The sequence below is a fragment of the Poeciliopsis prolifica genome, unplaced genomic scaffold, assembly GCF_027474105.1.
Source record: "Poeciliopsis prolifica strain line A6 unplaced genomic scaffold, Auburn_PproV2 SCAFFOLD012, whole genome shotgun sequence".
NCBI lineage: Eukaryota > Metazoa > Chordata > Actinopteri > Cyprinodontiformes > Poeciliidae > Poeciliopsis > Poeciliopsis prolifica.
The window spans coordinates 1,510,450-1,638,889 of NW_026562387.1; the positions used below are offsets into that span (position 1 = coordinate 1,510,450).

Here is a 128,440-nt window from a genome sequence, read left to right on the forward strand (position 1 = left end):
TCGTCTCCGACCCTTCCTCTGCTGCCTCGTCTTCCTCCCTGCACACCTGTCTCTGGAGCTCAGCTGTAATCGTTAGAGGAGACTGTTCTTGTCCTCACATCTGTTCTCAGCTGAGAACGTGTCCTGTTTTCTGTGAATGCTAAGCTAAGAAGAAACCATGCTGACCCATCCAGAGACCTACCTAAAAAAAAAAAGAAGTAATAAATATATATTTTTTAATTATCTCCATCATCACAATAATGCCACAAAATATTAGGTTAAAATTTGAGCTCCATATCACCCAGTCTTAATGGTAATCAATACAACAGTTTAAACTCTTCTCAACAGTCTCTTTATTGTTGCATGGCTGCCTCACATGCAGCTCCGACCTTTAATATGAAGTCAGTTTAAATTTCCTGCATACCTACACACACATATCAAAAAGACGCATAATTAGCTCCAGCTCCACTGGGGTAGGATAATAGATATCTGCTGTTGTGCAACGGCTGAAAGCAGCAGGCGTGTAACTGAAGAACGCGGCTGACAGAGGAGCGACGTCAGGCCTCTTGTTTTCTGCAGCTCTCTTCTCTCCGCCTGTCAGGCTGTGATGCAGCGCGCTGCACCGATTACTCCCGAAAGAAAATGACTGCGTGCTTCACCTATCTCATTTGCTCTCCTCCTCCTCTTCCTCACCCCACTGCTCGCTGTGGTTCCTCCAGTCCCTCACCTGTCTCTCCGGGCTCGGCTCACTTCAGTGGCTCAGCGGACCGGGACGGTATGTACCCGCAGAAGGGAAGGACACCAAGCTGGCCTGGTTCTGATAGCACAGCCCTCATTTATCCTGAGCCCTGTGCTATCCGCCGCAGCTCCTGTTCCCTCCACCTTCTCACGACCCGGTCCGATCTAATCGGGCTGAGCCGCCCCGTCTCTGTGGTATTTCACCTTGTTGGAGACCTCCAACACCAGCAGCTGTCATGTGAACCATGGCTTTGTGTCAGTTACACAACCAGAACCTTTCTCACATCAGTTCCCAGTCACTGACCACAGTGGGCTCTCACTACTGGAGCAGATAGATGGGCCATGAGGTTCTACTGAGCTGATCTGAGAACAGCCAGCAGGTTTTTATTCCCTCAGCATCACTAAGTTGTTCTGATCACCTCTCTGCTTTGCAAAGCACTAAACTTACACTAAGTTCAGAGTCTATGGAAAATGTTGACCCATTCTGATCCTGAGCCAGATAACTTGGCTGATATTGATTTCATATTTTTGCCCCCCAAAAAATACAGAATTATAAGCAGAAAATCTGAGGGAGTTCCAACAAATCCATTGTTCTTTAACTTAGTTAATAAAATTTTACGTGTGGTTCTGGAAGTTATGTTTAAAATACATCACTGTAAATTACCTGCACAATTGCAAGAAAAAATTCATTAAAGGAGATAGATTTTATAATTAGAGATAATAAAAAAAAAGCTGACTAAAAGAAAGTTAGAATGAGACAAATGAAACGTATTTCTTTTTATGGTTCAAATCTGTCTGAAGAAACCAAAGAGAGCAAATCAAATTTTACTTTTAAGAAAACAGTGAACTATAATGTCCTATCAACCGATAATGAAGGCCATTGGTTCAGTAGAGTTCTGTACCATTGTGAAGGTTCTATGTTTTATCACGGCTGTTGTTCGATTGAAATAGGATGTAACAGGCAGAACCTCATGCCTTTGACGCTTCTGTATTTATTGTTGCTCATGTCTTTTTTTATTTGGTCATAGCAGCTTAGTGTTGCTTCACTAAATTACACGCAATTAAATAATTGAGTATAATTCTTTTTTCTTTTACAATGTTAAAAGAATGAGACTTAACACCTTAATTTTAACATAATTATATGTATTAATTAATGGTGGCACTTGCTTAATATTTTAATCAAATGAATTGCAGCGTTTGTGAATAATTCATCACAACATTTTCAATTCAAAGATAGTTTTGCTGCTAAGTTACTGAATAGATGTTGATAATAGAGATAATAATGAAGCATTAGATTGGTGTAAAATTATACTCAACAAGTGTTTGAGGAATCCCTGATCCTTCATGGAACGTCGTTGAAAAAAATTCTCCTTTGAGTTGTAAAATGTTGATGCTAACATTAGTGTTGTCAATAATGCTAATGTCAGTAACATGTTTATTTTTGAGGTGCTATTTCAGGCTTATTGAGATCTTTTGTCATTTGTAATCTGTCATAAATATAACGTTAGACATTCTTTCCCTATAGTTGTTCTGCTGCTGCATGCTGCAGGTATTTCCCAGCTTTCCTTGAATCGATCTGATCAGTTGTACCTGGTCACATCTCCTTTTGGTTGTATAGGTTTATCCAACCTATTGCATCCAACCTATGGCTCATCATTTTCAAATGTTGCAGCAGTTGGATGCATCTGCAGGTCAGAGACGTGACTCGTTAGCCGTCCGTGGTTTCTGGGCTCTGGCTGATTGTTTCGTCAGGAGAGATGGAGCTGGATGCCAGCATGTGGGAGGACTGCTGAAAGCATCAGCGCGTAGGAGTCTGGAGCCATCAAGGGGCACGTATTGTCTCTGCCATACGCCTCTGATATCCTTAATTATGCACCGCGGCTGCCACAGAGACAATAGCTGAGCTGAGAATCAATCAGCGGTGAAACGGTTCCTGTAGCAGCTGTCACACCAGAGTTCACAATGAGCCTCATGCAGCGCTGCAGAAAGGTGTGCTGCATTGTGTAATTAACATCATTCATTACGTTGTGGTCTCGTTTTGCTTTTTTTAAGAACAGATGTGTCATTGACTTTCCAGAACCTTTCAGGCCTCAGAACTTTCCAGTGGCTTCTGTTGCTGAGCAGCAATGCTACAGATTTAAACACAAAGGAGAATAAAGAGAGAGACCCAGCCCACTCTGGACGAGTCTCGCTCTTTCTGCTGGCTTTCCACTCGTTCCACACAGGAAGTCCAATTGTGCCGCAGCATCAACAAGGTTCTCCAACGGCGCTCTCTTCGATTGGGGTTATTGTTTCTGTCTCTGTACTCTCCCTCAAAGCAGGACAGAAATAGCCTAGGAGAAAGAACAGACACTAGAAGCTAGGATCAAAGTTGTGTGCGGTGCACAGCCTGCAGCCTTTCGGTGTCCTCATGTCTGGCGGACAGAGAGACTCTCCTGGTGTCCATTAGTGAAATGGATATGCCAGCGGTAACGGATGGTGCAGTGTTCCCTGGAGCTGGTTTGATCACCTCTTTGCAGACATCAGCGGTTTGTTCATTAGCCTGTCAGGGAAGGACGACAGAGTTTCAGTCATCAAAATGGACTCGCAAACATGTTTCAATAAATGATGGCAAAGGGAAACTCCTAACATGAAATATGATTATTATTATTAGAAGTCAGGTTCCATTTAAGCCACTCTCACATCGTTTCTGATTTTATGAATCTGGAACTCTTTATGTTGCTCCAAATGTGAAAAATAGTCAAGAAATAATGAAATTCTTTGAGAGTCATGACATTTATTATTAGAAAAGCATCAGTCAGAATGTATCAGCCAATTTAAAATCTCTGATTTTTTTTGGACCTCTGGCCAATCGATCCAAATTTTGTCTGGTTTCAAACTTCTCTTTAAGAACTAAATTATAAGCAAATGTAAAGATAGCAATACATAAATGTATTCTAGCAAAGCAGTCAATTATTCTCATTAAATGGTAGTGGCACAAAGAACAATTTTTGCACAAACGTTTGACACCAGTTTATTTTGAAGAAGGTGCAAAAGGAGCATGTCATCAATGCATGCTCAGGGTTTTCATAGTGCAGTATGGGATTATGTAAAGTTATTGTGGCTTCAGCTTCTATTGCAGTTATGAATTTTATAGCATTTGAACAAAATAAATAAATAAAATTGATGCTGGAATTTGCTAGCAGGAGACATTAGTCTGTTGAATCAGATCCACACAAGCATGAAACACATCTGTAAAATCTGAAAAAAACTTTCATTTTCACCATTACATAATCTCATCTTGTTTTCCTCTCCTGTCGCCCGCAGTGAACTTTGTTCTGTTTAGTCTTATCTAGTCTAAAACAAACAAGTTTGTTTGAGTCACTGTCTGAAAACTTTGTATTTTTTCCCTCGGCTTGCTATATTAACTAAATCTGATTGAAAACTGAGAGCTAAATGTTGGTCATAGTTTTTCCTGCTAACGGATTAGAAAAATTATTGAAAATTAATGAAATCAAAATAGTCTGATGTTAACGCCAGCAGACATCCTTGTGCGTTTTTTGTCTCTGTTGCCCGATGCGATTATTTTCCCGCTGTGGGAGGCTGACCAAACCAAATCCTTTCTGCTCATTTCCTCAGCTGAGGAACACTTTGGTCCGATCTCATACAATCACAATCATCTGCTCACACAGACACAAATGCTTGTTTATGTCTTTTTATGGCATTTCCTTCATAATACTGCTGGTCTTGTTTCTATAGTATACAGATCTTATAACGTGTTCCTGTTTGGTCATTGAATGCTATTCTGACCAAAGGTGAATGAAGGTTAACTGTGTAGTGGGGAGAAATCTATAAGGGTTTAGCGTTATCAAGGTAGAGCAAGCATCTTTCTTAACCCAAAGAAATAAGACTAGACCTGATGGGATGCTTCAAGCAGATTTTCTTAAAATTCAAACCTATATGCACTTTTCATGTTTCCATGTTAATGGGTAACAAAGTGATTTGACATATTTTTGTCATTATCAACTACTGTTTTAGATTAAATTAACAAAAAAAAAAGTTAAAATCCCTCCACACCTCAGCTTGGGGTGGCTAAGTGACACCACTGGCCAAAAGTGGTCGGAGGGATTGTTTCAACCCTCCATCCAGCTCACATCATAATACGAACATGACAAAACAAATGTTATAGAAATGTTTAACCTCACTCAAATTAATCACTTTTTCTCATATGTATTCAGCTTTGTTTTGTAAGGAAGACAATATGTTGGACTAAATTTCAAGGTTTGACTAAATCTAATTTCAAGACTTGACTAAATATTCAAAGTTCTTGAAAGTGGGATGCAAGTAAGAAAGACATTTTCATCCCAGACCTGCTTCAAATGTAAAGTTTCCAAAACGACTGATCACCAGATATTTTATAGGATAAAAATAATGGGTATTATACCTGCCTTTTACCAGGACCACTACTAATCTACTTGGATTAGTTTGACTAGGACTACTTTCTGTGTTTTGTACATATTGGGCTAACAAAGATCCAGTGGAATACCAGGGAGATTGCGGCTCTCCCAAATATAAGGACTGCTAGTAGAATGTTGTTTTGCATGGATTAAACTACCGGGACAGAGCAGCTTCCACTGCTGTAATCATCTGTAGGCGTGTTCAGACTTCACTTGATAAGCTTCATGCATCAGCAGCTGGGACAGAGAAGTTCACAGGTCAACCCGATGCCTGGACAGAAAGCCCCCCCCCTCACACACATTTTACAGTCTTCTTACAATTCCGGATTAAGAGGTTGTGTACAGTACATTCCTGTGTTAATACCCACCGACCCACCCCCCAAGTCCTGTTCATCAGACACCAGCATGTCTCAACCTTTCTTATCCTGTTGGACAATGTGCTTATCTTGTCTGGCCGAATAAAGCTCCTTCCAACACCTTCATCCCTCCTTTTGTTTCCCATATCTTTCATCACTTACTCTAGGTGGGGGCATTCCCAGACTCATCGTCAGCTACTTCTACAACAGAAATTAGATTGATTGGCATTAATTGTCAATGTTAGAAGTTAAAACAAGCAAAAAATATGTACCTCCAAAAGTGGAAACAGTCTAACATAGTGCCTAATATCTACAGTCTTCCTTATCTCCATTCTTGGCGGGTATAACCAATCAGCAAGAAGAAAAATGCTGCCCCTGGATTGGCTGCTTGGCAAAGTATCCAGTATCATTGTGTTTTGGTATTTCAGATTTTCAAGTGCCATTTTCTTTGGAATATCTCAGCTCGCCTTCATGGAAAAATCTGCATTGTTTTTTCAGTCTATATGCAAATAATTTGAGGTCATATTCCACAGAAAAATGTGTAAATATTTGAATCACTGGTCCAAACACTTTATTATGTTTTTTCCTAATTCTATAATATTGTGATCTAGGACCGTCACCAGGGTTGCAATGACACACAAAAGTTGTGATTCAAAATGTTTGTGGCACATTTCGATAAAAAGAAAAAACACAAATGTTTTTCATGTTGTTGAACAGTGGCAAAAAATTACTTTGTGGGAGTAATTTAATTTGATGACATTGCCAAATATTTGAGAAAGTCTGCATTATAAAAACTGACTGGAGATTTCTTTTGACTTTTTCTTCATTAATAACACTAAACCTTAGATAAGGCATGAGTGACATTTTACCGCTTTCAAAGCACTAACTTTTTAAAACCTGGTTATGCCTTAAGCTGCCACAGTTTTGGGAACTTTAAATGACTTCCTCCACATCTTCCATTGTTAGTTTTTCTAAATGGGGAAAGAGCTGCTGCTCAATTTCAGCTCCTTGTTGAGGCCTCATTCACCACATCACACCTCTTTTGTCTCTCAAACAAAACCCTGAGTAATAATTGAAAGGCGGGTAATCCGGAGTCCTTATACTGGGGATTATGTGGCTGCTTGGGTCAGGACCCTTCTTTCAGCTAACAGACCTGTTTGCTATTGATGTGCCAGCCCATCCACAAGTTCTTCAGACACCGATCTGAAAGGATAGTGTATTTGAAACCATGGTTACACATTCAAATCAGACGGCAGTCACTTTATTGCAAATGGGGGTTGTTTCAACTCATGATGGCAATGCTCTGTCTGTGAAATGTGACTTTTATGACTGTGATAACACACTTTAGAGCCTCTCAAATTACGAAACTTGGATTGCAGCAAAAAGGTCCTGTGTTCAAATGCCAGCCTAATCCCAGTTATCTATAATACTGTGTCTTGGCTTGGTTTTGTACTTGTATATTGCCACAGGACCCCAAAGTGCTTCACTTTCAAACACACACAAACACTGATGGTGGAAAGCTGTGGGATAGCAGTCTTTGGCAGACTGACGAATAGAGGCTGCCATGCACCGGTGCCATGCACCGGTGCCCCCTAGACCCTCTGACCCCTATCAGTGGGCAAGGTGGGTGAAATGTCTTGCCCAAGGACACAACGACAGAGGCGGGTGGAGCGGGGATCATATCAGCAACCCACCATTTGGAGCAAACTCCTACCACGATTGCCACCTTGCAGCTCAAAACCATGACTGTTGGGTTTAATGATAGCGCTACAGTTGCCCTTAAGTATGAATGTGTTCATACATAGATGTTTGCCCAGTTTGTCTCTGTGTTGACTTGTGATAGACTGACAATCTGTCCAGGGTATCGGATTGCAGAAAAATATCAGAGATCTGCATCGTCCAGGAAAAAGCTTGACTGATGCATATCAAATTTCTAGATATGGAAGAAAAAAAATCTTGTGGAGTAGCTTAGTTGGGAACAAAGTGACGTAGTGAGTGGTTGGGATGTGGAGGGTTAATATACTCTTGAACATGCAGTAGGAACATCTCTAAGTCATCTCAATGGTTCATCTGGGTCCGTTTTCAGCATCCCTTTGTTACTCTGAAGCAAATCCTCTGACCTTGTTAGAAACTCCTGTTGCAGCCATGGTTTGGATGCCTATCAGCACCCCTCTGCAGGGGGACCACCTCTTGGCTCTAGGTTACCAACTGCTCCATTTCTTGCCATTGACCGGCACACATTCTATGAATGGCCCCATGGACGGTTTGGCAGGCAGAGCTCAGCTTTACGTGCTCTCGCTGTTTCCACGAAACAAAGGCGGCAGTCTTGTTAATGTGGCAAAACATGCCCAGTGGAAATTGAATTGCTTTCTACAGAAGCAGCTCTGTAACAATCAATTTGCCCACCAGGACCCATTTATGGGTCACCCTGAGGACAACTGAGATGAGGCCCCTCTGCTCAGAGGTATTAGAGCCTGTTGCTGTGTAAGAGTGGGCTCTCCTACTACTGTCAGTACAATCATTTCTTTCCACTGATTTCTAGCAACTCCATCACGGATGAATCAGATCCTCTAGACAGGGTGTGAATGGCAGCAGACGCCTGGATCTGACAATGTTTTGATGAGTGAACCATGAGGCAGTTCAGAAGTCACTGTGTGGTCATGTTTTTCATTATGGAATGCTGGTTATGATAAACCCGTTTCTCTAAATGTGTGACGGGGTTGTAGAGATGACAAGGCAGCCCTCTCTCTGGCAGAGACTGTACGGACAATGCCTTTGACAGTGTCTGGGCTCGTACTGGAACTGTCGTCTGGAAGGATTCACAGAATGATGGGAGCAGTGGGAAGGCTGGTCAGCTTGCCAGTCTCTGGGCTGTGGGCTGAGTGATCCATGACCTGTGACACAATGCATCTTTCTGTCACTGCCTCTCCACCCCCAACTCGCACAGCTGAGCACCCTGAGTCATGGTATGTGGGCCAATGGGTAGAGGGGCCAAAGGTTTAGATATGTCCTTTTAACTCTGTGTGTGTAGATGTGTGCGTAGCCTACTAGCCTACTTTCCTCTTTGTCGCCTAAGGTTGTTGTTATTATTACTAATCTTCAAAGACAAACACTCTTCACAAGTTAAAATGGCCCGAAGAAATGTTTGCTACTCATTTGTTGTGTTAACTCTAGTTAAATCGTTTTACTAAAGGAACCAAAATTATATTTATAGACTGTTTTCACAATTATTTGGCAAGAATTATTTTTGAAGATTATTTTTTAATAAATTACTATGTACTGTTAATCAAAGATGTTAATAAACTTCGAACATAAATGTTTCAGGAAGTGAGGTTTTGGTCTTCTCAGGAGAATATTTGCATGTGTAAAATTATTGAGCAACTATTATTGTGATTATTATGCAGCCATAAGTTCTGAGTAAAGTTCAGGTGAGGAAGCGGGATCATGTTATAAATGGTTCATTTTGAATACCTTTACTGGCTAGCCACGCAGAAGAGTCCTTGGATGAATGTGATGGAGGTCATTGTCTTTTTCAAAGATGCAGTTTTCTTCCGCTATCTGTTTCACAGAACTTTGAACCTTCCTGTTTGGAAATGATGTTACTGTCTCCAGGGCCTCTAAAGTACCAGGACTCCACATCATACATTTATCTTTTATCCTTTTCTGGCTTCCTAGTCTTTCTGTCCTACAGTTTTCTGAGGCTTATCTCTTGGACTTTCACATCCAGCAGATAGTTTTGAAATATTAGCGGAACCTATTTTCCTCTGGCCTATTGTTCAGATCAGTAATAGAAATTCAGCATTTTTTTCGCCCCCCTATAGAGATACCTTTCACCTCTAGGTGAGGGAGCACACACTTCCTGCTGCTCTGTGTGTAGAGCGGTTATGTGTGTGTGTGTGGTGTTAATTACAAGCTGTGGTTTGAGTTTCCGTTTCCAATACTGTAGGTATGTCATGTTGAAGTGGTACACCCCACTTGTGCTGCAGCTTTGCTGTGGATTCACTCAGCACTGCGATAACAATTTGATAAAAGAAAGAAGCTAATGATTAAAACCCATACTCCCATTCTCAACGGGGCATCTGCAAACCCTCACATCTCTTCCAGAGGCACCATGTGCTGCTCCACAGGCCTGACAGATTGAAGTGCAGGAGCAGCAAGGAGGACGACATGTGAGGAATCCTGCCACTCACAGCTCCAGGGTGGCTGGGTGGCTCTTATCTGGGTCACATTCTGGAGAGGGGGAATGTGTAGCTTTAAGTGGTTAAGGCTGAGTTATAGCTATGTTTGTGCAGTCTCCAAAACAAACTTCATCAAGGGATCATAAAGGGTTTCCTCCAGAAAACTTGCTAAGCCCGATGGCAGGGTTGCTCGGGCACAGATGAGTTAAAAAAAAAGGTTTAAAGTTGGCAGGGATATGAAAATATTTATGTATTACCGAAAAACATTTTTAATGATACCAAAACACCAACTATAAAGTCCAAAAATTAAAACTGCTAATAAATTAACAATAGCCTGGTGGCCCACCAGGCTTAAAATGTACTGTTTGAGGACCTGATCATATAAAGGCCAACATACTCATGTTGAGTGAAGGTGAGGCACGCCATCCATACTGAATAAAGTTAGGTTTAAAGTTGACGAACTGAACTAGGCAAGAGGGAGCGCTTGGCATTCCACCACTGCGTATTGAGGTCGAGTTATCCGTGACATACGGCTCTGCGCCACCTTTCAGCCTAACTGGACTATCTGACAAATACTCCCTACAGAGCAGGTTCAACTGAGCCTGCATTCACACATTCCCTTTATGAGGCTTCATTTTCAGAGAATACTGCGCCAAAATACATGTCAAGTATAAAACCCACACCACTTGTTTGGCAAATGTTAAATGTTAAAACTGAAATTGTAAAGCAACTTTTACCAAAATTCTCAGCAGGGTGTAAGAGCAGGGACCATGCGATTTGTCTTAGCCCAGTTCAATAAATCAGTTATAAAACCTGTAGCTTAACATGAATGTAAATACACTGACACAAATCAGTATGCTGTCAATACTGATAGTCGCCATCTGTTGCCCTGTCACACATATTTATCCATAATGTGTGGTGCATTATGGGTAAAAATAAGAATATTTAGCAGAAATGCTGTGAATATAACAGGACGTTGAGCACAGTGCAAATAGCTGCACATTCAAACATTCACTACCTAAAATATTTTGAATTGCTTTAAATGAAATCCTGCTATATTATCATGTCAAGTTGTATTGGTTTTAGACAATTTCAGATTATTTTCCATAAACCTGCTTGAATATTTATGACATTGAATCAAGGTGAAATAATTATTATTATTTTTTTGTAATAAATGTATGACTCCAAAATCAGTTAAAAAGCAAATAATACTATTTTGGTAACCAACAATTAGCTGTGTCAAATATTAGACATAATGATATTCAGCATTATGTGTTTTTATGGTGCTGAAAGGAAAATTAATATAATATATGCAGCCATCATCAATGTTTCTCTTCCATAACAGCAATATTAATATCTTATATGACTATTGTCAGCATTTTCATCCTATTGCAAACCCTGATGCTCGCTGCCATCACACTGCTGCTTCTGCCTGCAGCTGAAGACAAAATGCTCCTGTGAGATAAAAGCATTCCTCTTTGTATGCTATGATTTTTCAATTAACTCCACTACTCTGAGGTTAACAACCAGATGTGCCATAACTTGCATGCTTAGCAGCTTCAAGAAGCTCTCGTCCTGTTCTTCCTTAATGAGTCATCAGGAGTTTGAGTGCAGACAGAAACACGTGTCTTTGTCTCTTCCATTTATCTTTCTGCAGATGTAACACAAGAGACCGAGGCACCGACTCCGAGCTACAGCAAGCTTTCTGCTCACATCACTGGTTGTTGGGCAGCAGCAATTATTTCTGCGAGGTCATTGGGCTAAAACTCCCAATTAACTACACTGATGATGTCCTATTAATGAAGTATTTTAATCAGCAGCACATGGCTGCAGCTTCCCTGTGTAAATCCTGAAGAGTCAGTGAAGTTATTTTTTGTTAGAATGAGCCAACTCTCATTCTGGATTTGGCTTCATTTTTATTTTATAAGTAGTAAAGGTTGAACCTGTTTAACTGTAAAACTAGAGCTACAGAGATAAATGGAACAGCCCATCAATAAGTCCGACTTCCTTCATTTTGGGTGATCGGCCAACACGTATCCACTGATCATTTCACAAAAAATTAGCCACTGTCCTGTTTTACTGTTAAATGAGAGAGGTCTGACTGACTGACCCGCCCACCAGGTCATGTCTGGACATGTGCAGTTTACTGTTCCTACCTTAGCAACTGTGTTGCTATATTTAGCAACTTCTCAAACAAAGAAAATCGGCCAAAATTGAAAGTCGACATCAACCATCGATTTTGGTATGATCAGACTCTGCAGGTCTGCTCATACCTGACCAGACCTGCTTTTTACAGAAAACTTTAATTGGAAAAACTCTTCCTAAAACTGAGAGGAGTGTTACAGTTTTTTTTCCCAAGGAGAATAATGAGAGTTAATGAGAGTAATACTCAACCCAACATCCTTCCCAAAATCTATTCTCAGTAATGACACTTTGATACTAAGGTTGAGCATCCAAGATAAGAACTTTATCGTAAAATCGTTTTTTGTTTGCAGAAATACCGGAGAAGTGGGATGATTGCCGGCTTTGTCAGTATTTAGTGGATGAAATTTGCGTCCTGGATCTTATGTGCAGCTTTGACCCTTCAGTCTGTATTTAACCTGTGACTGAGCAGATGGGCTTTGGACAGCATGCTCAACATTTTCCATTGAATGCATGTTCATAATCCTACGTAGAGCGTGAGGAGCTCTCAGGAGGTTTCATTGTTGCGAAGCTAACAAGGATAAATCACTTGTTCATTTGGCATTTTGAAAATACATAAGATAAATTCCAATATTCACGTTTGCTTGGAATTCCTTGTTATAAGTTTGTCCTGAGCTGCTGGCCAAACAGATCCCATAATCTGTGAGGGATGAAAAAATGTATACCTCACTCTTAGCATCAAAAGACTGCATCAAAGTTCTGTGTTTAAAAGTCTCAGACTGCGTATCTGTGTGCACTCATAGCGATGTATTGGTGTCACTTCCCACACAGAAACAGTGCAACACCAACTTTCTCACAAAGTCGTAATGTCACCCGGCCAGAAATCTCCTCCTTCCTGATCTTAATCTGCCAACGAACGAGGAAGGTAACGGTCATCGTCTTCATCTGCTCTCACTTTGCTCTCACACGCAGCTGGTGACTCACCACACCACTCTTCCCAAAATCAAATCTCGGTAATCTTCTCTCGACACCCATATCATGTAAACGCGCTGTGGGTTTCGGCGGCGTACCGGCCGAGGGCTCTCAGCTGCCATCTGAAGTGAAAAAATGCCTTTCGGCTTCTCTTCCCCAAGCGCCACAAGCTGCAGACACACCCAGCTGCTGCTGGTGTGTTTCTTGGTTGCGGTTGGAACTGATTTAACCGCAGCATCTGTCACTGTAAGTGGATCGTGTGAACCGCAGAAGTTGTGACCCTGGGATCACGACCTCTGACCTGTTCATGGCCCTAAAGCACGGCCACCCTTGGACTCTTTCTGTTCGTTTCTCTTTATCGGGCTTCGTATTTTCTTTGCCTCTCTGTCTCTGAAAGGCTCAGGTCATTCAGCTAATGAGAGCTCCTATTTAAGGCCAGCTCCACAGCTCTAAATAGATCCTTCTAGATCCCTTAATCGTCTACGGAGAGGCCCTCCTTTTCTGTGCGATGAAGTTCTGAATGCAGCGAGACTTTGCCTGCCACCGACTTCCACGTACTTGCACGGGCGCCTCTGTCCCCCCAACCCTGAACCGACTGGTGTCCTGGGAGCCGGGCCATGTTTTCATACCTGAGGAGCCCTCAGTATATTGTGAGTAGCTGTGTTTGTGCTGTCCAGTGGAAAGCTGAATGGAAGTGAATGTGTGGAGGCTTACGCTACTTGGCTGCTAGATAAGTAGGGAAAGTGTTAGCGGATGCTGGTCATTATCACAATAGCTGACACAGTCTGCTACAATTTAACTTCTGTGTCATTTACATATTCAGTCACTTTTCTTTTCTTTCTAGTTCTATGAATTGTTTTACTGTTTAGTTAATAGATTTTTGTATCAAAATACCTTTTAAACAATTAGCTTTCATGTACTCTATTTTAAGAGATGTGTAAGACTTGGTTTTAGTTAATTAAGGGAACTAGATAAGAGCCTGAAGGTAGGGTCACCAGCGGCCCACATGCCATTGACTTTCGGTTGGATTTAGACTTTCCCTGGACTTTCACTGGGCCATTCCAACACAGAAATAAAGCTCTAGTCTAAACCATTCTATGATCATTCCATCTTGTATTTTGAAGGGTGTCAATATTGGGGAAAAGGTTTAAATTCCCATTGGGATAATCTGGCATTGATACATTTAAGAGAACAAAACAAAACCCTACAGACAGCATGATTGTGGATGGTTTAATTCTCTAATTTTCTTTGTGGGAAACCTTTATGCTGGAGGTATTCAAGACCCTTTTATCAGAAGTCACACTTTGATGATGGAAAACATCAGCTAGCAAAGCACAAGCCATAGCAAAACACACCAGAAGCCTTCAGAACTCCGGCTGAAGATTCTGGTTTTGACTGTAATTTCTGGCCAACTTCTGGAACCAATTGACCGGCGCTTGTTTACTGTAGTAGCTGGCCTCAGCTGGCCGTCTGAGCCTGCAGGGAACAGTGGAAGCTGATGGTTGTGTTCAGTACTAAGCATGAAGAGGAGCTGACCTTCATCTCGCTCGGGACCAAAAGCAGTTGAACCCGAACAGTCGGCTGACGAGGACTGTCAGCGAACGCAGCGTGTTCAACCTGAAGGTGCTGTCACATCCCATAATATCAACTCTCTGCTGCCTGTGCGCACAGGTGATTGAAGCGTCTCTGTAAACTAGAACAAGTTGAGGTTCTTCCCCCTCGGCCATGTATGTCACACCAGCCTCCTTAAGAAAGAAAGATGGAGAACACAAAGGTACAGTTTACTAACCCCATGCTCTCTCCTGGTCGTCTCCACGGTAACAACAGTTGGCTCTACCTTATGAGGCGAAGGGAACAATATTCTCTATTGTTCCCTTCCTTCCTGTCTTTATTCCTGTTCCTGGACATTTGGTTCCTTTAGAGGAGGTAAATAAACTCTTGTCACCTCACACCTCTCATTAACCGTCCCTTACAGTACCCCCCTCCCTCTGCTCCACCTCTCCTCTTGTCATCGTCAGACAGACAGCTGTTGTTATTGGCCTGACTGACTATTGTCTTGCTCTGTACCAAGAGTCCCTCTGTCTCAGGCTGTCTCTGCAGTTCATGTGGCGCAGCACCAATGGACCCTCAGACATACGGCAGGGCCGGAGCCCGTCACACCCCGACACACTCCATGAGTCACTAGCTGCGTTTCCATTACAGATGCGCACATCTTTGTCAATAACAGGGATTGGCAACTCCAGGCCTCGAAGGCCGGTCTCCTGCAACTTTTAGATGTGCCTCCACTTCAACACACCTGACTCAAACAATGAGGTCATTAGCAGGACTCTGAAGAAGTTGATGCACTTAGGAAGTGATTGAGTGATTTGATTCATGTCTAAGAGTTACAGGACACTGGCCCTTGAGGACCAGGATTGCCCACCTCTGGTCTATAATGTGCCAGTGTTGGGGAAAAAAAATACAGTTTCGCAATTGCAGTGTTGCCATTAAATAAGAAATGAAATTAAAATCACACATGATTAAGATTATTCCCATGAAAAGTCATTGAAAATCACAGCAGTGACTAAAGTAAACTCTCATATGAGATATATTCATAAACAGGCCATGGTGCTAGCGCTAATCATCTATCAGCCAATCAGAGAAGATGTCGGTGTCTTATTCAGGCATCAGAGCAACAAATTCCGCCTACTTCGGAGCGGCCATGTATGCGCCGTTTTGGGGAAATTGTAGTCCGTTTTCACAGAATAGCGACTGATTGAGCATGTTGGAGTGACACACAACTTCTGATTAAACTGTGTGACGTTGCGAGCGCTCTGGTGGAGTCAGCTGCACAATGTCCAAAAACCCCCAAAAATCAAAATTATCCTCCTATTACTTCGTCTTCGTTGCGGCTTTCATCAGTGTTAGCATCTGGTTATTGATCACGTGACTCGTGTGAGGCAAAAAAATTGTTTCCATTGCAGTTGTGCAAAATACATCTATTTTTATCCAGCCGAAAAAACACAATATCCTAGCACAAAAACTTACCAAAGTTGGTGTGTTTCCTTTAAGCAAATTTATTTGTATAATTTCACTTTGTGCAATTTTATTTTTAATGGATTCACAGCTACTGCCTATGGTCGGGGTGAGTATCTGAGATGTTCCCTTACCTTTGCTTTGGTGCGATGATAAGGGCTGCTAATGAGCTTCAGTGCAATGTAGCAGTGTAGCATATCATTATGAACACATGGTGCTCTGCCAGCATTACCGTGGAGCTTCCAGTCACTTATCATCTGAGGTTTTGTTGGATCTCAACACGTGATTCTGAAGCAGCCTTTGTGATTGTCTGGTAAATAAATCCTCTGAGTTCTTTTCGTCCCATGGTTTCGCATTTACTTCTTTCAGCCACAGTACTTGCATATCAGTCAATATCTTGGCAGGTTGATAATTTTGTTTTAGGCAGTGACAGAATGGTCATGCAAAGGCTGAGCGATAAAATCCAAGGTAGAGAATTTCTTAACTCCACTTTTGGTAAACAGTGGCGTGACGCAGGTTAAGGTTCTTTACCAAATGACCGACTTGTCAACTCGTTTCTGGTTTCCAATTAAATGAGACAATAAAAATGTCAAACTGTTACTGATCATATATCTAAAAGATTTCCACTTTGTATTTCTGAATATTGTTCAAAGATGTTAACACTAACCTTGAGGAAACTCTTTGTGTGACTAAATCTCATTGGTTTAAAAAAACCCTGACAGACTGTATCATGTTTTTGTGGTGAATTGTAGCTTTGCACTGAATTTCCTGAAGAATCAAAGCGTGAATTCTCTTATCGGAGCACTATGATCGGTTCCAGCGACAAAAGTTCAATGGATGATCGTACATCCATGTGTAGAATAACCAGAACCTTGGAGAGGAAGACATGTCTCCTGTCTACATAGGCAACCATGGAAACTGCTTGAATGCATTTCTTATGTAGACAGAAACTAGAATATCAGAGAGAAAAACAACATGCGCGTTTAGCATCTGTGCCGTGCGTGTTTGCCACATCCAAGCCTTCGCCTGCATCAACTGACTTGTTTATTTTAGCATCCATTTACTTTATTTCCTCCTTTCTTCATTTTTACATCCAGGCTCTTCAGAGAAGTGACTGTAGTTGAGCCAAGAAACTGTCAGTAAGCTTTCTGACTCAACCTCTTATTTTCTTCTCCGTTGCTCAGGATTTATAGGAAGTTCTGATTCCATCGCAAACAAAAGAAGCTAAAAATCCCATATGCACCTGCTGCCTTTAAAACAAGCTGTCCTGATTTCACCACTTGTGATGTTCTAATGTTCATTTATTTTCATTCTTTATCACAAAAACTGATATGTGGAGACCTGGTGAACGCATGGTGTTAAGAGACAGTCAACATACTTTAACACGGTTTAATGACTGCAAACTGCCATAAATGTTATTTATGATGTTATTGGATGAGCCAAGCATGGGGCCAAGCTCTCAAAATTGCTACATAATTAGAATATTTTACCTTCATAAACTGTATTTATTTTTTATTTTTAACATTTAGACAGATTGAATGCACAACAGCAGACGTCCTAATGTTGACTTTGTTTAAAACGGGGCTTTGAGAGTTTAAGCAATCATACATTTTTGAATCTTTTCACTTGAATTCAGCTCTACAGATGTTCTTCGGTCTCAGTGTTATCGTCTTCCAACAGAAAACTTTCAAACTATGGATTTTCTAAAAGCAGATGGATGAAAGCATCTGTTGCACGTTTGTTCTGGGACCAGATGCAAACACACATGGACGGATGTCACTGAAGTTGTTTTTTTTTCTCACAGATGAACCAACTGTTGGAGTGTAAATATGTTTGTAAATGAATTGTTTTGTAATTTCAGCATTATAATTATTTTGTTCGAGCTGTATGTCTCTACATCCCATCTCCGTTTTTCTCGCTTCCACCAATCCCCAGAGATCTTTGCCTCGCTCAATTGGTTTTCACATAAACGGAGCAGATTTCAGGAAATATTAATGAACTGCTAAAACCACAGCAATACTGGTGAGACAGCGAGCAAGATGCTGGTGGGCTATTTCCTAAATGTGCAGAGAGTGCTTTTTAAAGAGTCGTTCTCTATAGAACAGAAGATTTTGAAATGCATCAAGTATGAAGAAGTGGCACTAGAAAAACTGTGCCTGATCCATAAAGGCTGATCTATTATGCCCTGAGCGACATCATGCTTTATTATATATTTTACATTATATTCAGAATCCCTAATTGCACTTTCTGAACCATTTGAAAGAAGGTTTGTTGCAGTTTATTTTTGCATGTTTGATCAAGGTTTCTTATTTTATTTTACATTGGCTGTTACACTTCTAGCTGACTGAATAAATGAAGTTTGTGCAGCTTGTGAAGCTGCCGGTGTGTTTCTGTGTGATCTACTGGTGCAGAGTTTTCTACCGAATTCATAGTTCAGCACATTTGTGTCTGTGTTTCAAATAAGAAACGTTTAAATTGAATTCAGCACTGATTTTCTGTATTGGATCAGTATCAGCTGATACTCAGATATTGGTATCGGAAGTGAAAAAGAGTGGATCGATGAATTCCTAGTTTATAATTAAAAACAAAATGGTAGACTCGAGATTATGGTTTTGAAAGGTCGATGATCGGCTAGAAGACTGCAATCTTTGCACAACTAGTTTTGATGGTTCTGTCATTTTTCAAGAACTCCACAATCAGACAGCCCAATGGAAACACTGCAGGTTCTACTGGCCTGTAGTCCTGAATTATGGAATTCTGATTAAATGAGTTATTTCTTACATAAAACATGCCATTGCAGACATAAACAGGATTTAGGACCAAATACATAAAACTGTTTCCTTCCTAATTTTAAAAGTGTGATTTATTTAGCAACTTTTCAGACAAAAATAAATCACTATCGGCTAAAATCTGTATTTTCAGTGATTGGTGATCGGTCAGAAAACTACAATTGCTGCACCAAAAGAGCAAGTAGAACCTTTAGGTGATTTTATGAAATTCCACTCAGATTCCACAAACCAGCCAATCAGAGGAAAGTGAATAACACTAGAGTAGCTTGAACCAATCAAGCTGGAGGTATTAGGACAGGATTAGACATTAGCTGGGCTGCTTGGCACTCAGCCACGGCTCCGTCTCCGTTCTCCTTCTAAAAAAAAAAGAAGAGAGAAATCTGGAAGGCAAATAGTTCCTGAAATACAGTTTCTGATCCGTTAATAGCCAGAGCCGAGGGCGGGCAGATCAGACGGCAGCTGCTAACGTCTGTCGCTGCTCTCTTCTTGCCTTGTGCGGCGCACTGCAGTCATCCGGTCTGCGAGGCCGATAAACGGAGAAGGAACAGGCTCACCATCTGCCGTAACATTCATTAGCCAACTTCTCCCAGTGTGAAGTGTCAGGATGTGAAGTTGAACATTCAGCGCCGTTAGGAAGGAGCAGTGTGTCGGGCCCAAGGCTGCCACTGAACCCCCACAGATTCTTTGTGCTCACCCAAAAGGAGAAATAAAAAGTTTAATTTGAAGCCAGTCTCATTAGAGAAGGTGAAGTTTTCCTTCAGCCGTTGAGCATTTTTTTGTTTTTGTTTTTTCCGCCTGCTAGTAAACAGAACAAATAGCTGCTGTCAGGGTTCTGGCAGCTCATCTGATGCGTAGCCAGAATTCATTCATCAGGGGCCTTTTCTGCAGGAGCCGCCTGGTCCTGGTCCACAGGGAACACACTGCAGTGCAGATTTATCGTAACGTCCCACAAACTCTGACTGGTCTAGCACAGGTTCAGCCCACTCTATTGCTCTGTCTCATGTGCATGTTGGCTTCAGCAGACGATGAATTAAGATTGAACTTTTCCTTTTGTTTAACCCAAAAGGAAAATAAATGTTGTCATAATTAATATTGTCCAAGTGTCTTCAGCGTCATTGTGGATGGGGATGCTGTGGGCAGGATGGATCTCCTATAACATTACATATTAGTTCAGTTAAAATCTAATTTATCGTGGAAAAAATAAAAATAAAAAAATCACAGTAATTTTGCGTTTTTAAGTTGGGGAAAAACAACATGGCCGTTGTTTTTCAGCTGTTTCGAAATAGACGAAACAGCTATTTCGCCATTGCAGTTTTCCATTGCAAAACTGCAATGGAAACTTTTTTTCGCATGACAGGAGTCACATGATCAACAGCCGAATGTTACTTCTGACGGAAACGACAAAGTAGACAACTGTTTTTGTTTGGGCAACGTTCAGCTGGCTCCACCAGAGCTCTCACAGCATGTTCATAAAACATTCTCGTATAAAATGGCTGGCAACAATCTTTCCTAAACGTTGCATACATAGCCGCTCCCAAGCGGGAATAAGATGCTCATGTCTCCTCTGATTGGCTGATAGATAGATGACTGCCAGCACCATGAATGAATTTTGAACAAGTTTTGAAATTGAATTTTAATGACTTATCGAGTGAACAAGTTTTTGATTGATTTTTTTTTTATATTAGAGGAAAACGGACACAGATTTGCACACATGTATAACGTCAATTCTGCTACAGTGATGAAATCCTCTCGGGTCGAATCATGGCTGGAAACAGTGGTGGTGTTGTCCCAGATTCCCACCGTTTGGGTCTCCCGCCGCACAACATGCGGTGCAGTGCATCACACTGCGTCTTCCCCCAACAACAGCGTCTCCCAGCATGCAGCAGGCTGAGCGTGGCTGCAGGCTCAACCCCCTCATCCCGCTTCTTCCTCATTAACATTTCAAGAGGCGAGGCTTTGTTCCTCATCGTAAAACTCCTTCTGTTCCACCCACAGATAACATAAAAAGATCTGAGATGTCGCTCGAACAATTTCAATCCAGCACGATTCTCTTAAAGGATGTCAGATGCATCGTTTCCTCACAAAAGCTTCAAGTCGCCTGTCGATCATTTTCTGTTTTTTTTTTTTTTTGTGTGTTTTTTTTGGTACAACTAACCCAGTTTGGCACAGGCCTCTTTGAGCGAGTTCTTCCCCAGTCAGCTTCCAGCTCTTTAGCAGAGCCACCATGTTTTCCTCAGACAAAGTGACATTTTAGCTGAGCGTTATCAGCGCAGGACCGAAAGGTTAATTGCTCGCATCTCTGTTAGCTCAGCGAATCCTCTGGTCCGTGAAATGAAAACATGCTGACTCACGCTCACACCAGTTTTCATCTTGGGTTTTTTTTTTTTTCCTCTGCCAACTCTGCATATATGTACCAGATGCAATTATTAGCAAACTCCATAAACGCGTTTGACTTTCAGAGAGTAGTTCTTGCATCTCGGGGTTGGGGACCGGAGGGGATCGGTCGGTCGACTTGTGAAGCACAACAAAATGTGATGATGGCCGAGTTGGACAAATGTGGTCTGACTGACACTCAGCCATGTGGAAATGTAGGTTAATCTGGTCATATGGATGTGAACATGGCCAGCGTCAGGCCCACCTCCAGGAGCGGAGAGAGAGACTACAAAGGAGGAGGAAGAAAAGAGGAAGCCAGGCAGGATGAGAGGAAAAGGGCAAGCTGAGCGAGGGAGCGATGGAGGACAAAGGAACAGAGGGAGCAGGAGAAGATCGATGTGGCTTTTTGGAAGTGGAACCCACCCCCTATACACACACACACACACCCCGCGCTGCCTGGCTTCAAACGCTCGTCATTGTGACTGCCGGGCTGACCAAGTGTCTCCATGGTGACGTCGCCACTTTGTGGCACGCTTCCCCTAACCTGCTTTTGTGTAATACAATTACACACAAAACCCTGAGTCACACACCACCATGGCTCGGGCTTTAACTAGAACACTCACTAAAGTAGACGTACTGAGCTGATATCTGTATCGGTCCCAATATTAAAATCGGATATCATGAACAATGTACTCGATCCATAAAAGCAGATCTATTCAGTCTCGTTCTATGCTTTGTGGTCTGAGGACGTCATGCTTTATTATTTGTTTTGAATTATATTATGTTGCGGTTTATTTTTTTATGTTTGACCAAGATTTTTCAGTTATTTTCTTTCCATTGGCTGTTCTACACCTAATCTCACCGACTGGACAAACTAAAGTTGCTTTTACCTGTTTGAGCAGCTTGTGAAGCTGTTGGTGGATTTAAATGTGCTGATCTGGTGCAGAGTTATCAACTATATTTGTTCTTAAAAAACAAATGTAAAATGTTTGAAGTCAATCTGGCACTGTTGTTCTGAACTGGATCGGCCAGAGCAGAGACAAATATCTGGTATAATTTTTCAGTTCCAGTATCGGAAGTGAAAAGAGTGGATCGGAGCACTTCCAGACTAAAGGTACTACGTTAGTTACATGTTACAGTTCAGTTCAAGAAGTACATGAGTCTGATGGAAATGATCAGAGGTGCACCCATCACAATTTTGTAGCTGATTTCCAATCTCTGATTTTCCTAAAGCGTTGAAATGCTGCCAGCAGTTTTTCTCTTTTTCAGTAATTTTATTCTTTATTTTATTGACTATTTTGAGGATTTATGGAGTAATGGGATAAAAAAAAGTCACATTCTGCAGATTTTTCAATTTACTACTTAAGCATATTTTACACAATATTTAAATATACATAGCTTATTTTAGAAATATATAAAAATGCCAAATAAATAATTCAACTCCTTTTGAGAAATGACAAAATAAAAATTTTTTGGCTGAAAATGCAAAAAATGGCATTCCTTTAGGAAGCGCTTGAAAATTAGCTTCTAAAACTAAAGCTAAAAGCATTCCAAGATGATCATGTGAAAAGCTCAGCCTTTTCTGAAGAGTTAGCAGATTTGATGAATTCAGTGAATTTAGAGTGATTCATTTACATTACTCATCCCACACTTTTCAGTACGATTTATGTTTAGTTAAATTACCTAGAATGATAGAGAATGTGCACAGCAGTGTGTGGAGTGTAGAACTGGGTTCTGTGCTTTCAGCTGAGCAGGCAGTGGCCCCTGCTCCGCTGCAGGGCCCGTTGCCATGCGCACACCGATAGGAAACCCTCCCACTCCTCTCTCCTGATGGCCGCATTCATCACATGGAGACTCCCACCTGCTCACCAACAGGCCCCTCTCCGTACCACCTCCCTGTCTGTGGGCACCACCTGCTGGAAGTAATAGGGAACTGTGGCTCTCGTACCCTGCTGCCCTCACACTGACCTGTGCCTTTTTTTCCCATGCAGAATAATTTATGGTTTAATTTACTGTGCACTGCCTGGAGGAGTGGTTTCTGGTGATGGTACAGCAGCAGAGGGTCATTAGTTCTGAATGGGCCGAGTCGAACCTGGTAGGCTTCAGGGATGCAGAGAACAACCTTCATGACTCCATTTACAAATCAGTCAGTTCCTTTGTTTTCATCTGCTTTTACATTCTCCATGCAGGGTGTGCCCACACATCCTCCAGCTCACATAATGTGCTGTAGCGCAGTTCAGCCTGCACCGACCTGAAGTCTGACAATGATTGGTCCCGGCCATGTTGGCATGCTGCTGCAAACGAGATTAAAGCAGCTTTGTACTGAGCGGCGCATTTTATTCTATCTCTGCCGTTCCATCTGTGCCTCATTTATTCTTCCACTCCAGACTCCTCAGCTCCGCTCAGGTTCTGAGGGACTCCGTCCACTGCATCGCAGCTTTCTGCCACATGTTCTCCTCCGGGCAGAGATCTAGTCATGGTCAATCACAATACCATGTTCTATGATGGCATAGATGGCTGCATGGTTGGATAATAGGTTGGATGCATGGTCGGATGACTGGATGGATGTGTGGTTGGATGACAGCATAATATATAATATATTCCATAATATTAACCTATTATAAATAATAGGTTAATATTAAACTATTATAAATAATAGGTTAATATTAAACTATTATGAATAATAGGTTAATATTATTATTATGGATAACCCATTATAGGTTATCCATAATAGGTCAGATAATCTGTTATTTGGTTGACATTTCATAATGTTATGGTTGTTCTGCATGACATTATGAAAACAAAACTTTGATAATATTTCTGTATAAGTTGCCCTAAAAGCAGAACTACAACATTTTGTCCAACTGAAGCAGTTAGAAGACATTTTCCGTTTTGCAAACGACTGATTCTTTTATTTCAGTTTTCACGTTTAATTTCAGCCGGTGGTAAACTAACGTCTATCTCTGCCTCAATATGCATCCTGTTTCTGAAAGAACTTTGTCGTTTCACAGTCTGTCTTATAGTTCTCGTTTAAGGTGAACAACAACGGCACAATATCAGTGATATTAGTGATTAGTGGTGTGCCAGCACGTCTTTATAAAGGGACCTTGCAACACCACTTCCTCTTGTGTTAAATGTGTGTGTGAGGTAATGAGATCCTCTTCCCCTCTGCCGCTGTCGCAACCAGGTTTAGAGTTTCCTCGCCTTCTCTGCCGGAACATTTCAGAGCATTAGAGAAAACAGAAGTGCCTTCGAGTCTCATTTGATGGCCGCCGAGCGTCACCATGCGCCGGGCGCTCAGCGTGTTCAGGGGCTACCGGAGAGCCGGGGAGGATGATGACGACGTGTTTGTGTGCAGCCCAGGATGCAAGGTGACAACAGTGACACATAGAAATGCTTTTGTGTTTGCAGTTAGCCAGATTGGAAGTGCGCGTTGGAGCAGACTGATCAGGAACCAGTCCACATCCCCTCAGGAGTCGCGTTTCTGTGCCGTTCCGGTTGGAGAACTTTTTGTCCAACTCTTGCAGCCAGCAAAGCCTTTGAATCTCTGAAATCTGTTTAATTGTTTTCCAGGTAGTATTTATGTGCTGCTAACTGAGGCCTGACAGGCTAGAATTAAGGCGGCCGCAGTCTGCCAGCGAAACACTTGATATTGACATCAATTATTCATTTGGAGGAGGTTCCCCGCCAAGTGTCAGACGGTCTCAGCATATGGTGTGGACTTCTTTTTCTCATACGCAGCTTTCTATTTATACTGACTGCAACCTGAAACTAAATGGAACCGTTTGTGTAGAAACGCTAAAGCCTTTGTTACTGTTTTTAACTTTCTTTTTCTCCCTGGCTTTCTGACTGATTTTGGGCCTGCAGTCATTGTGTTGTCACCGCAGCTTACTGTCCACTCCAAGTATACGCTGGAGCATCATGTAGTAACAGTACCGTTACACTCTTTTTCTTCTTATTAGAACTACGTAGCTCAAAGTTTTTTCTTCTCACATTATTGTTTGCTAAACATTCCACGTAATTTAGGATTTCCTGCAGCTTGCAGACGTTGAATTCTTCGGGGCTTTTTAGCTTCTTTGATTCCTTTTTGGGCCTTGCTTTGCATTGTGCAACAATTAGTGGGCTTCTGTCATGTTGTTACATTTTGTGCTCAGAAAAACTCAAATTGTTGCCATTATCAAGAGATTTGTAGCGCCTTTTCTTTTATAGCTAGCATTTGCTATATGTTTTTGCGACTGCAGGACAATAAATAATATTTCTGTTCTATTCATCTAATCTGATTCCATGCATCAGAGGCCAGAGGTGGTTTCTAAACTCGGCTCTGTATTCTGGTTGTTGGTGTTTAATAGTTTGTATAGATCATTTACATGTGTGTATATACACTTTTTTCATATGCACATAATTTTGTTTGTCTTAATCATTCATTGTCTAATCTTTCTCCCTGTTTCACTCTGTTTTTGGGATGGATTGTAGAGCATAGACACAATTGGTATTAGCCAAAAAAACTACAATCAATGCATCCATAATTTCAATTTTTTCAAAAAACAGTTAACAATAGAATCAATTAGTAAACTTATAAAAACTCATCAGACTTTGACTTATTTTGACTGTGAACCTTCACCTGGACCGCCATTGTAAATCCAAAATTGATATTGACAGATCAGACATTTTCAGTGATGGACCAGAAAAGTGACTGACTCAACTAAATACACAAATCAGAACCGTTTTAGTGCATGTTTGACTTTTAGATGACAGCCCTACGAAAAGCCAGGTTAAACGAGTGATTTATACCTCGACCTGAACAGAACACACACCGTGCCAACAACTACTGCTTAGGTCTCACTGAGTTTCCTTTTATATCCAGTAATGTAATGTTTTTGCAGCACAAAATAGCCAAAGTACTGTAGAGACGACTCTATAAAGACAGCATGACTAATATTTGAGCTGAAATCAAGTGGATACGTGTGGTGTGACATGCTTGTAAACAGAAGTGCTTTGTTCCTGCACACACTCTGCCGTGCCTAAAAATGTCTTTTAAATTGCTCTGAAAATATTCTGCTTTAGCGTCGGCCTGATACCGATTCAGGCCGCTCCTCATTCCTCTGCACTCAAACTTGATCATTGCCACATTTTATTTTAATCTAAGGCATAACGCCAGTATGCTGCTGATGGATGAGGGCAAGCCCACGCCATTATCTGTCTGTTCTTTGCCACATCGCTCCGTCTGAGACGCAGACAGAGGCGGCGTGACTCTAAAGTGGAAACAGCAGGCCTTCAGATCGGCTCCAGCATGTGTGCAAAATATGAAACGATTTTTCGTGTGTTATCCCAAAAAGTGACAGGAAGTCCCATCTGTGTGCTGAAGGCAGCGGATGTTCCTCCTGGCTGGAGTCTGTTTGCCTCCAAACATTCCTCACCTGGAACAAACCGCAGGGTGAAGGCGTGGCGCCGACTCAGCGCCCAGGATGAAAATTGGGACTAAAATTGCGCAAATTGGAATTCCAAAAATAAATTTGCTTAACGAAAACGGTTTTGGAACTACTCTCATTTTTTGTGGCTGTGTCAAAATTGAGTTATTTTGCAAAATTGCAATGTAAGCACTTATTTCATGCCACACGAGTCATGTGATCGCTGCCTGATGTGGCCGCTGGCGCAAACCACCAAGAAGACGACCGGAAGGAGGAGGAGGACGATGGCGGCGGCTTGTTTTTAATAACTTAACATGTGAACAAATGTATTCAGGTGTATTTCAAAACAATAATAATTTTAACTGAAAAACCACAACTGCATTGCACATTGCACAATAGTTTTTTTTTGTACATTTGTTATGGAAATGCAGTTGAAAACTGAGCACCACTCCAGAAACCCAAATACTCTGAACCATATCCATGGAAACGCAGCTTTCTGACATTAATGATAGAAAGGCGTTTCTGTGTACGCAGTGCTGACTCCATGCAGTCATGTTATTCTGCAAAACCCTCTGATGCCGTTTCTCTTTAGTGCCTCAAACACTAGAATATGAAGCAGTGGGACTTTATTTGGCCTCAACAGTCCATTGATTTTATTTACTTCTGCTTTGCTGCAAAACATGCGAATGTTTTCTTTTGTTTTTTGACATCGTGTCTTCATCCCCCTCGCAGGATGTCATTTCACAATTTTAGGCAATGCTTACATGCAACAGTTGCTAAGACAACAGGTTTCTGTCTCCTGCTTGTATGTAACTGGATCTGCTGACATTCTCTTTGCGCCTTTGGTTTTTGCCCTGCTGGTTCTAAAACACCTGCTCCACCGTCTGCCTTTGACAGAGATTTTTTGAAGGTGATGTAGCAAATTTGTCAGAATATTTAGCATATTTGTAGACCAAAAAAATATCTGTATCGGCCAAAATCAGAATCGGTCAGTTGGGCTTTCATCGATTGTACGTCTTGGTCCCATTTCTGAAAAAGTCAAATTATAATCTTTTGAATCTGGAGTTTAGAACTATACTGATTTCACTTTATTTATATTTAGTCCAACTGACAACAAATATTGTTTTGAGACATTCACACACTCACAAAACACAAACAGTACAATAAGCTCAGTTCATTATTTAAATTAGTTTAAAATGATTCTAAGGTTTAAATAAGTCTGCATTTCGTTGCTGTTTACATTTTAAGTTTTTCCTAAATTTAAATCTTCCTCCTCTGCCTTGTGGGATTACATCAAACACGTTTATTTGAGCTTTTTGGTGTTTAAACTATTTGTCAGCCTTTCTACTACCCGGAACTCTTCACATTTAAACGCTGCCCTTGTAAAAACTCCACCGTCTGCTCGACCTCTCTGTGCTGATAGATATACGACTGGACACGTTAAATCCTGAGACCATGTGGCGTCAGCGCTCAGAGCTGGACTGAGACGCGTCCTGAGAGACACATGTGGTGCCTGATGTGATCCAGCAGCTGCCATGCAGGCTGTCACACACGTCCCTCCATGACTTTCAAAATAAGACGCGGAACAGTCGATCCTCTTTCCATCTGTAATTACACATTCACCGCAATGAAAAACTAATTTCTCATTTTCTATAACTCAGGACTTGAGCTCTGCTAAGGTTCAGCTGCCTAATTTGTCGGTGTACCCCACATCAAAATGTTTCGACTTTTAACGTGTGTCTCATCTATATCTATATATGTGAGTAAAGGACAAGAATGGACTGTCCAGAATAATTTGTAAAGACAACAAGATCATCAGCACAGAGCAAATGATGCTGGGAGATTTCTATAAAAAGCAGACAAAATAAAAGTCCCAGTGACTTAGTGAATTTGTTAAGCTTCTGTCATTTATAAGAAATTATTTATTCCAATTCCAATAATACTCTACCGTTGATCGTTGTTCAGATCTGTTGCTGGTTTGAAAGTTTAGGATTTTGTTACGATCCTTTTCGTTGCGCATTATGTTTTTTTAACCACCTTTTGCCAAAAGCAAATTTCCGCCTCTATTTCTGGACAATAAACGTTATTATTATTATCCCTGTTGCCATAAATCAATCCATCACATGATAAATTAAAACCTCAATAATTTCCATTTGCCTGATTTCTCTTTGTTTTTTCTTTTCTCTCTTTCTGCCAACACTTGATAAAAATCTTCAGTCAGTCTTGGTCTCAACTTGACCCTTTTTATGTAAAACAATTTTGATCACAGAGACTTGATAATTAATTATATTTGTTGGTTCTGTTGTTTTATTTATTTTTAAATTGAAATATCTTCCAGTTTCAGTTTTAAATGTTCATAATAATTTAAAGTTTGTTGATCTTTGAGAATTTGTTCTTGCATTATTATGCCATTATTACCACTATATTACTTGAAAATGGTCTCAAAACAATATTATTGTTTATTGCAATAAGTTCTGTGGTAATTTGTTATTGTGACATGCCTAACTCTAGTTTAAAAACCAATGTCCCAGTCTGATTTCCGTTCTGCCGTCTCCCTCCTCAGACGACGTCTCCCACGGGTCTGGGCCGCTCCGTCTCCCCGGTCTACACCAACCTCCAGGAGCTGAAGATCTCCCAGTCCAGCTTGCCTCCCGTCCCGTCAGGCTCCCCGCTCCACGTCGTGAGCGACTGGGAGACACACAAGGACCTGAGCGGCAGGTACTTCTACTACAACCGGGCCAGCGGCGAGCGCACCTGGAAGCCGCCGCGCTCCAGAGACGCATGCAGCAGTACCAGCAGCGTCCGCGGAGACAGCCAGAGCACGGCAGAGAGCGAGGTACTGTTCAAGACAAAAGTGAGCCACACTTATCAGAACTTTCTGTGGAAGCCTCTGAAACAATGTATAACTTTCTATCACACAAGCATTGAAACGTGTGGGTATGATGTGACTTGTTAAATGTCACATATTAACATTTCCACATATCTCTGTAATATACATCAGAGACATTTTTTACTTATAGACAAAGTTTTATATGTTTTGAGATGAAAACTCCGTGGTAAAAATGTTCTTGCGGTTTCTGAATGGAAGGAAATGAAAGAACCTTTGATGTGGGGGAAATGATGGCTTCCTGTCGGGTTGTTTGTTCCTGACAAATCATCCAACACTGCCCCCATGTGGTGCAATGACGCACTGCAGCAGGATTTGACTTACAGGAGGTTGAAACCAAGCAGCTGAGTGAAGATGGCCCAAATAGGCATCAAACGTTTATGCAGCAAAATATTTAGTTGGTGCCATTAATAAATGTTTCTAGAGGTCACCAAAGATCAGGGTACCAGTCTACATTTATGAAACCAAAGAAAATATGGTGTTAATCGACTGTGCTGCATTTGTGCAGCAAAAAGTTTTTGTCTGTATATTTTTTACAGTTAGTTGCTAGTGGTCATGTTGACAAAATCAAACAAAACTGATTATAATTTTTTTGTGTTGGTGTTTGCAGCTACATATTTTTGTATCTCAGTTGATTGACACAAAACTTGCCTGATTTTGTGAATATGGACTGGACAGTTGATAACCCATGGAAACATTTATTAATATTTTTAAAATGAAAGTGGCACATACAAAAGTTGCTCCATGACCTTTTGACATCAGTTCATCAGAGGTCATCGAAGGTCAGTCAACTGTGATGCATCTGTTCGTGGTTGTGTTTCAAAAATGTTATTTCATGTTATCATGTTTAAAATAGTTTCCAGTGGTGATATTAACGAAATCAAACAAAACTGATGTACATTTTTTTTGTTGTTGTTTGTTGAAATGCGGTTGATTTTGCATTTCGTTTGATTTTACAGCTGTGGGGAGTGGGGCTGGTTGACCTTTGATGACCTCTGTAGACATTTCTAAATATTTTGAAACGATGGAGGCACAAACAAACATTTTTTTGCTGCTCAAATGTTCTGTATCAATTTCATTCAATTTGAAGAAGGTAGAGTAGAGGGGGTGTGGCTTTACTCAGCTGTGATTCACTGACCACTGACATGATAATTAAAGATGGCCTTTTACCTTCATGTCTAAAGATCAAGCAATAATATTCACTTCCTGTCCAGTTACCATTTGTCTGTGTTCTCTCTCGTCCTGCTCAGCCGCTGTCCTCCGAGGAGAACTGCCACAGCACACACTCCAGCCAGTCGGACAGCCAGTACGGGTCGCCCCCTAGAGGCTGGTCGGAGGAGCTGGACGAACACGGACACACCCTCTACGTGTCCGAATACACACAGGAGAAGGTGGGAAACTCTCTGCACGCACACAAGCGCTCGTTCTAGCCTTTAGCTTAGCGTTGTTGCAGCTCCCAGACGCTCAGCGCTGTTTGTATTCGCAGTGGGTCAAACACGTGGACGAGCAAGGCCGGCCCTACTACTACAGCGTCGATGGATCCAGGTCAGAGTGGGAGCTGCCAAAGGTGAGATTAGCTCCTTAGCACCAGCTGCTTCACTTCCTGTGGATTAAAGCAATGGTTACATCATTAAACCTGTTTCCCCCCCGCTGCTGGTGTGGATCCATTTAGAGTTGTAATAGGATGAGGGGTTAAAGTTCACAGAAAGTAGTTTGTGGTGGGCTATTTGTGTCTTCTCCGCTGCTAATCTGGAGCGCATCAAGCAGAGCATCTGATTGGTTGTTTTAACAAACAGTAGAGTGTCTCTGCTCACATTTAGAGTACGATACTAAATCCCTGTCGTTAGTGATGCTCTGGGTGTGTGTCTGATGCTGCTGTGGGTGTTCAGAGGAGAGGTAAGGTAGCTGAAACCCTTTGGAGGAAACTGTCTGTGAGCGTTTAATGAGCTGTAAACTATTTTCTACATCCCTGCAGTACAACATCTCCCCTCTGTCTGGAGAAGTTCCTAAGAGTCGGAGTTTGGAAAGGAAGCAGCCAGACCCCATCGTCCTCACCAAGTGGAGGCACAGCACCTACGTCTTGGACCTCAACGACAAGGTAACGGGTGGAGGGGTCGCAAAGGGTCAGAACCAGAGAACTGCTGCTGTTTTCACATCAGATGTTTAGACTCAATTCTGTTTTCTCATTTTACTATCTGCTTGAGAAGAGAATACGAATGACATATTGCACTAAAGAACAAGATGTTTGGCTTTTTAATAACACCGAATAAAGATGGAGGCATGGTGATCACGTGAAATGTGCTGACATAAAAAAAAGACGTCATGTCTAAATAAGGGATTCACCGATTCATGGATTTTTACTTACCGATATCGATATCTGCATCTGGATATCTGTCGATTCAGATTTTATATTTGTACCAGTGTGTGCAGGTATGTCTGGAAATACAACGTAAGGCAAGAAAAGGAAGTTGGAAGAGCAAGAATTCCTGTTAACTGGGAAAACAAATATGCAACCTGAGGTCGAGTGATTGTATTTAGCAAATCCAGAACAGATCCCCAGGAAGGATATTTATTTATTTATAATATTTTTCTGTTTTCTGCTGTATGATATGCTGTTGGATGATGTTTTAATGTTGTTGAAAATTTGTTGTCAATAAAGGTTAAGTAAAATAAAAATCAGCACAAATGAAGAATACTGGTTCCTGTAGCAGCTATTAATATAAATCGAAACAGTAGCATAAACAAACATTTCATCCCTTGAGGGTAAACTGTATCATTCAGTCCTTCATTTTCTACTACTGATTGCGGTTGTTCATTGAGTGCAATGAAGCTAAACAACTCCTTGGTAATCTCTTTGGCTTTCATGTTGCCCGGTGGATGTTTACCTTGTGTTTGGAATGACTCCAGACAGGATTCCTGATGGCTCCTTCCTGTCTGTATCCCACCTGGTTAAATAGATCATCAGGCTCTTTATTGTGGTGTTTCTTTAAATGTTTAAGTTAGTTGCACTACTGGTTGCTTTCAGTCTGTTATTAACGGCTCATTCATTCTAAGTCACTGTTTTTCAGAACAAATGAAAGTGCAAGATGAATTCAGCAACATGACTGAATTGCTTAATAAAGCCTTGCACAGAGTAAAAGCACATTCTCTCTCTCTTACTTCACATTGTCTCACTTAAAACCCTAACTTTCCTTTTCTTTACCCTGAGTAACAAGTCCTGATTATCCTCCAGGTTTTCTCGTCGTCACTAACCACACGCCATTCTGTCTGCTAGTCGGTTGCTAGTTTTCTAGCCTCTCATCATGTTGTGCCTTGTGTTGGTAGGAGTGTGCTTCGGCGCCCAAGCAGAGCTCTCCAGACTCTGACTCCTGCCCATCATCTCCTAAACACCCTTCAACAGTTAGTATTCCCGCTCTCACAGCATGCTGCTTCTGCTCTCGCTGCATCTGCTCTCACGGCATTTCCTCTCAGTGCATCTACTCTCCCCGCATTCAATCTCACTGCATCTCTTACTGCAATCTTTCCCACTGCATTCTCTCTTACTCCCGCTTGATGCATCGGCTCTCACTGCATTCCCTTTCACTGCATCTGATCTCACTGCTCTCCTCTACTGCATGCCACATCTCTGCTCTAGTTGTATCCAGGGGAACATAATCTCTTAATCACTTAATGGCTTCTTCTACTCCAAGATGTTATGTTATAGAGAGAGTGAGAAGTTCTGTGTGAAAGGAGCCATGAGAAGCACCTACAGTGCCTCCTACATTGCTTCTGCTTCTGATATGTGGTCACACATTTTATTATCAAGATAATCAAAGTTGAGTAAATACAGACAACAATTCATTTATTGAAGAGAAACGTTTTTCCAGAGCAGCATGGCTTTGTGAGAAAGTAAACTTTACAGACAGATCCTGATTGATCCTGGTTATTAAACAGTGCTGTTGTTGATGCCCTCTTAGAGCACTTTGGTTTGCCACACACTGTTTGGAAACTTCACTGATGCTCCATGTTGTTAATAACGACTCTCACTGTCTTTCACTGCAGTCCCAAGTCTTAGAAATGTTTTTTTTATTCTTTTCCAGGCTGATAGATGTCAGTGACTCAACTTTAAAAAATTTAAAAACTGTTGTTTGAATGTCCTCTGGTTATGGTGGTTCATTATAGTATGGAAAATAGAGACCGGTTTCTATTTAAGTGAATTTCAGTTCAAAACTAGAGCTTAAAAGTTTAGAAAATATTATTATAACTTTTGCTATTCAGTCCAAAATATACATTTAGTCTGTAAGGCAGCTTAATGCACTTGCTAAAGCAGCTTTAAATGCTGCCATCTGCTGGTAAAAACCAGACATGACATGCCTCGCTTGCAGATTGAAACCCTGCATGCTTTTGCTTTGAGCTTGTAAAGTATCAGGTCATTTATCCGGTCAACGTTCACAGGCTTGAACTGTTTCTGCTTGTTCCTCTTCAGCCCTCGGAGAAGTGTGGAGTCCTTAATGTCACCAAAATCACAGAGAATGGAAAGAAGCTCAGGTTGGACTCAAAGTGTTTGTTTTCAGAAGTATTCAAAAGTTTCCTCTCCCTTTGAATTTCTGATATTTTGTTGTGTTACAACCACACATTTGCATGGACTGTGTTGACGAAGAGACCACAGCTAATTATAAGGCCTGATTATCATCCTGAACAGTCCAGACAGGGAGTGAAGGCATCATGTTAAGTTTTGTGGTTGTGGCATGACAGAATGCTGCAGAGTTCAGCGGGTGTGAATACTGTTGCAGGGCAGAGTACCGTACTGTGTTGTTGTTTTGTCTGACAGGAAGAACTGGACATCTTCCTGGACCGTGCTGCAGGGATCCTCCCTCCTGTTTGCCAAGGGTCAGGGCGCCAGCACCAGCTGGGTACGTAACTGTCAGCTCACCCCAGCAGCTCTCTGGCCGTTCAGCTCCATGACGACACTCTCCTGGTTCTGTCTTTTGAGCTGTCTGTTGCTGCGCAGTGTCGTCTGTTCATGCTTCTCCTCTCCTCTCCTCTCTGAAGTTGTACTACCGTGGTGGCTCCATCCCGGAGCTGCTCCTCACTCTCCTTAGCAGCTGGAAGCGCTCGGTCAAGCCCCGCCCCGCCGTCTCCTATGTGACGGCTGTTGCCGTATGTCCCTCCCACCCCCATCTCAGCATGAATTAGCGCCTTCTTGTGTCCTCCTTAGTGTGTTATGGCCCCCTCCCTAAAACGGATTAATTTGTGTGTTTGAGGCCCTTGGCTTTATCTCATTTGACTGCGATTACCCAAATGCATTAATACAAAGTGAAAGAGCCCTACAAGGCATGCAACATTTGTCTAACCTTAGTGTGAAGCGCAGTGGCTCTTAATGGCATCTATAAAGTGTGTCCACATGTTATGGGACGAACATCCTGTATGGTTCATGCAAAAAATACAAACTTCTACCAGAGGAATGTCAACATCCTTCAGCTGATGCTCTATTGAAAGCTTTTGATTCAGTTTCAGCTGTCAGTTCTCCTCAGTGTTCAAGTGATGAATTTGAGATTGTCCTCAAGATTGCTAACTTGTACAATACAAATCAATGCAACTACAAAATAAGAGAGAACAAAGGAATGAAAAACTCTTTGCATTGAGGTATTGGTCAGGAGTTTTCTTCCAGTGGGGTTTGCACTGATCGATCTGCTCCAGCTGAAACCGAGTCAGGAAGTTCTTCTATGCAGTATCAGCTAAAGGGAAGCAAGTTCATTAATACAACTTTTTTATATCCATATTTTTATTCCTTTCATGAGATTTGATTTGATTTTTCTTAATCTCATTTATTTAAAGCATATAAACCTGGTATTTGAACAGCAGTATTTGCTCTTAAAAGCCACTTCATCCGGTCACTAAAGCTCACTGGTCATGCTTCGGTTCACGCCTTACTGGAAGAAAGCAGAGAAAAACCCCTGTGGAGGTTTTCTCTTGGCTTCTAGTGTCATGTTCAGTAAATGGTTTCTGCAGATGGAGATACTCAGTTTGATACTCAGCGCTTTGGAAAAGTATTCACACCGCTCCAACTTTTCACATTTTGTCACCCTTTCAAATCGGCGCATCATTGAGAAGTAGAAGGAAGATGATGCATAGAATTAAAGCTTTTTGCCATAAGGACCATGAAAGTGCCCAAAAAAATAGATTTTTTTTTTCAAATTTTAGTACACTCTTTTATCTGCTCACCAATCAACTAAACGAATAGTCTTATTTTGAAGGACAATGATCTGAAATGATATAGTCATGTAGTAGCAAAACATAGAAAGGGGACTCTAGGTTCACCTTAAGAAAAGGAAAGTTGAAAGTCGGCCTATGGAAACAAAAAAATTATATTCTAATCTAACTCTGGTCTTTCTTTAACAAAAACAAAAAACAATAGTTACATTTAACTGAGTTTAATTACGCGATTAAAATTAAACTTTGATGCAGTTATATTTGCTTTGAAGTAAAAGTAGATACTGTTCTCCTACTTTCTATTAAGTTTCACAAAAACCAAGTAGCCTGATTATGAAAAGAAAAATACTTTGTGTTGCAGATATCATGTTTTGTCTTACGAAGTCTTCAGTTTGGTCAAATGTATCGATGAATATAACGACACGTTTTATTTCTGACACGCTTTCACAGAAAGGTCAAAGTCTTACAATCAAAACATTCTTATAAAACAGCATCGACAACAAACATGGATCATAAAATACCACAGATTGATGGTCAGCGCGTACAAAACAAATGAGTCCAAGGCCTGCAAATGGCCCCCGGGCCTCACTTTGGAAACCCCTGACTCAGGAATATCAGAGGGAAGGACTGGGAATAAATTCTAGATTCACTAGAGCTAAAAGAAAATAAAAGCCATTTTCTTCCCAGCTCACAATGGGCTCTACTTTGTGTTGGTCTATAACAAATAATCCCAGTAATACATATTAGTGTTTGCTTGGAATGTGACAAAATGTAAAAATGTTCTAGGGCTGGGAATGGATTTGCAAGGCAGTGCAGCAGTGTAGAGCATGACTTATGCTAACAAACACTAACTACTTGTGGAAGACGGTCCAATGGTAAAATCCCAACAGAAATCGGTCTATTTTGTGAGCCAAACTATTAAATGCTTGGTGTTGTAGATTTTGTTCCCCTTAACAATAAAAGTGAATGTGAGATATGGAGGGAAATGTTGCTTTGTTTGTCCAGTAATGCAGCGGTTTATGGTGTGCTTTTGCTTTCTGTGGAATGTTGAGCAGAAATGATACCCTGAGGAGCTGCATCCTGTCTTGGACCCAAACTTTCCCCTAATCCCGTTTCTTTGCCTCTAACTGGACTAAATCCTGCCGGAAAAGCTAACATGTTCTGTCCTATCGCACTTCAGCCTCATTCTGTATCCCAACTTTCTATTCCAGAAATTTGGCAGCAACCAATCCAAGCCTGAGTTCATGGTAGATCTGCGCGGAGCATCGGTGGAGTGGGCTTCCAAGGAGAAGTCGAGCAAGAAACACGTCATCGAGGTATCCGTAGCAGGACCCGCCAGAGCCCACTTTCTCGTTTGTATCTGAAGTCCAGCTTTGACTTGCGACGGTTTCCCTGTTTCAGCTGAAGACCCGTCAGGGCATGGAGCTGCTGATCCAGTCCGAGATAGACAGCGTCATCAACGACTGGTACCGGGCCCTCACAGAGACCATCAACACTCACGTGAGTGCTGCTCATGCCTGAATGAAGGTTTCAGTCGCAGTGAAAACCGGCTCAAATAAAATCTGATGTCTCCTGTGGGCCAGGCGTGGGAGTCTGATGAAGCCATCGAGGAGGACATGCCCGAGTCTCCAGGAGCTGAGAAGCAGGACAAAGAGAAGGACCATCGGGACTCCAAGAAGAACAGAGGTGAGTCGGACTGAAAGGTCCAGCAAGGTCGGACTGAAGTAGACCAGTCGATGTCCGTTTTCACGCCCACCGTTCAACGTCCACAAAACATACAGTGTACATAATGTTGCTTTGTCATACAGTATGTGTAGTTCACAACAGTATAGGAAGCAGCGATCATGGCAGAGAGGAGGACTGAATATATATGAAAGCAACACAAAACTTGTTTATGGCACATTTCTTTAAACATATTGTGCCAATATACTTTTCTTTCTGATGTCAACTGACCAACTATTGACACCGTGTGTCTCTGTCCTCCTGTATCTCCTCAGTGATGAAGAACTCCGTCAGTATGGACTCATCGGACCAGAAAAAAACCAGGATGAAGCTGAAGAAGTTCCTGATAAGGCGACCCACCTATCAGGCAGTCAGAGACAAAGGGTACATCAAAGGTGAGCATCCAGGGTGGGTTGTCAGAACCAGCGTACTCCACTTCCACCGCTAGAAGCTGCTGTCTGTCTCTCCACAGACCAGGTGTTTGGCTGCAGTCTGAGCAGTCTGTGTCAGCGGGAGAACACGTCGGTTCCCAACTTCGTCAAGATGTGCGTCGACCACGTGGAGAACACAGGTACAGGACGAGGTCCTTAAACCACACACACACACACACACACACACACACACACACACACACACACACACACACACACACACACACACACACACACACACACACACACACACACACAGTGCCACAGATTCATCCGACTGTTCCTTAATCTGTCTGGAGATTAAGGAACCTGGAGACGAGGTTTAATCTGTCCAGGATGACGTAATGGACATTTCTTTAACAGAAGTCAAAACAACAGAATTCAAAACATCTGAGCACTTCTGACCCAGTAAGAATTCATTTCAACCCGCTTCCTTCTCTCCCATTATCCCAATATGTTGAGTAAAAATAGGGCCCACAAAACATAACCTCACCATGTGATATTTGTAACAGCATCAGAGAACAAAGACCTGGCTAGGATCTAACTTTTTCAACCTTCAACATTTCTCCTTCAGTTAAGAAGACGTCCAGGTTTCCACTCAGATCTGTTTTCATTCAGATAAAATGTTTCTGTTTTTTAAATAGACTCCAGCTTTGGGTTCTCCTTTAGTTTTCGCTCGGTTGTATTGAAAGCAGAACTCTGCTGCTCTTGTATGACGTCTAGTGATGTTCTGAGGGAACATATGCTTGAAAGACCCAGATGTCTCTGGAAGTCCATATTTCAAAGCCCACGCTTTCAGAACTTGGACCGATTGGAGCAATCTGTTGACTTCACACAAAATGCTCCTGGATGAAAGAGTTTTCCGTTTCTCAGTTTCAGGATGAAAAGCGGATCAGTTTTTGAGTAGGTTCATCATGACTCAGCACATTTTGCTCTTTCTCCCACCTGTGCAGGTCTCAGTGTTGACGGCCTGTACAGAGTGAGTGGGAACCTGGCGGTGATCCAGAAGCTCCGCTTCGCTGTGAATCACGGTAAGGCCTGGTGCGGCTCCACCGGACCTCTGGCGCGCTGTGGAGAACCTGCCTGGCATCAGTGGCTTATCGATCGTCTCCTCCTTGTGTCAGATGAGAAGGTGGACCTGAACGACAGTAAGTGGGAGGACATCCACGTCACGACCGGCGCTCTCAAGATGTTCTTCAGGGAGCTTCCTGAGCCTCTCTTTACATACGGCTTTTTCAACGACTTTGTAAACGCCATCAGTAAGTGACTTATAACGGCATCAGACACCCAGAGGCTGGTTTCACACCTCATAGTCCGGTAGATTTGGTTAAATTGGGGACCAAAAATACAACATGAGTTATATTTTCATACTGGCACAATTCAATTTCACTGCACCCTTTGAGAAACCTGCTAACCTCCTTGTCTGTGTTGGCGCTGCACCAACCACCACTGAAGGAAACAACATGTCTTCTGAAGACACAGAGTGCAACTTCCTTCTTCATGAAGTTTGAAAGAAATGGAGTGGCATTGGTTTTCATGTTTGTAGGATTTCTTTTTGTCAATGAGCAAATACTCTTCAACATGTGTGAGACATTGCTAGATACATGGGATTGTTTAGGTTGCATTTACCCAGAATGCCCTGCGCTGTAGTCCACTTCCTGCTTTTGGAGCGGTCTCTGGTTCATTTGGCGTTCACATATGCATTTGAACCGCACCAGAGTTTACCGCAACAGAACTGAGGTTGAGAGTTTCAGACAGACTGCGGTTCTGTTTTTTTAGTCATCAACAGAATTCAGATATGCATTCAAACCTCCACAAGCGAACCGGACTTTCTAGGCAGATGGACTGGAGCTAAACAGTGTACTAAACAGTAAAGTTGAAAAGTTGCCACATTGTATGTGCAATTTTGAAAATCCTGGATTATTTTTCTTCCACTTTCTTTGTGTTGGTCAGTCAGATAATATTCCAATGAAAAAGATGTAGTGTGACGTTAGCAAGGTTCTTCAGTCATGAAAGAGCTGGAGCACCGTTTATCCTTTTAATGACGTTTTAGTTTGTAATGTAGCCACAAGAGGGCGCTTCTGAACTGTTTTTTGTTTTGTTTTTTGTCTGTGTGCCTCAGAATCCTCTGACTATAAGCAGCGGGTGAATTCAGTCAAAGACTTGATCAAGAAGTTGCCAAAACCCAACCACGACACGATGCAGGCCCTGTTCAGACACCTGCGCAGGTAAGCCCCGCCCCCACAGACCACAGCTACACCAGGCGTCCCGTCACCTGCCGGTAGTAAGACAGCTAAACCCTCGCTGCTCCCGGCACACACACAATCACACACTGCAGCCGGCGTGTATTCCCAACCCGGCGCAGACACCGGCTCCATCAGACGCTCACAATGACATTTGCTGCGTCCCAATTTGCATTTATATGGCGGCGTGTCTGCTGTAATTCAGCACCTAGGAAGTCGGTGTTTCTCTGTGAAATTTATGGCGTGACATTCAGCGCATGAAGCGGATGTTTACGTCCATCGGCAGGCGGATTTAATTTGCCTTTTTTTCCCCTTTCCTTCCATGAATATGCTATTGTTTTGAGCATCTGCATGCAGGGATGTAGATTCTATTTAAAAAAGGCTATTATGCTTTAGCCTGCAGCACTCTGGAGCGTTTGTTTGCCTCTACATTCTATCTTAAAGCCCTAAAGCTGTGTGTGAAGGCATCCATGTTGTTTTTCTACATTAATCTAAACTAAACCCAAAGAACCGTCAGACAGATTCACTTAAAGCCACTGGAGACAAATCTAATTTCTATATTTGCTCCCGTTCTAACCATTGATTACAAATCACTGCACGCAAGTTGTGCATTAAGCCAGAAATATTATTGGTCAGGAAAATGATGCAAATAATCTGAAAAAGAGACGCAATGTTTTTCTATTAATTGTCAACATTATGAGAATTAAATAACACAGTTCTGGGATGGGCAGAAAAAACTGGACTAATTACCTCATTTAATACATGGTGCTGAAGGTGCTGAAGGTGCTGAAGGTGCTAGCGATGGCGGCTAACAGGTGACGACCAGCCCAGTGATGCATACGGATGGCTCTAACTCTCCTCCCTCTGCAGGGTGATCGAGCACGGAGAGGCCAACCGCATGACCACCCAGAGCGTGGCCATCGTGTTTGGACCCACGCTGCTGCGGCCCGAGACGGAGACGGGCAACATCGCCGTCCACATGGTCTACCAGAACCAGATCGTGGAGCTGATCCTGCTGGAGTACGAAGGCGTGTTCGGGAGGTAGAGGAAGAGGAAGAGGAAGAGCGTTGCCGGGTTTCCCAAACAGACTTCTGTCCCGTTTCCTGTCCGGCGCTGTGGACCAAGCAGCTGGGAGGAATAAAAAAAGAAAATAACAGTTTACAAAAGTGTTGCACTTGCAAAGAATCTGAGGATGAGTTTAGGAATAAAACTAGATGTATAGATGTTGCCCGTTTTTCTTTGTTTTTTTTCAGTTGCCATTCCTGTGCGAGGAGCGGGCGGTTGAGAGAAAGGCTTTCTGAGTGTTGCCGTGGTGACGTGTGGCGCCGTCTGTGCGAGTCGGTGAATTTTGAGTGTTTACACTGGATCTTTGGTTGGCCAGTCTTTGGAATCAGAACCGGCCGCTCCGTTTTGAACTCCGGCTGCGGCGGGATCAGGAAGGAGCTGGCATCATGTCCGCCTTTCAGAACCGGGTCAGTTCTGTGTGAGGGACTCGTTCTGTCTGCTTTTTAACAGTGTTAGCCATGAACTCTGCGGCCTCCTCCCGGACCGGACCAGACCGGACCGGACCGGACCAGACCGGACCTTCATGTAACGGAGCAGATCTCCCCGTCATTAAGCTAGTGTTGCAGCGGACGCTGTATGGATGCCCTCCAACATGTCGCCCAGCGTTTGTACAGAGCATTGTTGTAAAAAAACAAAAAAAATGAAGGGAAAAAAAATGGCATCTCTGTGACTGAGGTGTGTATGCTTTGACGATGAACCAGTGGAAGATTGTGAATTTAAATATATTAAAAAAAGCATCAATTGTGGGTGGAAAAAGTGCTGATGGACTAATAGTTCTGTGTGTGAGGTGTTTGTGCATGGTCAGCTGCACACTTTGAATGTAATTTTCCGGCTAACTGCTGTTTGTGAATTGCTATGTCTAATAAAAGAGACAAACTAAATGTGTTGCTCAGGTGGATCCAAAGTGAAGCTGGTTGTTGCTATCGAACTTAAAGTCTTTTTAATTAGCGGCGCACCAAAGGGTTGGACCATATGTCCTTCATTTTTAACGGATACGTAAACGTGAAACCAATTTTATCCATCAATCTCATTTTCCTCTGCAGTTCTGAAAATCTCCACTGCACATGTGTGATTAAGAATTATCACCCAAATATTCCCAATTAAGCCACTTTATTGCTATTCCTAGCAACTTTTCAGACTTAAGCGATTTGTATCTTTGTGTTGGGCATTTTAAAGATTGGTGATCGGCCATAAAAATGCAATTGGTGCACCCCTACTTATCATATCACCTCAACTCTATTATAAATGGCCTGGTCACACTAGAAATGTTAGAGTATTTTAAAAACTACATGTTTATCATGTTGTTCTTAAACAGAAATTTGAGTTTTGCCAAAATATCAGCAGCTCTCAATCAGTAATGGATGCAAATGTCTGACGGTTTTCATGGCTGCGTTTGACGGCAGCAGCAGAGGGAAGGTGAGGAAGTGTTTAACCCTCAGTCAGCTCTGCAGTGCTCTCTCTCCCCCGCCACTTTAATTACATAATTGAAATAATCCACTCAGTATGGAGATCCTGCTTATTGAATTGACTGATTAATCTTTCACATCCTAATCAATTATTTCCTTTACCTGTTAATTATGAAAATGAACTGCAATTCATTTCTGGAGATTTTCTTGAAAGCAGCCTGACCTCTGACCCCCTGGACTTCCATCAACGTGCCGCCGTCGGTTTCGCCGGGGCTTTTGTTTCTGTCTCTGCCTCTGGTCTACGGGTCAAACGTGGCCGTGGCGCCGACGCCTGACGATTAATTGATGTCTAATTAGGTAATTGCCACGGTGCCAGGTTTGATTAAGAAGCCTGAGGCGCAGTGAGCGCTGAGCTTGGAGCCAAATGCTGCCGTTTGTGTTTTCTGTTGGTCTGCCGCTAATGGAAGACCAGGAACAAGCTGCTGATGTTCATAACAATAGTTTAAAAACCTTCTGTAATTTATATTTTACAGATACTTTTCTTTTGTTTGATAACAAAAGAAAATAATGTGGACAATATAAATTACATATTTATAATTTCTACATTATAAATATGTAGAAATGGCATATTTATATTTGCTAGTCCTCTTTTGATTGGCTAATGTTTTGTGGGTGGGGTTTACTAGTTTTAGTATAAATGGGCTTCTGTGCTGCTTAAAGTTTATCCTGTAAATATTGTATCCTCATAAGTTTTTAAGACTAACTTCAGAGTTATTTTCTACCTTCTTTCATATTTTTTGTAGTGTAGAGTGTGTGTTCATCTGCAGTGTGTCGATCTGACTCCACCAGAAATTCCATCCATGTTTTATTTAAATGTCTCACTTCAGCTCTCTAATGATCAAGTTATGATCAAGTTGTTTTTGTGTTTGTTTTTCTGAGTATCTGTTTTCTCAAACCTCCAGTCGGTTGTGGCTGATGACCCTCATGCTCAGCCAGGCTCAGGTTCTGCTGGAGGTTTCTTCCTGTGAAAGGTGAGCTTTTTCTCTCCACTGTCCCTGCATGCATCATCAAACCTAAATATAATAATAGAAAACAAACTGGACTGAATGAAGAAAGTTGAAAGGAAAAAAACTTGAAATGTTTTCAAATAAAAAACGCCTTGAAGAAAATGGATCTGAACACTTGAAATACCCCAGACTCTGTTAATGATGACCTGCAGGGCGTCCAGTGAAGGTCTCCTGTTGGCTGGACCTATTAGCAGACACTGTTGCAAAGCTAAGCTAACAGCGAATAGCTCTGGTGATGTCCACTGTTGCCATAGTGATGTAACTGCACGGCCAGGTTCAGATGTTCAGAGAAGTTGATCTGGGATCCTTGCAGCTCTGCAACCTGACTGAACCAGGATGAGTTTGTGAAACAAACCACGTTAATCCCTGATGAGATGTTGCCACTTTGTGGCTTTAGTTCAATATTTGTTTCATATTATCATTCAAACACAAAGAACATCAGGTTATTAGCACTGATTTGGTATAGAAGGTAAAATCTTTAGCCTTCCCTCCACATCCGTATCCTTCAGAACGTTCTCCGACTACTTTAGACGTTCCCCACCATATGTTCCCCTATAATCAGACCCCCAACCCCACCTCCCCATCTGTTAATTTACTCCAGCAGCTTCGCCTTGCCGCCTCAGCTGCAGGTCCGCTCTGACAGGACGGACCACCTTGGATTCAACAACCGTGTTGGAGTCGGCCGGCGCTGAATGGCGCTCCCCTCTGAAAACCACAGGCTGTTAAATCTCTGAGAGAGAGGGAAGGGTGAGCCCCCCTCCCAACCCTTCAACCCCTCTCCAGTGTTTCCAAATGAGAAAACAATTAGATCATTTCTATAATTCATGGGTGCGACCGCAGCTCGGGGCCCGGCGAGGCCTTGAATGTTTGAAGCGCTCCATATGCTCACAGCGGGCCTGACCTGCTCAGCGGCGGCCCGGCCCGCTCCGTGGAGGCCGAGGTGTGGGCAGGTAATGTGAGCGAGCCATTATGGAGCATGAAAGATTTATGGATCCTCAGCACTTCTGCTGCAGCTGCAGGTGGGCTGTGGGCGAAGCGGCCGGACGGGGAGCCTCCACCACTTTGTGGTGAACATCTTTGTGTTTTAGACGCCACTTTCTACCAGCAGCCCAGCCAGCGCCTGATTGGCTGGGAGGCCGGTTATGAAACCCAGTTCACCTCCACTGTAAGTTCATCAAGATGAGCTTCAAATGAGCCTTTGCCTCAAATTGTTCACTTTACATTTTGACATTCTCTAATGGTAATATGTTGCCATATTCATTTTTTTCCTCCTCAACTCACTTTATTCATACAATAGAAAATACTTGACATTAAATTGTGTTCAAAAATAGCATAAAAAAATGTCAAGTGTAATAGAAAATCTGTACATGTAAGGTTGAAAGAAAATAATATTTAAGGTAAGAAAAGTTGAGGAATGACATACGACTCTTACATCCAATTAAATTCAAAGAACTCAGTAACAGGTTTCCGAAATGACCTTTAACCTTTGAGCGTTCCTGAAGCTCACGTTATTTTAAAGTTCACCCCACACAAAATTAACACATAAACAGAACGGACTACAGTAAAGTCTTAGCTCACCCAATAGAGGACTTATAGTGAAAATCTGTAGACATGCCGCCAGGATAAAAGTAGTAAACAGCAGTTTTTCCCTAATTCTGACCCCCAAAATGGGATTTTGCAACATCTTCAAGAAAATGTGCTGGAATCCCAGTTAACCAACTTTCTGCGGGCAAAATCCAAAAACACAGAAATCATTGTTTTAAATTGTCAAAGCAAAGTTAGCAATTATAACTGAGCTGAAAACTTCAGAAACTTCACCCATATCACACTTTCTTTTCATTACACTCTTTTGTACTTTTCTTCCGAAGTATTCCATGTACCAGAATTTTCCACGACTGACAGGTTAGGTGGTCATGGATTTGGAGAAGCTACCTGAGCCAACACCAAAAGGCTCACACACTTCCGTCCCGAACAAACACACCCCAACGTCGCACCCTGAGTGAGAAGAAGCACCACTTCCTGTCGACGGCGGTGAGTTGTCGGGCTGCGCTCTCATCCTTTCTCCAAATGTGCTGTCAGAGTTGTGTTCCTGCATGCATGGCGATGCTAAGCAAGCGTGTAAGTATTCCAAATGTCAGACCGGATCGCCGTCGTTATTAATGAGCTTCAGGCAGCCGGAGTGGATCATTTTCCATGGAAATTCAATGCATTTTAAATAGCAGTGGATCAACATTCCGGGCCAGGATTTACATAAGGTAATTGCCGGATGCTGAAAGCACCTTCTAGCTGGCAGGGATTTTGTCCCCCTCCCTCCCCTCACTCTGCTTTACCTTCAGTAATACAATCAAGTCCATTACGTAGGCAATAAATACAAGGCAAGACTGTATCAGCGCTCCGTGACAGATAATGGCCTTTCTCCAGAATATCTATTTATTTAGCCGTGGACAGCTCCGCACAACTCCACAGTCTGAGATGTTCGGCCTCCTCTTCCTCACCTCCTCTTCCTCACCTGCTCCTCCTGCTGCCTGGGAGAATTAAAATGAGTCTTTCTGATTTAAAATAAATAAATAAAATGAAATAAAATAAAAAGCAGGTGGAGGGATGAGACCGTGATGCACCTCTCTGAGGTCTACCTGATGCAGCTGCAATGAGGGTCTGGGGAAATTAACAGTCAGACAATAATTTGCTGTGTGTATGTCTGCATACACAGAGCCAGAGAGGAAGTTTGGAATTTTAAAACCTTTTCCTGCTGATTTAAATATCAACACTGGTTTCCCCCAAGGCCGCTCTGCCATCCTGGTGGTCGCTGAAAAACTCTCCACTGTCATTTGAGTCGAGTTCTGGGACTTCTTGTTCCACAATGATCACAGGTTGATGACATTCAGGATTCAGCTTCTTTAATTTCAAAAAAGGAAGTTTTTTTTTGTTTGTTTGTTTTCTTGTGAGTCCTGGATGAAGATGTGAGCTGGAAGCTGAGGTGAGATGAAGTGAAACTAGGTGCTCTGATTAATCTACAAAGGTGTGTGTGCGTGTGTGTGTGTGTGTGTGTGTGTGTGTGTGTGTGTGTGTGTGTGTGTGTGTGTGTGTGTCTCATTAACACTGTTGGCTCTAGAATCTGTTAGCTAACAGCCCATGTTCTCCCCTGCTGTAGTCGGGCTGTAATTAGGACATTTCATCCGTAGCCTTTTCAACACAGCTGTCTGATTGGAGGAGAGCTCCCCTCCCCACACACACACACAAACACACACACACCTCCTCCTGTAATTACAGGGGCCCCAGACCCCTGACGCTGTTGCAAACAAGAATTCAATTAAGGGATCACCAGCCACGCACACGCGCGTCCATCTGCATGTGACGTGTTCATGCGGGCCTCTGATGGGGGAACTGTTCCCTCCCTCTCGCCTTCCTTCCAACAGGTTTCACCTTCAGAGTGGAGGCCGGCCGGTCTGCCAGCTCTCTCCTCTCATAAGCCTATTGGATTTGCTGCTGTGCCAACGTCTTACTTAATTAGCCTGCACATTTTTACGGGCATAAATCGCTTTTACATCACTGCCAACGGAGCGCACCGCAAAGTGGGTCGATCATATATTATGTTGATCCTCCGCTGGCGCAGTCAAAGCCATACATTACATTTGAATTTGTCGAAGAGCCCAGGGCCCCCAGCATCATTCTTCTTTGTTGTGCTGTCAGTGCTAATCTCTCCCCAGGGGGTCTCGGCTCCTGCTCTCGCTTTCTTTTCTGCTCGCTGCCCCCAGATGGGATGAGTAAAGGGACGTGGGGGACCGGGGCCCCGCCAGGAGGGCACCCACTCATATCTCCCCGCAGCCCCCGCGGCCCCTCCCGCTGCTGCAGGAAGCTGCCCACCTTCACGACTTCCACGGACACGAGGAGTCAGGATGAGAGGCCTGTCATCGGCTGTTTGTATTTCTGTTGGTCTTCACACATGTTTAAACATCACACTATTTAAACATGTGTGATGTGTTCATGACCTGCTGAACTCCAGCGCTGGCGGCGTGTCCACGCTTCTTCCATTATTTAAGATTAAAACTTTAAAGTGTCTAAAATTAAAAACTCTAACTTGGGTTTAAATATGATCTTTCATTTTCTCATGGCTGCGCTATTTAATCTTGTATTTGTCAGGAGGTTTTGATTCTTTTTTCTGCAGGCTTTTCTGTCAGGCAAAAGTTTCAGACATCTTCACTGCATTCTGTGACTCCAGGGGTCTGAAGCCACTGCTAACATATTCTTGCTAGCCAAATTCTTTTGCGTCTAAAGTTCACATTTATCGCCAGTTGTCCGTTTTCACCACTGGCTCACTTCTGTTGCTAACTTAAACAATAGCAGGTGCAATTTGTGCAAACAAAACACTTTGGAGCTTTGCACCGCAGGGATTAGAGAGACACATGAAGTGTGAGAAACACAAAAAAGTTATCTTAAGTTTGAGTTAACCAAAAGGAAATTCAATTCAATGCTTTCTTGCCATATTTTTCTAATCATGCTAAGCGCTACAGAGTCATGCTGATGATGCTCCTCAGTGTAGAAGTTATCACTGAAGGAAAAAGCCTTTATGTGAACTAATTTGAGCTAATGGTAGATGTTCAAAATTCCACCAGTGAAAGCTCAGAGATATAAGAAGTTATTTAAAACCAAACCATATTTTCTACATGTCTACATGTCTTTCTTTCAGCCTGCGAAAGAACTGAACATAAGAGAGACAGACATCCGATGGATAACAGGAAGGCTGAACAGAAAGTTTCCACATTAGTCAACAAATCACAAAGAAGACAACAGGAAGTAGTTCACATTTGTAATAGAAACTAAGCTATAGAGACAGAAAAAACAACCGTGTGCACACACACACAATTTAGAGACCTAAGCCTGACTGTTTGTTTTTGGAGTGTGGGAGGAAGTCGGAGTATCCATATAGAACCTGAGCATACACCAGGAGATCTTTAAACATCCCCACCACACATCACCATGTCCCAGAAAGATGTACCTCACTCAGTGCACACAGCGTTATACTACTGAACTATTCCAAGCATTTATTATAGATTCATATTTTTACAGATGCAAAGCTTTCTGGTCGGAACCAAAGCAGTTTCTTGTCTTCTGTCATTAAAAACAACAGAAGGAGCAAATGAACATAGTAAAGGCCAAAATTCTTCATAACCCGGGCAGAGTGCAACATTTTACACTCTGATGGGAAGTGATAGTAAAGTTTCATAGAGGTGAGTTGATTCTGGTAGAGAATTTTTGGAGGGAGTCACAATTACGGTGATGCAAGGAGAGTCTACAACTTCAAACAATTGAAGCTAACCGTCAATAAATTCCCAAAGTAGCAGGTCAAACATGCAGGTTAGTAATTACGAGAAGGCTTTGATTGCTGTAATGTCAATGAAGATTTTAGGAAAAGTAAAACTAAGTTTCCTTATGCCTTTCTGAAAAAATTATAGCTAACACTGATCAATTATATTCCTTTTAATTGTATTCCTGTCTCATTTATTGTCAGAAGTAAACTCCTTGGATGAATGAGAGTCATTTGAAATCTTCATCTGCCAGGGATTTCAATCATTTTGGCCAAAGCTCTATGTTGATAGAATGTTCTACAAGTTGAAACCACAGTAGCAGAACATTTGCGTGGAGGTTTTTATTGAATTGGAACCTTATGCACAGGTCAGTCATCAATGTTCTCCTTTTTACCCTCCAGATGGTTCCAAACTCCTGTCTTTAGGTCTTTCGTTCATTGTCTGATGTTTATTCTATTCCAGGGTTTTTGTGCTTCCAGATTTTGGAAGTGTCTCAGAGTGTCCCCGCTCCGCCTGTCCCTGTCCCAGCAGTGTCTCTCCTTTCCCACTAGGGTGTAGTGAAGAACACGGATTCATCCTCCGCCGAGCGACCTAGATGCATTCCACCTTCAGGCAGGATTAGCTTCCCCATCCGTCCACCCTCCCTCCTCTTCGTCTTCCTCCTCCACAGCGGAGGGAAAAACAACTAGAGATGTTTGGCTTTAAACACGAGGCAAATCAGCTCTCATTGAGCCCCTAAACACACACTCACACACACACACACTCACGCACACACACACTGACTAAATCAAGCTTTTCCACAATTTCTCTCCGGTCCTTTTTGTATTAGCATGGAAGTCATCCATATTGATGCTTGGTGATTCATGTCCCGCCAGCTTCTTTGTTTTATTATTTCTTTCCTTACCCTCGTCACTCAGGCTGAGCTTTCTGGGTGTTTGGTGGGGAGCAGGGGGGCGATTAAGGCAGGAGAGGTTAACCCAGGAGTCCATGATGATGGGGCGGAGGCAGGCAGGCAGGTTCCTCCTCGAGTCCCCCTCATAACGAGGTGGGGCCTAATTGATTTGTCAATCTGGAACCATCTGGCACAGAAAGATGAGGCGGTGGTAGTGGTTGGGTACGGGGGGGGGCAGGTTAGGTTGGATTACACTCTTATGTGACACATATCTTCTTCTTGGGGGTTTTGTCTGATTTTTCCGGTTGTACATCTGATCCAGGGTCGGTTCCTGCTGCTGTCCTTAAACAGTGAAGCGCTAGAGAAAGATGACTGAGACAAAAAGGGGGTAAGAAAAAAAAAACCTCTGTTCTCCGGTTAGCAGAGGGTGGGGGTCCAGCAGGCACGGATCAAAAGGTCAGCCGCCGTTGTCTTAATGAAAACAGCTTGGAGAAACAGGGACAGACAGAGACAGACGGAGAGAATGGAGAGTGCCAGAAATGATTAGTACCTCCCCTCATCATCTCCACCTCTTCATTACCCTACCCTCTGTCTCACTACTTCGTCTTCACAATGTCATTTCCTGGTTTTGACCTAAAACTTGGGAGATTTGGAGAGACCTCAACCGTATCCACAGATTGCAGCGACTCTGGAATATGTCACATGGATTTCTTTGTGTGTGTGTGTGTGTGTGTGTGTGTGTGTGTGTGTGTGTGTGTTTGTGCCACTCTTCACTTCTGTGTAAGCAACAGAGGTGAGATGAGCCACTTTAGCATCCTCGGGGCGAGATGATGTCTCCAAGTGGAAGTCTGCACTTTATTGCTAAAATTAACACTTTCAAGTTGCGCTAGATGACTGGGAAGTGTGGGCGAATCTTAACTTCACAGGAGGCGCTGAAGTGTTGGAGGCTTTATTTCTGCTGGAGATGCGCAGTCGGAGCAGGTACATGTTTCCATGCTTCCTACACCACCTGCTAAAACTGGAGCGTCACCCAGGCTGCACCTCGATACAGAGCTGCAGTTTTCTTTTTGAAGAAAACTGCAAGGCAATTTGGCTTAGATGTCCAAATTGAAAGGAAAACTCATTGCAAGGCAGTGAAGCTGGGCTTTACTTCCCATTTCTAAACCACTTCAATGATACACTTGCTCTTGTCTCTCAGGAGTTGTCTTCATTACAAATGTGTGCACAACGTCATCGTTGCATATATGTCGAAAAAAACAACAACACAGTTACGCCATTGTGGTGTCTACATGAAATAAGAAACAATTAAAATCAGATTTCAATACATTTCTTTATGCAATAAGTCATTGAAAAACACACTGCATCAGCCCACCACTTCCTGTCGTCTTCTTCATCTTTTCTGCCAGTAGCAGCGTGAATAGGCAAAGGTTTGATACATGAAGGTTTAAACGTCTGATACTCTTACAGAATTTGTGAGTTGTTGTCTCTACTAATGTTCAGAATCAACATTTTTTGGATCAGATCAGGACGTCACTAAACATTAGCATTTAGCATTCCTGATCATCCTAGTTTTAAATGACTGCTATTGCAGTCTGATGAAGATCAATACCTGATTATTGCTGTACTACAGTATTTGGTTTCATGTCTGCAACACCCTTAGACATTTTTTTTTTTAATCACACAATATCTTTGTGCACATTCCTTCATTTATGTTTTATCTGAGCAGCAGCTCTGTGCTGAATGAGGATTTTTAAAAATTGAATGACCAAAGCAGGAATTATCTTCCTGTTTGTCACAAACAGGAAGATAATTCCACCACATCCGACCTGCAGGAATAATCCTCAACGTTTTTGTAAATTGCGATAACGCTTTAATTTAAACAGTCAAATAAAAGCTTTAGCTTCTCATTCCAGCTAATTTTATCAGTGCTAAATGAGCTTGTGTTTTTGTTGATCTGCTATTCAAGAGTCTTTTAGTACAATTAAACAAACATTATGAAAGCCTTTAATAAGGAGTCGACATTCTAAGTTTGGAACTTTCTTTATTGCAGCTTTCAGCTAAAAAAGCGACAATGTGAAACGGCCAAAATGCGACTGTTAATACTTTTTTCTGTGGTTAGCTTGCACATTTCACACTGCTGGAAATAGAAGCGTAAACCTGTTGAGGCTGAATCTGAGACACAACAGCAGCAGTTTGAGCTGCTAGTCTCTGCTGGCTGCAGAGGGAGGAAAACCGAAACTGTTGAGAACCGGCCTATTCAAAACAACAGGTGCTCCTCTTGGCCCGAAGGAGAGGCAGCAGAACATGGGGACTGTACGGCAGAGGAGAGAACGGACAGACTGATGGGGAGCGAAACTCTGAGAGGTGTGAGGAACCAACGGAGGACTAGCAAAGCTGAGGTCAAAGGTTGTCTCTGCTGGGGGCAACACACTGTGGAGGGAGCAGGCACAGCAGGACGAACACGGCGTGGAGACATTCCTGCCGGGAGCCGAGGAGGGAGGTGAAGCTGATGGATTGAAGTCAGGATGCTGACGGCCGGAAGCGGCTGTTTATTCCTCCAGTCAGCAGAGAACGGCCTCACCTGAAGAGACGCTGCTGTTACTGCTGGGGTCGGCCGCCGTTCCATTTCTAACCCCAGACACAGTGATGAGATGGAACTTTATGAATGTTTGATTTTAAAAGTTTGTCATCAAAGTCACTTTCACATAGAGCAACATGATGGACAGGCCACCAGCTGTTTCACTGGAACTGTCAAAATAAATGTCCTAAAATGGGTTGTTGTATCACACTTCCAGACTGCTCAGGTCTTATGGTTCTGGTTCTCCTCTGCATCAACAGAACCAGAACCAACCATGGAGAAGAAGAGTGTATGAAATGTGCTTTACAATAAACCTGATTGACTGATTAAAGCTGCAGGTTGCAACATTTACAAAAATAAATGTTGCAAATGTTACATATTTGTTAAAATATGTAAAAGGCATATAACATGAGATCGTCTGTGAAACCGTTGAGCTCCTCCACTTCCTCCCTGAGCTACTATTGCCATCTGAGAAGGTGCATTAGCGACGTCAGTCAACCTGGTGAACACGCTGCTAAAGCTGGAGAAACAACTTGCAAGAAAACTTTATCCGCTCTCATCAGTGGCTAAGCTAACTAGCTTTAGCATTCATGGCAGGCTCTACTGTCAGGAAGAAGCTGCATTATAGCTGAAAGAGTATGAGCAACATGTGCACTAGATTGATTGACAGCGCTAACACTCTCCTCATGTCTCTGATTGGTTGTTCTGAGGTTAGCAGTGAGGAAAGGCAGATAAGCTTGATTTTTTTTCAGATTATGTCTCATGCCACAGTGTCATGACAAAGTGACAATTTCAACAAACATGAAAAAAAAAACATTTTCTTTAAAAAAAGAAGTGACATTCTGCAGCCCTGACATTTTCACACAAACAGCCCTGATGGTTTTGAGCCTGGAGTTGAAGCTGTCCTCTTTGGTCCTCACTACTGTGGGCTTCAGGGATCCTGGAGGGAAAATATCACCTGCACTTTAAAAATCCCAAACCATTTCCTGTCCTGAAAGGCTTCTCCAGTTGGAGCGAAACATTTTTCTACATAAACATTGTTTGGTTTACTGGCGTCCCGATGGACTCTGATCTCATTTCCTTCATCAAATAAAGAAAACGCTCTGTTGTCCTTCAGGCTCACTGTCCCTCTGAGGACGGAAAGGTGAACTTTAAGGACGTGTAAAGAGATGTCATTGGTCTTTATGAGCTCATCCACTGACCTCCAGGAGCCAATCAGACGTCAGCCCTGGAAACGGCTCATGAAAAGGAAACGGGCTCTTCTTAGGAGGACTCTACAATGGGATTACACACATCGGAGACTCAGGAGAGGGAAAAACGTGCATTTCCTCATGCATGTTTTCCTGCATGTGTGGGACGACCAAAGCACACAGGAGTGGGTAGCTGTGCGGAGTTGCGCTGATGATAGTTTGCATGCACGCCTGTGTGTGTGTGTGTGTGCGTGTGTGTGTGTGCGCGCACGCAGGCAGGTGGGTGGTATCTTTTCAAAGAGCAGAACGTTTAATTGAATTCTGTGTCTCTCCTTGTTATTCCAGTCATGACCGAGAGCCGCTCCGAGTCGTCCCGGCAGAGTGGGAGGGCCAGTCATACCTGCAAACACCGGATGGCTTACGCTTACAATGTGAATGTGAGCGTGTGGGTGTGTGTGTGTGTGTGTGTGAGGTGATTGTGGTTGAGCTGGTGTTTTTCTAGCGCAAGTCGAGTCCCGATGTGGTAATGAGGAGGGGAAGTGGTGAAAGTCAGCCCTGAACCTCACCCTTAAAAGAAAGCATGAAACTGCCACAGTTATAGCGCCGTATATGCGTGTGTGTGTTGGTGTGTGTTGGTGTGTGTGTCTCAGATCAAGAGTCAGATTTTGAAGATGTGTTCATGTAGACTGTGTAAAGATCGTCCTTGTTATAAAGCCGGCTAAACAGGGCAAAATAACACATTCTGTTTGGCAATTACAAGGACGAAAGCTGCCTAATAAAACGAACAGAGTCTCTAAGCAATTACAAGCTTAAACAATGATGCATAAATTTCATTTATAGATAGATTTCACTGAGGCTTATCTTTGAGAAGCACTGTAATAGGATTCAGTCAGGAGGCAAGAGGGGGGGAATGACTGTGTGCTCAGGGGGAGGAACGCCTGATTAGGGAGACCAGGATTCAGGATAGCTACTCATTCCTGAACAAGGACACTGAAAACCGTCACAGATGTCAACGTGGTTAACGATTGGTTTCACATTACTGAGGCTGAAGGGTAACTCTGGAGGGAGATGATAAAGCAACGAGATAAATACGGCACGATCCAATCAGAGCTCCACCACGCCCTTTATGGTCCTCTGACTGCTAACCAAAGACAACGGCATACAGAAAGGAAGGAGGATTAGATGGATCAAGCACCTCATAGTCTGAGCCAACTGTCAGTGTCTGTGGAGCAGGTGTGGACTCCATCAGTTTTTTGCAAGGCCTGAGTTGGTCTGAATTCTCTGCTCCAGTCTGTGCAAATGCATTCATTGCATTTTAATGCCAGTAAAGTCATCGTGCTCCATCTTCAGTATGTCTTTATCTGCATCGAATTCTGCTGAGCTACAGACTTCTCAAATCACTGGAAGATCACATGGCGCCTTTGGTCTGAATGCACCAGCAGGCTCTCTCTACTCCTTGGTAATAAAGCGATCGTATTACCAAGGTAACATAATACTCATAATTTGTAACAGTTTTGCTTCTGTGTTGAGTGTTAAAGATGGCCTCTCTGCCATAATGGTCAACTCCTATGTCTGAATACTGATGGTTTGGCGCTGAGGTTAACGCTCGCTCTCTGTTTGGGAACTTCTGCTTGAAGGTTTTCATCAGCTGGAGGTGATTCTAAAGGTTTCTGCTAAACTTTACTTATGACTCTAACCAAGCAAGGAGAGTTAAATATTACCAAAAAAAAAAAAAGTCACTGCAGGCCAGTTAAAGCAGCTCGCAAAATCCTACGGTGGCAGACTCCGGTTTTGTGATTGTGACTTGAATGTGTAATCATTTGTTTGACAGCTCTCTTCGGCTGTGAGGACCATAAATTTTCCCGGGATGTCTGCCTCGGCGTGTCATTGGTTATTTACTGCAGACGGGTAAACAGATTTTCCGTTATGTCTGAGCTTCTGCTGACCGCTGTTCTAAAACGGAGCTCTGAAACAGTCATTTGTCACACGAATTGACATATTAACCTGGCCCTTTACACATAACCCACACATGCGCTCACATAACGCCGCGGCGTTCGCTGCTATTTAATGCTTGAGTAAATGAACATGATATTTAAGTGACTGCTATTTCCTGAGCTCTGTTTTTTTCCCCCTTCCCCTACTCCTCCTCCAACAGGCTTTTCTCTAAATTTCCCCGGGGAGCCTGAGCCCCCGGGGTTTGGCTCGGTGTCACAGCCCCGGCAGCCATGATACTTCATCAGGCTTTCGCGCCGTTATTGGCAACGGCACCGCATATCCTCTTAGCAGTTATAGCTTTTCAATTTTCCTTTGAAATGCTGAGCCTAGCAGAACATATGGCAGTATCTTGGCTTAAAGTCCTGGATTGAGCCAAAAGCTTGTAAAACAGCCCGGCATTGTGAGCGCACGTGAAGCCGCAGGCTCCACGCTGTTGACCTTTGTGGAGTTTGAGCGCAGAGCATCAGCACTTCCCTTACAATTGTTAAAGACATTTATAATGGCTGCAATTACAAGAAGCTGTTGGATGCTGTAATGTCACAGTGTAAGCTCCGCTATAAAGTATTATTTCACCACCAACCGCCCGACCCCCTCCTCTAGATATCTCAAGAGGCCCATTTACCATGATGACAGCGCGAACCTCCGCCGGATTGTTCTATCATTCTCTGTCAAACAGTCTTTCCCCAACACACGTTAGCATAAACTCCTGTAAGCAGTTGTGTTATCTGGATTTCTTCCACTCGATCAATGGCTGAAGAAGCCTCCACCCTCCTCCACCTGTCATCCGGTAAAACAAATGAATCAGCAGCAGCATCGAAGGAAAACGTGGCGCTTCCACCGAAAACTCCTGCCAGGTGTTCTTGAGGACCAAACTTCCCCTGAAACGCAGAAACTGGATCGACGGCAAAACAGCAATGGCAATTATAATAAAAAAATTTTCTCCAACTATTGTATCGTTTTCCTACTCTTCCACAAACTATGGATTTTTGGTCCATTCCATTATTAATTCATGGTGGTGGGGGTGCAGGGGGACCTGTCCTTCTGGAAACCTGATCTGGATCGATGGAGTTGACCTTGGGCTGAGCTGCTACCCACCAGGCTGGACTGAAAGGGTCTGCCTCGTCAGACGCTGCAGGTCATTTATTTACATTTGTCTATATTGAAATTAGCTTGACTTTACAAAGTATGGAACCTGATACGACGCTTTCAATGGAAAAAGAGAAGCTATCAACACAATCAAGTGGGATCACGTTACTGTCAAAACCACTTAAGGAAACAATATGACTGATTTTAAAGGGTTAGCTTGATTTTTCTATTTTTTTTTAAGTGAAGTCCTACTTTTCTGTAGAAGGATGTTACTGTATTTTGCAGCGGTTCAAATCAACGGTAACTGACAACATGTCAGCAGATAATTATTTTGTGATTTTGCGATTATGTTGGTTGAGTCTTGGCTGTATCATTCCAGCCGATTGAGGCTCGTCAGGCAGCTGGAGCTACGCCAAGAACGGAGAAAACGTTTGGATTACAGACCGGCTATTGTGCAACACCATTAAAGATGGGATGTTCTTCTGTTTTCCAGGTCTCTGTTTGTTTGAAAATTCCCTCTAATCCCCCAAGACCTGCCAAATCAGCTGATGAAGTGGAGCGATACAGCAAACATCTGGCTAGCTTGTTAGCTCCCACTAGCTTCCAAAGAGTTCACCGTACACTAGCATCTTTCTATTTTAAGTAAAGGTAGTTATGACTGATAACACCTTAACAGAACCTCACTTCAAAACATTTGAACTCACGTACTGCTGGAAGAACTGTTATTCCAGAAGGTTCTACCCAAACCAGCGATTAAATAAACAGATAGCATGTTGCTGTATCGACCTCATGGCGCCTGCTGGATTCTGTTTGCTAAGCTAACCAGCTAACCAGCCTGTTAAAGGAAGCAAAACGTTGGTGGTGAACAGAGCCGCATACAAGATTATATGGCTATTGATTTTTATCAAACAACCCTCATGAGAAGGGCTTGGTCGACGGGCAGTGATCCAAGATGTAAGGTCAAAAGCTGCTTTTCAAACCTGCTTCGTTCAGCAATATTTACACTTCTGAGAAAACTATGCATGGCTGAAGTCCAGTCATCCATCCGTCAGACTCAACAAATTTGTGTTTAAGACACCAGTTGACATTTGTTATTTAGTGGGTTGCAGTGAAGTGCTCCAAATGGTTGTTCCCATTTAAATCAACCTGGCAGATGTGATAATTAGCTTACTGCGTAGCATCAGGTGAGAAGCCACAAGTGGACAAAGTATGTCGCTCTGGATTGCACATTCTAAATGTTTCAGCAGTTCATAACCCCGACCCTAAAACTGTTTTCACTGAACTTTTACAATATTTACATTAAAAAGGTGTTGCATTGTAGTTAATTACCACGAATCTCCATGATCTGAATATACTTTTATGTTAAAAAAAAAAAAAAGAAACATTCAAAGTTTTACAGAAATTTTGAATGAATGACTGCAGCCTTCTTGGGGATTGGAGTTTTTTTTTTTTTTTTTAGAAAGATGGAGGTCAGTTTTGTATTTCTAATCTCTGAAAACTAATTTTTGTTATGTGAAGTCTAGAGAGTTAGATAATGACTGCTAACAGTCACTGAGAGAACCCCACTTCAAAAAAAATCTGAATCATTTTAAGAGATTCAGATTTTTAACTCGAACGCTGAAGACAGCTGTTCAAATGAGACGGGGGGGAAAAAAAGCAAAATGAGCTTTTGAAGATCGATAAGGTGATATCAAAAGTAATGTGTTTATAAATATATGACTCATTTATTTAAAGGCGGTAATTTTAGTTTGCAAAAGTTTTAGGAACGTACGATATGCTTTTTAAAAGAAAAGTGAATGAAATAAATGTTAGTTAAAATGGAGTGTTTAACTTAAACATATAGGCTATGGAAGCTTTCAGGCAGAATTTATTTTATTTTAAAAAGTAAGTCATTAATATATTTTAGAATATGTTTTGTTGTCATGATTTAGTCAGTCAAACCATTTTAAATATGTTTCGAAATAAATTGTCAAAACATAATTGCAATTATGTACAAATAACTCTTTTCCTAGCTGTAAATGTTGAATTTTAATTTTAAAATTCTGAACATCATCATGACAAAGCTAGCATGTAATTGATGCATTTTATTGTGAGATGGGGAATCATAAAAAAAAGAAAAAAAAAGGAAAAACAAAAACATTCATTATAAAAAAGATGAGGTTGTTAAAAGGGGAGGGGCATATAAAACTGGGTATTGTTGTGACACCGATGCAAAGGAACACATTGGCACAAATAAAAAGATAAGAACATATGGCAATATTATTTTGGCTTGGTTAACGATCATCGTTCAATATGACAGCACACACTCATGCTATTAGACATACAATTAGTTTTCAAAGTTCAGTAGCTTCATATCAGGAGAGGAGAAAGAAAACTAACATGAGAGTCAATGCAGAGGTCACAGGTTCCAAATTTTCTGGCTTGCATGGTGAGAGATTTTTTTTTTCACCCAGAAGAAGAAGGAAAAAAAAAAAAGAAGAAAGAAACAATTTGTTCAAAAAACATAACTTCAGTATGCCGGAGTCTTGTTTTCCAGAGTTGCAGTTATTCGCATTTTCTTCTTTTGTCCATACTAAAATATATTATCGCATTAATACAAACTACAGTATTGTACACTACATTGTGTAATAAATAAGCGTAAAGAAACTTAAAAAAAAAAAAGAAAAATCCGACACATAAATATAAAAGTTTTCTACAACTAAACAGACATACCCATCTTGTCGGGGGGGTTGGGATAATACTGCCACTGTGGGACATGTACAGAACACACTGAAACAGAACGTAAACCAACATGAGGGACAAAAATAATACTGACAGGTAAAAAAAAACAAGACAAAAAATAAAAAACGTGGTTAAATTAAACTTCATTTTGTCACCTGCAGAGACTGAGGATTTCATGATGTGTGAAACAAGTGCACTGAATGAGCTCCGGGAGGGAGGAGGCGGTCGCCATGAGAAACCAATCGCCTTTGTGAAAACATGCTTGCTGACTGTTAGTCACTCAGATTAGGAAAAAGAAATCATGTAAAATCTAACGCATGAATCTGCAGGCTAAGCTGTCCTCCGTCTGCAACAGTGTTTCGGTTCATTGTTTGATTGGGACTCGGCGTTAGCTGGAAGCGTCAATAGCAACGTTCAATGGCACTTCTGATATGCATGCTTTCTCATTTGATTGATTGATCTTTTTTTTCACACTTATTTTTGCATAAGGCTCTAAGATTGTGGATGAGATCAGAGGTGGTGAGTGAAAAGGCAGACATTTTGGCTTTTCAGTTTCCTTTTTGTGAAGTTGGCTATTTGGAAAAAAAAATGGCAAAATGCAGTTTTTGGGAGGTTATGTGCAAAACTGTTTTAGTGTCCAGATTCTACTAGCAAGAAGACCAAAAAAGTTCATCAGTGGTTTTTAGTGGTGGATTTAGTTGAGGGTTCCTATGCAGTCTGGAAGTTGATACAGATATTTTCCACATCCATCCATCCATCGTCCATCCATCCATCATCCATCCATCTACCATCCATCCATCATCCATCCATCCATCATCCATCCATCGTCCGTCCATCCATCTTCCGTCCATCCATCATCCATCCATCGTCCATCCATCATCCATCCATCGTCCATCCATCATCCATCCATCATCCATCCATCATCCATCCATCCATCATCCATCCATTGTCCATCCATCATCCATCCATCCCATCCATCATCCATCCATCCATCCATCCATCCATCCATCCATCCATCCATCCATCCATCCATCCATCCATCCATCCATCCATCCATCCATCCATCCATCCATCCATCCATCCATCCATCCATCCATTCTTTTACAGTTATACTAATGGGCCTAAAACAGCTTTGGGGTTTTGTTTGGGAAGAGTTTTGAGTCTTTTCTGGAACCGTCTCTACTGATGCTCACTTCTCATCACTCAGAAATGGAATTGATTATGATTTGGCCAAGTTTGACAGACACAAATAAAGAACATCAATACTGCCTGGTTCTAAAACCCGTTGGCTCTCTTAAGGCTCTCAGTCCGACCACAACAGCAGAAATCTGAACTGTAATGCTAAACGGCGTGATAATACTGACGGGTTCAACAAAACTCAGCCTGGAGGTAAACTGAGCCACTTGTAGTGCACAGGATTTGTCTTTTTTTTTTCTTTCTTCCAACTTAACAAAATACTGACTTTTTTTTTGTTCATTGGCAATAAAAAGATATAGAAATATCTCCCAACTGTACAGCTTTTAAAGGTTAAAATATGAGTGATAAAATTAGTAACACTGATAAAAAGAAAGGACCCAAGGTGTTTTAGTAATAAAACATTATCTAAAACGTGTCGGCTCTAGCTTCCAAAGTCTGTATAATGCATGTCTCTCGTTCGTTAAAATTCCTCTTCTTCTTCTCCGCCTTTCTGTTTTACTAATGGTTCTTCAAACAGAGGGAGACGTTCTCCTGTGGGGAAAAGTCTCTAGTATTTTTTCAGGCACACCTGGATTTCTACACAGTAGTGAAGTGTCTGAGCGGACGCCGGTCCTCGGCTCGGGGCGAGGAGGGAGTCTGATTGTGTCGCAGGGAGAAGCCCACTTCCTGCTTCAGTCTGTGTCCGCTTTCTCCTCCGGCGTCTCCTTCTCGTCCTGAGAAACCCCGCTCCGGTTCGTTTCGCCGCTGCTCTCCTCCTGGACCTCCCCGCCCGCCTCCTCGGCTCCACCTCCCTCCTTATCTGTCACCTCATCTTTATCGGCGTTGCTCTCCTCCTCATTCTCCTCCTCCTCCTGCCTCGTGTCGACTTCCTCTTTCTCCTCCGTCTCTAATGTTCCGTCCTCTCTCTCGGTCTCCATCTGCTCCTCCTTCCTCTCCTCTTTGTCCTCCTCCTCCTCATCCTCTATCTGAACCACCTGGATGTCGTTCATGTCCACCACTCCCTCGTCCTCCTCCTCCTCGCTCTCTTCGTCCTCCCTGGTGCTGCTCCCTCGCTCGTCTGAGTCCAGTAGGGAGGGCGCCGTGTCCTGCCTCTGCCGCTCTGCGGGGACCTCGCCGTCCTCCTCCGCGGGGCTCTCCCGTCCTCCGGCCTGGCTCTGCGTCTCCTTCTTGCAGTAGGAGTAGCGGTGGTTCATGTGCTGGGAGTAGGAGCCCGAGTGGGAGAAGCGCTTGCCGCACTTGTCGCACTGGTACGGCTTCTCCCCCGAGTGGAGGCGCATGTGTTCGATCAGGTGGTGTTTGTGTTTGAAGGCCTTGCTGCAGATGCTGCACTCGTGAGGTCGCTTCCCTGTCGAGAGAGAAAACAGAATCTGCGTCAACATGTTCAGATCATGAAAAACACACGTTGCTGTAAAACTGTCTCCAGTTTGTCCCAAACTGCTTCTACACTCACTCTGAAGCTGAATGACGCGCATTCAACACAAGCCACTGATCCCACTGGAAGCACTTTGTCGCCCTCCGGTGGTGCTACTTTACCGTCACCTTTACCTGTAGTGCTCATTCTGTGTCCACTATCTAGAACACGCTGCCTGAAATGCTCCATTAGTAGTTCAAGTTTTTAATGGATCTGTTACAGAAGCACCAGCTGGAAGCCGTCTCTGAGACACGCAACACGTTCAGTTCAATTCAGCTCAGTGATGCTTTACTCAGTCCAGAGGGAAATGAAATGTCCTGACTCATATCATCCTAGTGCCTTCAAAAAGTGGTTGTGGATGGTGATGATGTGAGTAGGAAGGTTCTCTGGTAGCAGTCAGTTTCACAATGAGTCTGTAGAGGCCTCTGACTGAAGACTGTCACCTCGTTCGCTTTCGTAGCTCATCTTTAACTTGGTCCGGTCGTATGGTGAGATGTTGGAGTAGGGGATGTGACTATTGCTCATTATGATGTCTGGAACTTCTTTTGAAACTTTGGGGTCATAGTTCAAGTATCATTTTAGCTCTTGAGTTACTTCTCCCATTTGTAAAAAAAAAAACAAAAAAAAAAAAACACATTGTTGCCACAGTTACATATCATAATGACTGTCTGAAAGGTAAAAACGTAAAGTTAAACTACCAGCAGATCTGAGACGTCAAACATGTCAAAATAGAATATGCATCAATATACTGAAAAAGAAAAAAATGTTCTACTAAATGGAGGGATGAGTGGAAAACAAAAAACAGTCCTCATGTCCCCCGCAATGTTGCGTAAAAATGTTTCTACACCCTGAATGCTGAAAGTGTGCTCCATCATCATCGTATCTAAGGAGAACATTTCAACACAAGCAGCTAGTTTCACCTAAGATGAGGTCACTTGGAGCTGAAAACTGGGCTTCGGCGCCAGGTATCAGTAATAAAGAAAAAGAAAACGCCTCTGAGAGCGCTGACCTGCGCTTGGCCACGGAATCATCATCTTGTAGCGCTCCAAATCACTACCAGAGATCGCCTCTTGCAACACACGGGGCTGTACATGAGAAACTGGCAGTGCAGAGGTGGGGAGTTGGTGGAAATAAATTCTCAGACCTCTTCTGTGAGCGTTGAGTAATGCCTGCTGGAATGGAGGTGTCCACCCTTCTTCCAGCTCAAAATCCCCCTTCGCATGCACACTGACTCATGTTTCCAAGCACAACAGTGAGTGGTGATGAGACGGGTTCCGGTTCTGAGGGACCTTTTGTTTTTCTCTTTGTTTTATTGCTGGGTTTGTGCTCTGTGTGTGATTTTTGTTGTTGTTTTGTCACGTTTACCTGTGTGCTCGTATTTGTGTCTCAGTAGCGAGCTGCTCTTTTGGAAGATCTTGTCACACAGGTCGCAGGCGTACATGCCGCTGTCCGTCTTCTTCATCTTCTTCCTCGCTGGGCCCGAGTCGGAGTCGTTCTGCTCGTCCACGACCGAGAATCCCTCTGAGCCCAGATCCAGTCTCTCCTCCTGGGAAATGAGACATTGCATTGAGATGCTGGTTATCTTTTGGTTTTTCTTTCTTTTTGACAACACAGTGAAACTTTGCACTGAGTGATGCTGAGTCATCAGGTAGACACTCTGTCGGAGCAACAGCAACCACCCCTTCCTGTTCCAGTGGAACTAGAAGCTGCGCTGGAGCAAAAGGATGTTCGGTGTCGTTTGTGTTCTGTTTTACGTGGCAGATCTATGCCAATCCACTTAACACTAAAGTATAATACAACAACAGGAAATCAATGCAGCAGGCTGAGGTGCTGCCTTCAAACTGGTTCAACAGATCAATACGGTGCATGCAACAAAGAGTAGCACATCCTGACTAGTCTCATTAAGTCTCTGGGCGAGAAAGCACTGTAAACTTTCAATATATACTTCCTTGTAAAGGTCTTCATACCTTTTTTTTTTGTCATTAATAGCAATTTTCTTATTGACCAAAAAGTCAATAAGACCCAATTCTACATGGATTGTGTGGTGGTAGACAATGATGGTTGTAATGAGAAAAAATATGAAAGAACGCCCATGTGTTGGTTGATACTGATTGTTTTTTTTTTCTGAAATATAGCAACATCTAGCTTATTTGTTGCAAAATGTTTTGACAAAGTTGCAAAGCAGGGTGAATATGCAGACATGACATTGTGTGTCCGTAAGTCTCAGCTGTCTCACTGCACAGAAAAAGGAGACAGTGGACGATTACGCACCTTGATTCCATTGAGATGGATGGTTTCGTGCGTCTCTGTCCCTGCAGGGCTGTTAGCTGTAGTGGTGTATGTGTAAGCCAGCTGGGGGATCAGGATCGTCTGTTTGCTGCTGTTGTTGGTTAGTGCTCGCAGGCATTGCATTGTGGTTACAATATCGAGGGGTTTGGCACTTGGCTGGTTGGTGTACAGTGCAAGGGGGCTTCCCCCCATGGCTGAGAGTGGTGACGTGTCCTTCTTTGTGCAAGTTAAGTTGAGAGGTTCCTCCTCAGTGGTCTGGCAGGAGGAAGCAGAGGGGTAAACTCGGGCTGCAGGCGCCATGCTCTCTGCTTCTTCTCTGGCTGGCTTTGGCAGCGACAGGTCCAGGGGTCCCTCAGTGCTCTCAGGGGTGTCAGCTTGGGTGGGACCGCCAGCTGTAAGGTTAAGTGGCGAGGGCGAGGCCGGTGAGCTGTGAGTGCCGTTGACCTCTGCTGGCGTAGCCTCTGTGGGGCTATCCTGACTCACAGATCTGCTTATAGTGGCTGTGTCCTTTCCTGGGACCAGTGATACCACACTGTGAGCTTCACAGGAGTCTTCCTCTTCTGATGGGGGTGTTGGGGCGCCCAGGGATATCTGACCCTGCTGCATTTTGCTAAACCACTTCTTTACTACATGGATGGGCAGATTGACTGAGTCAGAGATCTTGACCAGCTCGTCCTTGGAGGGCTCGGCATTTAAGGCGAAATAGGCCTTGAGAAGGGAGAGGAGGTTCTTGGGGTGGTTGCAGAGTCCTCCGTCTGACAGCAAGGCAACAACGGCTTCAGATTTATCTAAACCTGCTCCGTTCAGTCTGAGATCCTCTTTCTTGCAGTGCTTGAGAGCATGGAGTGCTTCCAGCCCCCCTGGACAGTTCTCACACAGTAGACAGGTTGTAGTGGTCTTTTCCTCTTTTTGCTGTGCCTGGTCCCTGCTGCCTCTGACTGAAAGATCCTCTGGGAGTTTCTGGGACTTGATAGAGTCAGCGGCACTCTGAGCCGGAGACACTGGCTCTTTCTTTAGGTTATGGGGCGTGAGCTGGCCCTGGTTGGGGTCCAGACTGTAATTTATAATAAGTTTTGCATTCCCGTCCTGCCCTACGATCGGCAGACTAATGGCTGAGATGAGCTGCTGCTGAGGGGGGTGCAGCATTTGAGTGGTGAGGCCTGAGTTCACCTGGCCTTTGGCGTTGTTTTCCAGCACCTGCCGTATCACGTTACCGTCCACTGCCACCTTGAGGGCATTCTGTAGGTCTGCCAGGTTGATGCTGATGGGGGACACCAACCCCACTGTGGGCAGAACCACCGCCTGTACAGTACCCTGCAGAGGGGCAGCAGCACCTCCGCTGAACACTCCGCCATTGATGGCGGCCATGGCTGGAGGTGTTATTACCGCCGGCTTGTACTCGTAATCCACAGGCTCTGTCTTGATCTGGTTGAGGGGCAGCTGCTCCTGGAGGGGCTTGTTGTGCTCCAGTTTGTCCCTGATCTGTCCGCAGTGGACTGAAGGGGATGTGGGCAGCCCTGGTGATGAGCCCTGGGCCTGGTTTCTGCTGCCCCCCAGGCGCTGTCTGCTGTTCACTGAGATGACGCTGATGCACTTCTTACTGCTGATGTGGGAACTGTACGAGCCTGAGTGGGAGAAGCGCTTCTTGCAGTGGGAGCACTCATAGGGTTTCTCTCCTGAATAAAGCCACAGTTTGTGAAACAGAGAGAGGGAAAGCGGAGTCGGCCGGGAAGGGGGATGGAGGGGAAGAGGGAAGAGAACAATTTCCATTAGTGAATGAAGCTAAATGAGCAAGCTAGGCTATAAGCGGTACAGCAGGAAAAAGCTCTAATGCATTTCGATGATGCTTAAACGTTCGTGTAATGGCACCACTGGGAAATGCCCGTCTCTAATTGCTGTCCCATAATGCCAAAAGAAACATGATTACGGCACATTAAGGAGGAGAACCAACACACCGAAACATGATGAAGGAGATCTAAACGCAGGGAAACATAAATAAAACATAAAGCCTGCTTCGACCGAGATTGAAGCATCTGTGGCTACCAGAGGGGCATGAAAACAACACACAGAACATGACCTGCTCACGCACCCCCCCCTCTTCCCCCCCCCACACACACACCCCCATGCACACGCACACACACACGCAGATAGCTGTGCTCTCACCACTGTGAATCCGGAGGTGCTCCTTCAGATGGTGCTTGTACTTGAATGCTTTGCCGCATTCAGGGCACTTGAATTTCCGGTTGCCTCCAGACTGCGTGATGTGCCTCTGTGAGATAAAAGGTGAGCGGGTCGTTCAGTCACACAAGCCATGACAGTGTGACCTTTGAACTCTGATAATTCACATCACAATGCTGTTAATCAATGAAGGGCAAGAGTTCATGTTTATTTGTCCTGCTTGGAAACCTTTTATGTCAAGTTTTTTTTAAAACCTGTCTCTGCAGCACCTACAGAAGATTTTACAGCCATTTATGAAATAAACACATCAATCATTTTGCTGATTATTTTGCTGAATAATCTTAAACTGCTCTTTCTTCTTGTGTATTGCGTTTAAAAAACAACTTCTGTTTTATTTTTTGTAATTTAGAATAGTTCTCCAGTGTTTTAAAGTATTTCTACGTAGATTGCTTGTCTCTGATTTAGGGTAGAGACATCCAGCTCCTACTGTGAAGATACAAAACAATGGATCTTCAATTACTTTTCTGTTGTAAAGTTTTTGACTAATAGCCAACAGTGAAACATAGTGGATATGCACTATATGTGCTGCACAGTGGCGCTGCTCTAGCAGAGGCACTATTTTCTGTATTTTACAGCTGTTTATGCTGGTGTAAATGATATGAGCAATAACTGTTACAGCCTATAATGTGTCCTCATATATACGCCTATAAGTACATGGCCGGGCTGCCGGTAAAAGAGGATCTTGTGGAAATTTCACCATATCAAGTGGACAGCTGCTGGTTTAGTTAAATCAATTATCAGGAAATCTGGATATGAAGGCGAGTGCTTAAGCTTGAAACTCTGATTCATGATTGGGACTCTCTAATCTCTAGAATGTTCAGATTGATCAAGTATAATTTACACTGAACATCGATTCTTTGACATTTCATTTCATGAAAACAAACATGAGCATGTTCAAGACATGTCAGATTGGTGTGTGGGCTGATCAAACCATGTCGGAATTAGTTTTACTATTTACTGAGTCTTCTATTTTTGAACGTGAACATTTTAGAATTTTTTTTCTCAGATTGTTAAAATATCAACTCAATACTGTATATTTTTTGTCTCGTGGGCTGAATGGATTGTTTAAACTCATAACTGAGGAAAGCAAAACATTAAATCCATCCTGTGACTTAATGTGGCTTTCAGAAAGCCTAGAAAACTATTTTTAAAAAAACCTACCACTTTGAAATATTTCTACAAACTCTCTCCTTGGAAACAAATTACAAATCTAGCTTTCGGCATCTAAGTGCAGAACAGAACTTTGTACCTGATCCCGTCCTCCCTTATGAACGCTCATATGGCGCTCCAACTGAGCGCGGTATGCGAAGCTGTAGCTGCACTCTGGGCAGCTGAAGCTCTCCTCTGTCTTCTCATGCCGGTACTTGATGTGCTCCTTCAGGGAGCTGTAGCGCTTGTAGCCCCGCGCGCAGTACGGGCATGTGAGCAGCTGGGAGAACGAATCCGGGGTTCCTGGATGAAAGAAGAGAACAGGAGGAGGAGATGGCGTTACAAACACATGTTGGGAAACTCTTTGATGTTGCGCGTGAGCGGCCACAGTGACGCTGCTCTGTGATTTCGCCGATCGCTGAGAGATCCTCCCCTACAGGTAAACAGCAGCCAGGTAACAGAGCAGATCAAAGCTGGTGTTTGCTGTCCTTGACTGCACTTTGATTTCTCTTCATGTTATTTCCACATCTTCTGACAAGGCAAATAAATTACAGTTTTAGACTCTTGAGATGTAACCGTGTGATTGCCTATTGTGCATCAGGAGTGTGTGTAAGAACAAATGAGACTGGTAAACACGTCGCCCACCTGCACCTGAGCTCCAGACCAACAGAGGGTTTAAGTTGTTCTCTTCCCACACAGGTAAAGCATTACCTTGTTAACAAGTGATGTATTAAGCCCCCCACCTCTTCCTGGGGACCAGGTGGCTGGGAATGCACAGACATTATCACCCAGGTAGCTGTGAGTCAGAGCTCACATGGATGTGACAAATTTACTCAGGTGTTGCCGTTTCTGACACTCCCCCCAGCTCCTCAGAGGAAGCAGGTAAAAGTTAAAAGCCCAGGAGCCGTAGAGGCTGTAATGATGTCAGAGGCTGGTGCTAATGGGGGGGAGTTAACACCTGAGGTGTAACAGGCAGCAGGTACAGCCTCCCCCTCTAGAGGGGGTAATTACTAGATAGGTGTTGTAACAGTGCGAGAGCTCAGCAGTGCAAACAGCAAAGTGAGGACGGGGCCTGCGGTGTGATGTCTCGTACCGTTCTCGTCATGGACGCTGGCGTCGGGAGTGCCCTGGCGCTGGAGGTCATCGTCTGGGGCCTCTGGGTAGATGATGGCCGTGTCTCCTTGCTGGAGCATCTCCTCCACCAGGGCGTCCGTGCTCACGTCATCCTCGCCATCTGAAGCGCAGTCCTCCTTCACTGCAAAGAAACAAACACACACACTCTTCACAGACGAGCCATCATTGATCTCATTGCCAGAGCAGAACGGTTTTGGCTCCTGACGCATGCCATACATGATCATGTTGTGAAATCACAGAGAATGACGTGCTTGGAGCAGCTCCTACAGTCTGCGCTCTTGATCATCCCATGTTCAGCAGACTGGAAAGAGGCATGCAGTGTCAGCAAGCAGAAGAAAAAACATCCCGACTTTCACAAAGGGATGAGAAAACTCATTAGCATCAAAGGCCAGGGGGCCACGGTGAGCATGGCGTTCTTTGTAAGAACTGAATGGCAAACCTCTATTAACAATGTTAGATAAGGTACTTGTTGTGACTGGAACTGATAATTAGGTGACGAATCTCCTCCTCCAACGTTGCAGCAGACAGAGACGAAGCAGGAACGCTCACACACTCTGTGCTCTCAGGTGAGGCTCGGCCTTCAGACCAACTTTGGCAAATGAGCAGAGTGTGTTCTTCCTCCACATCACACGAGCTCGGCTCATTACCGGAGCATAACCTGAGGACTGAGTTTAGTAGGCATGAAAGCTTCCTCCCTTTCTCTTGATCTTGGTTCTCCCCAATGCTACCTGAGGTGGATGCAGACACCAGGTACAGCATGTCAGCAATTAAACAGAGCACCGCTCCTCTGTGGAAGTGTTAGTGCGCCTCTGTGGATCATTACGGAGAATAATTACAGGGGTGAGCTCGCAGCTAAAAGCAAAGTTAGCCTGCTGTGGATACAACAGTGCTGTTTACTGGGCAGATGTTTCATGAACTCCCTCTGCTCAGCGGAGATTGGAGAATTGTGTTTGGAGAACTGCGTACAGTCTCTCTGTGTGTGTGTGTGTGTGTGTGTGTGTGTGTGTGTGTGTGTGTGTGTGTTGAGAGACGGGGCCAGCTGTGTTCTCCTCAGAGATGGGAACAGGTGTAGCACTTCATGACTCACCGACGCACAGCGAATACCAGTACTCTTACAAACAAGTCTCGGTCCAGCTTCCTCTGCGGCGCCTTGACAAAGCTGCAGAACAATGCAACGGCAGTCATTTGTTGCTATGGTTATTGAGGACTGCTGGAAGAAGCCTGCTGGCCTGTTGCAGACCTCGGAGAGATCATGAGGACAAAGAGGCCGTCTTTTTGTGAACATGTCAGCGTGGGTGTGTAAAGTAGGAGAAAGCAGCAGGTGCTCAGAAAGGCCCATCTTGGAATTTGTATCCTGTACTCAGGATACACAGAGCTTTCCTCCCACGACCCGAGCAACATCAGTAATACCCCAAGACACATTTAACACATTCCACCTAACGTGTTAAGGGAAACACTCTGGCAGTCTGGGAAACACTCTGGCAGTCTGGGAAACACTCTCTGGTTGTCAGGTTAAGGCTTACAAGAGAATTAGCAACAAGTAAACGCAGAGCTTCAAAAAAGTATTCATACCCTGCTAACCTGTCATAACTCAGACCTTTGGAAAAATGTTCATACTTTAATAGTGTTATATTTTTGTTTAATTACAACCACAAACATCTGTACAAAAGGCCCATGGTAACTCTGGAGGAGCTGTTCAGAGCCACAGTTTGTTGTGCAATTTGCAAATCTGACATTAAGAGAAGACTGGAAGGAAAAAAATCTATAAGAAGTGATGTCGTGCCACACATGAGAATGGTTTAGTGTGATGGCAGATCTATGGCAACATGTGGTGGTGGCAGGATGATGGTGTGGGGATGCTTTTGTTTGGCAGGGACAAGGATTCTCGTTAATGCGGAGATTAATGTGTTTCTGACAGAAAACCTGCCTGAGGTTATAAAAGACTTAAGACCGGGATGGAGCTTCTGTTTGTGGCAGGACAGAGACCCAAAGCACACAGCCAACAGAAGCATGTCCAAATGTTAAAATGGCCCAGTCAAAGTTCAGACATAAATCCAACTGATGATCTGTTGTATTTATCACTTGAAAAAGTGATGAGTCTCCCAAGTTGGATTGTGAGATCGGCTATCAGTCGATACATGAGAAACTGATCTTATCCAACAATCTCGTCTACCAACGCAGAGGCCTGAAAATGGTTTGAAACGCAGCACAGATCTAACCACTGCAGGTGTGCAGTTAAAAATAGTCACTCCACTTTCCTGTTATATTTAGCAACTTTTCAGACAAACTTTATTCACTATTGCTCAAAATTGGAGTTGGCATATGTGACGTTTTATAGATCGTGATCGGGCAGAAAGCTGCAATCGCTGCACGCCTAGTTTCTACATGTACAAAGCTAGCAGCTATCTACCCCAAACACTGGAAACTTTCAATTCAGAGTTATGCACTGCTTCACCAAATACAAGTAAAATACACTGAAGATTGATGTTTTAACATAGCAAAATGAGACACAACACAGACAAAGTATTGGTATCCTTCCATCAAAGCTCTCTATCCATTTCTAAATAATGTTGGTGAGTGACGTGGTGCAAAAAAAGTCAGGAAGTGCTGATCAGGCTGGGATTTGCTCCCTCGGCCGCATTCAGACACACAGATTCACCTCAAGGCTACAAAATGTTGAGCCTGTCTGTGTGTGTGAAGTGAAGTCCCGTTTGGGGCTCTGTGGTGCAAAGGCATGACAGGCTGTTGTTTTCACTCCTCGCCTGTGTGATTCGTTTGCCTCACTCGACTCTTTTTCAAGTACAGAAGAGGGCCAGGAGGGGTTGCAGCCTTGCTGAGGTGGCTGTGTGTTATCAGGCTGCTCCCCCTGACATGAAACATCACGCAGGCCGCTTACATGCTGACGCAGGGATGTGAATGCACCGCTGCACACGTGGAAGATCAGTTAAAAGAGCTCCATAGAAGGTTCAAGAGAGAATGTCAGCGCATGTTCTTGTGAAAGAAACAGCAGAGCACCAAGTTTCTTTTCTTTTTCTTTTGCTTTTGTCTCTTCCCACTCTCCCTACGTCTCTGCAAAAGGGCCGGCACATGATGCATTTCCTGTCCTGTCCAACTCACGACGTGACTATTTCCTATAGCAGTGCATCCACAACATCTCATAGATTCTGTCTGGTGGGGCAGACATGCATCATTAAACAAGACAAAGCCTTGTGAAAAAGAATCTAAAGTATTCTTTGGGGTGGGGGAGCAAATTCTTTACTTTATCTGCAGCCATTGGGAGACAGACTGAAGAAGACATGAGGTATTCTGAAATCAGGAGAGGGATGATTTGCTCATCCTTGGCTGTGTGCTATGCATCTCTTTACGACCCTCATGAAAAGGTTGTATTCCAGTGTCTTTCTGACATCATGGAAACACAACAATAGACACCATCGATCCTTGAAAAGGCTTGTCACGGAAAAACCCCAATAAAACACATTGAGGTTTGTCTCAAAATGTGGAAGAGTCGAAGGGGGAGGGATACGTTTGCAGGCACAGAGAGAAGCTGCCTATATATCCAGACTTTCTCCATCATTTGGTGCCTCTGCTCTCCAGCTCCACCCTGCTCTTTCACTCAGATGTAATCATTCTCTCCTACTCATTAAATGTAAAGGAGAAGCCCTCCTGGGCCAGTGCTCTGTCTACCTGTCCCTCCCCCAGGCCGAGTCAGACCCCAACGGTGGGCTGCTCCACCTCTACATAATCACTTAGGAGTCAATGAGTAATGACAGTGAGGTGGGGGCCTTTCGTACCCTTTAATCAAGAAGAATCATTCAGAACAAGAAGAATAGTCAGTAAGGATATTAAAAAAAGAGAAAATGACTTGAAGTAAACAAAGTTAAAGTGCTGAAAAACCACCTTTCTGGTTTTGGAGCGCTGAAGTCTCGTGAGAAGGGGTGTCAAGGCTTTAATTTGAAGCAAACTGAGCTGTGCGGAGAAGAAGATTGCTGGGTGGTGGTCAGATTTTCAAGGCCACACCAGAGAGCCTGTTCTCCCAACAGATTAGACGAAAGACATGTTTGCTTAAAGAGCCGAGGCTTTCCCCGCGTTTCATCAGTCTGATCCGCGGAGAAGGCTGGAGAGTTAGGAAGAGCAGTGAGAAGACTAGATCAGGCACAAACATGGAGCGCGGCCAGCTCACTGAGCTGTTTCAGTGCAGCTCATGCTTTTGAAGTGTTTAATGTTCTCCATCCTGGGCCAAAACCAATGACATTATTCTTCCTCCAACTTTCCTCTTATGCAAGGAGGTGCAGCTGGGGGAGCCGAGCCGAGGATGACAGCGGAGTCTGGGGAGTAGGTGGCTTCTCTTCAGCCCGTCCTGAAACGCCGACATCCTTCAGCACCCGCAATTGTTTTGGAGACGACAGAAAGGGAGGGAATGGCGGGCTAGAGGGGGGAGAGGGAGAGGGGGGACGACGTGACATCAGCGCTTCCTGTGGTAGTGAGCTGCTTCTGATGCCACTTCCACAGAGTTTGAGGTAAAAAGGAGTTCATGGCGGTTCCCTGTATGCCCACCAGTGCTGTAAAGCTTTCCACCGACTCTTGGCTTGAAAGGCTATTTTGTGTGCCTGAAGGTCTCTCTGTGTGTTGGCATTGTCTTTGTTTAATATCATACTTCCTGCCTTAGTTTCAACCCCTCTGCATGTAGTACCTGTTTCCTCACTCTCTGTTTCACAATGAGACAAAGACCGCCATACAACTATGTGCAGATGTTAGGGTGGCATTTCTCAACTTAGACTGTATCTCTTCAGCTGAGATCATAATTGGATCAAAACCACCTGCAGAAAATAATCCACTCCCCCCGGGATGCACTCCCCAGTCACACCGTCCGTGCCGCTGCACACTGCCGCGGTGCCGGGTACAACGGCCCATTTTCAGAGAACACAACATGTACACACATCATGTTCAGCCACTTCTTGCTTGGCTGGAGAGTGCTCAACAGGAACTTTTAAAGGCACAACTATAACTCAGCCTGTGTTGTATTCTCAGAAAATAAGTCAATTTTCAGTGACAGGTGGCAGACATTTAAACAGACTGGTTAAAAAACTAATAAATACTTTAATTTTGAACCTTTTAAATATGTAGTTAAAAATGTAATTGTTGCTGATTGGATTGGGAGTTGGCGTAACCTGTAGTAAGGATGCACAGTGTGACTGCTGCTCTGCTGCTCTGGTTCCACACTGACGGGTGTGCAGTGGTTGCCTTGTTGGAGAAGAACTGGGCCAAACGACTAACTCATCAAACTTGGAAAATGAAAGAATTAATCACGAGAACTGTAGGAAATTGATGCGCTCGACTGTGATCTCTCAGCTGTCCATGGGCAGACTCCATTGTATCGGGGAGCTTTCTACACTGTACATGAACCTGAACACGTCGTTCACTGTGGAACTCTGCAGTGGAAGCATCATAGTGTGGGGATAAACGCTGGGAAGATGGATGAAGCTAACTACATGCCAATACAGAAGGAAACTGATTAGAGATTGCACAAGAAATTGAGACTGTGATGGAGGGCGATGATGAGAACCACACTGAAATTTGTGGTTCTAACATGACACAAAGTAGAAAAGTTCAAAGGGTGGAAATAACTTTGCAAGTCACTGTAAGAGCCAAGGCATTATGACCACCTACCGTAACGGTTCGCAGAAACGACAGCTCTGTTCACTTTTCAGTGGTCAGAGAATAACACGAGGTTCTCACCTGGGTCCCAGCTCGGCACGCTCGGGTGCTCGTCGTCCGGCAGGGTGCTGTCGCAGTCTGCCCCGTCTGCCAGGCTGCCTTCCTCCTCCACGATGTGCAGCTTGTCCTCATCGTCTGAGTCTGAGCCTGCCTCCAGCACATTGTTGTAGTTGGTCACTGCGCAAGGAGAAACAAGATCGCAGCTTAGAATGAGTTCCGTGGCTCCTGACTCAACTTGGAGTGCTTTATAAACATGATGAGATGTGTGTGGTCTTTAATTATGAGCGCTGGGAGTGAAAGGTCAAAAGCTGGCTGGGTTAAATATATGTACCATGTCGTTTTAATGTCAAAACTATTAAAGGGACTGGTTGTGGAGGCAGAGGGGGCAGGGAGCTGGAAATACCAATTAAACAGAACGTGGCCCGCCTCAGACAGATGAGATGAAACTTGAAATGACCTCCACAGGGAAAAAATTTGGATTAAACAGCTAAGACACTGACAACCTGCTGAACAGGGGCCTCTTTTAGGTGTGACAACCAACCCTGTAGCAACAGGCGAGCAGAGAAAATTCACACTCGGACACGCAGACACACATGCAGATGTGTGAGATCACTGGATTGCAGGTTGAAGTGGTTTCAGGGCTGTGTGGGAGTCGGTGTGATGTGGTCGCCTGTGTTATGGGCTGAAGGAGCCAGGAGGCGCGCAGAGAGGCGGCCCGCGGAGCGAGAGAGAGAGAGAGAGGGTTATTACAGGGAGTAAATTTTCCTCACACACACCCCATCCATTTCAGCAGTGTGTGTGCCGAGCGTGTTGCTCCGGCATCGTCTTTTCATTTCCACAATGTTCCTCCATCTCTCAATTCCACCTGGGTTTCCATTTCCTACCCCTCCAACCCCACCACCACACGCACACACACACGCGCACACACACACACACACACACACGCACACACACACACACCCCTCCTGCTGCTGCTGCCCTCCAGCCTCCCTCTGTTCCGCTGAGAGAGCTACAGATCCTCTCGGAGGCCAAATCAATTCTCCAGTGAGAGCAGCTCAGTCAGCAGAGGGCCTGGGCTGCAAGCGCTCCAACTACCTCTCATATCAACACTCGCACCGCACGCAGCGCTGGCACATCCACACACCACCTGCATTCACTCACTGAATGCGGACTGCCAGTACAAAGCACCTGAGCGTAGTGGAGTTTTTTTTTCTCTTCTCCATCTATCTCCTCTCTCCCCTACTCTCTTCGCCCACCTCTTTCTGAAGTGGCTGAAGGAGGAGGCGTATCAGGTGGAATCGTGAGCCTACGTTTCAATCAATGAGAATTGTTCCGGCGAGAACTCTCGCTCTCTCCCATCGCCGAGCGGGTCATTATGGCCGGCCGGCGTTCACAGAGGCTCGCCGGAAGGTTCCGGTTGAGGGGGAGGCGTGGGGGGCTGGATGGTGTGCTGTTGTTTGTCGAGCTGTTCGTAGGGGTCGTTGCCGCTGTGCTGCAGCTGCGAAATCCTGTTAGGTTCATCGGGAGGGCCGTTTCATTCTCAAACTCTTTACTGTCGTTCATTCAATAGCGTACCTCATAAGAGTAGGGCCAGGACACTTTCGCCAGCAATAAAATGTCTTATGCATTTTTGGTGCGACTTTAATTGCACAATATTCGGCCAAAACAAATTGAACGGCTTCATTCACTTGTTCTGCTGCCATTGCCAAACTGGAACCCTGTATTGGCAAACTACACTTCTAAAGCAGTGCAGAAACAACCCAGGATTAAACACCTACTGAGAAATCAAGCTCAATGGGAGAAATCCCAGACTGGGCACTAAAGGGACATGAGAATGATATCTCTTGACCATGTATTACAAGACATATTTTACATTTCTATTGGAGAACTCAAGAGCCACAGAGGAGGATGCCACACACACAAACTGGTTTTACGCAGCATCATGTGACACTTGTCCATACTCCTCCTCCCCCCCTCTGCCCACTTTTCCCCCGGAGCGATTCTGCCAGGTGATGTATTGTCTGTTCAGCAGCCCCAACAGGGTGCAACACTTCATTTTGAAACAGAAGGTACTTTAGGATGATTCTGAGAGGCTGTTTAGGGCCACAGCCACTCAGGTGTGGAGCTGAGGTCAGCGATTACAAAGGCAACAGTTCCCAGCAGCAGTGGCGAGAGAAAATGACCAACTATAAAGCTGTAGAGAGGAAAATCAATTCGCTGGTGTTTGCAGCAGCAGCAAGCGGGACAATAAAGGCGGGAGCCTCGATGTGCGGCAAAGGCACTGAGTAAAAGAGTCAAAGGATGGTGGTGTGTGTATGAGATGAAGGGGAGGGGTGTCTTCCTGTACCAAATGGTCGGCGTCATCGAAACAAAAGTGTGTTCCTGCACGAGATGTAACACCTTGCATTAACAAAGACCGCGGTCCCTTTTGGCTGACCGGCTGAGCGTTTGGACAGCTGGTCTCATTAGCGCTAACATGCTAGCACGCAACAGGAGGACGACTCCTACGCATCTGAGAGAAGGCATTGGGAGGTGGAGGAGGTGATGAGCTTACTTTCTGAAAAAGTTTGCTTTTCTACATAGGCTGCAACGTGTTTAACACCTGAGAAAATAGCACGGCTCAGATCCCATTTTCACAACACCCACACGCAAAAAAGATCACATCCTCTAGGTCTGGGTAATGAGACACTATCAACACAAACTCAGCACTAAACATCCACCGATAGGCTCAGATTTTAGCTCATTAATAACTCCACTTATGGACTGGTAAGACATGTACCAGGCTGTCCATGTCAGACACACCTAAAAAAGACCACTGCAGGGGGAGGAGGACCATGTTGTTATGACACCTGCCAGGCTGTATCAGTTACCAGCACCAGAATGGGTGACTGGCTGGTCCAAAAACAGGTCCAACATTTCTCTGGTGGGAACTGGGGGGACACCTTGGCAAACTGTCAGCAGATCAGCACACGAAATGCCATATGTCCATTACTGCAGGTTCCCTTGTTGGTTCTGCCTGACTCCCCCTAATTGTGTAAACTCTCCAGTTCTTATTTTAGTTTCTCGTTATGTGATCCGTTCCCGATTGGAGAATCATTTCAGGAAATAAAAACCTCTGCAGAAAAGGTCTCCGACTCCAGCAGATTGCTCAGTTTGGACTTTCCAACACTCAGACATGCCAGATAAGATAGGAATATCTCAACCTCTGTGGGAGGAAACAAATCTCATGTTTGGAGAAGTGTGAATGACTGGCCTAATAATTTGGACAAAGCATAACACCTACAGATTGTGAAGACACATATTAGTGTCTGAAAACAGCTTGTTCCTTGATTCATTACCTTTAAGGACATCTGTTAGCAACTTGAAACCTACACCTCGTCTGTGCAGCCCGATGGTCCTGAACCAGAATGTGGACGAGGAATGTCTGGAATGTCCAACCAAAACACTTTTCTCTGAGTTTGGCTCTTGAAGCCACAGATCAAAGCCTGTGCTTTCTTTCTCCGCCTAATGTCATTCAATTAACTGACACATATTGCAAGGTCTGCTGTTGCCCTGCCTGTGATTAGACAGATTGACTCATTGTAAACGGCAGTGACTGCTTGCTTGCCCTTCTACCTTTCCTCTGTGTCTATATTTAGCCTTGGTACAGGCTCCCTCGTTGAGGTACGCCACTTATCTCATTCTGAGCTCAGGGCCAGGCAGACAGTGGTAAAACGACCACAGGCATCCTCATAGAGGACAGAGTCTGCCGTCACAGAGTCTGCCCTTGCGGCTCTGCAGTGCCATTTTCTCAGGAAAGGCAACCACTACAATAAACCCAACTCCTAACCAGAACAAAACAAAGCAGTGCCATTCAAAACCCTCAAGTATGCCGTCTCAAGGTAAGGCGCCTCATTCAGCGCAGAGGTAAAGGCTGACGGTTTTTGTTGAAACAACAGCCTTCCTCCTGCCGAGTCAGGAAGGTCAGCTCAAGAACCAATAATAACAGAACAAAAGAAGTGGGGATTTTCGTAGTTAGCAGGTTCAAAGGCTCCTTTAGACTTATCAAGTCCCTACACACTGCCAGACAGAGGGCGCTAGATGGTTTCCTGCAAAGATCAGCAGGATCAAAGGTCACAAAGTGAGCAGTATGGCCTCCTTTGTAACAACCCTATAGATAAATCTCTAAGCCTTCCCACGGCAACATCAAGTGATTCTTACTCATCAGTCTGAGATGGCAAAAAGCAGAACCTTGACAGTGAAAATAGCCCTTGGCACTCCTGAGTATTAGTCAGTCTTTTATTAAGCATTTACCTGCTCTCCAAAGCTTCTAAACAAGTCAAATGCTCTCTTGATATTCACTAATAAACAAATGTTAAGTCAAAATCAACAACCTGTGGAGATGAGCCCTCAGTAGGAAGCATTTCAGAGGTGATCAGGAAGACAATGGACCCTTGTCTTCCTAATGAAGCTGATCAAAGTTTCAGCATGTGAGCTAATGAGCCTCTGTGGGTCACTCCACCACCATCTGATGAGCTCTTTTTTATGATAACACTAATGCTAATGGTAGCTATTGTTCTCTTAATCTGCATGATGATACTTGGAGCTGGGAAGAAAGTCAGTGGGTGTTAATGAGTGGAAAGGAAAGCGAAAACGACTGAATTGTGCCTCAGAGTTTTTCAGATCAAAGAAGGAGCCTGTTAACCTGGCCTTTTGCTTCACTCTGCCAGTCAGGACGCACGTTTTATTGCTCAGGTTAGTCCCAATAATGCTGCTGTAGCTAAATGGCACCCAGGCTGTAGTCCTACTGGGAAGGAAGTGGGTGTGAATGATTGTGGCTTCTGATGGTTTTTTCTTTCAGAGACTAATGAGCACACACACACACACACACGCACACACACACCGACATTCTGTTCAGCTGGACGTCCTTTGAGGGTTTCTGCTTCTGGCTCCTCGTTGCTTTTCTAAATAAGGCCAGGTGGGCTGGTAGAGACCAACGGGTGTCTTCACACACACACACACACACACACACACACACACACACACACACACACACACACACACACACACACACACACACACGCACACACGCACACGCACACACGCACACACACACACAAGCCACAGCAATGCCTCGGCCACCAAGTTTACTCTTTGTTTATGTTGGAGGTGAGACAGCCCCATCCAAGGTAATAACTCTGCTACACCTAAGTCAGAGTGTGTGGTCTGGTAAGAGGCATGGCATGTAGAAGGTTCCCGGTCATTATGGGTGATCATGTGATCCAGGCTGCAATCACACTGATGTCATTACAAAATGGTGCAACCCAGAACTGGACATCAAAAAATGGCAAATTTCAAAACTGGTCAACCAAACCAATTTTTTTTAAAAAAACAAACTCTACCTGATGGCACCAACTGTGTCTCCATTTTTAGTGCACTTTGAAGTATCACATCAGAAAAGGTTCATGGAAAGGTTTGAAATGACTTTCTCAATTTCACAAAAAAAAGGTTTTTACGCTCGCTTGGTGGTTTTGGGCTTTCAGGAAAGAGAGTTAATGTTCTAAAGGGTTGATGGAAACACATTTTCCGAATAAGTTCTGATGTAATGAATGATTCCATCCTCTGGTGGGTCTGAGCCTTACTAGAGACACAAACCTGGAAAAACATTCAGAGTCAAAACCTTTAGCTCAGAGCGGAGAACTGTTGGCCTGGAGTGGCCGAGCAGACAGCACACATTGTGAGAAGTGTGAGTCCATGCTAGTTTGCAAGCTCTATTTCCTGTTTATTACAGCTGTATATGTCAACATCTGACAAAACTCACCTCAGGCTAGCCTGGTCGATTTGCTCTAATTGAGAATGGAGACATGCCTAAGCTGCTTTTTTTCTTCTTCTTTTTTCTTCTTTTTCTTTTTTCTTTTTTGCACTATTCTTAAAGTTCTCTCAAAATTTGCATAACAGTTTGATGAAACATGGCTACTGACATCAACACTCTTCGGAGTGAACAGGATTAAGCTGAATATTTAAAATACAAATTTTCTCATTTCCAGAAACAGTAAAGGAATGATCAGACTCTATCCCTCCTAGCAGCAAAGCAGAGTTTATCCCTCTAAAATATTAGGCTGCCTGTTATTTTGAAAAGATGATCCCATGATATTGCGTACATTGCAGCTGTAATCTGTCTTGTAAAGGGGTAAAGGCATGTGATGGGGTTTATTTTTAGATTCCCTTTTAGATGTTCAGAACACTGAAGCCTTGCCTCAGTTGAATTCTCAATTCATCCAGGAAACAAAAACACTTCTTGCTTTTTATAAGCTTTAAGATTGTAATCAATTGAAATGTGTATTGACAAGTCAAACCTCTACAAAGTCCTGCCGTCTCTACGCGAAACGCACAAACACACACGGTGCTGGCGTTTCACACCATCTATAGATCCTCCGGCCGTCAGCGGACAGGCCTGCTCCCGTTCTCAAACACTCAGCAGCTCTGTGGTGAAAGAATGCCCGTCTCTTCCACCAGCCGAGCCGCATATAGCGGAGCCAGGTGAGTGAGGAAAAAGTACTGCAGGAGGCGGGTGAGCAGCGGGGGGTGTGGAGGTCAGAGAGGTGAGGGGAGGAAACATCTGTTCCAGATTCTGGTAAGGCCAGAAAACTTGCGGTCACACTTCCGCAAACCACCTTCTTTCTGCTCTCTCTGTACTCTGTTCCTCTGCTCAATCCGTCACTGTCGTTTTCATTCACAAAATGAAGCTCGCCAGGCCCTCGTATGAGCAAAATAAAAATATGGCAGGTTAGCCGAGCTGTCCCTCTGCACAGGAAGCAGAGAAACGGCACAGAAAACCTTCTGCACACACCTGGGTAAACAGTTGCTTCCCTCCTGCCAGTGGCTGCTTCCACTTAAGCCCGGCTGATCTGCAGGAGCGGAAGACGAACCAGAACCCAGAACCCAGAACCCAGAACCCAGACCTGCTGCTGCTGCGTTAGTCTCCATCAGATCTCATCTGAGTCCCCGGCAACACAAAATGTCCCTGCCACCTCTGCTGTCAGACTCCATTCACACTGATGGCTTTTGAAAGCTCCACAGTAGTAGAACGCTGCTCTTGTCCTTTGATTTTGCCAGTTTGTGTTCAGCCGTGACATTTTGAGTGGAGTGGTTATTATTAGAACGAGAGCCGACAGGTTTTAAATGTGGTCGCTTCACATCAGCAGCGTCGAACTTCATTATGGGGCTTGTTCCTCTTTTCTTTTTTTTTTTTTTTTTTGTGCAGTCACTTTGGGTGTAATGTCAACAGCGAGGCTGGGTCAGCAGGTGCTGTCTAAGGGCAGCTGTGAGAAAACCTTCCACTTCGGGGTAGAGGAATGCTTCCAGGGTGAGACTGTCCTCCTGATGGAGTCAGTCCTGTTTGGGTTGTTGACTGTATAGAAGCATTAAAAACTATTTGAATGTTTCCATCCCCCCAGCCTAATGATATCACCTAATTTCACAAGGAAACAGTTAGCGATGCCCCGATATGAAAATTTCATTCAAAGCATCATTTTGTGGACTTTTGAGTTGCATCAGCAAACGACAACCAGACGTACCTAAATATGGGTTGTTATCAGCTCAGTTTAGTTTAATGGACCAAAACTGACATGTTAAACAAATGTTACTAAAAGTTCAACAATTGTTTTTTTTTTTTATCTTGTTAGAGTTGTGATGTACATAAGTAACTGTTGACAGATCTAGCAGACATCTAAGTAACACAGGATTTTATTTACGAGCATCAGAGTCGATCCTTTTCAAACTTACATGCCACTTTTCTCTGTAAGATAAACTCCTGTCAAATTAAGTCTTCACAAATTTGGTTAAAAACTAAAATCTATCCCCAACAAGCGGTAGACCCAAATGCTGAAGCACCTTTATGAAATTTTAAGAAGTAGAGGAAAGAAGTCTGAAAAGTAAAATAAGCTGAATTCAACAGAACTGAATGATTTAACTCTTGTTTTCTTCTTGTGAAGACATTCTGCTGACCAGCAGAACTGGATCACAGTGAGGTGCGTGTTTAAATATATGCAATGAGCAATAACACTGTTATCCAACCAGGTTGTGCAGTGCATATCTATATTAGGTTAGTGTAGCACAGGGCTGTTGCATTTTAGGAGCAGGTGACTGGACATTCCTGCCTGTATTAGGTCTGACAATTTACTGTGGGGGAGTAGCAGACTGGGAGAGCTGCACTGGCCTATGAAGAGGGAGGCAGGGAGTGAGCAGTATGACTAAACGGCTCCAACCAGAAAAATCTCATTAAATCCTGCTTACCTGTATGCATACCTTGCTCTCGCTAAAATCACCAAAGCAAACTTGATCTAATCAAGGGGGTCGAGTGTCACAGTATTTATACACTCCATTCTTCATTCAATAATGTGTTTGTCGGGTAGATTAATGGAGATTTTGCCAGTCAGCAGCGAGGTGTGTTCACACGCAGACTACAGGGAAAAGAGGACGGAAGAGACGAACGGTAAAGGGGGAAGGATGATAAAGGTGGGAGGAAAGGAGCTGCAAATGGCCTAAAAAGACTAAGCTGACCTGTCACATACGATGCTCATCTGAACTGATGGCTGCCCCAGGGAGGGAGTGTCACTAACTGTCAGCCTGACTGAGGGAAGAAAAAGGAGAGAATATTGTCGGGAGACAGAAGTAGACATTAAAGGTTGAAATGAGGATGGATGTTGCAGGAGGAATGATTAACGGAGTAACAGCAAAAATGCAAATACGACCTATTAGGGAGTGGAAGGATAAGGTTGGTAGACAGGTAAAACATCTATAAAAGGCTAGTTTCTGTCTTAGGCTAAGTTGACACTCCAGGTTTTGATGCACAGATTCCATTTTTTTATTATTAGTTCATGTTACTAAATGATGCAACCGAAGTCAGACTTTGGTTTTATCGGTTTATGACCCCAAAGCATGCACAGAAGAAGAACGCTGTCATGCAGCAGCACTCTGGTTACAGAAGTAACAATGAACGTCGCTGCCGTCTGTGGACCAACATTGACATTACTGTACAATAGGAGTTAACCGTATTCTCACAAGATTACAAGAAGACGAAGGAAAAAAGCACAACCAATTGTAAGACACTTTCTGTGAAGTATTGACTGCAACGTTATTGACTGCACTTAACAAAAAGAAAAAGAACATCAGGAAGTCAGAGGTTAAGAAAAACAATGATCAGGTATTAGGTTTGATGTTTAGCATTGACCTGGAGGAGCGGGGTCTTCGTTCCATTTTACACTTTACACCGTTGAGAGTCAGCAAGTCAGCTCAGTTCAGTGCAGCCCTGGCCAAGATCTCTGTTGACAGCCTACTGTGGCTTCACTAATTCCAACACTAACACACAAAAGTGGGCCCTTTTCTGCGTTTTCTGCTCTTTGTGGGACTCAGACAATAAATGAACGCTCCTCTGGCTTCCAAAATGTCAGCTCTGTCACAAGACTCCAGAGGCCAGACGTCCTGCACAACCTCTGACTTGCACGGCGCATAATCAAACACGCTGCCCCCGGGGCTGCTGCTCGCTTTGTCACACTTGCTTTCTTGTTATTCATGTGAAGCAGGAAGAGAAAGGGGTTAACACAGTAAACTTACATCCACAAAGGCGCCTTTGTCACCTTGCTCCTCCACTCCTTCACCTCACCCCGCTCACCCCCCTCACAACACCCAGGGGAAAATAGCCTTTTCCCTGTGTGATCGAGAATAGTTAGCACCCCCACAACATCTCCCTCCAGGGGGACTTCCAGCTGAAGAGGCGGTCAAGCGGCGCTGCTCACACCATTACCCTGCTGTTAAATGACCATGAGGCTGGACTCCCTGTCCAATGGACAGCTATGAAAATCTGTCCCGCTAAATCAGGCGAGGAGAAGTATGTGTGTGTGTACACATGTTGGTGGACCTCATCTAAAGGGGTCAGGTGGGTGTACAGTGGCTGTACTCACCAACTCGTAAACTGTGATTTGTAGAGCAGAAGGAGCTGTTAATGCAGCGCTGATTGAGGCAACAGGTAAAAAAAGCATTGACCACAAAAAGGTGACGATTGATCACCTTTCGGTGCATTACACCCGTAGGTAGGGTTAAGGTTAGTTATTAGTTAGTTTTAATAGTTTGAGACTTTACATTAAAGTTCAGCTTTATTTTGTTGTGACTTACTTCAAGTTTGGAACAAACTTCCAGAAAACTGCAACGCAGCTGAAACACTGAGTTCCTTTGAATCAAGGCTAAAACCCCAGCTGTTTAAAGTTACTTTCAACCCATAATTACTGGAACATCGACCAACATATTTGATGTGTATTGATGATTTTAACCATGGAAAAAGAAAAAAAAAAGTGATGTCTGTTTCTGGTTTTCACAGTTGTTGACTATGGATTTAGTATGGATTTAGTTTCGTTTTTATTAATTATACTAGTAGTTTTTTTTTTTTTTTGTACTTTGGTTAATATTTTGGTGCCCAATTCAAAAAGGTCAGAGTTTTTGTTATCATGTACATCTATTGGGTAATGAATAATACAGATTACGTTTAAAAAAAAATAATTTGATATCATTTAATTATTGTTAAACAACCAACTGGCTGATGTTTTCTTCCAACAATTGCTGTTGCTTGTGAACTCGTGTGAACTGCTTGTGTGGGGAAAAAAAACTATTTCACTTCAGTTCTAAAAGCTAAAAACAAATTCATGTACAGAAAAGAAGGATATTATAGTTTTAGTTAGTTGTATGTATACACGCATGATATTGTTCCAGTTAGTTATATATTTTCTCCATTATTTACCGTTTTTATTTATTTCAGATAGCAGACATGTTTTCTCAGTTTCAGTTTTTGCTTTTTTGTTCATTTTAGTAGACTATGATAACCCTGGTATTGGGCCTGTGTGTGTGTGAGTGTGTGTGTGTGTGTGAGTGTGTGTGTGTGTGTGTGTGTGTGGGTGTGTGTGTGGGTGTGTGTGTGCGTGTGTGTGTGTGTGGGTGTGTGTGTGTGTGTGTGTGTGTGTGTGGGTGGGTGTGTGTGTATGTGTGTGTGTGTGTGTGTGAGTGTGTGTGTGTGTGTGTGTGTGTGTGTGTGTGTGGGTGTGTGTGTGTGTGTGTGTGTGTGTGTGTGTGTGGTTGCCAGCAGCACTGAGAGCCCATTAGTTCAGTGTGTCAGGATTGGAAAGGAGAGCATCGACAGTCGGGCCGGGATAATCAATAGCAGCAGATCTCTCATTCCCCTCTGCCATCTACAGTAATGGACCCACAGTCCAACATGGCTCTTCTGCAGCTCTGCATGCCAGAAAAAAATGACGAGAGGAAGGCAGGGGAATGGAACAGCAACCGACTGCTGGTACTTTCTGCCTTGCTTCTTCTCTCTCAGGTTTTCTTTGCTGTTGTGGTCAGATGCTGGTTTCTGGTCCCTGTGGGACAAAAGACGGAGGCCAGAGTGGGGTTTGTTCGCAGGCAGCAGCCAGCAGGGTGGGGCCCTGATTACTCAGGCACGGTGCAACTGGACCGCGCTCCCGGGACTATCCCATCTGATGTCACCCTGAATGGGAAATTATTGAAACACTTGAACGTTTCAAGGAGAGAGTTTCTGCTTTTCGTCATTTGGCTTCGGCTGAGTAGAGACGTTTAGAACCACTTCATGAAAACGGTTTTTGGTAAACATTTAGCCAATATGTCAGTAAGTGAGTCTTCCTTGAGTGAAAATACCAAGCCATGACAGTAATAACTCAATGATTTCAAATGAAGTTTAACAGGACAAGACATTCCTAAAAACAAGAAGAGATGGAGCTGTAGCGATGGTTGAGGGAAAACTAAGAAGTTCTGTTCACTACATCAGAGTCAATGTTTCACAAGCCCCAGTGTGAGGTTTGAAGAATCTGACAGAAGAAGCTAAGACTTCACTGTAGGTAAATGTAGACCTAATATGTCTTCTTGAGCCAATATGTGAACCAAATCTGAACTTTTATGACATTCTCAACTAGGGGAGCACCGATAAATTCCCAGATTTTCTTAATTCTGGTTGATCGGCAATAAGCTTATTGGAATAAATCAGTTAGTGGCATGATACACCTCCAGATAATGAATAGTAAACTATTTGAAATAAATTGTGTTTACTATCCGTTACACATGTTAAATGTAAACAAACATGACAGCCACTGTGAGGACTGATCTATTGAGAATCTGGATTCTAACTGATCTGGTTGCAGATCTCGGCTGCATCGCTGTGTTCATGTAGTCCTTCAAAATAAAAGTCTTTCGACATAAACAATCATAACAAAAAAAATTTCTGCTCAGGTTGCACATTAGATTTAAAATGTGAAGCCTAAACATGTACTAATGTAGTTTTGTAGGTTTCAAACTTCATGTTGGCTGGTCATTAATAAACAAAAATATTTCCAAAAAGACAGATTTTTTTTTTGTAAATGAGAGGACAGTGACTTCTTCAAGCCAGCTGAGCGGCAGTGTGCAGCTCTCTGGAATGTCCTCTCCAATCCAATTAAACAGATTTTCGAGTTTAGGAGCAGCATAGTGAACCATGTATCTGCTATGAAACGTAGGAACTGCGGGGGTATTTCCCATTTCCTGCCTCGTGTCTGCTAAACAATTTCTTCCAACTCATAGTTGTGTGTGCTGATATAATTTGGTTGGACGGACATTAAAAAAAAAAAGACAGAGTCTCTTCTTTGTATACTCTGAGGACGGTGACCACCTTGGGTCACACAGCTCTGTGTTTCGCCTGTGAGTGGGTCCCTGCTGTGTCTGGGGGAATTCCATTGGCCAGAGGCTGACCCTGAACACTGGCCTTCCTGTTGCACAGCGGCCATGTGCCGATGAAGCCGGAAGAAAACCGGTTCGGTCCGGCGACTGGCTCTTCTGTCAGCCTTACTGTCCGGTCTGAGTGAACGGAGATGTGTGTGTGGCTGGGTGTTTATGTGAGACGGATCAGCCATGACACCCGGCCTTTTAATAAGCTCAGCAGCAAGTGTGTCTGGCTGAAAGCTGCTGTGATTGATGTGGGCTTTAGCGCCGTAAACACACGCACATGCTGATGAGTGCAGGAAGTGATGATCATATGTGAGCCTGACGCAATCAGCAATTATTAAATTAATTGCATGATGATTTAAAATGAGCTCGGTAATATCCATTCTCATAATTAATATTTTTGAAGGGTAGTTTGGGTAACAGACCAATAATGAAACAAATATGTTTTATTTGTTTGTATTTTTTTTTATCTTTATTTTGGATATTTGAAATGTCTTCCAGTTCCAGTATAAAATGTTCTGTGCAAAATTAAAGCATCTTTGTCTTTGATAGAGCAAACTAGCACTTAGTACTGAAACAATTAATTGGATTAATCGCGATTAATCGATCAATAATCGTCAACTGACCTAGTTGTTTCTATGAGACATCAACGCAAAGACAGGCAATTTTCTGAAAAACCCCAACAGATTCAGAGCAGTAATAAAGTCAAAACTGTATAAAATATATAAATATAGATAAAACACTTTTCCTTGTCAATACTTTATATTCAAAAGTTCTCACGTTGCAGTTTTTTGTATCTTGATCCATTTTGGAAACAAAATATTTATTTTCTTATGAAAAAAAATATATATATTTATTTATTTCCATCTTTTAACATATTTCTAATGTTGTATGGAAAAGGCAGAAGTAATTATGATAATAATAATAGTAGTAATAATAATAATAATAATAATAATAAAATAATAATAATAATACATCTAATTTATTTTGTACTTTTCTGTGCATCCAAAAAAAGTCTGAAAAAGGTCAGAAATTAAAGAAGTTTAATGAAAAAACTACAGAAGGGCCTTTTAAATCTGATTAATTGATTAATTGCAGAATTATCAATTGATTGATCTATTATTAAAATAACAATTTCATCCCTACTTATATTATTATGTCATTATCATTGTATTAGTTTAAACTACTGACAAAATAACATTAGTGTTATTGCAATAATCGTGACAGGCTTAGTTATATGATTAATCTGAGTGCTCTGCTCAATACGTTCCACATTGACAAGGTGGCACTCATGATTTTTATACATGAGAATATTTTAGTTGTTTTTCTTTTGTCTTGCCTTTTTGAAGTTTGGAAGCGATGGAGGAGGAATGTTTTGGAGTTCCTCAACCGACAGCTGCTTCCTCCCAGATGCTTGGACTGGACATAAACAACAACAAAAACAAAAAGAAGGGAATTGTAGATATACTTTTGGACCAGAGGAGCCGGCTCCTTGCCTTGTTAGCAGTTAGCAGCTAGCTGTTGCTGTGATTGCTGGCTTTTCCTTGGCGAGCAGACGGCAGAGCGCTTCCACGGGTTTCCTCTGGCTGAGCCTTCGCAGGCGAGGAGGAAGTGCTGTCTAAGGAAGGACAGGAAGTAGAGGGGGCTACCATGGAGCTGACACAACACTTCCAGTCCTTGCCAGAGGAGACAGAACGGTGACTACCTTCAACAGACTCAGGTCTGACTGAACTCTGACAAAAGCACCTGATTCACCCAGACTTAGAGTGACTCATAATTAATCATCTCTGTTCATTTTAGTATGTTTGTTCCGGTTCTCATTTATTTAGCTGAAGAACAGCAAAGGCATTTATGTTAAATATCAGAGTAATAAACCCATAATTCAGGAGGCTCTGTCATACTTTTCAGAGGTATTCACATCCCTAAAGCTTTTTCCACACTAATCACATTACAGCCACAAACTTTAGAACACTTTAGAGATTTCATGAGAAAAACGTATTTATTTTTCATTTTCCTAAATAACAATCTGGAGAGACGTCTGTATTGATTCCCCTTCGTCAAAATTTCTAAAACAACCTTTTAATGTCAGCTGCAGGTGTTTTGAAGTTCATCTTTACCAGACTTGCAACTCTGGAAGCAGATTATTTTTTGTTCATTCTGCTTTACAAAATAGTGACACTTCAGTCAGATTGGAAACTTAACTTTCACAAGCTGTTACAGATTCTCAACTTCATTAAAGAGACAGTATTATGTATTTATGTATTTTTTTCACAAAGTTTAGTACTGTTGCATTGCAACTGCACCTTCACATGTTTGCTGTGTTAGGGTGCATTCAAACCAGCCCTGTTAGGTAAGTTTTAATTGAACTGTAGTTTTTGTCTTGAAAGTCTGGTTCATTTGGGGAAGTGTGAATGTCTTTATTGAGTTTAATTGAACTCTGATATGGACCGACACTGTAACTCTGGTGCGTCTACAAATATAGGTCTCTGTTTGGTTGAGCTGAACTCTGGTGCGTTTCCATGCATAAGCTAACACCAAGCAGACCAGAGATCGCTCCAAAAGCAAACTATAGTGCAGGGTATTCTGGGTAAAAACAACCAAAATCAAGGAGTGAGTCTAGGGAGAAACAGCTTGTGGCCTATTTCCAGAGACCAAAACGAAATCCTACCACCTCTAAAATCTGATGTTTTTGTTCATATTTTGTGAAGAAGGACGTTACGCTCATGTCTTCTTCTGACGTTTTGTGTTGTTTCCTTTAGTAGATTTTGATACACAGCCACCAAAGGCGAGTAGTGGGACAGGTTTTTCAATTAGTTTAGATGATTTGACACAGTGCAGTGTGAAAGTGAACTGCGTCAACTGAAAATGTAGCAAATGTTACTGTGTCTACTGGACTATGGACTGTGCTGCTCTGCTACGTGAAATCCCCTAAAACGTGGTTTGGAATTTGTGGTCAAAAAAGCAAAAACTGGAACAGTTTAGGGGTACTTACTTTTGTAAGTCACTGTACTTGCCAAGGTTAATCTAATCACTGAATACTGTTATTCCATTAGCCAGTGTGCTTCACCCTAAGACCAGGTAGTGAACTGGTGAAGGCTGCCAGAACAATCTGGACACAGAATTTGACTCTGGAACATAACCCAACTAACACTAAATACACAAACGCTTTATAAATAACAACACATATTATTACCACATGGGCTCCAAATGCTAAGAGTGTGAGGCATGTTTCAGAAATCCTCAACCGCGGTGTGGGAACCCACCCAGCGGCCGCACCCAGCCCCAGTCAGACTGGAGGTGTTGCCGTGTGCAGCGGGAGACGCCGCCAGGGAACACATCAGTGCTGTGGTTCAGACGCCTTGCAGCCCAAACGTCCCCGTCTCTCTTCAGTGCTGCTCTTCTGTACCGCACCAAGGGAATCCATATGGGAGGCTGCTGCTGTGTTTGCAGCAGCCTGGAGTTATTCACCAATAAAAGCAGCTGGCGCCACGGGAGCCATGCACGTCACCGCTAACACACACACACCCACACATCTGAACCGCCAGAGCAGGGATGTACAAAGTATGGCCCAGGGGCCGTTTGTGGCCCTTGATATGATTTTGTTTGGCCCCTGACTGAAGGTCAAAAATAGTGAAAAATGGGCCAGCAAGATAAAAAAACAGTTAATGTCAACAAAAACATTTGGAAAATGTCTTTTTCTTTCAATAAGGCAATGGTCCAAAACTCTTTTTTATGTTTTGGTCTTTGATAATATACAGATTTTATTTACATTTAATTGATTGTCAAGCAGGTGCATTTAAAGACAAGAAAAAGACCCTGTGAAACTCAATTTTGCATTTTTAGAATAAAATAAGAAACAAATGTGCAATTCTCCAGAAAAAAACATGTCTAACTTTAGAAAAGACTATAAATAATTACTTATATTATTCTTCCATCCATACATCCATTTCCTTACACCCTTGTCACTAGTGGGGTCGGTAGTATATTATTCTTATGCCTTGTAGAAAAAAAGAAAACTAAAATGGATGAGGTCAAATTGACCACTCACCGACCAGCAAAAGATATCCTTTTAAAAAACCAAAATCACCAAAAATGTGGACATTTTTAGTTCCAACTCAACAATAAACACAAACTGTTTGAATTAAACAATCTGATTGTGTTTCTGGAGAAACAGAATCATGGATCTAAAACTTCAAATGGTTTTTGCACGCTTTCCTTGTTTAATGAAAGGCAACAAGTTGGCTTATTATTTTGGGCCTGATTGAAGAAAACCACATTTTTAAAAGATCCTTCCTCAGAAATATAAATTAGATCTAGGTCAGTCTTCATTTGAAAACATTTACTGTATTCAGCCAAGCTTTAATACAGCAATAGAAAGCAGATTTGTTTGCACCATTTGGACTTTAGAATACAAGTCAGTGAGTAGTTAACAATAGAAGAAAACCAGAAAATTTGGAAATGATGATCTCTGTTTTAGCATATAACATTTTTGTGAGCATATTTTAACTTAAAAGTGATGGATTAAAATTTCTTAAATTGTGGTTCAAATGGCCCTTAGACCCCACTTTAAACACCCTCCTTCTAAGCAAGTTTGCATTGTTTTATGGGTATTGGTTAATGTTCGTCAATAAAATAAGATTAGATCACTGAAGATGTATTGTCACTCCACAACACCTGATGGTGTTTATTACCATAAAAAAAATCAAATAAATAGGCCAAAATCACAATGGGTCAGGCTTTTTAAAAATTGGTTTTGGGCAGAAAAACTGCAATCGGTGCACTGCAACCCTGAAATCCCTGATAAAGCCACCAGTCTGTTTATGTGTGAACCAAAAACATACCAGCAATAAAAAAAACTCAAATCAAAACAAAACAAGACAGCGGAGCTGGACAAACAAGCGGAGGTTAAGCTGGCAGATATGTGGTCCTGTTAAAAGCAGCACTTCCAGCCTGGCCAAACAAAAGCTGGCTGATAAGCCCAGCGGCCGCATCGCAGCCTTCCAGATTATAGATTACCATCAACTCAGCGGCGGCTGTGGACGGGGCACCTGCTACTTTACTGTAACGCCCCCCAATCGGCAGGGCTGACCTGCACACAAAAGCTTTAATAAAACGGGTGGAACAGAGGTGATATCTGATTACACTGGTTGTTTCTAAGGTCTGTGGTGATGCTTGAGTTATTTATTTTTATTATTTCTAAACACATTAAATTAATTCATGTCTGATTTTCAATCAGTTGCTGTGTGTTTACAAAGTTAGACCGGTTCTGTTTTAATTGGCTTTAATTAGTGTCTGGTATTGTGTATGTGTATGCATGTGTGTGTGTGTGTGTGTGTGTGTGTGTGTGTGTGTGTGTGTGTGTGTATATAAACAGAGAGGCGATGGCACAGGGCCAGGGTGATCGTCCCTGACGACTCTGTGGTGTTACAGTAAAGCGTCTTCCCAGCCGCCGTGTGAGGATTAAAGGTAAATCCAAACCGTCTCTAAATCCAAACCGTCTCTAAAGCCTGCGCTCGCTTTAAAAGGCTCCTCCCAAAATATCGGCTTGGATTACAGCACAACTGTTCCCCCCTGTCCCCGTCCCACCTCAGCAGGACATAAACACCTACAGGACACACTTGGACTGGTTTGTAGCTGCCTGTCCAGTCTGGTTCACAAGGTCTGCTTTGAATCAGCAAATCCTGTGGTTCACACACACAGTGTGTCTGCGTGTGTGTGTGTTTGTTAGCCAAAACACTCGCTGATGGCTCGTCTCCCGATTGAAGTCGCTAGTGAAGCATTTTTTTATATTCATTTTTTGTTTTGTTTTCATCGTAACCTTTAGCTTCATCCCCTCCTTCTATTGTCTCCTCTTCCTTTTTATCCAAAAACATTTGAAAGTAACCCTGTTTGTTAAGGTGCAACATGCTGATGCTGCTTTTTTTTTTTTTTTTTTTTTTTTTTGTTCATCGCAGGATAAATAATTCACCATGGAGGCAAATTTTGGAAGATTAAGATTCTGTTTCCAACAATCTTTTGTGCCAAACTTGAGGCAGTGCAGGGCCAAATGTGATGATCTCTTTTAGAGTCTGTTAGACAACCATGTGTTGGTCCTGATTCAAGTTTTATGATGTTCAAAGCTTGGAACATAGTGAGATAATCAAACTGTGCATTAAGTCTCCCCAGAACGCTCTCCGTTTCATTGAGATGAAATTACACACAGATGAGTCGCACTGGATTTCATGAGAGGAGACAGTAATGATGACAAATGCATGCCACACTTTTTAGATTTTCAACAGTAAAAATCATGTATCATTTTCTTACTTCACAATTTAGAGTTACTATGTGCTTATCCGTCCGTCCATCCGTCCATCCATCCATCCATCCATCCATCCATCCATCCGTCCATCCATCCATCCGTCCATCCATCCATCCGTCCATCCATCCATTCGTCCATCCATCCATTCGTCCATCCATCCATCCGTCCATCCATCCGTCCGTCCGTCCGTCCGTCCCTTTAAATCCTATTAAAACACTCTGCGGTTTCTGTTTGTAACGTGACATAATGTGAAATCGTTCTCCAGGTGTGAATTCTTATGTGCGGCGTATTAACATCATATTTCCAGCAGTGCCATAAAGCCTGTGTTGTCACACGATGTCAGAGGGCGTGTTTCATCCACGGTCTCTCATTGGTTATATATGGAGGACTGTGTCCCTGCAGCCGTTTATCTCTGGAATGGAGGGATTAATAAAGGATGAGGGTGGAGGTTCTGTTCAGCACCTCTGGCTCTCTGCCTGGCGCTGGAGGACAGGAGGGGCAGACGATGGGGGGTAGAGGGGTGCAGAGGAAGACATCAACACTGAACGATGAGCTGCTGTTTGGACACTCCGGATTCCACTGAGTACCTTAACTATACATGCAGCAGATGAGGGGGATTTTTCTGAGACGCTGAGAAAAGAAAAAAAAAAGCTACTTGTTGACTTGGAGTCTGGTTCCATACGCCTCCGCAGACCTCGTCCCTTTGATCCACCTCAGAAGAAAATGAAAGGCGGTGGAAAAAACGAGAAAGAAAAAAGAGAAAACAGAGGAACAGCAACCTGAGAAAAAGAAGAAGAAAAAAGAGAGGGGGATCTAAGAACCAAGTTTGAGAGCTAGCGCTCTGAGGGAGAAGGATCCAAGGTAGCCATGGTTAGTGAGGCACTGTGTGACAGTTGTCAGTTGGCACACATAGAGGATTGTGAACAGATGCTGAACTCCTGACGCTGCCAGTCTGCTGTACCTCCAAGGCAGCCGTAATGGCTTCCACCTGCCCTGACTTCCAGCAGCCAGCAGCACCTGTGCTCAACAGTCAGGTCACCACATCAAACCCCGCCTGCAGGAGCAGGAGGAGGGGCTCAAGAAACCACCAGTGGAACAAAAAACTAAACAACAGAAAAAAAGATTTTCTTCCTCTGCACTTGTAGTGAAAAAGCTGCTGAGAGGCCTAAAGCTTTCTTGAAGTGTGGTTATTAGATCATCTTCGGCATTAGAGTGGTGTGTCTGCCTTCCAGTAGGCAAGGCTTCACACTAGCGGTGCACAGACTGCAGTTTTCTGGCCAATTACAAATCTTTCAAAAGCCTGACTTGCTGATTTTGATTTTGGGGTGCTAGAGTTAGTCCACTGGCAGCCAACCATGTTCTTTTTCTTTTCTTTTTTTTACTTTTTAATTATTTTTTTGGCTCTACTGACCAAAAAAAACCCAAAATTGAAGCAAGAAAGTGGGTTGTATGAGAGTGGGAAGACATGTGGGAAAGGTCAACAGGCTGGGAACCTGTGACAGCCGTGTCTGGAACAGAGGCTGCTGTTCATGAGTCAGCAGCCTCATTACACCCAGCATTACACCCAGCTCACCATGCTTTTGTATGTGAAAAATGTGAAAAACAACAAAAATTCTGAAGTGCACAAACGGCCACCATAACTTAGAAATAATAGTGCGTGAGTACAATGGATAGGTGTAATCAGTATTTACTCTCACTGTTATAAAAAAACCTTTCTCAAAATAAAATAAATGTGCTTAGTCTGGTGGAGAGGCAAGTAAAGCCTGGTGCCCCGCCAGGCTTATAATACACTGGGAAAAGCTGTATTCATTTGCCTCAAATGTCACTAAATATAGCAATAAATTTGCTAAGTTAGCAACAGTGCGGTGACTATAGTTAACTGATGACATGCAGTCTTGATCATGCGGGCAGGTCTGCATATCTGCAGGTGAGCAGTCACAAACTGCTTTGAGGCAAAAATAGTAGAAAACAGTAAAAGCAATAAAAACCACAAATAAAGAGAAATGAGACTGAAGTGGAGCGTCAACAACTCAAAAGCTACAGGCAAAGCTAGAATCGAATATCCATTTGTTAAAATGACCTAGTCAAAGCTCAGACCCAAATCCAATTGAGAATATATGGTAAGATTTGAAATTTAATGTTTGTGCAGTTTGATTGAGATTGAACTGTTTTGATAGGAAGAAGAAGATTTTATTTTGGCAGAGCTATGGCCAAAAAGACCAGAGATGGTCTTATAAAATATTGACTCGATGCATAAATAGTCTTCAAATTCATGTTGCACTTTTTAAATTTGTGCTAGTAAAACAATGCATCAATAACAGTTATGCATCCTGTGAAGTCCTCTAAATAATCTGTCAGTTTATGGTTCCGATGTGACCGAATGTGAAGAAGCTCGAGCAACACAATGAGTGTTTGCTGACAGTGGTGGTGATTGTGATGAGGCAGCACTTTTTGTGATGAGGCAGCACTTTTTTTTGTCTTTCAAGAAAATAAAGAGAATAATAAAAGCAGAGGCACATTCTGAGTGTGGAGATGCTGAGGTATTTGAGGAGGTTCCATGTGACCCGCTGTGAGAGCATCTTATTTTAGAGTGGAGATAAGGTGTTGCCGAGAGAGGGAGGGTGGACATGGCAGACCTCCGCTCCTTTCCCTGGCCCGTCTCTCCGATCCAGCAACAATCCTCATCAGAACATTCATCCTGATTCAGAACATTTACTGTCGTCCTGTTCCTGCACCTCTCTCTCTCTCTAGCACACGCACAGCAGTTTATTTAGCTGCCATGTTTACATTCCTGCTCAGTCAGCCTCTCCCCGGGGAAGATGACTGGCCCTGAGCCCAGCTCTCTCATGGCTCAGGTCAGATGGACGGCGGCGGCTACACATGTGTGAAACATGAACATGTGAGTGCAGTCACGCAAAAATGTAAAATACAACATCTTTAGATCAGGGATGAAATGATCCAGGGTTGGTAAGAGAGGAGCGACGACTAGGCGGGGCTGGAGGTCCCTAATTGGACGGGGCCGTAGTAGGACGTCCTGAGCGCTCACTGGCTTCATCATTAGACTGACTGGCTCCTACGGCCTCCGGCAGAGTGCTGTCTGCGAGTCCTAATGACCCGCTGAGTCACTCGCCACATTAGCCCGGCCCAGAATAGGCTCAAATAAAGAGAGATGAGAGGAGGGCGGGGACATTTGGCGCCCCTGCAGTCATGGAAGACATAACTCTGTGCTGGCTGTGGACGATACACGTAGTTCTAGCTTAATTAGATTAAAACCTCTGTTTTATTAACCTGAGCAACTCCAGCCGACCAGGCAGTGGCTGAAAGTGCTGCTTAATGAAGACGTAATGAGCTGCTTCTCTATTACTGATGTGTGTAAATATTTGTCTGTTTTCTGCTAATGTTGAAAAAAGACAATTTTGCCTGAGTGGTGTTTCCATTACATAAGAAATTAAATTTAAACGAGCTATTCACACGATAAGTCATTGAAAATAATGGCAGCGAAGGATGTAAAAAGTTACATGAATATATTAATAGTTCAGTTGCAACATTAATGCTCATCATCTATCAACCAATCAGAAGAGATGTTGGAGTTTCAGTCAGGCGTTGGAGCGACAAACTCCGCCTACTTGGGAGCAGCTACGTAAAGCAACGTTTTGAGGTAACTGACGTCAATGATTTTGCAGAAAAGTGGTGAATTCAAGGTGACACAACTTTTTATGAACTGAATGATGCTATGATGCTGTGCTATGTGCCAGCTGCACATTGTCCAAAATCCCCCCTAAAACAAACATCACCCTGCTACTTCCTGTTGTCCTCTTCTTTTCCACCAGTAGTAACATCCTGTTGTTAAGCTCATGTGACTGATCACACACATCTATTTTATTGTGTGTAAAAAAGAACCACCTTATCCTAGCACAGAAACTTTTTTTTTATGGAAAACCTGAGGTTTTTTATTTTCTCCAAATTGGCATGTTTCTATTAAGCAAATTTATTTTATTAATTTCAATTCGCGCAATTATTTTTGGTTAATGGAAACTCAGTAACTGCCATTATAACCGCTTACAGGTTGATCTCAGACAAAATATAAAAAAGGTACTTCCCAAATTGCTTCCTTGTTGTTGAGGATACATTTCATAGCAGGGTTTGTGAGTGAAGGCCCTGCCTGGGACAACATGCAGAGCCTGGTGGAGGAGATAGCTGAGGGTTAACAGGGCTGTAAAACCCACATGATGGTCGGACAGAGGACGGCTCTGTTCACTGACCACAGAAGGTAGGAGGAAGCAGCGGAGTGGGACAAGGACAGGGAGCGTTTTTGTGCTGCTACCTCCCAAACCCCCTGCACACACACACGCACATACACACTCCATCAGCAGACAGGAGATAGCAGTAAATCTCCTCCATCAACACAGCTTCTACAATTAATAAGTGTCCAGGTCACACTGCAGGTGGACATGACTGGGTGAAATAACTTAGAATTCCTATAATTTTCCTTTTCAAAATTTTGTATTCTCTATTTTTCTTTCAATTTCTAAAATATTCTGGATATTTCACTGGATACTTCTGACATTACAATCCATGTACAGCAGCTGGGCATTATTATGCGTAGTTATTTGTAAGCATACAAAAACAGAACTCTGAGCTTTGTTTGGTTTCCAAAAAAAAAAATCAATGTGCATTTATCTGTCATTACCTCAAAAGCCAATATTATAAATGAGTCACAGGGGAAAAAAAGAGTTGGGATGTATGAAAGCAAATGAATAAAGGACATCATTCAAATATGAAGTAAAGAGTAAAAACACATATTGTTCCTAATAGCATCAGGTATACAAACAACAGCACTGTTACTGTGTTTGAAAGAAATCAAAGTCAGTTCGCAAAGCAGTGTTGTAAGATTCTTAAAAGCAAACTGTATTTCTGACGATATACTTGTGATTCAACGAGGCTGCAAGAGAGTAAGACTTTCAGTAGATAACATAAAGGCCGAATGAATCACACCAAGTTTCCTTGTTCTGTGCTGTGTCCCAGAAGGTTAACAAAATAAAAAATCAACAAGAGAACACAAAGTCACAACACAACAACAAAGTCAACAATGTTACAACAAAAAGTCATTATGCAACAATAAGCCATACAACACAACAGCAAAAGCCACAACAAGAAAAGCTACAACAAACCAACAACAGATGCTATGCTAGCTATGCTAACATGTTTAGCATATTTTCTGTTTTAGCATAAATTCTGTTGCTGCTTTTGCATTTTATTGATCATTCTGGGCCACTATAAGTCATAATAAAATATTTTAAAGACAGCTAAACATGTCAACTCAACATCATTTTGTTTATTGTTTTAAAAGAGTACAGTTTGATTTATATTGTTTCACACATTTAATTAACATATTTGAATTGCTATTTGAAAGGTCTTGTTTGGTTTCAGCTTATTTCTCTCACAGAGAATTTGAAATCTGCTGAAATTAAAAGTGAAAGACCAAAAACTGCAGATCAGCTACAAATTTTCAGTCAGTGCATCTCTCATTTAAAAGCCATTTCCATAATACACATTTTTACATGGTATAAATTTTGATCTTTTCCACCCTCAGCCATAGTTGGAAAATGATTCCGTAAAATCCCTTACTTTTCAAGGCTTCATAGGAAGCATGATACCTGCCAGTCTTACCAACCAAAGCAGCTGAGACAAGCAGAGAAAGCAAGAAATAAAAAGAAAAGTGTTGTACGTAAAGTAAGTGCAGTATCAGCCAGAACTACTCCTACCAAATCAATGCTACATATTGATTACTTGTACACAGAGCTTATGCAACTACACCACTTCAGAGTACAATTATGGTGTAATCACAATCCTCCAGGGCTCTGCCCAGCAACGTGACAAAACTCAAAGCCTTATGAGTCTGCAATTAAACTAGGAGAACTGTCCTTACAGACACACAGCTGTGTTAAATGTTAGCACAGCCCTGCGAAGGCCTCAATGGGGAGAGGTGGCTTTGGGACAACAAGTCGTAAATCTGAAAGTAATTCACAGCAACGTGGAGATGAACAAAATGTTTACTTCAGGTGAAAATGGAGACACAATCATTGTTCTTCCTCTGCTACTCCTTTTTCTCCTGACCCTCCCTCCTCTCCCTGAAACCCAACACAGAGCCATTTCCACCAGGACCATGACGTGAGCTCAGAGACGGCCGTGCTTAATCGATAGTGCCAGGTTGCCAAGACGACGTTGATTTCCTGTCGCCGGTTTTGCAGAGCGCCGGTGATTGCGCCGGGTGTCTGTTGCACCTGCCGCCCTCTCCTTGCCCCCCTCTCCTGCTCTCCCACCGTCTCATTGAGCTCTCCTCAACCCCCGCCTCCCCACCTAACAGCATATAGCCACCGCACACAAACAGGGAAGACAGATGTACAAAGGCCAAAGCAAATCACACCCCAGATGTTGGCTCTGAATGGTCCAAAACGGGTACAGAGACGGGACATCCTCAATGAACACCAATGTCTCGTCGTTCCTTGACAAAGGCGCGCTTTGACAGCTATCACGTCCACCTTGCATGATGATGTCAGTGCACCTGGGGAGCATTTACTCTTAGCACCCTCCCTGTCCCTCCTACAGGAGGGGCTGGCACCTCCAGTTTTTTTCATTAATGGAGAGCTCATTAATCGTGTCTGATAACGAGGATATGGGACAGGGACATGATTAAGGGGATCTCTCTCCTTTAGCTGGGCGCCCTTGGGGATAAGCAGCCCTGCATTTGAAAATGTGTCCATGCGTGCGTGTGTGGGTGTGTGTGCGTGTGCTGCATGTTAAAACAGGGACAGGACACACGCATCAGCCACTATCTATAGGACATCTGCAGGATAGGATACTACACATGTTTTCCTTTCTGCAGCCAGGGTTGGTTTTAGTCACTTCTGTGCCCGCTGAGGGTTTGCTCAGCCCTGTGTGTTCATTCACCTTCACTTCAGCCACTGGGTTTGCACTTTGTTTGTCATAAAGTTATGGGTTCACAGTAGAGGCACATGGAGAGGAAGTTTGGATGAAAAACAAACCTCTATCAGAGATCTACTCTGGGGAGTTTATCAACTAATCCTCGTGGAAATTGACAACTTTCAACAGACTATGTTTTATGGTCACGTCTGATGTTTGACGTTTGTCTGATGTTTGTATCTAAATCTTTACAACTGGATTGTGCTGAAATGAACTCGACTGAGTTGGACTAAAAATCATTCCATGAAACAGGAGTGGTTGTCTTACAAAGTGACTTGACATCACAGTTGTTGCGAATTGTTGCTATATTCAGAATTTTGGATGTAAAGGTTTACATTCACATAATAAATAAATGTCTATTAGAGTTGTTAAACTGCATGTAGGTTTGATTTAGACCTGGAATATAAATCAAACCAAAGAGAGGTCAATGAAGTATGCTATGAGATTGTTATTGTCAAACAGGCCTCAGGTCAAAAAGTTATTCTCATATCCAAAAGGTTAAAAACCCTGTTCTAAAAGCCTCCACACCAAAGCAGAGCAACATTCAATTTGTTGACTATTTTACACTGGAAAATTCAGTTATGACCTGTCCTTTGTTTAGCTTAAAATTTAAGACAGCTTAATATAAACCAACTAATTTTTTGTTTTGAGTTTTTTTTACACTTTTTAATACATTGTCAATGTTAAGCTGTTGACAAGAGTGGTTTTCTTGTCTGTTATGGTTATTTTCTGTTCAAAGCAAGCAAAGAAAAACCTAACATTTGTTCCCTTTTTCTTTGCTCCTGAAAATGTACCAAAATGTGACCCAAAACCAAGGTATGTAGTGGACTGTGGTTTATGTGGACCGTGTTATTAAGGGTGCAGCGGTTGTACAATTGTGAGCTGGCAGTGATTGTGTTATTCATTTATTTTTCCTTTGATCTCAGCAAAGATGATAACATTTGAGCCCTTTATCACAAGTTTGCACAAATGAGACGTAAAACCTTCAATCTTAGAGCAAATAAGTTTAACAAGATTATTTTTAGCTAGGTAGCTTCGTGACTTTGTGATGTTTACCTATTCATGGAAAATAAATCTTGTTGGTTTTACACTAACCTTTGACAACTGGAGCATCTGAGTCAGTGTCACTGGTTGATGTTATCCTGTTTGCTGATTCAATGATAGAGGTTCAATGTCAGAAAAGTTAGACTAGTATCTCAGCAAATGCACATTGTATTTACTGTGATTTGTTGTTTGAAAGAGACATTTTGAAGCATCCAATTGTATGGGATAAATTCATGAGGAAGAGGTCTCAAACTTTACGGTTCAATATTGATACTGCCAAAGTTTTTCTTTGTACTAGTCCTACAATTTAAAGTTATTTAATAAAATGCCAGACAAAGTGCTAAAAACACAACACTATTCCCTCATTTGAAAAGCAGCTAAGTTTTTGAAGACAATCCCATCAGAACTCTAGGGTCACTTTAAGATGTCTGACTGCAGCCTGGCTACCTCTGCTGGTAGCATGACTAATTAACCAGCTAATTTCAGCTTGTCACACTTCTGTTGATACCCTCTAGTGAGCTGAATGGTGTATTCTGTGAAAGAAACACATCAAGCTAACTATAAAATTATTTAATCGTTACTCAATAGTCCATACTTCTAAGTTTCAAACTCAGAGCCACAGTTAGTCATAGATAATATCATAGTACATCAAATTTACTTCTATAGAGCCTACTACAGACATTAAAATCACAAAGAGCCTCATGAACACACAAATATTAGAAAGAGAATATACAACAGCTGATATAAAATTTTGCAGAGTAGTTAAGAGCCTGTGATATAACAATAACTTTCTGGAGTTCCAAGGAGGAGTTGCGTCTTGAAGGCGTCTGAATGGCTGCTACGGGAGATGAAAGGATTTCTCAAATAGAATTGAAGCCACAATCAAAGTATGTTTTTGATGAGGGAAAAACATGACATGACGTACAGCTCAAAAAAGTTGATTTTACTTAGTATTGCTCGTTTAAAAGAGTCAGTGACAATAATGATCAATCACCTTTTCTGTCTGTAAGCACTGAGATGAGTTTCTGAGGATTACTATCTCCTCAATAATTACCATGCAACAAAAAAGCAGGATTTTTGCCACAGCTGACCCCCAACCGGTGTGCCGCTGCTGGATGTAACTGATCCACAAACACAATCAGGATGCGACTGCATCAGAGCCAGAGAGCAGAGATCAGCCTGTACATACATGAGGGCTTTGTGGCGCTGCCATCGTTTAGTCTTACACTCACATTAAATCCAATCTGTCTGGACCAGGACCCTAATCCCCTCTCCACGGCCATGCAGACAGCAGACACTAATCCTCCATATTTGTATATTAATAGCAAACAGTCACTTAGGGGCCTCCCTATATGTTGTGATGTATGTTTTATTAATCAGTTAATCTGCTTGTTGATCACAATGCTTTAATAAAATGCAGCCGGCCCTGCCTGAGGGATAAGCTCCCTAAGGACGTTGCATGTCTCAATCATCAACAATAAACAGCTTTACATCTATGTTATCTGTCATGGCACAATACAGTTATTAGTCCTCTCAGCCAAGAGGACATAAAGCTTTCCTCAAATAAGTCCCAGTTACTTGTTACATCTCAATAAACCTGAGAGTTTCTTTGCGTCTTCTCTGGCTCTGGTTGAGATTCCTTGGCACTGGAATCACGTATGGAGACGTCCGTCTAGACGCTGTGTCACTGCCACCTTCCTGAGCCCACCTAACAGTCAGGGGAGCCGCTCACTTAGAAGGACATTAGCTGCCCGAGTCGGACATTAGCTGCCCGAGTTGGACATTAGCTGCCCGAGTCGGACAGAACGATGGAAGCTGGTTAGACGTTACCACAGAGGAAACCTCACTGCAAAAACTCAAAATCTTAGCAAGTTTTTTGTGTCCAGTCTGTGGTGTAAATACCTTAGTACACATTAAATAACACCAAACTAATTTGAAAGCAACTTCTCAGCAGGATTTAGAAGCTTGCTTTTAAGTAAATCACTCCTTAATATTAACTTCCACTGGCAAGTTATTTTATAGGTTTTAATTTAATTTGAAGTTATGTTTTGAAGTGCTAAAGACATTTTCCCCAGGTTGTAAGAGACATTTTCTGCCAGTGGAACTAGCACTATTTCATCAATATTAAGGAATTATTGACTTTAAACAAGCTCTTCTATCTTGCTGATAAGCAACTTGTACATTAGTTTTGTCTTATTTTTACTGAAGGGTTGCCATTTATTGTTTTGTTTATAATTTATTGTGGTAATGTTTGAAACTGCCCAAAACTGTCTGTATTGTTGGTGTCATTTTTGCTGTTTTCTTCACTGTTTGTTCAATGAGAGCATCAATAGATATCAGTCAATTTGAAAATATGTAGAAATATAGTTGATAAGTGATACAAAGCAAACTTCTTAATGTGCATGCTGTCCTAAAGAACTATATTAAATAGGTTTGTTTTTCAATAACAGTATTTGTGCGTGTGGGGCTATGATTGCTGTGCCATACCGTTACCTAGAAAAGTAGAAATAAATAGTTCTCATTGTCACATTTATTGTTATCACAAAAGTACCACAAAATATCATAAAACTTATAGTTCACATCACCAACCCCTATTTGCGCTAGACAAGAAATACTTGGTAAAATATAGGGTTTTTGCAGTGTTCCTCTTCATAGTACTTGAATGTAACTTCAGTTTGTGTTATTCTGTGCTGGAGCAGCGAGACATGTGGCGTAGCAGGCAGAGTTTTATGGTTTCATCAATCAAAATGGCTTCCATGGGGTAAACAAACAAATAGCTTTTAAACATCTGGTTAGGAGAGATAGAGGGAGAATGATATGGGGCCCCCCAGGGAGACCGGAGGTTTTCCTTGGAGATCTCTGGATCAGAACAGAGGAAAGGAAACTCATCCCAAAAGAAAAAAATAAATAAATAATGAGAGAAAGTTCACATTCAGGTCGGAGTTAAAATAAAGATCTGCAACATTCTCAGCGAACTACATTTTGAAAACTGAGTCACCGCTGGATAAAAAAAAGTAAATAAATAGAGAAAAACAAAGTCTCCGACCATGTGACTCTCACGGGGTAATCTCATGGGAACATCCCCCCGTCTCAACCCCACCCTCTAGAGCTCCCCTGATGGACTGTAACAACAGGAAGTCGGCCAGGCCTACATCATCCCACCACACCCACAGATAACCCCCCCCCACACCCGTCCTTCCCTCACACTCTCTACCTCTAACACAAACACATGGAGGCCGTCCTGATCACAGATACCTCACCGGTCCCGGGTTAATCCCTCGGATTGCATCCGGTGTGTGTGGCAGAGTCAGTGATGGCACAGAGGCCGCCGGCGACAGGGAGGTGTGGGGGGGGGGCGAGGTTGAAGGCTGGCAGCGAAACAAGAAGAGGCCGAGGTGGGCAGGAGGGGACTGAATGGGCCTTGTTTATCTAGGTCCCTATGGGAAGTCAGGACACTGCAGTGAATAGGAGCCAGTTAGCAGCTATGGCATAATAAGAGCACGGGGGGAGGATGGGGGTTATTGGGGTGATGGGGGCCAGGGGGGGGTCATTGAAATTCAAGGCAGACTACTGTCGAGACAAACCACCCCTGCCAGCTGGGGCAGAAACTTAAAGGAGAAGGAAAGTGTTTCCAGACGCTAACAAAAAAAAAAAAAAGCTAACGAGGTTTATGGGTCATGAAGGTAATGTGAAGTAGTTTACAACACCTAAACTGAAGTGATCTGCTTCAGACATCATCGGTCATGAAAAATTATTACGTAGTACTTATCAGTTCTCCTTCGTAGTGACCCTGTAAAAGTGGGGAAATTTTGTTCAACAATAGTGTGTCTGAGCCGATTATCACTATCCCTTTATACCACAATTTGAAACAGTTATTGTTTTTAGTACAGCTTTTTTCACTTTGTGCAGAGCATAGAGTGAGATATTATCTGTCAATATGGAGTTTGCATATTCTCCCAGCACATATGTAGGTTCTCACTCTTGATATCTTCCCAAAGTCCAAAACAATGTCACTCTGTGACAATCTGGATGAATTGATGATTTTTCTCTTGAAGATTTACAACAAAAAGATGGAATTCAAAATACATTTTTCTAGTCTTGTTGTCATTAGCAACCACTAATTATTATTAATATTATACTATGTCCACTCAGCAGGCAAGTATGACCCAAATCTGATTATTTTTTCTTTTGTCAGTATGTGTCCTGTATCTGACATCTTCATAGCATCATCTGAACAGCCCAATTCTGATGTTTTCACCCCCAACCTTGTCAGACTTTTATACCACCTGATTACACATCCAAACAGATTCCTGAAGTTGTGGAACAGAACAGAAGTTGTGGCCGATGCTCCACAAAATGCCGTTGCTTTTAGTTGTGATGTCTTTTTTCTTAGCTTTCTTTGTCTTGTTATGATCTTGTGATGACATTGTTGGCCATTGCTCAACAATTTCAAAATTGATCCATAGACAGCAGCATCTATTTTTAATTATTTCTGTACACAGAGCACTGCTGTATGAAGTTCATATGTTTGATTAGTAGTATGGAACACCCATGCAAAATAAAAAATAAAATTATTTCAGCAAAAAATTTTAATTGTTTTAAAGTTGCCTTGGATGCAAAGGTGATATGACACTTCTGTGCAAGAGGTGACAATCAGTAAGAGTTTTCTGTTTTTAAACTAGCTTTAGCATTCTTAAATCAGGGATTAGTATGTGTATTAGCTAGCAGCTAGCATTACTACAATAGTTCATGTATGTATTCCTTAAAATCTAAAACTCTAACGCTAAGATTTACAGGATACCAACATTTCCAAGTCCAGTTTATTCTCGTAGAGTTGTTGAAAAGTCCAAAAGGTGAAACAGAAAAACTTTGCTTTTCTCCATTTAGCTCATTTGGCTAATTTTCACTGGGCCTGAATGAATCTAAGCTTTGTCTTGATGAGAAAAAGAACTGTTTTCATCACTCCATAATAATCAGAGATATACAACATATAGATATTAACATAGGCTGACATCAGTCATTTTCAATATGGTTATTGTTCGATAAATAAAGCCAGGTTGATATTAATAACTGATGTAATTCCGTCTTGTGATTGTTTGTTTCGAAGGTAGAGTGGTTATGTGGTATTTATTTGGTCATATGATAGTGATAGTGATGCAGCACAGGATTGTGGGTAGTTTAACTGAAGCAGCAAAACAAGTCAAGTCAGAGAAGTGGTGTTTTTTCAAAGTGTCAGAAGGGTATTAAAATACATGATAAATATATTGTCGGTAAATATCAGTTATCAACCATAACCGCAATTGTATTATTGAATATTAATAAAGGCCCAAATTTTCATACTATGCATTCTAGCAATATTATCCATAATAAAGAGTGTAGTTGTCTATTGTAGCAAATAGCAATCAGTTAAGTGCCATTCATGGGACGTAGAAAGATTCGATCAAGTGGCTCTTGATTCGAAGCCTGTCAAGAAAATAGAATTAATATAATAAAAACATAATAATGGAAGATTACTTTACAAACACTGGGAATAATAGGTGTGTTTCTGTTTCAAATTAAACACAAGTTAAATTTAGTTTTCATTTTGACTTATTAACATGAAACTGTAGTACCGTATTTCCTTTACCATAAGTGTGGAGGCAGCCTATATCTGAAAGGGCAAGTTCTTTTTTCAAAGCTTTCATGTTTTGTGCCCCCCTTGGTTTGTGGTTTCCACAGCCCCTGATCCCTGATGAGGATCCCTAAATAGGCTGCCACAGGTGCCGGGGGGCCGGCCGGGTGAAGGAAAGGGTCGGTGAGGGGATGGAAGGGGGGTGTCCTGGATGGGAGCAGGTCTGCAGGAAGCCTCTTGTTTTCACAGAGATAAAGGGCTTTCAGGTTGCATCCTGGGCCGTAATCTCTCACGCGCTTCCTGGTTTTGTTCACGGTGAGGTAAGAGAAAATGACAAACTAACCTTCGCCCCGAGAGGCTGATCGATAGCTTCTGATGAGGCAGGATGTTTGCGTGTGTGTGCGTGTATTTGTATGTGTGTGCATTTGAGGAGCAGAAAATGACAGATACAAAGCGCCGGTTTCATTTTGAGCTTTGTTCATTAACGGGCCTTGATCAGAGGAAGATTTATGGCTTCATTTATTCTGAGTGCTGCTTCATTACTGATGAGGATTGTAAAGGTGTGCATAGAAATTCTTCTCTGACCTCTTCAACTGCTTTTAGAGTACAATTAACATTGTTCCAAGCTCTTACATCTTAATTACAGAAAAGATAACACTCCTTCCTTCAAATATAAATCCCCACTTAACCAGTCACTTAGAGCTGGCCTCGGGTTTCGTAGAGATCCACTTAGTAAAAAAATAATTTGCATAGACGTTTTATGGACAAGTTAGCCTTGAGGATAGTGAGAACCTCAGAAGGACAGCATTCACATTTTTTTGTGTTTCATTGTTCTGAACATCTACCCCACCAAGATCTGCAGCTGGGGGAAACTTTCAATCGTTGCCCGTCTCTCATTGCTCTGGCTGCAGTGCTGGCTCACTCATATTTTTTGTCAGGTGTTATTTATGAGTGCTGTATAGCTGAGTTGCTGCAAACCTTCAGCACCTGCTGCAGCCAGAGGCAGCTGCCGCGGAGAGAAATGACGGGACTCCGGAGGTGGAGATGCAGCGGCATATTGGGAATTCATACTGGGACAAATGCATGTGTTTACTGGGGATGAGTAATGTTGCCCGGCAACATCGTTAAGGATCTTGTATGATTTCAGACATGATGGCCGTGCTTCAACGACCTGTTAGCAAACATTTTGAGAAAGAGGAAGTAAAGAAGGTGTTGGTGTTTTTTGCCTGGAAACACCTGAATGTTGGTAGGGGTGAGCTAAGCCAGGACAGGTGTGCTAAGAGGAGTTGAAGGTTGCTGGCTCAACGCCAGTTTCCACAGTCTCCCTGTAAATCACCTGCATTGATACAAAGCATCTTCCCACAGAGGTTTATGACATAAGACCTATATATGGAGACAGCATGTCACAATCTAAAAGGCATAACTGTGACAAAAGGTATGTGAGAACAATAAGTCTTATTCTGAAAATACCCCCATACCAAAAAAAGAGTATGACAGAACTGCAAACCAACTAAGACATTGACATCCAGTGCAAGTGACAGTAGCTCATGATAACTCTGAATTCAATTTGAACCCGTCATCACTAAGATGAAAACATGGCAGTGGCAGCATCATGCTGTGGGGTACTCTTACTCTGTAACCAGCACTGCCAACCGTGTCTAATTAATTTCTATAACCATACTTCCAAAGGGCTGCACCGATAGCAGTTTTCTGGCTAATCAATGAGCATTAAAAAGTCTGACCTTGTCTAGTTAAAAAAAAGTACACAGAAGACTAACTTACAAGTAACTTTCCAGCAAGACAGGAGCTTATTTTTTTTTAAAAAAATTCCTTTAATATTGATTTTAATGGCAAATTATTTCACTTATAATGAAACATTTTCCCATAAGTGAAAATTATTAAGGAATTATTTACTTAAAACAAGCTCCTATTTTTGGAGAAAAGTTACTTGTAAATTAGTTTTCTTTTTAATTCTAGTGTACTAAGATATTTGAAGTAGAAGTTACATTTTGTGTTTTTTAGTGTTCACAGCAGAGCAAAAGAGGACAGCAGGTGATTTTCAGACCTTTGTGGGGTAGACAAGATTGATATCTCAAGTTACGTTTGACCGATTGCCGATCACTGAAAATTAGTGAAATCCAGCTGATTTATCAGCCCACACACTTATCGTTGCACCTCTACGATCTAAACATCATCACATTAATCCAAAAGTATTAATGTCTTGATGATTTTATGAGTTCTATTATTCTAGGTCTAACTATAGTATTTTTCTGGGGTACCTCCATCATTCTCCCTTTACCTTTGTGTAGTTCCATGCGTGGGGGACCTCAATGAATCACTCATGGGTTAAATGGGGCAAAGTGGATGCTGCATGCTCCCCTCCCTCTTGGTTCAGCCTGTCCATTCTTCTCTCATTAATCCTGTGTGGATGTTTATCCATGTTGACATTCAGCGTCGCAGTCGGCGTTCCCTCTGTCTACGAAACAGGGTGACTAAGGATTTTCTTTTTTCTCCTGCAGCAGCTATCATTAGGCCTGGCTTGTTCAATAAGTTTCCAGAACGAAGTAGTGAATCTGTTAGTCACTGTGGCCCCTGGGACGTCACAGCAACGCTGTGCAACTGGGATCGGGATGTGAATATGAATGTGTGGCCCCTCAGGAGGGCCATTATCAGTTCTATGTGCTATGGAGAGGAAAATCAATACGGTCATCATAAAGGGTTGGCAAAACGCCAGGCTAGGCTGTTTTCAAAGCGCCAGGCATGACAGTGGATTAGTCTTCATCTCCTGTCATCTCGTTTCATCGACATAGACAAACACGCCGTGAGACCACTGTAAGGTCAAGCCCATCTAAAAGGCATGAGACATCCAGCATGTAGTGGAGGTAAGAAGACTAAAGCAATCAGATGGTCTGAGCAAGAGCTACAGCAGAGGGTTGTGATGGGAAAAGCTCCTCGCCGTGCCCGCCTTCTGCCTATTGTGTCGGTCCGGTCTTTCTCATTAACCGCTCCACTGAGGACCCCAAGCAGGGAGGAGACAGAGGGGGTGGTCACAACGTAGGGACAAGGAGGAGTGTGCAGACAGACCCGGAGGGGCCACCAAACACATGATTAAAACACACATCTCCACACTGCGCACACAGTACTTGCCTCTGCACGGATGGCAATTTGAACATAATCTTTCCCTCAAGTACACATGCTACTGAGAGTATCTGTCAGGGAAGAACTGAGGGAGGGAGCTGGTGACTAATATTGGTTTAGGGAAAATCAGACGAGAATAAAAAGATGCTGTCTCGCTTGTCTCCTTAGTAAGGAGACCTTTCTGCTCATTTGATTTAGATTACACAGCTAACTGAGCGAGGATCTGTGTTTAGGGGTCAGCACGTTCTTCTGGACCACCAGAAGCATGTTGACGTAGATGTTGTGTCGCGCCAGGCAGGCAGCTTCGATTTCTAAGCCACCAAGATGATCTTTTGCACTGTGAGGGGGGTGGGCTATTTACGTGGCTATTATGGGGTGACTGTGTGACTGTAAAAAGGGGAGGAGGATTGGGGGAAACAGTTAGGTATATCGGCTGTTCAGAGAGCTGAGGAAGCATAGGAAGCCTCACATGTACAAGCACTAATAACAATAGTTTTGCTAATGCTAAACAAAAACTTTTGAAGAAGTTTTGTTTTGTAAAATCCTTTCACAAAGAAGAGTTACCCTAACCCTTCTTTATGAAATGTAAGCAAAATTGGAACGGTGTCAAATTTTAGCAGTTGTAGGATTCCTCTTTGGTCTTTGGCTGCATGCCATTTCTCCCGCTAGCGCTAGACAGACGTCTTTGTTTTGGTTGTATTTACCCAGAATGCCTTGCTCTGTAGTTTATTTCCTGCTTTTAGAGTGGTCTTTGGTTTGCTTGGCATTCTCATGTGCATTTCAGTTCATTTCAATCAAGCTGAGATATATGTTTTTAGATGAACCAAAGTTTGGAGAGGTGTGAAGATACATTCACACCTCTCCAAACAAACCGGACGTAATCTAGACAACTGAACTAGAGGTTGATTAAAGTGAACTAAACGGGACTGTTGTGAATGCACCTTAAATTGAATTCAGAATCTTTATTTGGCCAGTCTTGAAAACACATGCTCAGATGTTTCCATCTGAATGAGTTTTTAGGAAAAAGGACTGGGAAAAACTGTCAGTCTTGCAAAACTATTGTTGCTTGTGAAGATGTTCAAATGGTGTGAATGCTTCTACACGGCCATGTAAACGGGACAGATTAAGAGCCCTGGATGGGACTGTGTTGATATTCAGGTGCAAGCCACAGTCACATTGAGCCTTGCAATGCAAGTTCTCAAGAGGCCTGGAGACTGCGTGAGAGAAGGATTTAAAAAATTCTGCAAACGTTCCACGGATTCCACCCTCACAGGGACCTTTGCAGAAAGAATGGGTCATATGCAAATGGCGTACACAGTGTGGTGGAGAAGTTTCCCACAAGCTGAGTGTGAAAAGGGTTCTCCCTCCCCATGCCGGGCCTGCTGAATGGTCCTTTTCTTCTGCCGCTCAAAGTGTATGAGGTAGAGCAGGCGAACTGCAAGGTAACTAGGCTCTTTCTCCTCAGGCTCCCCCCTTTACCAAAGCCCCCCAACTCACAATGGTTCATTTAGCCATTCAGCCACACAAACCCCAATAAAGCACATCCGAGCGCAGTTAAGGGGGTTACTGAAACTGACTCGGGGTTTAAACCTCCCTCTTTATGAAGGGAGAGCACCTTTTTATAGGCTAATGCTCTCCTCCTCCATGGGTTAGCTAATCATTAAGCTGCCTCCGCAGATATGCCAGTCTGCCCATCCATCACCCAGTTTGACCAGGAAACCTTTTCCCATCTTCACGGATTGACGAGAACCAACTTAGAGGCAACACATAAGAGTGGATGGCTTTGACCACGAGATGCAATGAGTTGCATATCATACGTCGCATCTGCCAAAGCAGACGCTTCCCCACTTGTCACCTGTTGTACCCCCCCTCCCTTGCTTTCTCCCCCAGCCACTGTTCTTCTGCAGGGCACAGGGAGCTCCCACTTTAAAAGAGGAGGGGTCAGAGTAGAAAGGAAGGGAGCGCAGAATCCCCCCATCATTGAACAGACTTAAACACAAACACAATTGGACATGCTGGAAGCCACACAATGGCACAGAGGGGGGAAAGTGAAGTCATACTCTAAAAACGCATGGGTGCCCAGGTCAGGGGGCAATCAGCCACTCCCCACCTGCCCCCCTTAGCTACTGTGTCTTAACCTTCCCTCCCTGCCCACCGCCCCTCTCTATTCTCCAAAATAAAGCCTTTGCTTTGGAAGGAAGGGAGCGAAAGAGAGACGGAGCGAGCGCTGAGGCACTGTGGGGGATTTTCTTCTTACTTGGCACTTTCAGATGCGGCTCACTGAGGAAGCCGCTGAAAAGCTGAGAGATAAATGAAAAATTTCCTCCTCTGCCAAACTCCTCACATGACAGGGGTAGACCCCTTAAATGTAAACAGATGTCTTTTAGAAGGCAGGAGTGGGCAACGTACTCCTCCATAGTCCTAAAGGTCCCCCCTCCCCAAGGATACGCCACTGTCTCTCACCATCCTCCCTAAAGCTGAAATCAACCCGACGCTTAGGTTGAGCGGAGTTTCACCACTGGTTTCCACACTGTTACATAAGTTTTCTTTTTTTAAGTGCAAGTAGGTTTTCACTGTGTGTGTAGATGTCAGGAAGAGATGAGATAAACATCTACCTACATTCTTCTAGGTAAAACTCTGTAACTCATCAATTACAAGAATGACACGCAGATGGAAAATGTCCACCAGAACAGATGCTTGACCGAAAAGTAGATTTGCAATTAAGGTCAATATTTGGGGTTTCATTTGGGAAGATCCATTTTTATGTTTTCCACAACATTTCGTAGTTTTCCAGACTCAAAATTCCTAAAGTTCTCATTAGTCTGTCAGACAATTTGTGAAGCAGAAATTGAGAACTACATTGAAAATGTTTTTAGGGGTGCACTGGAGTTTTCTGCCCAAACACCAATTTATAAAAAGCCTGACCTGTCTGTTCCAATTTTAGACTATTCTTTTTGTGTGAAAAGTTGCTGAGTTCGCAACTGTTTGGCGACTATTGTTAACCTCGTCTGGATAAGTGCAGACAAGACCTGTGGGGCAGACAAGACCTGTGGGGCAGCTCTGTCTCTCTGATAGCAGAGCAAAAGGTTGAGTGGCTGATTTTCAGACCTTTGCGAAGGTAGATAAGACAGGTGGATAAGATTGATTCCTTACATGAGATAACCCAAAATAAGCTGAATCGGAGCTCTAGAAGGCATAGCAAGTATTTTTAAAGTGGTCAGATGTCAAACTGAAAACACAGAAAGTAAGGAAGAGAGATAGATAATTAGATGGACTGAAAGTAGGATATATGGATGGATGCACTGCTTAGAAAATGGGATGAGAACCGAAATATTTTGAAAGTTTTTGTTTTCTTCTTCTTTTTCTCCAGTTTGGTAAAGATCATTATAATAAGTCAAACTCCACATTTTTTCAGAATCTTGTACCTAGCTGCATAAAAGTGTGGAGAACTCTCTAAAAGAGAGCATTCCAGCCTTGTTTATTTTTGCAAAGGATCTTAATGCAGGGTGCATTCCTCTATTCCCAAATCGCTGCATTAAATTACCGTCGCAGAGGATGGTTGCTGCTCCCCATGGAGGTTGGGATGGGAGGGGAGGCCCGACTGGGCGACGAAAGGGGAGGTGACTGGAAACACCTGTCGTCCTGCTGGCTGTTAACACCTCTCTGTTTACAGTCCGGGAATGGAGCTCACCTTGATCTCAGCCCCTTTGAGTCCCCCCTTTTGCCAGGCAGGAACCTGGCTGAGTCACGGCCCGTAAGGACCAAGGCCCGGACTAGTGGCATATTTAGAACAAAACGAGACGCTTAAAAATGGATGAAATGACAATAAGGACCAGAACGCTTCACTTAAATGCAGGGACGTTGATCTACGTGACAGATTGTCAGCCCCTCACAGGGGAGGGGGAAAGTCCCAACAGCGCTTTAAAGCAAAAAAAAAAAAGGGGGCAAAGCAACAGAAAAAGGCATCTGTTTGGTCAAAAAAGGGGGACTTTGCATATCAATAGAGCTCTGTCAATATTCCGAAAGGTTTAATAAAACACAGTTAACTTAAAGAAAGAAGAGCAATAAAGAAGATCTAATGAAAAGTTTAAAAAGACTCAGTAAGATGAAGAAAAGATAGTTTTAAAACCCCCATTGAGAGAGACAGAAATAGTCAAATATGACAAGAAAGGAGGAAAAACAGAGCAGAAAAACAATCCCAAGTCTTCTGCTGCTGCTGTCCACAGAAAACTCCCAGGACAGCCAAGCCCGCAACACACAACACCACGCGGTCGCATTTTTCCCTACCCACGGATTACTGTTATAGCAACACGGGCTCACAGTGAGTGAAACAACACCGAAACAGCTGCGTTACCTCAGTTCCTGTGAGTTACACCCGGTGATACAGGCCAACGCATGCCGGACAGAGAGACAGTGAACCCCCTCGATGCAAACAACTTCCTCCGTCAAGTTAATTCACGGCTAATAAAGAACACGCCATGGAAATGTTACATTTATGACACTTATTTTAATATTTAACACCGGTGTTACAGAAGGATAACAACTTAAAATCACCAAAAGCTGCTAACGTCGCACCTTTTAGGTATGCGCGGCAACGCAGAGCTTCACAAATACTTCAAATCGGCGAAATGTAGCGAGAACAGAGAAGAAAAGGGGAAATCTGAGCGCGTGGACAGGTTCGCTCGCGTCCCTGGTCCTACGAGAATCAGGATTCCCGTCGCGCGACAGGAGTGGATCCGCTCTCCTTATATGGGCTGCGCTCAAACAGCGCGTGAGATATCCCCTCGCTCTCCGGAACCCCGGTCACCCCGTCCGTGTTTTCTGCTGAGCTTTCACTCCACACTCTATCATCTCGACCATAAAATAAAAGTCCCTGAATGAAAAACACTTTTCAGAAACAATGTGAGCAAAAAAAAAAAAAAAAACAACAACAAAAAAACAAAAAACAAAAACGCGAATGAGATGGAAACAATGACAGCTCAAAACCAGCTTCAACACAAAATAGGTTCATTTTCTCTTAATTTCGTTTTATTTTAAAAGCGCAACTGTGTTGTCGTCGATAGGACTGATATAAAGCGGCCGAATGGAGGCAGAAACGGAGCAGTTTGTCCGCCTCTTGTAGCTCAGCAACAGCCTGTACCTGCTCGGAGTGGACCAAATGAGAGCGGACCAAACAGTTGTATTCCTATTTGTTCCGGCACAACAAATCTCAAAAGCGTTCCAAAACAAACACCTGGCTAAATGGAATGTTGTTTCTCCACCAAGAACTGCTCTGAGATAACCACTGAGGGACAACCAGGTAGCGTTTTATCCCGTTTCCCAACAGAAACAGGTCCGAGTTTCACGGTGGGCTTTCTAACTCGATAAAAACACGGTTTAAATCAATGAATGCTGCCCGGTTTCTGGTGCTAAATGTGTGCTCGGCGGAAGAAATGAGGGTAAAGTGGGCAGAAGGAGCTGCTGCGCTCCCCGCGCTGTGAGGTGCGCGTATAACGGTCCCCAGCGCGGCGGACCGCTAGGCGGAGGGGAGAGTCGCGACCCAGGTATAACGGTGCACCGCACCGCTACTTCCCACCACTTTCAGCGTCAGAAAATCAGCGCTCACACACTGCTGAACTTTTCGGCCAAATTAGCCGGCGACAGAAGAGCCTCCGGAGAGAGGAAACTCCTCGGAGGAAGTAGTTTTTACTCACCGTTGGTCCTCCTCGGGTTCGCCTGCTTTCTGCGCTTACACCTGGGGCCATCCGCCATGATCCTTTCGTTGTGTCTAAATGCTGCCGGAGAGTCACCTCCTCTCTCACCCCCTCTCCCCCTCCTCCTCCACCACCACCACCTCCCTCGCTGCCTTCACCTCCCCTTCTTCTCCGCACCTGGTTTACGACAAAAAGGCTTTACGGCATTACTTTGCCCTATCTCCCCAGAAACGCGCTGAATGCGGGAGAGGACGGGCTGGCTGTGGACTCTGTTACCTGCCTTGCTCCCAGTGCACGTCCTGTGTGTGTAAAACACACTCCAGTAGTTTTTTTTCAAGGTGTAGTTCCGCTACCTAGTGGTGGTAATGGTTTTGAATTGTTAGTATGAAAAAAAAGAGCAAAAAACAAACAAACAAAAACAAAAACAAACAAACAACCTGCCAAACAGGGCGGGGCAAAAGTTGTATGGGGCCCTAAGAAGAAATTAATTTGGGGCCACACCTCAGTTAAGTGCACCTTTCACCAAAGCCATATAAAATACTTTTTATAAGCATTTGAAATCAGTTTTGACATGACATTTTTAAAAGAAATATAAACAAAACAAGATGGTGTTTTGATCAAAGCCATTGTGATTCTATATTTCTTTTTCTTTTATGTTTTATCCCTACTTTCTACTTAAAAAAAAAATAAAAAATTCTACGGCAGAATTGATTTAAGGAGTTCTGAAACATCATCCAGCATGGAAGTCCAAAACATTCACAAACTGCGTCTCCATCATCCATGAAAATGTGCAAATTGAAATTCTGAAAATAAATTACCTTGGCAGAAGCGAAGCACTTTAGAAAAAAAAAATATATATATATATATAAAAATAATAATCAAGTTTTCCGATGAAACGTTTTTGCGCTGTAGGATGAGGTAATGAGCGCTAACTCATCTGACTGAATTATGATTATATTTCATATAGCTATTTACATCCATTGCTTCCATGTGCACAGGAAATTAAAATCACAAGTGATTTTAATTTAATTTCTTATTTAATGGAAACACCAACATTAGTGTTTTTGACATTAGCAGAATTTCGCACATTTGTTATAGAAAGGCAGCTGCTGTTTGCCGACACCTTTTTTCCAACTACAGTAGTTCTCGTGTATATAAGTGAAAAATGTTTTTTTAATATAAGTGATAATTAACCATTGCTGATGTATCCAGTTACCAAAACAATATGTATTTTTCCCTCCAGCCCAACCTGGCAACCTGTTTGTGTTTGTGTGTGTGTGTGTGTGTGTGTGCGTGTGTGTGTGTGTGTGTGTGTGTGTGTGTGAGGCAGCAGATAGAGCTCATGTGCGTTAATGGAGAGAGAGGTCATGAGACTGTCATCAGTGATTCCATCCTCCTCGTGAAGAAAGACCCCGCTGTTCTGCTCAGCCACGCTCACAGGACAGCGATGTGCAGCCCAGGTTCAGACTGCGACCAATCGCACTCATACCTTCAGCCGCGCGTTATCACAGCACTCTCTGTGTGGTGGAGGGAAGAAAAAAAAAAGAAAACACACACCCACGATCACATGTTTTGAGGTGAATTCCTGTGGATGCTCGTTCTGATGAGGCCACTTGGTTCACAAACTCACTGCAGAGGGAAGGGATGCTTGAGGTCCCATGACTTGTAACAAAAGGAAAGAGGAGTCACAGCTGCTGCCCAGCTTTAGAAGCTGATGATGGTTAATATTAGCAAAGATAAACAACAACCACAGCACAAAGCCTTACACCTCATTTTCTCTTACATTGCGTCCATATCAAGCCTGAAGTAACATACTATAGAATTACATAAAGTAGCATAATGTAAAGCAATGCAACACAACGTACAGTATCATAATGTAATGTATCACAGCATAAAGTTTGATAACAAAGTAGCATAATGTAAGCAGCGGCACATAAAGTAGCACATTGTAGTGTATTTCAAAGTATTGTAACATAAAGTACCGTAACGCAGCATAATGTAGCATAGGGCAAAAATGTCACGTTAACTGGAGTAACATAAAGTAATGATTAATAATTTGGAGCATACATGGAAGCCACTTCTGAACTCCTAAAAAGAAGAAGAAGAAAAAACAGCTCAAAGTGTCCAGATGCTCAAAAACCTTCTTATCTGATGAATTGAAACTACTTTTCAAAGTAAAGTTGTAAGATACTTATGACCAGTTCTGCAACGCTTGGTGAAAGTTGTTTTTGCCAATTATTGCCACAGCCGGTTATTCGATTTATGGTGCAGTTACTTGATTTGGTAATCAATTAAAACCTCAAATTTTTCCGGTTGCGTGGCGACCTGAAACGACAAACTGCACCAAAATAACAAGCAAAAGAAATCTGTGAGCTGGGGAAAATACACTTCCACTGCAGTGTAGGTTGTATTTCTCCAATAATTAAGCAGTCTCAATAAAAAGGTTAGAACTGAATGAAAGTGTAAGAGATCTCAGCAAGAAGTGAACAGTAGTTATCTTCTGCGTGGAAATATTTGGACTACCTTTGTCAGACTCCGTGATTTAAGAACTCACACGTTCCCTTACGACATAACATCAGCTTGATATAAATTTTGCATTCAGAGGGACAATACAACAAAAGCCCTCATTGCCGGACAATCAGCTTATCATTCAGCTACATGTGACAGCGTGTATACAGAGGATGGCAGATCTCCTGGGTGAATAATTCAGTAGCAGCAGAGTGAGCGCTCCAGCTCTCAGGGCAGCCTGCCCAGACACAGAGTAATAGCTTTAGCATAAACAACACATCCAAACTTGCTCCAGGTGGCCTCTCCCACCAGAGCGGCCTGCCTGCAAGACACCGAGAGCTGGCTGGGGAGGGCTGCCCGGCTCTTTTGCTCGGCAACTTTGCAGATGAGAGAAAAAAAGAAAAAAAAAAAGAAAAAAGGAGAAAAGAAGACCCCAGAAACTGCACACATCAGCAAAGATCAATAATGAGACGCCCAGCTAACTGTGCGGTCAAAGCGCCGCTTCGCCCAGCGCATGGAGACCTGGAAAAAACGGGATGTGTGGCATCCAGTGGAAACGAGCATCTTTCCCATTTTCCTTGGATCAAAGCGCTATTAACATGAAGTCATTTTCGTTGCCTCTGTGGAAAACAAAGAATGACGATTCCAGTGATTTGCAAAAAGATCCGAACCCTTCAACCTGTCATGTGTAGTCACTTCACGAAAGACCAAAGAAACAAATACAAAGTGAAATTTAAGTTTGAGAATGAGAATGGAACTAAACTGAAGCCACAAACCAACTCTAGTAAAACTTTTTTTTTTGCGCGTGTTTTTTAACTAGAGTAAAACACCTGGAGCACCACAGAGCTAGCTATGGTTCCCATAGCTGCCCTTTGACCCCTCTCTTATCTGGATAAATGGGAGTGCACAGAGGGCAATTACAAGACATGGATCTGATTTTGTAAAACCAGCCACCTCACACTAAAGCAAATACCTCGGCTAATGAAGATGGAGGCCATTTTTATCAGGAGTCCAGCTGCAGAGGCGCTGTTCACCTGAGTAATGACATCTGTAATAAAAGCCAGATATTGTTTTAACTAAAGTGGGCCATGAAATGAAATGAAGGGCTGACTCTTGCTCCTCCGACAGGGAGTTAAAACAGAGAGGAGCGGAATGGAGGGGGCCGAAAAGTGAGGGCTGAGCAGCCATCCTCCACTACATTAAGGGATCATGCTGCTCCCTGAAAATGAGTATTGATCCTCTTAGGTCCGGGATCGTTTAGGAGATTAATGTGAGTGGTGGCTGAGCTCCACGGCGCTCCACACGGGATCGGCGGGGATCAGAGAGCGGGGCTGCTGGGCCTGGGCAGCCATAACTCCACGCCATCTGGGCTGTAAGCTGAGAGAACCAGCTGGATGTCCTGCAGGAGGCGTGGCCACAGGGTCAGCTCAGGTGGGGGCAGGAAGTCTGATTGGCCACCCGCACCGGAGCTGTCAATCAGTGTTGGTAGCGCACGCAGATCATCGTTTCAAATTGACACCTTCAGACTGAAAAAAACTACTTATGAATAATGATGCAAAATGTTTTTTTTATAGCTTCAAACTTGGGAATGCAGTTCTTTCATTGCAATGTAAAGGTCATAACATACTCAGACCACTGATATCCGGTCAGGGGAGGCCCTGTCGTCATGGAAGATTAACATAATGATAAGATAAATTATGTTGCTATTTTCACCCTGTGTTTTGTGCTATAAAGTATTTATTTTTCATTTTAGCTTAACCAATTTTGATTTTTTTCTTTAAAATCGCTGAATTTTTTGCAATTTTCCATTCGTGTGAATTTCATTGAGTGAAAGTAATTATTCTAGCTGGGCAGTGCCGTTATGAAGGGCATGTGAAAGTCCAGCCTTTTTGCCCTTCAAGAGTCTTTTTGCACTTTGAAGAAATGCACCGCTCCCAGTCAAAAACATCCAATCAGAGCAAGGAGCAGGGCCCCATTGCTGTCAGTCATGGTCGTGTAGACGCTGCTAAAGGTCTTAATGGTGGAGAAACAACTTTCTATTCCAGGAAAACAGTTTATCAGGCGTCATCAGAGATCATGCTAACTAGCTTTAGCATTATACTGTCGAGGAGAAGTTGCAGCGTAGCAGAGAGAAAGGGGAGGGTGTGAGTGGCGCGTACATAAGCATGATTTACAGCGCTAACACTATCCTCCTTGTTTCCAGTTAGGCCTGGGAAAAGGCAGAGGAGATCATCTGTCAACATAGTGACAGTGTTAACAAATATGTAAAACTGGAGAGACGTTAAAGAAAATTGCACTGTTAGTGTGTCTGTGCCCCCACCAGCCCAAGAAAAAAACTACTAGACACGCCTCTGTTGTCCTGAATACATCAAAGTCCCAAACTGTGTCACAAGCAGGATGGAGGGGAAAACAGATGAGTTGGAGAAGCGGGGGGAAACGAGAGCGAAAGAGAGGAACAGAAAGTGCAAGAGACGGTTCAGAGGACGGAGCAGCAGGCGGTGGCAGTGATCGAGAGAGACTGAACTGCATAATCTCTCCCGAGAGACGGCAGCTAAATGTGAGGTCCTCCCCTCCTCACACCGCCAGACCAACCAACCAACCCCCAACGAGACAGAATCCCAGCCAGGCACCCCTTCCGGATAAAAGATTCAGACCAAAGCTCTCTAGTCGGGGGCTGTCGGTTGCAACGGATATCATAGCGATGAGAAAAGATTGATTTTCAGGTGAAGGGACGGTGTTGAACCCTTCGGCCTCTAATCCCAACCCTACAACAATCTGCAAATTAACACCTCCTGATGCAAGCCTGAGAGTTTTCTCTGCGGTCTCCTGAGGTCAGGCCAGCCCCACTTTGGGGGGCGGGGGAGGCGGCTAAAATAAATATCAGCTCCAGCATTCAGCTGCAGCTGAATGGAATTGTCAAGACTCTGAATCCCAACAATGCCAATGTTTTGGGGACTGGACGTCAGTCTAAGGACACAGTATTCTTCACTCGCTTCCGGCGTTTTTTCTTTTTTTTTTTCCCGCCTCCTCAAGACAGGAAGTAGCCAACATGTTCGTCTGAGTTTAGCCACTCCTAAAACAACTTATTTTCAGAAAAAAGTTGGTAACAAAAACACGAGTCAGACGTTCTCCACTGCGTTGAGAAGTCTCCTCAAATAACAGAGCCCTCAGATAGTCACAGAGGATATTTCTCCTGCATGGATCGGAAGGAAAAAGATAAACGCTTTATGAAATGTTTTACTTCTGGGAATCTGAAAAGACTTAATGTGTATTTCTATCTCCCCTTTACTAATAGCAGATAAAATGTACATGGATGAGGCCTCAATCTGCAGAATTCTAGAATTGAGATTTTTTACTTTTTTTAAACTCTCATTCCTGCCTCTATTGGAGGGAAACTGCATTTTTTTTACTACTGTTCCTCTTGGGTTTGGATGAATTGTAGCTGGGCTGATTTTTGCCAATATTTTTTATACTTTTTCTCTCTCGTTATGATGCATAACCATAGAAACAGGGTGGCGAAAGTGGGGAGCAGCTGACTAACATCGCAAAAGCTGAAATCCCTCACCATCCTCTTCAAGAGAATGTCTTATAAAAACACAGTGTCTTCACTCAGAGGCCTTTTTAAAATCGCTGTAACACAGACTGCTACATCCATCATCGTCTACAATAACGTATTGAAGAATTTTAAATTAACATGAGTTTCAGGAACACTTCATTTCCATTTGGGAACAGTAAAGCATTTTTGTATTGCATTGAATTTTAGGAAGGCCAGCTTCTTGAGACTTTTCTTCTACCATTAGTTGTTGAATACAAGCAGATGTCATCTGCAGCGCCATCTAATGTTTGGAACAGGACGTGCAGTTTCAGGCGTTTCTCACATCGGGTCCTGTAACTTTTCAACACACCACTGCTTCTCCATCACACATGAATCAAAAGAATGGCTCAATACTGGGCCTCAGCAGGGTGAATGACTGGACGCTGACAAGGGAATTCAAGCCATTTGAGAAGCTGCAGGATGGCAGCTCTCCTGGTCTGGGATCAGCCTCCCCTGGTTAAACTGCCTGCCTTCGCTCTGTCGCTCTTCTTTCTCTACGTCTTCTTTCTCTTTAACTGCTGTTGCTGCTGGAGTTGAAGTTACAGCAAATGTATGTGTGATTTAATCACATTTGGCAGCATATGGAGCTATTCCTCTGTATTCTGCATTTAGTGAAGTGAGAGTCGTTACTAATTCTGTAAGTGAGAAAGTCACTGTGGGACAATAGCAGGTCCTAATTTTTTTATGCATGTTTACAAAGTCAGAATGTTTTTTTCTAATTTTGTTTCTTAAAGGGGAAACATTATATAAAATGTAACTTTGAAAAATGAACAGGCAGTTTTTTTTTCCTCTGTCAGGCTCGATGAATAAAAATATTTCTGTCATTTTTCTTTAATTTTATAGTTTTACAAACGCCAACCCATAAATCCTACTGAGTGAAAAAGCACTGAAATGGGCCTGATGGTGTTTCATCACATATCATAACGTAACAGAGACATAAACCGCCTCAAATTAGGTACATCGTGTACTTCATAAAACTTCATTATCAGTATTCATATGAAAGATAAATATTGTTATTGCATGGCACATGCATCAATGACAAAAACCAACTTTAATCCCATATAGTTTGTAGCTCCAGTAAATAATGAGCAAACTAAATGTCATTTGTTAAAGCTAAAAAAAACCTGGATGTTTTTCATATCTTACTTTTTTAAAAGTATTTTTAATTTAGTTTGGACCACTAGCTTTATTTCACAGTGTTCAGAAAATATTTTCTTAACGAAGCTGATTGTCATCTTACATATTTATGAGGCTCGTTTGCAGAGATTGTCTCTGAGCAGAAATGAAATTCCTAAATGCTTTTCAAACATTCATTTCAAATGGCAATCTGAATGGTGTGGCATGCATTTGTTTTGGCCTACATGTTTGGCCTGTACGCAAAACTGGATGGAATGGTTTAGATCAAAGCATGATTGCATGTCAGAATGGTCCAGTTAAAGCGTGTCGCATAAAAACCCAATGAAACACAGACTTCAGACTTGTGGTAAAATGCCAAAATGAATAAAGTTCTTTTTTTTTCTGTTCTTTATTGCAAAATGAAAGCCTGGGGACATGAATCCCTTGGAACATTGGGTTACCTGAAATGGGTTTGAAACATTCCGAACAGTGAGAACAGGCTGGAGTAATAAAAATGTCCCTCTTTGCTTCCCTTTCCCCTGGTTTCTTTTTTTTATGTTTTTTTCTTTTTTTTTGTATTTTGTGGTGAGCCACCAATCAGGCTCCGGTAGCCCCCTCGGGGTTAAGGTAGGTGTCAGCACTGAAGACTCTAATGGAGACAAAGCCTCACACTCCCATGATTCCTCAGGGGTGGGTGGCTTTTTGACCTGTAGGCCGCCATAACACTGCCTGTCCAAATAGCACGCCAACATATATACTTGTTTTGGCTGTGGATACGTGTGTGTGTGTTGAACGTGTCCACACACACACACCCTGTGGCGGGCTCTGCAGACGGACCCGCTCCAGTCCAGAGGCAGACAGCAGCTCTCTGGAAAGCCCAGTTTAGATTTATGCTGTATTTATTGGAGCCTCTGTTGCGTTTTACTGCTCGTTTGTCCTTGTGGCTGGAACAGAGTCCGTACTCCTGTGAACACGTCAAACTTAGTCTCCAAGGGTGTTATTCCTGGACCTGTCTTCCAGCTGTCTGCAGCGAATTAATGAGGGTCAAGCGTGGAGTACGGCAGCGATCAGATGATCTGGTTAGCCGGGCTGACGTGGTGAACGCGTGTTCTCTAGAAAAGATCCAGCGGTTCTCACATCTATCAGGCTCAGACATACGACGGCGAATCAGGGGCATTGGAGACAGGAAAAAAAAGAGGAGGAAATTTGCCCTGAAATACTCAGACGTTTTCTAGATAAAGCAATGACATTTCTCAAAGTAGAAATTTTTGCAAGAAAAAACTTCAAAAATTTTGAGATCGATCAACAAAAAAAAAAAGTAAGAAAAAAATTGGAAATTTCTGAATTAAACTTTTCAAATTCAGAAAAATTCAGAAAGTCTAAGATTTTCCCCTCTTCCAACTTGGAGATTTCAACGTTTTTTTTCTGGAATGTTTCCGGGATGAATCTAAAAATTTGTGAGTTGTTTGGCTGAAATTTATACAGACATGACATGAGGAGGCTGCACATTTTATTATCTTTTTTATTTGGTCTTATTGTACTTTTTATTGTATTCAGCATGGGATGTTTTAGTTAAAGCTCAGTTCTCTTTTTTAAATGATTTTTTCCAATTTTCCAGCCAGTGGACAGGGTTATGTTGTGACGACTTCCTGAAGGCAGTTTTAGAAAAACCAGGACTTTTTAAAGTTGCCTAATTTCAAGACGTTAAATCACAATGTCAAATTTCTTTTAAGTCATATTTGATATATGCACCCTTTTTAATAACAACTGAAGGCAACATAGTTGCTATTGTGCTATGAAATGGCACCATGTATGTGGAAAATACATACACCGCCCCTTTAAGGCCATACTTTGACAGGTTTATAAAAATTCTGTTATGCAAAAACCTTTTTCTAGCATGTTTACTCTGTTTTGACTTAAAAAAAACAACAACTTTATCTCCATTTCTTTGAAAGCCAACATCTCACCAAAACAATCAGAGAACTCTTCATTGCATCTCTACCTATGAATGACGTTTGACTTCTCGGTACAAAGCGGATCTGATGATACGAATCTCTTTATCAGGTCACTGTTACAGTGAAACCCGTCGGGGTGTTTGAGCGCCGTATGAGCAAATGGTGCGTGGGTGGTTTATGTTTGTGTGTCCTTATGTCTCGATCTGCGAGAGCCCACTGCTGTTTTCACTGGATGAATGTGAATGCCACACACCTACTCCTTTCCCACATGCGCTCGCAGAACATCGGAACGTTTTTCCTTTTCGCATCGAAAGACAGAAGGAAAAAAAAAAGAGAACGAAGAAGCGCTATAAACGAACATCCAAAATACCAGCAATTACCACGGTGTCCCTTAACTCAACCTCTCCGAATTAAGCCCTGCTTGTCAAACAGATTGTCTCCGCTGCAGCGAGCAGCCTTCGCTGTGAAACGCTTTTTCATTAAGAGAGGATTGCCTCGGGCCTTAGCCTGGTGGCTTCGTGTAATTTCACAGCTCGGCGTCTGAGCGACCGGTTCAGGACCGGTCCAAGGCCACCCACACCTTTCCAAGAACCGGCAGGAGGTTCTCAGAAAGGGTGGCTGGTGAGTTTTTGGGAGCCTCGAAATGAAAATCCAGCGGAGGAAATGACTGATAGTATCATAGCAACCAGAGAGGCTTTAGAGGTAAATATTTTTAAAGATAGAACCCATTGAGAAACGTTGTTCTCGCTAAAGAGACGGGTCTAAAGAGCTTTTGGGACGCTCCGTTCCTATGTAAAAACAAAGATTAGAGCAATTTGTTGTTTGTTGAAGTAAGCCACCCAAAGCCACCCAAAATGGCTAAAAAAAAAGCTTACCATCATGCTACCATTACCATGTTTGACTGTCAGGGTAATGTTTTTTTTTTTCAGCCTTGATGCTTAGTTAGGCTTATACCAGATGTTATGTGTTGCTTTCATTGTAAAAAGTTCCACGTCTGCTTTGTTAACCCACAGAATAGTTTTCCAAAAAGTCTTCCAAGTTATCAAGATGCTTTTTTGGCCGTTGTGTTCGTTTTGGTCCACTGTGGTTTTGGCTCAGGAGCTCTACTTCACATGGGCTGGTTTTGGATAACATTTTTTTTTTGTTTTATCATTAAATAATAGAACTGGAAACTCTGGGCTGCCTTTGCCAGACAAAACAACTTGTTCGACTATCTGAAACATTTTGGCGGTACAAAAGAAATGGGTGCTGTGTTGAACTGACCACTGCTTCCTTCCCGAGGCGTTTCCAGACACACACAGGTTTAAATGTCACCTGAGTGTCTTCACACGCCAAAGCGTTCAACCTCCACGGTCGTGAGCTGAGAGCGCAGCGGAGGTTCCCATTCACAACCTGACGTGACAAAGACAGCACCTTGTAAATCAAAACGTCACCTGACATCTGGAGAAAAGTGAAAGTGAGACGGATTCGTGTTTGATTTTCATGTTATACAGTTTTGGAAGGAGCACAAGCATTTGACTTCAGTGTGTTGGAATGGTGATGAGCTACAGTCACAAGGTATGCTTTTAAAAGTCTGACAGGCAAGACACATGTGTATAATACGGAGCTAAAATGAGGCAGATCGACTAACAACACAAATAATCTGGACCTCCTGAAGTACTCTGAATATCTCACTTTAAGATATCTCAGATTATTGATTAGTAGAGGAGATTTTCTGATTGGCTGTTTTTTGACAAAAGGGTTTTGCACTGGATGTAGGAGGTTTTTTGGCAGTCTCAAAATTGGTATATGTTGCAAAACTCCAATGGAAACACGTTTTTCGCATCACACTGGTTTGCAAACAGTAGCAACATGTTCGTTTGGAGCCACTGGCCTCCTTGGACGACGTACAGCTGGCTCCACCGGAGCTCTCAGGGTTAGGGAGTTCATCCAAATTTAACTTTGTCACTCGAAAATATTGAATCCGTCGCTCTTATGTGAAATCACAGACTAACACGTTCCCAACATGCAGCACACGCAGCCGTCCCCAAGCCGCTTGTCGCTCCACCGCCTGAAGAGGACGCTGACGTCTCCTCTCATTGGCTGACAGATAGGTGCCAATGCCGTGGCTGAATCATGACTATATATCTCATGCAAGTGTTCACATCTATTGCTGCCGTAATTTTTTAATGACTTATTCTGTGAGAAGACTTACCCACATGTGATTTTAATCTTTCAGTCTGGAAAAGAATTACAAGTTTTTATCGTCCATTGTCTCAATGGCCGATAAAACGAAAGAATCAAACAACAATCCGCCCAATGTTCCCCGAATGAGTCAGAAACGGTGGACATGCTTATTCAGCGTGTCCACTGAGGTGTGCAGCTCCTTCATTTAATATTTCCATAAGGTTGCATACGAGAGCATGCCAGGAACTCGCTGTAATAAGGACGTAATGTGTTCTGGGCCAATGGCGACGAGGCACGCCGAGAACACGCCTCAGCGGAGCGGCGGCTTTTCCAACCCGACAGTGGACACATACATAATTAAGCCAACTAAAGAGAATGAATATTTCATCTCAGAGCATTTTCATCTCCAAAACATCAAAACACCTCAACGTCTCACATAATGAGCAAGGTAGGTTACTTTTATTCACAGAGGGAATACGAAAAGAGGAGCGCTCGCTCTGAGAACTGAGCTTAAAAAATGCATCAGCTGGAAGAGGAGGCGAAGCGCTCGCACCATTTATTTTGCATTTTGCCTGAATTTGTTTTGCCGTTGATGGGACTTCACCGACTTTGCCCTTCGTGGAGCTCGATTCTTTCCAACAGATGTTTCCCTCCAGGCTTTATCTAACCTGTAACTGTTCTATTTCGATGTTTACCTTCATGCACTGAAGGCCCGGTGACCTGTAACCAATGACATGTCACGCACACGGGCCGCCTCCGGACCTCTGGGTGCAGCCGCACGGGGAGAGGATGAACTGCTCCAGAGTGCTGCAGGAGCGCGAAGTGGATCAGTGCCGTCTATTTTTGTGAAGCCCTAACCAGAATTTCTTCACCTCTGAATGGCCAAGCGTCCAATGAACGGGTCATAAGTCTCTTTGCAGTGCTTTCATAAGTGGGGAAAGTGGCTGCTGAGCGTACACAGAGCCAGAGCACCAGCAGCACTCTGCAGAGAATCACTCTGACCATCCAGCCTGACTCAGACTGTACACCTTCATAGAAGGGAATTAACCTGCCACAGCTCGAAACGCTTTGCTGAGCGCCGGTCGATACTGTCATTATCCGAAAGCAATTCTTAATTCTATTTGGCCCTGAGCTAAAGATCCTTGAATCGATCACAAAGTCGGGATGCCACAACTGCTTCTCTCTGTGCTGAAGACCACCTCGTGTTGCTAAAAAAATAAAATAAAGCAAAAAAGTAAAGCTATTCGCACCATGCAGACACCCACGAACCCCAAACTTTTCCAAAACGGCG

The 128,440-nt window shown here is 43.0% G+C and overlaps 2 protein-coding genes across 7 annotated transcripts in view; one reads left to right on the forward strand and one right to left on the reverse strand.

The window, feature by feature from the left end:
- The window catches only part of arhgap12b (Rho GTPase activating protein 12b), a 51,181-nt gene extending 9,374 nt beyond the window's left edge, over positions 1 to 41,807 (forward strand). For 2 of the 6 annotated variants that reach the window (XM_055037566.1, XM_055037564.1), the window contains 17 exons: positions 28,950 to 29,222; positions 30,524 to 30,664; positions 30,760 to 30,840; positions 31,249 to 31,371; positions 32,598 to 32,672; positions 33,739 to 33,800; positions 34,084 to 34,165; positions 34,305 to 34,412; positions 36,677 to 36,781; positions 36,867 to 36,965; positions 37,049 to 37,151; positions 37,463 to 37,582; positions 37,660 to 37,758; positions 38,572 to 38,649; positions 38,743 to 38,877; positions 39,741 to 39,846; positions 40,732 to 41,807. In XM_055037566.1, the coding sequence (XP_054893541.1) occupies positions 28,950 to 29,222; positions 30,524 to 30,664; positions 30,760 to 30,840; positions 31,249 to 31,371; positions 32,598 to 32,672; positions 33,739 to 33,800; positions 34,084 to 34,165; positions 34,305 to 34,412; positions 36,677 to 36,781; positions 36,867 to 36,965; positions 37,049 to 37,151; positions 37,463 to 37,582; positions 37,660 to 37,758; positions 38,572 to 38,649; positions 38,743 to 38,877; positions 39,741 to 39,846; positions 40,732 to 40,906 (1,965 nt within the window). In that variant the 3' untranslated portion in view covers positions 40,907 to 41,807. Of the gene's footprint in view, positions 1 to 24,172; positions 24,350 to 28,949; positions 29,223 to 30,523; positions 30,665 to 30,759; positions 30,841 to 31,248; positions 31,372 to 32,597; positions 32,673 to 33,738; positions 33,801 to 34,083; positions 34,166 to 34,304; positions 34,413 to 36,676; positions 36,782 to 36,866; positions 36,966 to 37,048; positions 37,152 to 37,462; positions 37,583 to 37,659; positions 37,759 to 38,571; positions 38,650 to 38,742; positions 38,878 to 39,740; positions 39,847 to 40,731 lie in introns of those variants that run through there. The other 4 variants (XM_055037570.1, XM_055037567.1, XM_055037568.1 and 1 more) reach the window with 4 other exon arrangements.
- An 18,354-nt stretch (positions 41,808 to 60,161) lies between these two features.
- zeb1b (zinc finger E-box binding homeobox 1b) lies at positions 60,162 to 116,023 on the reverse strand. The gene is made up of 8 exons (XM_055037352.1): positions 115,810 to 116,023; positions 74,322 to 74,477; positions 68,545 to 68,706; positions 67,552 to 67,754; positions 66,228 to 66,333; positions 64,047 to 65,740; positions 63,141 to 63,321; positions 60,162 to 61,709 (listed from the first exon to the last, which is right to left on the reverse strand). The coding sequence occupies exons 1-8, from the start codon at positions 115,865 to 115,867 to the stop codon at positions 61,036 to 61,038; spliced, it is 3,234 nt and encodes a 1,077-aa protein (XP_054893327.1). The 5' UTR covers positions 115,868 to 116,023; the 3' UTR covers positions 60,162 to 61,035.
- Between the last annotated feature and the right edge of the window lie 12,417 nt (positions 116,024 to 128,440).

What these genes read in the sequence shown, in the direction of transcription:
- zeb1b (XM_055037352.1), bottom strand. Translation starts at nt 115,867, where the DNA reads ATGGCGGATGGCCCCAGGTGTAAGCGCAGAAAGCAGGCGAACCCGAGG. An exon ending in TCCATCTCAATGGAATCAAG is followed by an intron (nt 63,322 to 64,046) that starts GTGCGTAATCGT and finishes CTCATTTCCCAG; the next exon opens with GAGGAGAGACTGGATCTGGG. An exon ending in ACACAAATACGAGCACACAG is followed by an intron (nt 61,710 to 63,140) that starts GTAAACGTGACA and finishes CTCTCTCGACAG; the next exon opens with GGAAGCGACCTCACGAGTGC.